We start from the raw sequence: 143,268 nt of genomic DNA, 5'->3' as shown, positions 1-143,268 counted from the left end.
ACTGCCCCTCTCATCATTAGAAATGAATGCACAGCAAACATACCAAGATCTGCCCAGAAACTACGTCCCCACCAGCAGTAGACCTTCAAAGAAGTATCATACCACTTCAACAGCCATGGCTCCCCACGAAGAACCAAAGTTTGCAAGGGCATTGAGGGTTGTTAAGGGGCCCCCCATTCTCCTCAGAGAACTACAGTTCCCAGAGTGGTTTAACAGCCAATATTTCATCCCAAGGAACTCTGGGAAATTGAGCCTTGTGAGGGGAATAAGAGTCTCCTAACAATTTCAAATCCCTTTACGTACTACAGTTTGAAGAGATATAATATTGCTTTGAATGCAGAGTGCAGACTGGGCCCAGTTGTAGTAGACAAGCCAATCTAAGTCAGTTCTAGGTAGATGAGACGCTGGGCCTTGAGATATTGCCTTCCAGAGACCTTTGAGACCTCTGATCTATAGAACATGTTGCTTGGTTGTGGTGTCTCGCTGTTGCATGGAGTTTATAAAATGGGCTTTGAGATTATAATTAATATCGCTTTTATTAATTATTGCTGCTGTGAATGTTGCGACTTGACTTGCAAACCAGTCTGTGCTTTCTTATGAAGAGCAGTATGCTAATGATACAACAAAACACAACACAACACAATCAGCATGGTGTTTTATTACATTGTCATCTCCGACAGACTGAAGGAATTAAACATAAACATGTACATTCCCCTCTTTTTCCAGCTTATTGGTGAAACAGATGATTACAACAAAATCCTTCTGAATATTGATAACACCAGGATGACTGCTGAAGATTTTAAAATGAAGTGAGTATAACTCTTCTCACCTACTTTTCTCAGACGTAGCTGAAATCTATATCCCTTTTTTTCTTCAAAGAAACTTAAAGTGGCTAATGATAGTGCAAATGGGAAATGGAACCTGTGACAAAATGATTACAGGTCACAGAACGCCTTTTCTTTTATTCCAAGACCCTAGATTTTCCATTCCCTTCTCCAATATTTGAACAGCATCCCATGGCCAATGAGCGTTCTCTGTCCCACCCCAGAGGGCTTTCTCTTTGAAAAAAGCTTGACAGTACCTCAGTGGATGTATTAACCTGGATTTCCATGTGCCCAGAGCAGATTTCAATCCATCCTACAAAAACATCAAAACATAAATCTAACCAAACAGGTGGAGTTCAGACCCAGGTAGCAACATCGGAAGCTGCTGTTTACCTTTGGCCATCTTTTACAATGCAACCTGTTTCGATTGGCAGCAGCTGTCCAGCATCTCAGGCATTGGACTTGAGATCTTCTTCTGCATGGAAATAAAAAATCATGGTTAATCCATAGACATGCAGTTAACCCAGGCATGTAATTATGAGACATGTGATAAGAAATGTAACGTTTGTGAAGCCCGCCAGTCACTGTTCTCCACCCTACCTCCTTTCCTGTGCATTAGGTACCAGACTGAGTTAGGTCTCCATCAGAACGTGGAGGCTGATATCAATGGGCTGCGCCCCCTCTTGGATCAGCTGACTCTTGCCAAGTCTGACCTGGAGATGCAGTTTGAGTCTCTGAGAGAGGAGCTGATCTGCCTCAAGAAGAACCATGAGGAGGTAATGCAGAGATCAAACAAACAGTGAACAAAAGGAGGGTCCTGTGAGGGTTTTTCAGGGGGTAAAAGGTAGCAACCAACAATTTAGTCTGGGGTGCAAAATGCGATGAATGCATTGTAGGGTACCACAAATGCTTGATATCTGTGTCCCTACAGATATTGTTGGACTCCAACTCTCGTCAGCTCCACCCACCACAGCCAATGCTCAGAGATGATGGGAATGGTAGTCCAGAAATATTTCTGGAAGGCCAGTGGTCCCCCACGCCCACTTTTCAGCTCTGAGGGAGATTCAACTGATCAACCCTGGCTTAGCTTGATTTAAGGATCCCCATGCAGGAAGGTTCCCTGCAGTTCCTTTCATTGGCCAGTGCTGAGTGTTAGCAACTGAATGTTGTGAACTGCCCTGAGATCTAGGGATGAAGGGTGGTATACAGATTTAATAAACTATAATAGTAACTGGGCTGAATCCCTTACTGACACCCCTCAAGTCCTAGTTTCAGGGACCTGCTGATGCCTTGGCTGAAGGTGGCCCAATTCTTTCCCCACCCCTCCTCTATCTGATGTTTCATTGAGCTATTCTCAAGACACATTAGCAGAATTTCATGATTATTTTTATTATTTTAAAAAAGAATTGGGGGGGGGAGAGGCAGATTTCATTTCATGATGTGTTTTCCTTCCCCCTCCCCTTGCAGACCCTGAGAGGCCTGAGAAACCAGCGTGGTGGTGATGTGAACGTTGAGGTGGACTCTGCCCCTGGTGCAGACCTGAAACAACGTCTTGATCAGCTCAGGGCTGAATATGAAAGAATCATTGCAGACAACCGCAGAGAGGTGGAACAGTGGTACGAATCCAAGGCAAGTGGTCTCTCCAGTGATTAGAAGATACATGACAGCAGATGACTATATCCACCATACTGAGAGGAACCTGAGAGGAACCTAGGCTTAATCTAAGGGTGGGGAGGGGGTTGATGCTAGTAGCTGGGGTGTGTTTAGTAGATTGCTCCCCAACTGTCCACAGCTCTTGTCATAGTTAAGAAGACCACTCTAGGGCCAATGGAAGCGATCTGAAGAGTGTATGAAAAATGTGAGTTGAAATAAGGGGAGCAGGTTTAAAAGGTAATGAGAGTCCTGCAGGTTTAGATGTTCCTCACATCCCATTTCCCACAGCCAGCAACTTCTGGGAAGCCTATAAGCAAGAGACGAAGGCCAATGGGAAAGTTTGTTGCTACCAGAAACTGGCTTTCCATGGCATACTGTCCCATATAGCTGTCATGAAGGATGCCCAATGCTTGGTGTTTTCTAAGAGGTGGGGTGGAGATGACCCAAAAGAGAGGGAAGATAAATTACTCAAGAGGGGTCATGGAAACAGCCATGTTCTAGACACAGGGGTGGAAAGTATAGTTGACAACATTGCCCAATATTATGTGTAGACCTGTGTAGTACAGCCCTTGGCTTGTCCTCTCATCTTATTGACATTCCCAAGTTTGCTGTGTGCCTCCCAGTAAGAAGCAAATGGTCCAGCCAGTCAGAATATCTTCCTTTTTGTCTACTAGATGGAGGAGGTTCGCCAGCAGGTCAATTCAAGTGGGCAGGAGATAAATACTGGCAACCAGCAAGTCTCAGAACTGAGACGAGAATATCAGACCTTGGAGATCGAGCTGCAATCCCAACTCAGCATGGTATGTGGTAACATGTGCCAAAGTGATACATCTGGGTGTTTTCTTTCTTAACATCCACTAAAAACATGGTATTGCATCAAGGTATAGTTGTTTCTTACCCTTACCCTCCCCAGACCCTGTCCCAGCAGAGGAATGAAAACGCAAGGTGTAAACAGGACAAATGGACAGCAGCTTTATTAACATAATGAGATATGCAAAAAGAGCAAATATATTAGCTATATAAGTTAACAGCCGTGCGGTTCCCTGCAAGCTAGGGAAATAATTCCCCCACAGTCGACCTGGCATAGCCAGATCAGACAATTCCACCCTGGCTCCAAGCGACAGGTGAATCAGCTGGCTGGTCCGTGCTTGCCTTTGCCTGTTCATCCACAGGGTGCCCTGAGAAGACACCTGGCTGCCATGGCGAGATATCCCCAAGTTATGATGAAGTTGCCCAACTCCAAGGAGAGCTCTCCTTGCCAATGAGCTGGGATGGCTTGGTTAGATAATTTCTTGGTTTGCACCTAGGGGTGGAAGGACCTGTCAGTGTTGGTTCTCCCTATTTCTCTGCTTTTCAGTAATTTCTACAGCAATCTACGCTTTTAAAAAAATCCTCATGGAAATTCACCAGCATTTCAATGGCAATTTTTCCCCAATGAGCACATTTTTGTATATACACATTTTTGTGTTTACCCAAATATGAATATCTTCATTTTTATGCACACTTGCCCCTAATACATGCATTGTTTTTTAAAAATAAACACTAATTGAGTACTGCATTGCAATATGTGGAAAAGTGTGGATTTTGAAGGATACATCTTGTTTCAGAAAGTGCAGATTTGATAGATTTGCTTCTAAAGGAGACCTGGATTGAATTTCTCTCCCATCTCTATTTGCACCATCACTTGTTCTCCATGACTGCTAAAGTGGGACGAGGGTGGGAATTGCCAGAACCTGAAAAATGGGTAGGAGGGAGCACCATTCCTGAAGGTCATCTCACTGTTTTCCTTCCCTCTTGCCAGATCCAGTCTCTGCAAAGCAACTTGGCCGACACAGAGCGTCGGTACAACATGCAGCTGCAACAGATTCAGGTCATGATTGAACCAATCGAATCAGAGCTCGGCAGCATCCGATGCGAGATCGAGAGCCAGAGCCAAGAGTACCAGCTGCTCCTTGGCATCAAGACTCGCCTGGAACAGGAGATCTGCCAGTACCGCCGGCTACTTGAGGAAGGACAGCAAGAAATGTATGTTGACTATAGGCCATATTGGGGGTATTAGTCCACTGCTGTGAAAACTCACCCACAAACAATAGAGAGTCAAAGAGGGAAGGCCCTACATGCCAGGAACAAATAAGGGAGGGATGGAGGGACCATCTACAAAGGATGCTTCCAGGCTCTAGAGCACTCCAGAATCACTTCTTCATTGCAAACATCCCAGTGCTGTAAATAAAAGACCCATGTATCTCTGTGAACCCACTTCCAGCAAACTATTGCCAAGAAGGGACTCGGAGGCCTTCTAGAGCAGTGTTCCCCAAACTTGGGTCCCCAGCTGTTTTGGAACTACGATTCCCATCATCCCTGACCACTGGTCCTGCTAGCTAGGGATGATGGGAGTTGTAGTCCATAAAGAGCTGGAGACCCAAATATGGGAAACTCTGTTCTAGAGCATCCAGGGGCCACTGACTTCTTAGAATATCCTAGAACATTCTGTACCAAGGAGGGAAATCAGGGATGGATAGGTGTGACGAGTTAAAACTATAAAACTGCCTTATGGAAAATCAGACCACTAGCCCACCTGTGGCCCCGCAGATGTTGTTGGATTGCCTGCTCCCATCCATCTTTGACCATTGGCCATGCAGGTTGGGTGTAATGGGAGCCAAAGAACGCTTGGAGGGCCCCAACCCTTATCAAGTCCAATCCTTTCTATCCCGACTGCATAGCCTCCAAGGCAGAGGCTTCTCCCAGACCAAATGAGGGTTTTTGGCATGAGCATCGACATTCCGTCTACAAGGCATACTCCACGTTATATTTTTTTTTTTCTTTGTGAAGTGGTTTGCAGTGTTCTTTATGGTTATGTTTCTGTTTCCCAGTAGCTCATCAGGAGGAGGAGGAGGAGGATACGGAGGTGGCTACGGAGGTGGTAGAAGGGGAAGCATCGGCAGAATTGGCGGAGGAGGCATTGGCGGCGGAAGCATTGGCGGCGGCGGCGGTTCCGGTATTGGAGGAGGAAGCATCGGTGGAGGGGGCATGGGCGGAGGAGGCATGGGTGGAGGAGGCATGAGCGGCGGAAGCGGCGGCGGTACCTGTATCGGTGGAGGAAGTATTGGCGGCGGAAGTATCGGTGGTGGCGGCGGTTCCTGTATCGGCGGAGGAAGCGGCGGTGGCGGTGGACAAATGGGAGGAGGTGGTCAGAGCTACCCCATGCCTGTACAGCCCTGCAAACCAGGTAAAAACTCTCACAAGGGGGATTTTGATACTCTATGCCTTCCCTTTCCTTCCTCGTTGCATCAGGCAGTTGGAATATTTAACCAGTAAGGGCTGCTCCAAATGCCATAAGGTCCATTTAGCTGTATAAGAAAAAAATGTGCCAACCTTGGGGAGTGTTGCACATGCAGGCGTTAAGCGGTCACAAAGCAGCCCTTGCCTGCCAGACGTGTAGCAAATGAGAGGCAGAGGCAATGTTCATGCATCAGAATCTGTGGGCAATTTGCCCACTATCTTTCTAGGCAATGTGCCTTATCCTTGTGTTAGGGTAGGCTGTGGGAGATGATGGAAACCACACTGGGATTTAATCTAGAGCTGTGTAGCCTATTCTCATGAGGGAACCTTCAATTACCCTACAATTAGACCTTGCATGCTCCATTTCTCAGTATGCTCCAAACTGGATTAGAGGGAATAATCTTGTCCAGAAGACATCGGGGGAGGGGGCGGCAAAATAATTCCCTATATTCGTCTCACAGGTCACTTCCACATCATCCATCTCAAGCATGATTATACCACTTTTTAATGATCAAGGCTTCTCCCAAACAATCCCAGGAACTTTGATCTATTATAAGTTGTTAGGACACACTTAAAAAACTACAGTTCCCATGATTCTTTGGGGGAAGCCATGGCTGTTAAGCTTGGCATAAGGGTGCTTTAAATGGATGGTGTGGATGTGACCGCAGGCATTTTCATTCTATTAGAACAAAAGGCCAAATCTGTGCAGACCGCGCTGCATTTAGGAAGTAAGAAAGCAAGTTTCACATGCCGGTGTTGGAACATAACTTACAACTCAGTCTTTGTCATTTATGCATTCCTGTGCCCCTAAAGACTCACCTTTTCCCTTTTCTCTCTCAACAGTACACGGCAGGAAATCCTATGACTAACCATTTGTCCTTTGTCGTCGCTCCAACTTCAAACCCACCAACTGGTTCTGCTGATACAGGAAGCGCACACCTGCCCCTGTGCTCCTTTCTGCTTGCTTGTTCCGTTCTTCAGAGTTCTTCCTTGCAGGATGTGTCTTGCTTTAGCTTGTTAGTGGCCAATACGTGACTTGTGTCATTGATGAGGGTTGTCTAATAAAGCTCCATTGCTGCTTGATGCAATCAGAAAAAACAACAACTTTGTGTCTCCTTGTTAATTGCGCCAAGCAAGCATTTGATGTGTGCCTCCAAATGTACCTCACAATCTTAGCTAATGGTCGATTATACCAGGCTTACATGGTGACATTTGAAATAGTCCATTTCTTATACAGTGGTACCTCGGGTTACATACGCTTCAGGTTACATATGCTTCAGGTTACAGACTCCGCTAACCCAGAAATATTACCTTGGGTTAAGAACTTTGCTTCAGGATGAGAACAGAAAACGTGCTCCGATGGTGCGGTGGCAGCAGGAGGCCCCATTAGCTAAAGTGGTGCTTCAGGTTAAGAACAGTTTCGGGTTAAGAATGGACCTCCAGAATGAATTAAGTTCTTAACCCGAGGTTCCACTGTACAGATAAAGGGTGGGATAAAAATCTCCGCTCGGAAGGCTTGCTGGGAGAGGTTGGTTGTCAACAGGTACCAAAAAGACAATAAAGATGGTACTTATCTGATATGTAAAGGAAGGGTAGGCAAGAGCGTTGGACTAGGGCCTAGGAGCCCAGGGTTCAAATCCCCACTCAGCCATGAAGCTCATTGAGTGACCCTGGGCCAGTCACCACCCCTCAACTTGACCTACTTAACAGGGTTGTTGTGGGGATTAAATGAGGAGCATGCAAACCCTGTACTTGAGGTGGGATATAAATACTGTAAGTAAAGAAATAATAGTGGGACAATTCATCCAGCTCAGCTGGAGCCGCAGCCTATGGTAGATAATACAAAAAACACATAAAGAGTGACACCTTCAGGACTTAGCAGGTAAAGCCTCTTTCATAAACCCTGTGGTATGTAGCGAAGGAAGTTTCTTTCTGCTGGTTGTCAGGCGGACGAGGCGGGCACGAAACTTCTCTTCCATATGTACAAGTGCCCAGTGACGATTTAGAGCTGCGCATGAAGCAGTTCTCCACCAGGTGGCATGGCATGCACTCTCGCATCGTGCCATTTGTATACACACACACACACACAGTGGCTACAGAATGATGATTGGTTCCTGGACGCGATGGAAAACAGGAGGGGCGGGTCAATGGGAGTGGCTAAAATCTGGACTGGTGTGCAACATTTTGTCACTGCTGGTCTTGCTTGAATGTTCTGTTTATTCCCGTCTGCATTCAAACACACTACTTCTGGTTGGCTCTTTTCACATAAGCATGTACACTGTGGGTCTCATCCCTACTAAGTCATCTTTACAGCAGACCCATGGAAGTCAGTGGACTTCAGTTAGCCATGTCTAACTTGAGCCCATGTACAGTAGTACCTCGGGTTACATACACTTCAGGTTAAATACACTTCAGGTTACAGACTCCGCTAACCCAGAAATATTACCTTAGATTAAGAACTTTGCTTCAGGATGAGAACAGAAATGGTGTTTCAGGATGGTGCTTCAGGATGGTGACGCAGCGGGAGGCCCCATTAGCTAAAGTGGTGCTTCAGGTTAAGAAAAGTTTCCGGTTAAGAACAGTTTCAGGTTAAGAACGGACCTCCGAAACAAATTAAGTACTTAACCCGAGGTACCACTGTATTTCAGTGTCTCTCCTCTGAGTATGATCAAGCTGGCTACAACCCCGAGTTTATCACTTCATATACTAATGAAAGCAGCAATAATCTCTCAATGCTTTGGAAACAAAGTGGCGGCAGCTTGTCAACAAGTTCAAAATATCATCGGCATGTGATAGGACTGGAACCGGGGGGGAAAGCCCAGCCCTGAGAGACCCACCAGAAGGAATAAGGACTCGTGCCTACATGTTATGGAATTAAAAATTGGCGACAACTTTATTAAACCTTTCAGATGCAGGAAGACCTTGGCTTAGGCTTTGGGTGTGTATCCCTCCCAGCCCCAAAGCTGGGGGGAACTGGGGCTCCTCAAGGTGAATGGGATATAGGAGGGTGCACAGCAAGAAGGTTGTGTGCACTGGCAGCCCACTCTATATCCCCACAACCTTTCAGTGTATGGCCAGTGACTCCCATATACAGACCCCTTTAAGAGGGGACCCTGGAATCACCACCACGGGGGGGGGGGGGTGAGTCACCACTTCACACCCCACGCCCCCATTTAGGGAAGATAGACTAAAGGCTTAAAACCTTTAGCCCGAGGCTTAAAACCACCAAAGTTGTGACGAATTGCTACGGGGAAGGCAAAACCTGCCAATGCAGGGAAATTCCTTCCCGACCCTTCAACAGCAACCATCAAAAGACCGTAGCAGCGCCTGCTGAACAGCGCCTCCTATTTAAACAGTCTGGCCCCACCTCCCTGCAGGGCTGATTGGCTAACTGAGGTTTGGCAGGAACCTCCAATGACTAGCACAAGGAGGCGGGCCAGCCCAACCAGCTGGTGGGTCCCAAGTGGGCCTAGGTGTTGAGCACAGCCCCGAAAGGGCGCCCACAAAGGAAGGCGCTCAATTACTACATTCACAAGGCAGTTTATTCTGTTTCCCCAACGTTTCCCTAACTGTTAATTCCTGCATTATATTTGAGCTTTCACACGATGTGAAAGCTGCTTTCAGAAATATAGGGGGAATACGGTGCAATTATAGCACTCATTTCTGTGTTGTTTGCTTCCAGACAAAGCCCGTTTGCAAATAATATGGAAATATGTGCAAAACATGCGCTGTATTCCGCTGTATTTCTAGAAGTGGCATTTACGTTTTGTGAAGGTTCAAATATAATGTGGAAATTAACAGCCAGGGAAACAGCATGAACATGGAACAAACGGTTGTGCAAGCACAGCCATTGCTGGGCTTCTACCAAGATCCATAGACCTACAGAGGGACCACTGGGCACAGAGGGAGAAGACTAGGGCAGCAATGCCTTGGAGAGGAATAGGGGGGTTGGAAGAAAAGGGGGTCCACTCCCCTAAAACCTGGAGCCAACACCGGTGTGTAATCTGACTCTGGATTCAGGACCATCTCTCCAACTTCCTCTTCTCTCTTGGCCTGTGTCTAGAAAGTAGTGTTGGAGGATGAGTGTTCAGACCCCTGGGCTCTCACTTGTGCGGTGCCTCAGGGTTCCGTCCTCTCCCCAATGCTTTTCAACATCTACATGCAGCCACTGGGAGAGATCATCAGGGGGTTTGGGCTGGTTGTTCATCAGTATGCATATGATACCCAGCTCTACCTCTCTTTATAATCAGAACCAGTGAATGTTGTGAAGGTTCTGTGTGAGTGCCTGGAGGCAGTTGGAGGATGGATGGCGGCTAACAGGTTGAGGCTGAATCCTGACAAGGCAGAAGTACTGTTTTGGGGGGACAGGGAGCAGGCGGGTATGGGGACTCCCTGGTCCTGAATGGGGCAACTGTGCCCCTGAAGTAGCAGGGTGCAGCCTAGGAGTTATTTTGGACTCACAGCTATCTATGGAGGCACGGGTCAATTCTGTGTCCAGGGCAACTGTCCATCAGCTCCATCTGGTACACAGGCTGAGACCCTACCTGTCTGCAGACTGTCTCACCAGAGTCGTGAATGATCTCGTTATCTCCTGTCTGGACTATTGCAACGTGCTCTATGTGGGGCTACCTTTGAAGGTGACCCGGAAACAGCAACTAATCCAGAATGTGGCAGCTAGACTGGTGACTGGGAGTGGCTGCCGAGACCATATATCACCAGTCTTGAAAGACCTACATTGGCTCCCAGTACATTTCTGAGCACAATTCAAAGTGTTGGCGCTGACCTTTAAAGCCCTAAACGGCCTCGGCCCAGTATACCTGAAAGAGCATCTCCACCCCCATCGTTCAGCCTGGACACTGAGGTCCAGCTCCGAGGGCCTTCTGGTGGTTCCCTCACTGCGAGAAGTGAGGTTACAGGGAGCCAAGCAGAAGGCCTTCTCAGTAGTGGCGCCCGCCCTGTGGAACACCCTCCCATCAGATGTCAAGGAAATAAACAACTATCCCACTTTTAGAAGACATCTGAAGGCAGCCCTGTTTAGGGAAGTTTTTAATGTTTGAAGCTTTACAGTGGTACCTCAGGTTACATAAGCTTCAGGTTACAAACTCCGCTAACCCAGAAATAGTGCTTCAGGTTAAGAACTTTGCTTCAGGATGAGAACAGAAACCGTGCTCCGGTGGCGCGGTGGCAGCAGGAGGCCCCATTAGCTAAAGTGGTGCTTCAGGTTAAGAACAGTTTCAGGTTAAGAATGGACCTCCGGAACGAATTAAGTATTTAACCCGAGGTACCACTGTATTCTGTTTTTAATGTTCTGTTGAAAGCTGCCCATAGTGGCTGAGGAAACCCAGCCAGATGGGCAAGGTAGAAATAACAAATTATTATAAATTATTATTATTATTATTCTCTCCTCCTCTGCTTCCAAAGATGAGCACCGTGATGATGACCTTTCACCTCTCTGTTGTCTCCAAGTTAGGCAAATGGTGGCAAATGAATGAGGGGCCTTATGGGAAGAAGAGTAAGGCCTAGCAGTGGCAGACTTTGGGCTATCAAATTTCAGCACTGCTCTGTGCAACGCTAACATTGGATGCCCCCTGCCGCTTGTAGTTCATTCTGCAGCATTATTTCAGCGACCGCTGCAGTGCGGTGCCCAGCATGGCCAAATCAGTCGTGCTCCCCTCAAACTGCCTGGGCTTGGCATCTGTAGCGTGGAGTGAGATGAGAGTCCTAGCCTCAAAAGGGTTTGGCCTCTTATGGCCCATTGTTTGGGGGAATGGTTTTCATCCAGGGCCACACCCACACCTTACATTTAAAAACACTATGATGCCATTTTAAATAGTCATGGCTTTCCCCCAAAGAATTCTGGGAGGAATTAAAGGGACAGAACTACCTAAATTGTATAGAAATTTGCTTCCACAGCAGCAAAGTGGAAAGAAGCAGAAGTGCCAGCAAAGGCAGAATGGGTACAAAAACTTATGGAATAGGCAGAAATGGCGAAACTTACCGGAAGAATAAGAAACCAAGATAACAAACTTTTTAACAAAAGAATGGAAATGGTTTACTGAATATTTACAGATAAATTGCAAATGGGTAAAAACATTAGCAAGATTGTTGAAATAACCTGCAGTTTCATACGAGTATATACTGAAAGTAGATAATGAAATGAGCAAATTAAATGAATCTGGATATGCAGAAGATATTAAAAAATAAATTTAAGGAACCGCAGAAAGAGGGGGAAAGAAGTCAGGCTTTGAAATGTTAAATTGATGGTAAAACTAATGAGATGTATAAACTTGAAAAGTATAAATAAAAACTTTTAGGAAAAGGGTTCTGGGAGCTGTAGCTTGCTATGGATGCTGAGAGTTGTTAGGAAAACCCTATTCCTTTCACTCTTGAGAGTCCCATGGACTGCAATAAGATCAAACCTATCCATTCTCAAGGAAAGTGCTCACTGGAAGGACAGATCGTGAAGCTGAGGCTCCAATACTTTGGCCACCTCATGAGAAGAGAAGACTTCCTGGAAAAGACCCTGATGTTGGGAAAGATGGAGGGCACAAGGAGAAGGGGACGACAGAGGATGAGATGGATGGATACTGTTCTCGAAGCTACCAGCATGAGTTTGACCAAACTGCGGGAGGCAGTGGAAGACAGAAGTGCCTGGCGTGCTCTGGTCCATGGGGTCACGAAGAGTCGGGCGCGACTAAACGACTAAACAACAACAACATTCCTTTCACAGAATGGTTTAATATTCAATCCCTCTTCGTGGGGAACTCTGTAGCTCTGTAAGGATGATAGAGGTCTCCTTACAACTCCCAGTACCCTTTTAAAACTACAGTTCCCAAGATTCTTCAGGGGAGGCCATGAATATTTAAAGTGGTACTGCTTTAAATATACAGAGCAGATTTAGTGGCCACCTTGCCCTTCTCCTTAAGTTGCAAAACGACTTGGGTTGGCACTGACCTAAAGGACTGTGAGTCATAAGGGCTGTGCACAGATGGGGTTGTGATTCTTCTCCGGGTGGGGAGGGAGAAACTTTTGCTCTGCCATCGTGTGATTGATTCCATCTCTAAGAGCAACAGCCTGCAGCTTAAGTCCATAGGCATGTTTGTTTTCTCTTAAATCAGGGAATTAATAACTTAAGCTTGTGCCAGGGAGGTATGCGGAGAAGTTGATGAAGCCACTCATGTGGAATGTGATCACCCATCACCTACTGGTGCGTACTGGGCAGGCTGGGAACACAATGAGCAAAGAGCCCATCCTGAGGTTCAAACAGAGTTCAGTCCAAGGCTAGGCTGCTCCTCCTTCGCAGCACGGAATTTAATGAAGTTCTGCTGGCAAACTGCTATCGAAGGAAATAGTTTCAGGAATGAGAGAACTTAACCCCAGGAATTGGTTTCCAGCAGGGATGGGCAGATCTGTCAACCCCCACCTCCCTCCATTTATCTCTCTCTCTTTTTAAATCCTTAACTTCATTTCTCCACATTTCCACACCAGTTTGCAAGTTTAAAAGCACTCATGAAACTTTGTTTGCATTTTGGCTCAATCCCTGCCCCCAGTTTACACATTTTTTTTGCAAAGCAATTTTCCTTGATAGAATGTATTTTTTCCTGTTATTTGTATTAATGTATACATCGTTACACACACTTTACCTAGTATATGCCTCTCTTTGCTCACATCCCAGGGCTGGAGAACTGTGTTGCAAAATTCGGAAAAGTGCAAATTTCAAAGAATGGCTGAGGTTTGGTTCATGCATTCTTTCACAAAGGGTGAATTAGCTGAGGTTGCCTAATCTGTTTTCTCTCCCATCTCTAGCTGTAAGGGCCATGAATTTAACCCACAAATGTCTGATCTGGAGAAATCTCCACCTAGCAATCTACTAGAAAACTCGTCAGCATGATTTCCCCTGCTGTTTAGGCAAAGAACCATCTCAGCATCTCATACAGAGCATTATGCAGTCACAAATTAGGTAAAGGTAAAGGGACCCCTGATCATTAGGTCCAGTCGTGACTGACTCTGGGGTTGCGGCGCTCATCTCGCTTTATTGGCCGAGGGAGCCGGCACACAGCTTCTGGGTCATGTGGCCAGCATGACTAAGCCTCTTCTGGCGAACCAGAGCAGCGTACGGAAATGCCGTTTACCTTCCCACTGAAGCAGTACTTATTTATCTACTTGCACTTTTTCATGTGCGTTTGAACTGCTAGGTGGGCAGGAGCAGGGACCGAGCAACAGGAGCTCACCCCGTCTGGGGATATTTGAACCGCCGACCTTCTGATCGCCAAGTCCTAGGCTCTGTGGTTTAACCCACAGCGCCACCCGTGTCCCGCAGTCACAAATTATTGCTTTCCTAAAATAAAAAAAGCAAGCTGCAGAATTTTGTTAGATTCTCTTTTGTACTCTGAATATCATAAATCACACCCAATGCTACAATGCAACCAAGCACCCAAGATCAAACATTAGAAGTTTAAAGAAGTCCCCCTTCTTCTGGGCATTGAGTTCCCTGACATTTACATTTCCCAAAGTTTCTTTGCTCTTCCTTGCACCCACCACCCTTCCTCTCTCCCTCCCAACCCCTGATTTCCCTGTCCCTCTGACAGGTGAGTCCAGAACGATTCAGACGTTTGAATAAGGATTTTCTTAATACATTGGAGAGGTGTGGCGGTGCCATTGGTCATTGAGAAGCAGGAAGAAGATAGAGTATAATTAATATGACTGTTTGGTCTCTAACAGTAAAATATAAGCTATTTTTTTCTTTTCTTTCTAGAGATGTAAAGGTCAAAGATGGGGAATGGGCAGGAGAAAATAGGGGAAAGAGTTCTGCTAACTAGTTCTGTAGGGTTTGAGCCACTCCCACTAATAAGAGCAGTACTGTTACAGGGAGGGGCAGTGGCTCAGTTGTAGAGCTTCCACCTTGCAGACGAAAAGTCACAGGTTCAATCCCCGGCATCTCCCAGTTAGGGCTGGGAGTGTTCCCTGCCTGAAACCCTGGACAGGCACTTCCGGTCAGTGTAGGCAATACTAGATGGGCCAATGGGTAGCTACCTGTATCAGGCAGCTTCCTGTGTTCCTAATACTATGTGGTTGGGTCCCATGGCATGGCCAGTGGAAGTACAATGCCATAACCAAAGAAAACCAAACAAACCCTGGGCTGGAGCATGTGATGGCCAGCCTCTTGCTGACCCAGCGACCAATTAGAGATGGTTAGACCATCCACCCATCAAGAGGGACTAGCACAGCGGTTCTCAACCTGGGTCCCCAGATGTTGTTGGACTACAACTCCCATCATCCCTGAGCTCTGGCCTTGCTAGCTAGGGATGATGGGAGTTGTAGTCCAACAACATCTGGGAACCCACAGGTTGAGAACCGCTGGACTAGTGGGTTGGGGGACAGACAGAAAGACCACTTTGCATTTGTCTGCCACCATGATTGTACCTTAGGTGGTTTACAGGGGGGAGTGGGTGAACCTGTCAATTTTTTGGTTTCACTCAGTGTCTCGTTTTTCCGATCTCCACATTTCCACATCAGTCTGAGATATTTAAAAATGTCCTCAAGAAAATTCATCAGCATCTGAAGGCAAAATTCTTCTAAGATACCCATGCTTGTTTGCCGTTTTCTCCAATACACACATATCGCAGAGCAGTTTTAATACACATTTGTTGTGTATGCTATTTTTTTAAGAAAAATACACGCCATTTTATGCACACCTGTGAATTTCACAGGGTGGCTGTTGTTAGGAGGTCCTTTATTCCTCTCCCTTAGCTGCAATTCCTGAGTATTTGAACACTCTATCCCTCTTCCCAGGGAACTCTGGGAATTGTTGCTCTGTGAGAGGAACAGGGGTCTCCTAACAGCTCTCAGCACACTTAGTGAACTACAGCTCCCAGAATTCTTTTGGGGGAAGTCATAACTGCCTGAAGTCACATGGTACTGCTTTAAATGTATGGGGCAGATGTTGCCTGAGTGTGTTCCATGGCCATGGAAGGGAGGGCAGGATGGTAAAGTGGGTGTGAAGGGAAATTGAATGGAGTGTCATGAAGGAGGGCTAGTCTAACTGAAAGGAACACTGGGAGCACCTGGCACTGCAACATTTTGTTGCAGCTCCTGCTTGTAACACCTGCTCTTTTGTCCGATAAAACCCCCTTCCCCACCCAGCTCAATAGATATTTAAAAGACTGGAGGATTAAACAAAACAAATGGCAAATATAATGTTGTTTGAAATCTATCTAGGCAGTAGACCAAGATTGTTAATATGTGTGCAGTGTATTTGGTGCCAGAGACTTCTAGGATTAGTGAAATAGTTTTGCAGATGGCGGCACCAGAAGGAGGGAAATTGGGTAAATTTAGCAATGGGGTGGTTTGGCACAGACATGATGCAACATTTTATCAGAAAGGCAAGGCAGAGGAGCCCAGAACTTCCAGCTGCAGGCGGCCCTTTGGCGAGTTAGTGCAAGGAAATTTGTAGTTAACACATAAGCTTTGGGAGACAAATGACTCCTCACTGGGTGCGGCTTTGGAGGTTGGTATGAATTCCCTTGTAATAAATGTTCCCCAAATAGACTAAGGATTCCCCTTTCCAGTTGTTTTACTATTCTGCTGGAATTAAACACAATGCTATGCTGACAACTAAAGTTCACTTCTAGAGGCTGCTTCTCACATAGTTTTCTTTAAAAAACAATACCAAAGTAAGAGTCACTCTACGATGGTTTCCTCAAAGCTGTGCCACACGGCAACATTTGAACAAGAGTGCCGTACAAACGCTTTCAAGGGTTAAAATGTATGAACAGGTATGTGACAAGGTAGAAAAATGCAACCCAAGAAACCTGGAAGAGAAGACAAGTCTAAGGCAAGAGTCCAAGGCAACTTTGGCTTTGCTTTGTCTTCTTTCCGTGACAGATTATTTCTGAAAATAACAATATGAAAAATAGTCTTTGGCAAGAAACGAAGTTAGGCTGAATTTCTTCATACTACAGTAGATAGGCTGTGTCACAGTTTCCTTGAATGGTAAGAAGTGAACAGGACAGAACAGGGTAAAGGGACCCCTGACCATTAGGTCCAGTGGCGGCCAACTCTGGGGTTGTGGCGCTCATCTCGCTTTATTGGCCGAGGGAGCCTGTGTACAGCTTCTGGGTCATGTGACCAGCATGACTAAGCTGCTTCTGCCGAACCAGAGCAGCGCACGGAAACACCATTTACCTTCCTGCCAGAGCGGCACCTATTTATCTACTTGCACTTTGGCATGTTTTTGAACTGCTAGGTTGGCAGGAGCAGGGACCGTGCAACGGGAGCTCACCCCGTCATGGGGATTCGAACCACCAACCTTCTGATCGGCAAGCCCTAGACTGTGGTTTAACCCACAGTGCCACCCGTGTCACCGGGGCACATTTTCTTCTTGATAACCTTCTGAAGTCGATGTGTCAGTGGTGTGAGGGGACAGAGCCAAAAGTGGATGGGATGACATATGTACATTTCCACCTTTGTGCAGTAGGCTAGTTTCTCCCCACACTTACATGCTCCTCTCTGCCCTCCTTCATGACAAACTGGAGGCATTCTCTGAGTTCAAGAGCACATTGCAGCCTGGCAAAAAAACCCACCCCACCACTTGAGGCGCAAAGCAGGACCACCAAGGGGGGTAGCCCGGGGAGAGTTCTGAGGGCCAGATAGAAAAGGATGGAGGGCTACATTCATCTCCCAGGCCTCAGTTTCCTCACCCCTGGGCTATAAACTGCAGGGATGTCTCTGTGTTTAATTATTCTGGCCTGACGCTGCTAAGGTGTTGATTGCTTTGCAATTATTTCTAAAAGCTCATAATTCAGGAACCGGTGCTCTGGGGCACGTAAGGGTGGCTGGCTGCGGGGAACACCTTTTGCCTGGAATGTACTGCAAGTGGTGTGTAGCATAGCACCAGCTGTCGTCAGAAAGCAGTGCTTTCCAGACCTCATCAAGTTGCATCAATCTGCATGCTCAAAAGATTCCCATAGAAACCTCCTTTTATTCCAGTGGCACAGGAGGAGGCTGGGGGAGAGAGAGGATTGCCAAAATGAAGCCATAAATACCATTGGAAAGAGAGCAGATTTGAGAGCAAGCTTCCAAGACAGAAGTCCTATTTATTTACTGGAAATGCTACCCTGTCTTTCCTCAAAAAGGCTTTAAGGAGAAGAACAATGATCAATTCGGGTTGCAAGCCCCAGGGACACTGGGGCTTAGTTCCAAGGAAAGATGCACTCAAGTGGGCTGTGAAACAGTTAAGCAAGAATAATATTGCCATGTTAAGAAGATACACAAGTGGCTATTTATGGCACTGTTTATCGTGGCATAGTTCCTGGGGTTCTCGGTGGAATTCTTCGCATGCCTTTGTTATTTGGCTAGCATTAAGGAATGCTAAAAGCCCAGCTTTTTCTTCTGCTAAAAACAAAAAACAAAAAACCCCTGACTTTTGCAAAAGATCTGGAATGGATTCTTGCTATTTTCATTCATTTGGAAGGTGCACAAGCATCCTTCAGCCCAGACACTGAGGTCCAGCTCTGAGGCAGTTCCCTCGTCGCAAGAAGTGAGGTTACAGGGAACCAGGCAGAGGGCCTTCTCGGTGGTGGCGCCTGCCCTCTGGAACGCCCTTCCATCAGATGTCAAGGAAATAAACAACTACCTGACTTTCAGAAAACGTCTGAAGGCAACCCTGTATCGGGAATTTTTTTAAGTCTAATGTTTTACATTTTTTAAAATAGTTTGGGCGTTTCTGAGCGTGGTTTTTGAAACAACTGTTGTGTGTTTCACTTCCCTCTAACTGCTCCTGGCTTCCTCCCAGGTAAGTGGGGTTAAGGCCTTGGGTTCCCCATTTCTCACTCCTTGGGCCTTCCCCTCACATCCTTGACTTTGTACAGGCGGTTCTGACAGTATTGCGGGATTGCCTTCTTCGAATTGTTTACTTTGCAAGAGTGTGAGACATGGGATGTGGGAGAAATTCAGTTCCATTCACTGTTCAAGGCAGACCTGATTTGCACTTCCAGAAACAATGCCCAGTCCAAAACACAGCCATCCTTCAAAATTTGCACTTTTTTGAATTTTGCAACGCAGTTCTCCAACCAAGGAATGTGTGCAAAAGATGGGCTACATTAACTAGGAACCCCAAAATCTGGGATCCCCTCAAAACTGGTGCCAAAGCTTTGCAGTCATTTTGCAGCAGTCCACAAATGGAGTAATTGATAAAGAAAACCTGGGTTCGTAGTTAATGCTCCCAAATGCAATATTTTTGGCAATGGTTTTGCAGTGTTTTGCAGCAAAAACACTGCGTTTTGCAGCACCCCACAAATGGAGCAATAGCCCCTCAAACCAGGAGGTCAAAGGGTAACCAAAAACCAACCTTGTCCGATTCACTCCAAACCGGTGCCAACTTTGGCAAATGTTTTACAGGGGTTTGCACCAGCCCCCGCCTGCTTTGGACTGTGGCTGAGCATGTTCTGGTGGGTGCAGTTCCTTCCTTTTGCCAGTAGTTGGTGGTGGCAGATGGGCTCAACTGCTTCCTGAGTTAGGCCATAGGTTCTTGGGGCCTTGCGGCTTGAACCCTACAGATGCAGACTCGGTGTAGCTGTGGTTACAAAAAGACAAATGTTGCAAGGATGCAATTATCATGGTGCCTCCTTGGGCTGATAACAGAGAGCCAGAGAGGAAAATGCCCCACAGGCTGTTTCCCAAGTTCCCTGACTTCTAGCTTTGGCTGCTAATTGATTCAGAGCTGATCTATATCTGTCCCCAGCAATATGTAAAGGTGTTACTGGATTCCCTGTAGCGTGAGACAGGCAGGGGAAAAACTTCTTTGGCAACCGGTGCCCCTCTGCAAGGAGCTTGTTCAAACATGACTGTGTGGGACAGAATAGTTCCCTTGTTTTCAAAATTTGGCACCTAATTATGATCGCTAGTCTCAACATATCCCTTTTGGGATTTTTACAGGGCACATATCTGATCTGGAGCTATGCAGGTGCTGCAGGAATCAGGCTGTCCTCCTGTCCCCCACCAGCTCTAATAATCAGAATAGTAAGTTTATTATTTATACCCCATCCATCCGGCTGGGTTACGAAGCATGCTAGCTTTTGTCCTTCTGCCTCATCACACTTTGCATGCTTAATCTATTTTCCATTTTTAGTCAAGTAATAAAGGTAAAGGTAAAGGACCTCCGGATGGTTAAGTCCAGTCAAAGGCGACTATGGGGTTGCGGCGCTCATCTCACTTTCAGGCCAAGGGAGCCGGTGTTTGTCCACTGAAAGCTTTCCGGGTCATGTGGCCAGCATGACTAAACCACTTCTGGTCCGTCACACCATGACAGAAACCAGAGCGCATGGAAACGCTGTTAACCTTCCTGTCACAGCGGTACCTATTTATCTACTTGCACTGGTGTGCTTTCAAACTTCTAGGTTGGCAGGAGCTGGGACAGAGCAATGGGAGCTCACCCCATTGCAGGGATTCAAACCACTGACCTTCTGATCGGCAAGCCCAAGAGGCTCAGTGGTTTAGACCACAGCGCCACCCGCATCCCATGTAACAGCCAGGTTCAGGAGGCACAAAGTATTGGTGTATAAAGCCCTATACAGCTTGGGATCAGAATACCTCCTCATGCCCTCCATGCCCAACTGACCACTGTGCTCTGCAGTTGTTGCCACACCTCTATGGGTGCTCCCCCTTCCTTGGGTTACATCTATATCTTTTGCCCAGAGGGCAAGGGCAGACTTGGTGGTTTATACTGCATTGACTACACACCTGGGTGTGGCCTGTGTGGTGCACAGATAGATACCAACATACCCATCCTATATTACAGCCACAGCTTAGCTGGTGATGAAGAGGAAAGCGAGCATGCCAGGAAACAAAGATGCACGTCACGTCAACGACTTATGTGCTGTGTCACCAGAAACGCTCCATGATTATGCTTGCTGGGTGACTTAGGACCAGTCACCTGGTTGTTGTGAGGGTAAAATTAAATTTAGCAAACTGATGTGTGCATGAGTTCAGGGGTAAAGTTTAAAAGGAGGCGGGGCTTAACATGAGAGGGGAGGGGCTTGGGACAAATTGTAAAGGGAGTTTTTTTTGGTCAGATGTGGGGGCAGGGCAAAGGGAGAGGTGGGGTTGGTGAGCACAGCTAGCAAGAGTGGCAGCCCCTAGGGAACACGATGCAATTTCGGGACTGAGGCTGGAAGCATGTCTCTGCTTCTGCTGCTACACAGGAACTCCCGACATGAAAGTAAATTTATTGTCTAAGCAGCATGGGGCATAAGAGCAAGACCTAGAATAGGTGTGGGGAACCCGTTACAGCCCGAGGTCCACATTCCTTTCTGGGCAGCTTCCCCAGGGCCACATGCCAGTGATGGACAGGGTCACAGGCAAATGTGGGCAGGGTTTTACTTTTGCACAGAAGACTGGTGTCTACAAGCACAGACACACCTTTCCCTATCCTCCATCCAGTCAAGCAAGAGACATGATCGTATTTCAAGGGCAATAAATGCTCAAAGTAGCAAGCAAGCTCAGTGAGGGGGAGGGCTTGAGAGGGATGGATTGTGGCCAGGGAGAGTTCAGAGGGCCTGGAGGCCTGAGGTTCCCCACCCCTGAACTAAAAGTAGAGTGGCCATATCCTCCAACATTTCTCCGATGAATATAGGGATGTCCTATTCCAGGATAATGACAACAACAACAACAACAACAACAACAACAACAACAACAACAACAACAACAACAACATTATTTATACTGGCTTCCAACATATATAAAAACATAATAAAACATTTAAAAACTTCCCTGTACAGGGCTGCCTTCAGATGTCCTAAAGGTTGTATAGTTACTTATCTCCTTGGCTTGTGGGGGTCGCATAACTCCACACCCTCCAACATTTCTCCAAAGAAAACAGGAACATCCTAAGGAAAAGTGGGACATTCTGGGATCAAATCAGAAACTGGGATGACTTCTGTAAATCCATGACTGTCCCTGGAAAATAGGGACACTTGGAGGGTCTGAGATTAGCCCACCATTTACATCTGGTCCCTAAGTTGTGACTGGATAGCTCAGTTGGTTAGAGTGTGGTGCTGACAATGCCAAGGTTGCAAGTTTGGTCCCCGTATGGGACAGCTGCATATTCCTATATTGCAGGGAGTTGGACTGGATGATCTTCTGGGTCCCTTCCAACTCTACAATTCTATGATTCTAAATTACTGCCTTTCAACTGCTGGGTTGTCACGGCCCACAACTGAATAATGCTCTGAGCTAGGGTAGCTGCCATACGTCTGGATTTTCACTGTTGGGAATATGGCAACCCTATCTGAGCTAAGGTGATTCACATCACTTCAAGCAAAGGGTTATATTTCTCTCTCTCTCTTAAAGAACAATAAGGAAATGTTTTAAAATGCAGGTTCCATGTTGCAGGCTGTGGTTACAGGTGGGCCCTGCCTCTGAAAAGACTGGGGATTAGTGGCCTAATCCAATTGAGGGTTGCCCCACCTCCACCTCCACCCCACCTCCACCCCACCACCCCTTCTTGATGAACAGCTCATGCAACTTTGCACAAGGCCTGTCTTTCCCAGGCTGCGAGTAGTTGGTGTGTTGGGACCTGTCCTTTAAGACGCCCGCGCCTTCTTGCCTTTGCTGATCTGTTGGCACCTCCAGCATGTATCCGGCGCAAGCTAACACCGCAGAGATTTGCAGGTGTATGATTAATGATGGGATATGCTGCGATAGGCATCAGAAGAACCCCCAAGGATAGTTATCACCCAAAAGGTGTTTGCCAAACACTGAGTTGCCTTGACTAGCACATTGTTGGAGCACCTCTTCCCACTTCCGCATGCCAGTCAGCCTAGCAGGAGACAAAGTGCTGGTTTTGCAGAAAGGAACCTACTATTTTCCACCTGGTAGTCTGCAGCCATCATTAGAGTGCTCCACCGAAGCTATTATCACAGGCAGTGATGCAAGAGGAAGAGGCACGGGGAGCAAAGACTCTGTGGGCATTTTTGGCTAAGTAATAATATTCTCCTCACTCCTTCTAGCTGATTTATGCTGTAAGAGCCAGATTCTCTAATCCAGACAAGGCCCACCACAAAGCAAACAGAATCAGTTCCTTGCAGATCCGCAAGAGAACGTTTCATAGTGGATAAAGATGATAAATGTCTGCTGATCATTTAACACCATTCAAACTATCTAAAATGTATAAAAATACCTCAAGTAAACATTGGAGATGTGGGGAAGTGGAAGGTACAATGCTACATATGTGGTTGAACTGTAAGAAAGTAAACGATTTCTGGGAGGTAATTTATAACAGGCTCAAAAAGATGTTTAAGATCTATTTTATAAAAAAAGCTGGAAGCTTTCCTTTTGGGTATACTAGGTTCAAACATCCCTAAAAAGGCAAGGAAAATATTCTTGTACGCCATAGTAGCTGCAAGAACATTAATCGCTACATATTGGAAAGGGGACACAATCTCAAGTGGAGTGGAGTGGCAAAGTAAACTGTTAGAATACGCTGAGCTGGCAAAAATGACAGGGAAATTGAGAGGACACACTGAACAAACATTTATTAAAGAATATCTTAAGGAATATCGTAATAATATCTTAAGGAATATCATAATAATATGATGTCAATGGCAGGCCTTGAATGACCTCTGTGGTACAGTAGAAATGCATAGGAGAATAAGTCATTAATGAAAATTAGTAAATGAAAACAGAAAGTGCGCTCAAAGAAATAGGTGGTAGAAGCATGATGGGGTGACAGGATGTCATTACAAATGTAAGAAGAAGTTAATGTGATTTTATGCAAGATTTTTTATTGTTCTTTCTGGATGAATTTTTGTTTGTCTCTTAATTTCAGTAAAGCATTTGTGAAAAGCAGAAAAAGAAAAAGAAAAGAAAAAGTCCGCTGATCATGGTAGCTACATGCCATGCCCAGGATCAGAGGGTCAGCATGCCTCTGAACCCCAGCTGCTGTGGAGGAATAGCTATAGCCCTCATGCCTAGGTGTGGACTTCTTTGAGGTATCTAGTTGGTCGCTGTGGGAAACGGGAGCCTGGATGGAAAAAAAAAACCCTTGGTCTGGAAGCACTTCTTCCAGAAAACTATGGAACTCGACTTCCGGGTTGGCGCCATCGCCGAATGGCGGACTCCCTCCGAGCTCCGGAGGGAGCCTACTCGGCAGGGGCTGGGTCCTACCGCGCCGGCGACGCGGGGACCCTCAAAAACCATGGGCGCTGAAACCCATGGACATGGTGACTCGGCTGGCACCTTTTGCGCCCCCCGACCCGCGAAGGAGCCTTTTTAAAGGCTGCGGAATGGGTGACAGGGGGTGGTGGTGCTTTGAGTCCTCCGCTTCCCCTGCCGAGCGAAGCCGCATGCCATTCGACGGAGAGCGCTGACTTCTTCTATTGAAAATTTGGACTTAAAAGAATAACCCGTGAGTAATTGGAACCTGGACTAAAAAGGGGGATAATTTTTTTTAAAAAAAATTCGGAGCGAACGGGGGAGGCGCAAAAAGGAAGTCAGCCCCCCCCCCCGTCGTAGAGGAGTTAAAGTAAAGGATTTGACAACTAAGATCGAGCGCAACCCTATTTTGACAAAGTTACTAACTTCGCGATGGAAAATTATAAGACTGAGCTGGAGGAGAAAAGTAGAATTGAATTAAAAAGCAACCCCCCCCCCCCCGGAATCCTGGGAGCGATTTGTGAGAGCACCGGGAGAAGAGAAAGAGAGGTTTTGACAGCTGTCAAAGAGCTGTCAAAGCGGAAGAACAAAAAAGAGAACTTTGTTACGAGGACTTTGCCGGTTACATTTGTTATAAATTGGATATAACTTGTTTAAAACAAGGAATAACAAGTTATTTTGACTGGTGGGCGTGATCTGGAAGGGAATTGAGTTATTGCAATCCACCTAGAGGAGCTGAGGGATATTACAAGTATTGTTGGCTTGGAACTTGAATAGAATTTTTTATCTCCTGGGAAACTGCAGAAATGGAACACTATTTTGTCTACAGAGGTCTACACACTAAAGGAGACAATAGATTTATCTATTGAAGAATGGAAGGGACTTGGCATAATGTTTTGTTCCTGAATAACAGAGCCTCTGCAGAGGAATTAGAAGCTTTTGGAATTAGAACATTTGTGCAGGAGAGCAGGAAAAAAAAAAAAGGAGGAGAGAGACCAACAAGAACAACAAGAATTGGACAAAGTTGGAAGTGGGAACATTTGGGACATCCAGATTTGAAAGGTCTAAAGAAATAAAATTGGAGCTTTTACTCCTAAATATAAAAATCTGGATGGAAGAAATGGGCCTTTTTGAGATAGACTCCTTCCAAGATTGGACATTCGAAATTAAAGATGACTGGTAAAGGACTATGGCCTAGATAGATGTGGGAGCTCCAGGAAGACATCAGACGTTGAAGAACATTGGGAACGCAACCGGGAAAGGGGGGAGGGAAATTTGGAATCCAAAGGGCGTAAAATTATATTTGATTATCTTAATTATATTTTATAATTTTATTTTAAATAATTATATCTGATTATTTTAATTTGTATTGTATATTAAAGGAGGGAACGCGCGGAAGGGAACAGGTCGATTTTAGGGGATGGGAAAATATTTTTAAAATTGGGCTAATGATAATAAGTTCAAAAACTGGGATAAGAACTTGCTGAATTTATTTGTAAGAATTGGAATACAAGAGGGGGGAGGGAGGGGAAGTCCTGGAAAGATGTTATTGAAAATAAGATTTTAAATTGGGATGTTTTGTTCTTTTTATTTTGTTGTAATTGGAAATTTCTAATAAATATTATTTAAAAAAAAAACAACTATGGAACTCGCTCGTACTAGAGGTGGTGACGGCCACCCACTTGGATGACTTGAAAACAGGATTAGACAAAATAATAGAAGCTGAGGCTATTATTATGCCTCTGAGTACCAGCTGCTGTGGAGTGTAAGCTGGAAGAGTTCTGTGGTGCTCGTGTCCTGTTCATTGTCTTCCTAGTAGTCCCATGGACTGCAAGAAGATCAAACCTCTCCATTCTTAAGGAAATCTGTCCTGAGTGCTCACTGGAAGGACAGATCCTGAAGCTGAGGCTCCAATACTTTGGCCACCTCATGAGAAGAGAAGACTCCCTGGAAAAGACCCTGATGTTGGGAAAGGTGGAGGGCACAAGGAGAAGGGGGCGACAGAGGACGAGATGGTTGGATAGTGTTCTCGAAGCTACCAGCATGAGTTTGACCAAACTGTGGAGGCAGTGGAAGACAGGAGTGCCTGGCGTGCTCTGGTCCATGGGGTCACGAAGAGTCGGACACGACTAAACGACTAAACAACAACATAGAACATAAGAAGAGCCTTTATGCCACCTAGTCCAGCATCCTGTTCTCACAGTGGTGAACCATAGAAATCCCACCAGCAGAACTTGAGCACAAAAGCCCTCTCCTCTCCAGTGGTTTCTAGAAGCTGGCATTCAGAAGCAGTGATTCTGCAAGGACTCAGGCAGGGAAGGATCTTTCTCCACACCCTGCTATCTGCTCCTTTTCTTAAACTAACAATGCAAGGGATTGAACCTTTTGCAAACAAAGCAGGTGTGCGCCTTCTGAACTGCAATCCCTTGCTTTTCGTTTTGGAAGCCGGTATGCTGGTTGCTACTTGAGGAAATCTGGGAGAAAGCCTGGCCCACTTGTACCTTTGATCACATCGATTCTTTTCTTATCCGTTCATTTCCTCCTAATGAGTGGGTGTGGAGGCTGAGGAGTGAAAAGAAATGCAAACAAACAATCATTGCAGATGCTTTTACTCTCGCAAGATTGAATGTATTGCCCTCGGCTGTACTGGAGGGACGATTCCAACAGATTCCACATGAAAAACGCTTATGTCCCATGGAGATGGCAGTACCGAATCAGTGGCGCATGCCCTTCTGGCTTGCACTCTTTATAAAGGCTTGGGGAATTAGGTTATCACCCCTCTTTTATTGCCCAACCACTGCCACAGTGTCCTTTCTCTTGGCAGATCAAGATGAGCAGATGACAGCAAAGATTGCAAGGTTTTTAGCTCGGGCAATCAGAATAAGATCCACCATTTGACTATTGATTCAAAACCCTAAAATGTATTTTATATAACTGACTTCTTATTTCTATTCTCTGTATATCGTGTTGTTGTTTTATTGCTATGGCTGATGGCTGACGCAAATAAAGATTCATTCAATCAATCAGTGAGTCATTGCAGATTTGAGAAGATCATCTACAAGGGTGCAAGGAGAACCCGGTGCTCTGCCTCAAGACGCCTGCAAAACAAGGGTCGCCGTTGCCTCTGGAAAGATGCAGTGTAAGAAAAGGGAGCCAAGATACAAGGAGGATTCACTGCTGGCCCTCAGCACCTCAGAGCAATGTGCTTGTTGCTTAGCTCACCTCAGGGGTGGCGCATCCTATTCTGCCACAATTCCCATCATGCCACTGCCAATTTCTGGTGAGATCTCATGAATCTCACTGAAATCTCATGAGATCTTTCATGCGCCAGAGATGAGCTGCTGTGCTCGTCAGGCCTGACACTCTGACAAGGCTGTGCAGATTGTGTTATTCATACTACAGAGTTAACTCCAGCTTGCACAGTGTGATTTACTGCCGGCTCACTCCTGACAACCAGACAGCCCTTCAAAAAGGGGACGCCTTCAAATAGAGAACTGTACTCTTTAAAGTAGGGCACATGACCTCCCTAGTGTCTGTCCAAATGCACCCTGCCTGTTCTTTTGCTTTCTGCTTGCTGATCCTGCTGTCTCCTGGGGATGGGCCCTCAAACATTTGACTTGATAAAGAGTGCAACTAAGCATGTGCCAAATTCAGGAAGTGGGCTTGTGTATCAGAGCACTTGGGTTTCAGGCTAGCGTGATTTTCAGTTCTTCTCCTTTTAGAAATGAAGGCCTGGCAAGAGTTAAACCTTGCAGTCTGGGAAAGAACCTCTCTGTTTGGAATACACATGAAATGATGGCTTCCTACTGTTGACACTGACCATGTAATTAATGTTTTCATTTCAGGAGAACTCTGCAGATGATAAATCGAAGACACCAAAAGCGCTTTGAAATGATTGTTTTTGTATATGACGTTGAGAGTGATAAACAACATTAACGGAACCACAGATGAGATGAGAATCAGGCAGAAACATGATGTATCACCAGAGATATCTTGTTTTCACTAAGGGCTGGAGTCTGATGGCCGCAAGAGACATAAAGAACACAGGAAGGCAGAAGTTAGATCAGGATCTACTCTGAGTGACTGCAGTAGATCAACAGAACATTGCAGATCAACCTACATTGAAGAAATGAAGAAACCTAACCAGGAACAGACTTGTGTGCTTGAAAGGAGCACCAGTCTTATTCCACCTTGGTACTGAAACAAATTCCTGGGCTCTGAATGTTCAGAGGCACCCTGTCTTTTCATCCTAACTATGCTTTTTGCACCTGGCTCTGGTGGGACCTCCTGGAGCTCTAGTAAAACAACTTCAAAGTAGATGAGACAAGTCCTGAAGTTCTCCCACTCCTGATATACAGGAGCAGCAGGGAGATTTTATTTTTACTGTGAATGTGGTCCTCAGTGGTAGCAAACCTCACTCTAGATTTCCGTACTGCTTGATACTTGGTGGTGGACAGCCAGCATCCTGATTCATGGCCTTTGATGACTGGTTCAGGTTGACAACCAAGTTCAAGGAATACATGTGTCACACTGCACGAACCTGGGCGGAAAGCTTAAAGGAATATTTTCAGAGCAAAGTACTTGCAAGGTCTTCAGGCTCCTCAAGAAGGAGTATTTTGCTCCAAAACAAGTAGAGCTAAAATAAAAGTATTGTATCAATAAACACCAGAGCCTGTTTGAGGGTACAGTTGTGGCAGCAGGGCCCATGACAGCATGGGTGCAATGGTGGGGGGCAGGGAAGGGGCCAGGAGCTGCAGGGTGGCAGCCAGGCAGAGGTGAGGGGGGCAGTGGTGGAGTGTTTCGCTTATAGTGGGAAAAATATAATGAGCTGCCCCTGGCACTATCTCACTGCTAGCATAGAAGTAAGATTCAGTTTCCTGTCCGATAAGCTTCTGTACCGTTACGAGTTTGTGGGTGCCAGACCTCTCTAATCTGTGGACCCGGTAAGTGTTAGAATGTAATCAAGGCTTCGGGTGCTAAGCTGAGTACCAGACTTCTAATCCCTGGACCCAGCAAGTGTTAAATGCTAATTAAGCCAGGCTTGTTTCCATAGGCCATTAAGAAAAGAAAGGAACAAGGGCATTCGGTGTGAGATGGTGTCAGGCTTAAGGGAATATGATCCCTGCCACGGTGGTAGCCCAGAAGCAGAGAAACAAGAAGATTTCTTACCAAGTAATTTATTCACTATGCACAGAGAGAGGCGAAGGCATGCAGTCTCTCTAAGATAATGTAAGGTCCCACCCCCTCCGTCTCTTCTATTCTACATCACCACTGCATTATCTGATCTGAGCTTTCTGCCTCTGAGCTTTCTGTTCTACTACTCTCAAAGCTTGCCTGGGAGGGGGGGGGGTCAGGAATGCTTTCCAAGAACACTGAGTCTGTCAGCTGTCTCTCCCCTGGTGCTTCTTCTTCCTGTTGTTCCTCTCCCAATATTTCCCAGCTTTTCCCCTCTGCAGCCTCTTGAACTATGCCCTTCTGCAAACCACTGTTCTAAATCTATACTGTCCTCCTGTTCTCGGGAAGGTTCAGGAGAAGCGGGTGGCCCCCACCATTCCTCCTCAGTCCACCCCCTGACAGATGGCAAATGGATGGGCTCCTCCTCCCTCAGCAGATAAAGCCAAAGTTTAGAGAGGTTAGGAAGGGATTTAGGTGAGCTAGAAGCTGGTTGAAAAACCAGAGAATAAAATGTTTCAGGAATGCCAGCTTGGCCCCACAACTGTGGGTGCCTGGGGCAATGGGTGCCAAAATTTCTGGGTGCAAGGCCCCTTCATGAGGCGCTTGGGCTCCAAGGGCCTCAGGGAGTTGGCACCTATGCAATGTTTGATGTCTGCCTGAATCCAAGGCTGCGGCTAGGGGAGAAACAAGACCCTTTTGGGGTGTTAATGCTGTGAACCCCTCCATCGTATGCTCAGGTTGTATATATGTGTAAATAAAATATATATCCTAAAGATACTGCAGTCTCTGTTGTGCCTCCTTACCAAAAGGAAACACGAACTCTGGGTGAGTGCCCGGAACCCCTGGAATCTTGCACCGCTCAGAGATTGGGGTGTCGTGCTGATCACAATGGCTAGCTTTCTGTCCTGAGGCCTGTCACCACTGTTCAAACATCCCAACGTTAACTTTTCACCTTCTTGAGAAACATCAGAAGAGTAACTTATGAAAAGAAAAGAAACAAAGAAGGGTGACTTGCTAGACAGGTTTTTCTTGACTCGGTTACAGACAGGATGTGGTGTTATGGGGGAGAAACCTCCCTATCTGACAAGCAACACCATCGTGTGTGCGGTTTTAGCCCACAGACTGGTGAGAGGTGGATATACACACACTGTGCTATATGTCAACGAGCAAGAAAAGCAAGCTTACCTCAACCTTCTCTAGGGCTGGCCAAACCCCTGAGAACCCACATATGGGACATCAGCCGTTGCCAAATAGCGACTGCTACGTGCGAAAACACTGCCTGTGCTTTCAAGGATAATTCATGAATCTTCCATGAGTTGTACTAGAACAGGAGTGGGGATCCATTTTCAGCCTGTCGGGGGCACATTGCCTTCTAAGCAAACTTCCAGGGGCCACATGCCAGGGTGGGCAGGGCCAGAGCATAGCTGTCAACTTTTCCCTTTTCTTGTGAGGAATCCTATTCGGAATAAAGGAATTTCCCTTAAAAAAAGGGAAACAGCTATGGGCCAGAGGCAAAAAATTGGGCAGATTCTGTGTGTGCCAGCACAACTCTATCTTCCATTCAGGCAAGCAAGAAGCATTATGGAAGTTGAAGGGCATATTCCAGCCAGGCAAAAATATTCAAGGAGGGTTCAAAACAGGGCATAGGGGGGATGGGGTGTCCTAGGGAGAGCCCCAAAGGCCAAAAGAGAAGTCTGGCCACTTTTGGAATTGTGGAAAAGTGGAAAACATGCTACTCCCAAGTGAGATCTGATTCATGTTGATCTAGTTGAAGATCATAGGATCTCCTTCCTTCCTTGTGTAACTCTTAGTTCAGTTCTCCTACACTGTGGTCTAGGGGAGAAGGAATGGAGGGAAGCTCTGCTCTGATACTTCATTCACATGAATGTTGATATGCTGTGATTGGCATAGCATAGGTACGCTTACGTGGAGCTCAATATCTACATGTGAGAATAAAATAACAAAGCAACAGATTGAGATAACACATTACAGTTGGCTTTATTGGATATTTTACAGTAGACACCTCAGATCTACACAGGAAAGAGCTTACAATCTGAAAGAGCTTTTAGGCATTGGGAAGATCTCTCCGGAGCAACGCTGTCAAATTGGTATGGGATACATGGCATTAGGGACGCGGGTGGCGCTGTGGGTAAAACCTCAGCGCCTAGGACTTGCCAATCGTATGGTCGGTGGTTCGAATCCCCGCGGCAGGGTGAGCTCCCATCGTTCGGTCCCAGCTCCTGCCCACCTAGGAGTTCGAAAGCACCCTTAAGTGCAAGTAGATAAATAGGTACCACTTTATAGCGGGAAGGTAAACGGCGTTTCTGTGTGCTGCTCTGGTGCCGGTTCGCCAGAGCAGCTTCATCACGCTGGCCACGTGACCCGGAAGTGTCTGCGGACAGCGCTGGCCCCCGGCCTCTTAAGTGAGATGAGCGCACAACCCTAGAGTCAGACACGACTGGCCCGTACGGGCAGAGGTACCTTTACCTTTACCTTTACATGGCATTACTAGAAAAAATAACAAATAAGCTGAGGATTGTACAAGGCCAGACTAAGGGAGATAACATTACTGTAGTGTGGTCTGGTTTTATAATATTTACTAAGGTTGAATAGCATGGACATTCCCCGTTACTTGTATACAACAAGGTTTGGTTGACGTAGGGTCTCATATGCTACCTCTAAAACCAGCAAAAACTGTTTGATTAAACTTTGTAATTTATTTTGAACTCATCCATTCTGAGAGACATGAATAACAAACTCACCTGCCCAGTGGATGTCATTTGGATATGGTATACACTGTAGAGCTCTTGATTTATTGGTTTTTGCTTAGTTTTAAATAATTACCTACTTTTTGTTTTATTTAGGTACTTGTTTCTCTTTTTATCTTCCTTTTGTAGTATTTTATTGGCTGCCAATCTTAGTTTGTTTCTTTGAAGTGCATAATATTGTTTTGATAGCTGTAATATTTACTTTTCTTTTTATGTGCTTTAAAATTTAATAGGTTTTTTAAATAAAAAAATCTACATATATTGGGCCGTTAGCTCATTTATTCAAGAGGTGCCTATTCTGACTTAGTACACTACTTGAGAAACTTCAAGCACGGATTAAGAAACTGGGATCTTCAACATGCAGAACATGGACTCCACCACTGAGCTATTATACAGAGTTGGGTCAACAGTTTATCCTTTGGCTCACAACCATCTCCAGAAAGAGACTTTAGGCTGATAGGCTATAACTTGAGCTGTACTACTGGATCAATCCTGAACCATCTCTCTCCTCAAATGTTAGTGTCTATTGTTTTATTGCTGCTTATAACACGAAAGTCAATAAAAAAAATTTTAAAATCATTTATCTAGTCCAGCCTTCCATGACCTGGTTTCCTCCAGGTAGCTCCACCTTCCACATCCCTGACCATTGGCCACACTGGCTGGGGCTGCTGGGAAATGGATTCTGATAACACTTCAAAGGCTCCTCACCCCTGATGTCTATCAGTAAATCAGACTCCCTTAGGAGGTGGTGGACTCTCCTTCCTTGGAGGTTTTTAAGCAGAGACCAAATGGCCATCTGTCATGGATGCTTTAACTGAGATTCCAGCATTGCAGGGGGTTGGACTAGATGACCCTCGGGGTCCCTTCCAACTATGATTCCACACACAAAAAAGGCCCGTAGCTTTGTACTTATGCAAAAACGTTCCAGAAATATCCACTTCATTCGAATAAGAAAAGAGGGCCTTTCTTGTCAGAAGGCTTTTTACCGCCTGGCTAAAACGACAGAAGAAACTGAGAGGGACAGTCGTTTGAGGCAGGCTTCTGTTTTCCTTTCACAGGGGACCCCTTGTTGCAGCAGGCATTGAATCTGGGACACTTTGAAGATACTCAGATCACCTTTCACAGGGACCTGATTCTTATCTGAGCTGCATCTATGCAAGAGCCTTTCAGCAACCACATCACTCTCGATTTCACCTCCAGCAACTTTGCCGGGTGACTGGCAGCTACAAGTTCTCCCCACCCACCCCCCACCCAAACTGCTCCTACAAAGGAGTGTGTGTGTGCGTGCGCGCGGACAGGTGTGTGTGCTCAAGGGTTTAGCTGCGGCTTAAGTAAACTATCATCTAGGTTTTACCAGTGCCTTTCCCCTGAGCCAAAAGCCACCTACCGTGAATCACACCTTTTGTTGGCATGGGGGGGGGGAGGGCGACACAGCAAGGTAAGACAAAGGGGAAAAGGGGAGGGGAGAGGAGGAAAATTCAGTTTCTTTGCAAACACTTGGGAAAGAAACACAGCCCACTTTGTGCTGACTGACCAATGAGTGTTTAGGGCTGGTCCGTTCCAGAGGACTCACATATCAGCTTTGTTGGGTGGACAACCCTCTCCCCCCCCCAACCCAGAGGCTGACATAAAAGGAGGCAGGTAGAGAAGTGTTGCTCACATTTCTGCCTCCAGAACACACACTGTGTTAACTCGCTTGCCAAGAGCAGCTTTCAGAAATCCCTTCTCAATGGCCAGTTACAGCTTCAGGCAATCCGTCTCTGGCGGGGGCTATGGCGGGTCTTCCTTCAGAGCTCCAAGCATCCATGGTGGATCTGGCGGCCAGGGCATTTCCATGTCTTCTGCTAGATTTGTCTCCTCTGGGGCTGGAGGAGGCCTAGGGCTTGGCTATGGCGGAGGAGCTGGGGCTTGCTATGGTGGTGGCCTTGGCGGTGGCCTTGGTGGGGGCTATGGTGGGGGCTTTGGTGGGGGCTTTGGGGGAGGTGTTGGGGGTGGCTTTGGTGGCAGCAACGATGGCCTCTTGTCCGGAAATGAGAAGGTCACTATGCAGAACCTGAATGACCGCCTGGCCAACTACCTGGACAAGGTGCGTGCTCTGGAGGAAGCCAACACAGAGCTGGAGGTGAAGATCCGAGAGTGGCACCAGAAGCAGTCTCCCACCAGCCCATCCAGAGACTACAGCCACTATTATAAGACCATTGAAGACCTCAGAGACAAGGTAGGACTTCACATTTGTAAGCCGCATGGCATGAGGGGCGTGGAGTGCTCAACACGCACCAAGGACCTAGCTGTGAAAATGGCAAAGGTGGAGAACTACACCCACCCACGCAAATAGCTGAGCTGGGTAGGTCTTGTTAGGAAGTCCCGACCTCTCGGCACTTCCATCTGTAAAGTGGGTGCAATAGCAACCGAGCTTGGATGACTGTGCATGTTTGGTAAGAGCTTGCACAATGAAAAGGCTGCATTCAGATGCTTGCACTTCACTTTTGCCCTACTGAGGATGGGCATCACAGTAGCCTCCCTTACTAGGTGAACAGCACAGGGCTGGTGCAGTATCTTCACAATTGGGTGAATGAGACAAGAATCAAAGCCAGGCTTTAAATAGTGCAGGTGCACCTGTCTCAACCAGGAAGTGATACAGTGGATTAATTCCACATGCTGTTCATTAGCAATAATTTCCATTTAGCCCCCTTTCCTCTGGGGAGAATACATGTGCCAGTCGCCCCTGCAGTGGTTAGCCCCACAAAGGTCTCTCCCCCCCCTTTTTTTGGCACAAATCCCTTATTTGGATAGATGTGGCTGCAAGATGTTGCATTTGCAAACAGCTTTGTTCTGTGCATTGCTGCAAATTCAGTCATTTTACCCATTCTGGTGTATTCATAGCACCAGAATGCAATGCAATCCATCTCTTTATCTGTCTGATTGCAATGGAAACTGTTTGAATACAGCCAGTTTCCTTATCTGTTTTGTTTCCTGGCTCCAAGATTGCAGCAAACAATGTCTGGCTTCAGTTATTAATGCCCTCTGGCATTATCAGAGTTTGGTCACGCTGGGCTACCTTTTCTAGGACTGCAGCTATGTGAAACTGTTGCTGGCACTGCCCTCAGTTCAGCAGTATTCTGATCCTTGATAGCTCTTTATGGAACTTGGCTGAGCAACCACCAAATATCAAATTCTAGAAGCCAATGTTCACAATCAATCTTAGAACTGAATGGGAATTTATTTTCAGGGTTTGCAAGAGTGGACCAGGGACACTATATGTGATGCATGTCATAAAGCAAGATTTGGACTGCAACCCTGTACACACTTACTAGGGAGCAAGCCTTACTGAACAGGATTTACATCTGAAGAAACATGCATAGACTTGCCCTGTTAGTTGCTTAGTCCGAATGTACATTTGGAAGTGTGGCAATTACCTGGATTTATGCTCCTAAGACTCTGTCTCTCCTTCATTCCCATATGAGGTTGGGCATTATCCCTTCCCATGTCATAAGGTCAGGAATGGAGACTGAGAGGTATTTTCACCACATCCTGAGTCTCTCTCACATGGAATGATAATGTGTTGGATGAGCCAGGACCAGTTATGGATACATACCATCAGCTGCAATTCTTGTGGTACAGCATTGCTTTTCTAGCAGTCGTGGTGGGTGGAAAACTCATGGTCCTCCAAGTGTTTTGGTCACCTGTGACCATCAGCCATGCTGGCTTGGAATGATGGGAGTTGTAGTCCAACAATATCAGGAGGGTGTCAGGTTCTTCATCCTAGCAGCAAATGCAGGCTTCCTCAAACTCAGCCCTCCAGATGTTTTTGGCCTACAATTCCCATGATCCCTAGCTAGCAGGGCCAGTGGTCAGGGATGATGGGAATTGTAGTCTCAAAAACATCTGGAGGGCCAAGTTTGAGGAAGCTTGAGTAAATGCTTTTTTACCACATCCATCTCGCACATGACCTATGAGAGATAAATACTTTTCTAGTTCTGAACCTCTCTTGCAACTGGAAAGTTCTTCCTAATATTTAAGCCTTTGTCTCTGTGAAGTTTAAATCCTGTGCTCTCCCTGGTGGATGGGGTGAAAGAGTGTCCTCCCCACTCCTGCTTCTGATTCTTTCACTCATCCCTTCATGCACCACCATCCTGACTTACCAAGAGGTTTCACACAGACCTGAACTGGTTCCTCAGCAGAGGCCTCTTGGTTCTGAAGTCAACCTTGTTACCGCAGGACTGCTGTGGCTTTGTTCGAGAACCTGTGGTTGAACCTACTGTTATTTCGAAAAGGGGGAAAAACAGACAAGAAAACTGTGGATGTTGGCTAAGCTATGTGCACCATAATCTTCTCTCTTTATGTACAAGACAAGGTTTATTTTGCTCTAGCAGAGTCATCGGCACACAATGGGAGTTTGTTTATGAATGAAGCACACACACCCTCAAGGCACACACGGAGAAGCACAAAAGCAAACAGTTATTGTAAGGAAATCTGCACCAGCCTTGAGAGTTCATGACCATCGCCTCCCAAGGAGGCTTGTCACGTTTCATTTTTACCCTTCAGGTCCCTGAGCAGGGCCTGAAATAAACTAGAGCCAGCAAGGAACTTAGCACGTCAGCTATACAACTGGGTCAAAGCCAGCAGGCTATGGGCAAAGCTTAGGGTAGATTCTGGTGGAATGTGGGTGAGGGATGAGTAAGGATGTCAATCCATTGACAGTTTACAGATGTCACTGTGAATTATTCAGCCTATGCTCTTGGGATTTGTCACAACATAATCTAAGGATGGAAAACAATGCTGGGCCAGTCACAGATCTGGTGAAGCTGGTATTATTCTAAAAGAGGGATGAGGAACCTATGGTCCTTCAGATGTTGTTGACTACAGCTCCCAGCATCCCTGACCACAGGCCATTCTGGCTGGGATGGATGGGTCTGATCACATCTGGAAGGCCACAGGAGTCACATGCCTGTTCCAAGTGGTCATGTAGGCTGAGTCACGTCATTATGTTATGGAAAAATCAGTAAAACGTGATGCTATGGACCTGGGTGAACAAGTGAATCCTGGCCTGACCTAAGACATTTTTTTGCCTGTTGCAAAAGGGAAGATGGTACCTGCCACATTCCACTTGCAATAGTCAACCAGATTGGTGTTTTTGTATCGTGCTTGGATGCTGGCAACAGGACAGCATCTTGCACTGCCCCAGGAGTCAACAGGCTGTCTTCAGGGAGCAGGCCAATGAGCCCCACAGTGGAAGCTGGTTCATATAGGCAAATGGGGAACTGCCCCTCCAACCTCAGTCTGCCCTCAACTAGCTCCCACTTGCCTGCCTTCTTATAACAATCAGGGAGTGGCTCTGTCTGTCATTGGCTCTGGCTGCACCTACTGTTGATCTCCCAGCCTTCTGCGATACAAGCCCCAATGGGCGCCAGCCACCACTGGAGGCACATAAAGCTCAGTTCATTCCCTGTTCCTCAGTATTAGGTCTCCGACATAGCTGCATCACTTTGTCTCATGGTAGGGCTGGCCCTGAGTGTTCCAGCTTTTTTCAGGATGTAGTAACAGACTCACCAGCCCTACTGAAGAGGCTCCTCATGAGGCCAGAGGAACATTGCCCAGCTGCGGGGCATGAAGGCCGCTCCCTGCAAGGCCCTTTCCACCTGGCCTATGGGGCTGGGCCCAGACTCACCAGCCCTACTGAAGAGGCTCCTCATGAGGCCGGAGGAACATCGCCCGGCTAATGTTTTATTGATTATTGCTTTTAATATGCTGTAAACTGCTTTGAGATATTTATTAAAAATAGAAAGCGGTATAGAAATTTAATAAAAATAAAACGAGCAATGATGATGCACATTCAGAAGACCATTTCCCCTCCACAATGTGCTGAAGAAGAAGAAGAAGGAGTTTGGATTTGATATCCCGCTTTATCACTACCCTAAGGAGTCTCAAAGCGGCTAACATTCTCCTTTCCCTTCCTCCCCCACAACAAACAGTCTGTGAGGTGAGTGGGGCTGAGAGACTTCAAAGAAGTGTGACCAGCCCAAGATTACCCAGCACCTGCATGTGGAAGAGCGGAGACGCTTTTAACCACCACACCACACTGGCTGAGCCACACCTTTCATACATCATTGCAAGCAAATCAATCAATGTGTGTCAATGGCCACCAAACATATTTTTTTTTTAAAAAAAGAGAAAACTTACAATACATATGAAAGCAAATAACCCAACATGGGTCGCCTCTTCTCTTGCAGATCCTTGAAGCGACAATTGACAACAACAAGGTTATCCTGCAGATTGATAATGCCAGGCTGGCGGCTGATGACTTCAAAACCAAGTGAGAAAACTTTTCATAGGCAGAGAAACAGAAATGGGTTAACTGTGGATCAATGACCTTAGTATTAGGGCATAGACATGATGCTCAGAGCTATGGTGAAATATTGAGCAATTATGCCAGAGTATGCGGGGGACGCTGTGGTCTAAACCACTGAGTCTCTGGGCTTGCTGATCAAAAGGTCAGCGGTTCGAATCCCCACGACGGGGTGAGCTCCCGTTGCTCTGTCCCAGCTCCTGCCAACTAGCAGTTTGAAAGCACGTCAAAGTGTAAGTAGATAAATAGGTACCACTCTGGCGGGAAGGTAAATGATCTTTCCGTGCACTGCTCTGGTGTCAGTGCTCCATTGCGCCAGAAGGAGCTTAGTCATGCTGGCCACATGACCCAGAAAAACTGTCTGTGGACAAACGCCGGCTCCCTCGGCCTGTAAAGCAAGATGAGCACTGCAACCCCAGAGTCGTTCGCGACTGAACTGTCAGGGGTCCTTTACCTTTACCTTTACCTTTATGCGGGGGAAGACTATTTTTCTTGGCACTTTACATTTCACAGTGATTAGATTAAGGCAGCTCAGACAATTTTAGCAACTGATCTTCATTTGCTGGCATTGATTTGTTTTAAAAGGTTTGAGTCTGAGCAAGCCCTGCGCATGAGTGTTGAGGCTGACATCAATGGGCTGCGCAGAGTCCTGGATGAACTGACCTTGGCTAGAACTGATCTGGAGATGCAGATTGAGAACCTGAAGGAGGAACTGGCTTATCTTAAGAAGAACCACGAGGAGGTAAAGAAAGGCAGCATTCAGCATTTTGAAGCATCGTAGCACAATAATAATGTAACAAAATGACAATTTATTGTTTATTATTAGTTTATTGTTGCTGTTTCTTTTTCTGATGCTAATAATAAGTATATACTACAGTTCTAAAAGTTCCCAGGGCAGTAAGAGTTTCCAATAAAGTATTAGAAGACCACCAATGAAACCATAAAGCCACCATTGCCATAGTCACCATATATAACCCACGGCAGCACAGAACATCAACATCCAGCCATGGGCAAACCCATCTCATTAATCATCAAAGGCCAAGTGAAACAGATCCATCTTCATTAGGTGATGAAAAGGCGCTAGCGGGCAGACATATCTGCAATGGAGGGAGTTCCAAAATCAGGGAGCCATAACTGAGAAGGCCCTGCTGCAGAAGCAGTTTCAGATTGCCAGATGTTAGGAGGATAAGAAGGATGACTCTGAAATAGAGATGGATGGGGAGCTTGTAGCCTTCCAGATGCAGCAGGATCACAGTGCCATCGTCTATTCCTCATTACTGAGGCCTCAGATTTAACGTATGGTGAGATATCATGCATAGAGGACCACATATAAGGCAGAGAAGAATTCTTGGCTTTCTACCAACCTCTGCCACCCTCTGCCACCCCCAAAAACCAGCCTCCACCAGATGCCAAAGCACACATACACACACACACCCTTCTGTGGTGGTGGAGGGGACAGCAGCAGAACTGCATGGCGAGATGAGAGGATGTAGGCATGGTCTCTCCTCTCTCTGTTGACCTGGCCCTTGACACACTGCAGAACAGCCTGCTGGGGAATGAGGGGTGGATGGGCATAGGAAACCTCTCATCTTCAAGCATGCCTGTGGTGCTGCTCCCACTTCGACGTCTTCAAGGGAAAGAGGAGTGTGATTGAGGAGCAGGAAGATGCAACTTTTGGTTCCAGGGAAGGTCAGTAGATAAAGGATAGTCTTCAACACTAGTCCTACTCAGAGTAGACCCAGTGAAGGCACTAACTTGGGGTCATTAACTTAAATGGGTTTACTCTGAGCTGGACTTATTTGAACACCACCCATAGTTTTTCCTGATACCCCCTTGACAGTCCCACCAATAATCTGAGACTAACTCAGAAGGTTGTGGACTCTCCTTCATGGGAGATGTTTAAACAGAGGTTGGGTGGCTATTTGTCAGGGATTATTTAGCTGTGATCCCTGCATTGCATGGGGCTGGAACAGTTGACCCTCGGGGCCACTTTCAGCTGTACAGTTCTATTATTTTATGACACACTCTCTCTGTTTTTCCAGACAACCTCAGATAATCCCTGTGTTAGCCCAAAGGGAATGTGGGATAGCGTGCCTAACCCTAGATAGAAGGATAGCTGTTAGGCATTGTTGCTCTGCTGACACACCTGCAATTAATGCCTATGTCTTGGTCTCTTTTTACAGGAAATGAGTTCTATGTCTGGGCAAGTGGGAGGCCAAGTGAGCGTTGAAGTTGACTCTGCTCCTGGCATTGACCTCACCAAGGCTCTGACTGATATGAGAGACCAGTACGAGAAGCTGGCTGAGAAGAACAGGAGGGACGCTGAGGCTTGGTTCACCACCAAGGTGAGATGGAAAAGCCTGGGAGAGAAGGAAAGAAAGGGAAGGTCTTTAAAAAACAAACCAAGAGAAACAATTGAAGAAAACTGGGCTGCTGTGAACTCACCATGCCCACAAAATTGTACTGCTGAATACAGTGCAATAAAATGTAAATGTAGAGCTCCTCTAGATTTGTGAATTTTTTTTTGCAGGTGTATTCTGCAACACGTCATAGTGCATTGGTGGTGGGTGTATACTGGACACTTCATTCCGCCTTATATGGTTGTTCTGCAATGCTTCCCCAATGCTACCGCGTTAGTGTCATCTGGAGGGATGCTCTTCAGTTATAGTGTTACAAAACCAGGAGAGACTCCCTCCACTGCAGGACATTTGTGCTATGAAAAGTTGCAGGATTTCAGCAGGAAGCAATGGGGACATTCACCCCAAAACGTTTGCAGGTGCAAAGAGTATTCAAAGTGGGGTGATATAGAATTGTCCCCATACCACTGTAAGCACAAATCACCATGAATGGACATTAGAAAGGATATCAGAAGGGCCCGTAATAAAATGAATGCGGTGTAAATAAATTCAATGTGAATGTTGACATATTCTTCTTTATTTCTCCCCTTAAACAAACAAACAGACTGAAGAACTGAATCGAGAAGTTGCGGTCAACACCGAGCAACTTCAGAGCAGCAAGACTGAGATCACAGACTTGAGGAGGACCCTCCAAGGCCTGGAGATTGAGCTTCAGTCTCAGCTCAGCATGGTACGTGGAGTGGTGATGGGTTATTTCTACTGCTTGGGTACTGAAATAAGTAGTCACGGATTGTGTTTGCCTTTTGTAGGGTGTGTGTGAAAGAGTCAACCTCCACCACAGTAGGCCGTAGGCCTCTGAATACCAGTTGATGGGAATCACAGGTGGGCAGTTGTGCTCATGTCCTCCTTGTGGGTTTCCCACAGACATCAGGTTGTCTACTGCGATGACAGGATGCTGGACTAGGTGGGCCATTGGCCTGGTCCAGAAGGTTCTTCTTATACTTTAGGGACATGGAAACTCTAGAACAGTGTCTCCAAGCTGTTCTCAGACTACAATTCCCATCATCCCTGACCAGTGGTCATGCTAGCTAGGGATGATGGGAGTTGTAGTCCAAAAACAGCTGGAAACCCAAGTTTGGGAAACCCTGCTCTTGAACACAATGAATGTGCATGCTCACTTGCACACAAGCACACATTCCCCCTATTATCTGAGAAGGGAAAAGTTGAAAACACGGGGATAAAATTACTTACCCACTTTCTAATTGTTTCTCTACAAATACGGGCTTCTTCTTTTTCCTGAAACTGCGAGCTACTGCTAATCTCAGAGCAAGACAACTGTTGCACAGTGCAAATGATAGTGTTAATTAATATTTGTAGCCCACCATATTTCAAGTCCTCATGGCAGTCAGAAGTTGGTTGAAATGCAGCAATAAATACTTAGCATGTATTAAAACACCACACCAGGTGAGTTCTGGCCAACTAATGCCAGCATAGCTGTGTAAACACTGTGCAGTGCTTCTGAAAGGTGTTCTGACAAGGGCATTGGCAAATCCCAGGGTTTCAGTATTGACTTCCAAACAAATATTTCCATTTAGCTGCAGACGCCTGTTCTCTGAACTGCAGCCCAGTTTCCCATTATGCTTACAACACTTCTTTAAAATTCACACCCATATCTTGGTGACAGTCTCTGCCACACCCCCACACACTTTCTCACCGACACCACTTCTCTTCTCAGAAAGCTGCCCTGGAAGGCACCTTGGCCGATACGGAGGCTCGCTATGGGGCTCAGCTGTGCCAGATCCAGGGGGTGATCGGCAACATCGAAGCACAACTGGTTGAAGTCCGATCGGACATGGAGCGTCAGAACAGCGACTATAAGACCCTGATGGACATCAAGTCCCGGCTGGAGCAAGAGATTGCTACCTACCGCCAGCTCTTGGATGGCCAAGATCTCCAGTAGGTCACTTGACAGGTCTCTTATGACCTAGTGCTCAAAGAGAGCAGATGTCTCTGGTTGCCAGATTCTGGGTATTAACCCAGCCTTTAATAACCCACAACAGTTACTAGCCTGCCACTCAATCAGCCAATAAATACTAGGCTACTGGGGGTTGGTATTGACTGGGAAAGAGCTCCACTCCCTTGTGCTGGGGATCCCACATGGTTTCCATGCTGAGCACAGGGGAAGGATAGAATCTGGTTTAATCACTCACCTGCATGGAATTCTTGGTCACCTATGGTGACCAGGCTCATGCATTAAATACAAGATTGCATTAAACGGGAGATAAATATTTCTTCACATTTTCCCTGTGACACCTGGGTGGCCATTATTGGGAGGAAGAATGATGGAGTTATGTAGGCTGCAGAGCTAATCTCACGCTTCTGTTCCTATAAACCTTTCAAGCTCGAGGCTGGCTTCCCATTTTGTAAAACCGAAAAACTGGTTTTGTGTCAAACAAAGCTCTAGACATGGAGATTAATCCATACGGGGTTGTATCTGGTGGCACTGGTTCCATCTGCACTATGCATTTAGTATCATAACAATTTTAACTGTCATGGTTTCCCTGACCCATAGTGTACTTGATGCTTAAGTAAGGAATTAATCTTGTATACCCCACATCCAACCTAACGCTCCATTCCACCCATTGCTTCACATTGCCCCTACCATTTGTTCTTTGGTATGCAGTTTTCCAGCAGCTGCATACCTGTTCTTCGGGTCAAAGTAGGAAGAATGCTCAATCACACAAATGTTTCCCACAAGGCTTTGTTACTCTGGTTCTTCTACTCAGAGCAACTGCAGGAAGTTATGGTCTGGACCAAAAGTTCATAAAGCCCTGGGGATGGCAGGAGGAGCCACTTTGCTGGCTGTATTTTTTACATTGCAAAATTCTGCCCTCTAAGATACTGTTCAACTGCAATACCAAAAGTAAAACAAAAAACAAGAGATGACAGTATTGTCCCCCTCCACCTGTCAAAGAGGAGGTGAGCAGCTCAGAGGAGGTGATCAGAGGGAAAGAGATAGGCAACCACGCAGCCACTAGCTAAAGCTGCAAATTCTTCTTAACTTAGAAAAACAACCCCAGGTTGGAAGGTGGGCTGTTTCACAAAGTACATTTGGTCTAACATTGATAATTAATGCTTCCCCTTCTTCTTTTCCTCCACAGTTTCTCCGGAAGTGTTTCGGGGACTAATGGTGAGGCTTCCTTCTTCATGGCGGGTTGAGGGAGTGTTTAGTTCAAGCCATAGAATAATGCAGCCACTTTGCTGAAGCTAAGCAGGTCCAAGCAAGCCCACATGAACCATGTTGAATTTCATGGTGACAGAAAGGCAGGCTATGAATTGGCCCCCTGACATCTCTGGCATGGTGCCCCTTGTCTTCTCTACATGTGCTATGCAGAAATCTAGAATATGTGGGCTTTTAAAAATAGATTTCTATTTTTTTGAGTTTCTCAAATTTTACAAGCGTCAAATAAGAGAAAGTAAAGCAAAGCACATATCCCTTTGACTTCCCTCTCACCTTTTGTAGATCCTTGTGTTTTAATGATTCCCCTTGCATCTCCTTTATAATTCAAATTTTTGTTAATCCTTTATTGTTCCTTATTTCAATTTTTTTTTAGCTACAAGTTTCACATCAGTCCTTAGATTATGTGGGCTTTTGATTGGTTTGGCTGCTAAATCCAAAAGAGAATGGCCTTTACCACAGTTTCACCCAAATTATTCTCGTTTCCATTCTGCCTATAGCTCCACTGTCTCCTCCCTCCTCCCTCAGCCTCACCCCTCACCAAGCAACCCGTGACTTCTTCTTCATTGCCTGGCTTCTCTGCAATGCAGGCATGGAGGCCCAGTATGGCCCTTGCTTTTCTCCTTTGGTCTGAAACAGTTTACCTGCCTCAGCTGTAATTCAGATAATAAATTCACTTAATAAGTCCTTCAAAAGACGATTCTCAGCCTTGTGTGCCCAGATGGTTTTGGACTACAACTCCCATCATCCCCAGATATCTTAGCCAGTAGTCAGGAATTATGGATATTGTAGTTCAGTAGGTTAGAGAACGCTGCTTTGAACAGAGGCTGTGTTGCTGACATGCACTGAAATATTAAATACTCCGTTGGGATAAGACTAAGAAGACCAAGGAGATAAGGAAGTGATATTCCAGGTGGACTGGTGTTTGGGATCATGCCCTAGCTGCTTCCTTATCCATCCACCCACCTTCTTGGGCAGCAAGAGCGGGGGGGGGGGATTGTTCACAGGAAGTAGCAGGAAAACATGGAGTAGCCCTATTAAGGCACAGTACCATCCCTCAGAGCCACAAGTGGTGTGATGGAGTCAGTTCCAGTTCCATTGCCATGGCAACCCCTTCTACAGGAGGTCCAGGAAGTCTCACAAGGTAGCGAACTCTTGTGAGATCATGTTGGCTGCAAGTGGGAGGCCAAGGCTGAGGCAGTTCAGGGTCCTCTTTAAGGAGGCAAATGAAATTCCATTTCTGGGGATAATCTTGCAGGGCCAAGGCTGGAGTCAGAGCAGAGGCTGTGACTGAGCCTCCCTTCCATGGTTGGTGTAGACTTGGAGTGCTACAGCTGGTTTCAAAATGTGTAACTTGGGTCCATTAACTCTTTCCCCCACCTTGTCTTGCTACAGGCAAAACAGATGATAAGAAGTGAAGAGCACTCTCCTTTCCAGAAACAGGATGGGCAGCTGCCGTTTGTGGCAGATGAAAATCATCGTTTCAAAATGACTTAGCAGCAAACTTCATGAGCGCCTATTCTGGATGGCTGAGGGCCACACAATGGCTAGATTCTCTGCATTAGCTCTTCCTGTTTTTAACCTTTCTGTATGGTGTTTCTTCCGCCTAATAAAGTTCCTTTGGGGCTTCTGCAAACTGAAACCGATTCTCATTGCTAAGAGAGAAATTGACTGCCTGTTAATAAGTGCAAGTTCCAATGAGTATATGACAAAGGGTTGTATTGAATATAGCATTAAGGTGAATGTTCCGTCAGTATAACAATTTCTCCATTTACAACTAAACATTCTTCTTTCTCATCCCTCTGTGCCCTGCCAAGTTTATTCTGGGTTTCTCCCGACCCTTCAGAGCAGATCTGGGCATGGTACAGGGCATGAGAGTGGGGGGAAATCCTATAGTGCTAGTGCAAGAATTCAGACGAATAGTTGAATATATTTTATCAAAGCTGGTGAGCAGGTAATTTCCCTCACCAAAATCTAACCCCTTTTCCTGCCACATGGACATAATTTGATGCTGCAAACCAAAGGTATCACAATTTATTGATCTGGAATAATCCTCCACCACTCCAATTCAATTATCACAATCATCAAATACATTAGAATCCCCATGTAGCACATAAACACATTCTGGGAAGCTTAAATCCCCTTTTTAATGCTTTCATGGCCAGCCCAACCATTAGAAGGAGCGAGACAGCTGCCTCAGGTGGCAGGTGCCAGTGGATGACAGCAGGTGCCCTCTTCAACTATTACCCCCAATCCCCTAAATTAGCCTGGCTTTGCACAATCTAAGCTAGCTTTCTAGACTTCAGGCACAGAAGGATGTTGTCAAAATTGAGTACACTTCCATTTGGATTCTGTACATGGAATGGGGATACTCTCTGGTTCTTTGCCTCAGGCAACAAAATTACTTGCATTGGCCCTGAACTCTCTTCAACCACCTTGACTGTAGAATCATAGGAGGAATGCAGATTATGAATAACCAGCTGGTAACCATGGTGTATATGTAACTGCTTGGAAGATGACTGTCTCATTTGTTGAGGCAGCTTTTACTAGATGTCCATAATCCATCTATTCTGAAATCTGGGGAGTCAGGGCTGCGGTAGAATCATCTTCATCAACTGACATGACAATAAACATGCCTGGCTTCCCAAGTGGTTACATGCATGTTGTGTTTCCACCCAAACTACATGTTATATGTATCTGTGTGATTCTTCTTCCACAACTGGGATTCTCCCCATCCCTTCCTGCTTCAAGAAAAGGAAGCTACAGGGATGTAGAATGTCCTGTGAAGGACTAGCTTGACTTTTCCTTCCTGCCATTTGTCCCTCAAACTGGCCCACTTCCTTTCTAGCTCGTGTCTGTACAGGTGGTGACCATTTTGTGCGGGGCTTCTGTTCCTAGCTCCTGAACATGTCAGCAGAATGTGTAGCTGTCAACTTTCAGATTTGAAAATAAGGGACCAGCAGCCTCGAAAATAAGGGATCAGCAGTCTCACCTGTCCCAGGGACAGTCTACGGGATATCTAACAATGCGGGAAGCAGTGGGAAATGGTGCTGGAATAAGGGAATTTCCTGCAAAAAAAGGGAATGTTGACAGCTATGGCAGAATGTCCATAAGCCTGCCCCATTACCCCTCCCCATTGCACTCCACCACCATTACATCCCATAATGCCTTGTTCTGCCACCATTCTGCCCTCTTCCAGGTCCAAAAGAACCCACATGTTGGTGGTCACACATCAGTTGACCACATGCAAAATGGTCACCACTTGTATATGTGACTGTGAGATACAGATTTACGCTGCAGGAAGAAAAACAGTGTGGGGACCAGAGGTGGAGCAAGATGGGAGTGGTGGGTGTGGGCCACCCTGGGTGTTATCCCTGAGGGGGGTGACATTGCCACCCCCCCTGGGATGCTCAGGGCGGGCGGCACACCCCCTGGGACGCTCACCACGTCCCCCCTGGGATGCTAGCCCTCCCCCCTGGGACACTAGCCTGGCCCCTGTGGGCAGCTAGCCCCGCCTCTGGTGGGGACTTTTAAAAAAATGCAAAGAACTGGTTGCAAAAGAGTAAAGCAGCTTCTCCCTCTTTACCCACTGGTCCTGCATTCAAGAGTCTACATTCCAACAACTTGGATGGTTTCAAAAGAGTTGGGACGTCTTGTGCATGCAGCGTTTCATGCAACGTCACACACCTTCAATCGGCCTCACAAGCTGGCGCCTCTGTTGTTTCCTTATCCATAGCTAAGTAATGTGAACACAAAAATGAGGGTTATGCGACTATGGGCCTGTGCCCAAGCCTGGCATTTCTTGTTCTCCTCTCGAATGGTCATATCTGCTTTCCTGAGCAATTAATTACCGCTGGGTTGGGACTGTTGGAAATGACTTGCTGTTCCAGCAGTTGGACTGGAGCGTTCTTCTGATACACCCTACAGGCAAAGGAATGTTAACACTTATTAACTGCTGGAACCCAACGGTCCATGTGATTTGGGCTGGGCTTTGTTTAGGGAGCATCCCTGACATGTGCAGCGTACAGACTGCAGCCCCTTTGCAGCCGCAGCGCTGGGAAGCTGCCTTCTTCAAACATGGGTCCCCAGATGTTGTTGGACTACAACGCCCTTGATCCTTGACCACTGGCTGAACTGACTGGGGATCATGGGGACTGTAGTCCAGCAACATCGGGGAACTCAGGGTTGGAGCACAGGGTGTGTGGGAGATCGGGACGTGATCTTACATGAAGGCTTTAGGATGAAACAACGAATATGCCAGGTGCGTGCTATATTTTCCAAGACTTTCCCTCTCACACTTGAACAAGATTCAGCCAAAATATTAAATCCTGTCTCCACAGACAGGAATAGGATCTTCCATTGGGATTTGAGCATTACCAGCCTCCCCCGACTTCAGCACACTTAGAGACTAAGGACATTCAGGATAGCCATGATTCACATGCAGCCGTCAGGTTTCCTACTGGCCATCCTTGAACTCCACAGCTGAGTTTAGGGATGAGCAAATCAGTCCATTTTGGTTTCTCTACGTTTCTATTTTTTCTAACCAAGTTCAGTTCTCCAGATTTCCATGTCACTTTGCGATTTTGTTTATAGTTTTCTTGAAAAAGTGTCTGCATTTCAGTGCAAATTTCTCCTAATAGGCATGGCTTTGAATGCAATTTTACCTAATTCATACATTTTTGCAAGCCATTTCCCCTAATATAATGCGTCTTGTATGTTACTTTCAAAAATGTATGGAGTTCATTCAATGCAGTTTTATTCAGAATAGACCCACTGAAATGAATGAACTTGACTAAGTTAGGTCCAATAATTTGAACAGGTCTGTTCTGAGTAAAAGGTAATTTAATGCTATCCATGCATTTTGTGCACACGGTATATACATTTTTGGACACACTACTTGGCTGGAGAATTGCTTTTCAGAATTCAGAGAAGTGCAAATGTTGAGAGAATGACTGCCTTTTGGTTTACTTGCTGAATTAGGCAGATTCACCTTCAAATGTGAACTGAATCATATCACTGCCCCGAAAATCCCTAGCTAAGTTCTTTTCTCTTAATTGAAAACAAGCCTCTTCAAATCCCAATGTGAAATTCGTTGTAATACACAAGCGCTAGCTGTATATGTAGTAATGCAGCTATGATAATAGAGTGTGTCAGAAAGTTTAGCAAGCACAGACAATTCCCATTGGGGCCTGGCCATAGAACCGCTGGTTGAATTCACAAAGCCTATTCTGTGAGTTTTAATCCTCCCTCGTACCAAGTGGGGAATCCTCAAGGGAAGCAGCTAGATGCTTTGGAAGGCAAAGAAATAATGGTTCACTGTTCCATATCTTGATATTTGTGGGGGAACCTTGCTGTGAGGAACTGAAATCTCTGTGTGTATGAAGCAATCAGGTGTCTGGTTCTCACGGTCTGAGAACTCAATATAAATTATCACAAATCCCAATATTTGCTAGGATCAAAAGATTAGGCACCGACTTCCTGGCGACTTTGCTCCACAGGCAGACACACAAACAGTAACTAAGGCTGTGAACTTACCTGTGCATCTATTAATGGTGAACCGTTGCTCCTTGTTTTTCACTAATTGTGGCATCCGTGCTATAAAATGAGCCAACGTCTAAGTATTTCCAGCCCCATAATAGCTTAATTCACGGGAAGTAGCCATGGAGATCTCCCAGAGTGATTCAACAGTCAATCCCTCTTCCCATGGAACTCTGGGAATTGTATCTGAGAGAGGAATAGGGGTCTCTCAGCACCCTTAACAAACTACAGCTCCCAGAATTCTTTTTTTGGGGGGGAAGCAATGACTGCATAAAGTGGTATGATCCTGCTTTGAATGTATAGTGCAAATGGAGCCTTAGCCTAAGAATTCAACATGGGGCTAGATCTTGGTTCCTCATTTCCTTGGAAGAAGTTTCTTTTCCACAGGGCAAATTAATCCACAGTCTGAAGAAATTTTGAACCATTTGTAAGACCAGTTCAGCCTGCCTACATCTGCTTTAAAAATCTACGCATGTTAAGCATTGTCCCGTGAATGATGGTTCCATGTCCAGATAGAAAAAAAGAGAATGTTTAGATCGCAAAAGAACAGTTTGAATGTTTTTCTTTCTTTCTCCCAGGACCCGGTGAATCACAAGCTAGTCATAGGCAGAACTATTATTCACAGGAACAGTTTCTTCGGTGCACAAATTCATTTAATGGGGCGAAGGGCGGGGGTACACACACCTGAATCAATCACATGACTTTTCCAACATGTAAAAAACGGTCCTGAGGTTCAGCCCATTGTTTAAGGGATTATTGAAAAATGCAATGACTGAACATGATTCAACAAAAGCTTGGATCAGTTCGTGAAAGCAGTTGGGGTTTCCGCGGTGGAATTCCAAACGGGAGGTGGTGTCTGAGCCGGGGATTGCAACCTAAGCCTAGAAGGATATTTGAACGCGTTGCCCAGACACAGCCGAGGAGCACTCAGGATCAAGAGGGATGGGTGCATTGCCGATGAGGAATGCAGAAGGAAAGAGCAAGCTTTTCTCTTGAACAATGCTCCTTTGTTTGGGGTTGGCTGTGTTGCCAGGGACACGTATATATACACACACACACACACACACACACACACACACACACACTCAGAGAGTATCAAGCTCAAAGAGGTTTTTCATTTATTAAAAGTTTCTGATTTTGTTTCCAACAGACAGTTATCAACTTGATCCAGCTCCTCATTGAGCCGAGTATTTATCTGAACATTCCTTTCAGGGAGATTAAAATAAATGGAAGCAGCACACCTAGCAGAGGTCTTGCCACTTGTGTCTGTTCCAGAAGGATGCCAGAGGAATGTGTTTTTTTTTCCCCTGTCAGTACAGAATCCAAAGGGGATTCTCACAAGTCTTGTGGATGGCATGGTGGTAGTGGGAGAGAGAACTGACTACGAGGTCTGAAGTTCTGCATTTCTTTCTTTCTTTTTTGAAAAAAAGTACTGCCCGCACAACTTTGTATCTGTCGCGGGGGTGGGCATCAGCAAGATAGGAAGGCTTGAGACGAAATGGAGACAGAGGAACATGCATTCCTTGAGAACATAAAAATATATTTGTTGAATGGCCCATGTCCCCATGAGTACTGAAATGCCAACAGATAAATTTCTCTGGAAAACTTACTGATTGAGATGGCACCACCACACCCCAAATGAAGAAATCAATCCCAGGATTTTTTTTTGGGGGGGGGGTTAAAAATAAAAAGCAATGTTGTTGAACTTTTGGGGGCTTCTGCAATGGTCTGTCTTTTAATGCAACACAAACATACCCTCTCCTGTATATTGTTATTATTACATTTATACCCTTCTCCCCCTCTCCATTTTACCCCCGACAACAACCTTGTAAGTTAGATTAGGCTGAGAGGCAGTGGCTAGCCTAAGGTCATCCATGGAGTGCTTTGTGGCCGAGTGGGGATTTGAACCCTGGTCTCCCAGTGCCAGAGCAGCACTCTGACCACTGCACTACACTGGCTATCTAACGTTGGTGCTACAAAGGGCTGAGGGTGGAAGGGGACAGAAACCCTGGAGGGAGGGAGAATGGAATGGATGGTTGCAATCCTGAACAGGGAGCGCTGCACCCTGCAACATTTTGTTGCAATTCCCTACTTTGCAATACACATCTGGCCAAGTTGTGATGCTCTTTATTCCATCTGAGTCCCATTTCCACCCATAGCTCTTCTCAGGCTTAGCATGATGAGATCCTGGATCTGGGTTGTCTGGGCATAGGGTGGTTAGAGTGTTGGACTAATGCCTCTGGGAGAGCTGGGTTCAAATTTCTGCTGAAAAGCACGCTAGGAGACCTTGGGCCCAGCCACCTACTGCCAGGCTGATCCAGGCTTTTTCTTTTTCAGCTGGAACTCACCGGAACTCAGTTCCAGCACCTCTCAGGTGGGCACCATTGCCATGGCATTGTAAGAGAACAAGGTTAATTCCGGCACCTCTTTTTCTAGAAAAACAGCATTGAGCTGATCTACTTCACAGGGTTGTCATGAAGATAAAATGGAGGAGGGGTGGGAACTTTGAGCACCACCTTGAGATCTTTGCAGGAAAAGCAGGATATAAATGTAATAGATTAATTAAATGAACCAGAAAAGAACTGGAGGCATGGAAGGAGAAGAGTTTTCTCTGAGAGAGATCAAAATGTCCAAATCCATTATGGAGGCGATTGGGTGGAAGCTTTCCTTTCCTTTCTCTTTCACCTGAACCCTGGCAGTGAAAAAAGATCCCAGGCAAGATTTCTGAGTTAATGTTGGACTCTGGGCTTAATGACCTTGCTGACAGCAGGAGGGGAGAAACATCTTTTTAGATGGAGATATGTATTTATATATAAACTTCACTTCCTTCAAAATGAGGTAAGCCTGTCTTGCTGCGTTTGAAGTCCCTCCTGCTCATTGTGTTGAGTGAGGACTCTCGGCATCTGCCATGAAGTCCAGCCCTGAAGGCACTTCTGGTTGTGAGGGTGAAACTAGACACGGATGCCTGCCCCCAAAGTCCTGTCCTGAGCGCATCACCAATTCCAGGGCTCGACCATGGCACTAGCCAATCCCTCCTGAGCCTCACCCACTTCGGCTCTTGCGAAACTCTGCCCGTCACAGCTGCGGTTTCAATACAACTCTGCTGAAGAGAAGGCTGGGTGGGCAACAGCTCAAAGTACCCTGAACAAAATCAGAAACGATGCGTTATGATTTCGCGAGAGACGTCGAGACTGGCTTAGTCGGTGCCGTCCTTTTGAAACTCTTTAAGGAAACCATGACAATGGCACTGTTTCCAGAGCAAATCTATGGGAACATGCCACGGCACACCCTGTCTGCCAAATGAATGACAAGCCGGAAAGCATCGACCTGAGACACATCCCGGTCCTCTGTGATTTGAACAAAGATGTGATTGTACAGCGTTCAGGGCTAAATGGAGCATGACCCGAAGACACTCAGAAAACCATCACAGGAGAGGGATGGTTAAACTGCTTAGGGATCATGAAGGTTGCCAACTTTGCTGATGCTTTCTGGGAATGCCTCTTGAAGACATCTCAGGGATATGCCCACTAGGCAGGCTTGTCTGTAGGTTTTCCAGGCCCCCTCCCCTCCACTGGTGTTTTTTTGCAAGGATATTCTGCATCATGTTATTGCCTAAGATGCCATCGCAAGGGCTTAGCTAAGCAAGATGTCGAGTGCATCTTTGCAATGAATGCTCAGACCTTTTCAAAGTGCAAATGCACCATCTAGGGAAGGGGAACCAATCATTAATGTGGTAAGAGCAGGCACAGATGGGGGTTCTGACGGTTTCCTCTTGTGCTGGAGCTCTGAGGAAAAGCTTTCCCCTGAAACTAGTTTTGGCGTTGGGAGGAAATCCCCCACTGATGTCAGTGGGGGAATTTCCCACAAAGCAAGCAGCAGTTTCAGAGGAAAGATTTTATTTGAGATCACAGCAAGCAAGGAAAGGCCTAAACCCACCCACTAACCTACTGCAATCCCAATCACGATCAGCTCCCTACCAGCCATGCTATTTGCATTTTTTAAAAATTCCCATATATTAAATACAAAAATTGCACTTAGCTTTGTTTTTAGTTTGGCTCTAAATAACTGCACTGATAAAGCTTTCTTGGTGCTCTATCAAAGACATACCTATCTCCACCCCCATCGTTCAGCCCGGACATTGAGATCCAGCGCTGAGGGCCTTCTGGCAGTTCCCTCACTGCGAGATGTGAGGTTACAAGGAACTGGGCAGAGGGCCTTCTCGGTAGTGGCAACTGCCCTCTGGAATGCCCTCCCATCACATGTCAAGGAAATAAGCATCTATCCTACTTTTAAAAGACATCTGTTTTTTTAAAAAAATATTTATTAAAGTTTTCAAGAATAATAACAGAAAGAAGAAGAAAAAACAGAAATACAAAAATACAGAAAATTAAAAACAATTTAAAAAACAAGAAAAAAACAAAAAGAACATGTATAAATTCCATTTACATATTTTCTTTTACCTTACTTTCCAGACCTCCTCATACCACCCTTTCTTATATTCCAGTTCGAAATTGTTTGTTCAGCAAGTCCTCACCATTAGATCTTTTACCTATTTCAAATCCTTATTTTCTATCTCTTAAGCATTACAGCTGAAAACCACTTAATTACTATCCAACATCCCTCTAACATTCCTTAATTTTACAGTGTTTCTGCAAATAGTATTTAAACTTCTTCCAGTCTTCTTCCACCGACTCTTTTCCCTGGTCTCAGATTCTGCCAGTCATTTCTGCTAGTCCCATGTAATCGATCATCTTCATCTGCCATTCTTCCAGAGTGGGTAGATCTTGTGCCTTCCAATATTTTGCGATGAGTATTCTTGCTGCTGTTGTCGCATACAAAAAGAAAGTTCTATCCTTCTTTGGCACCAATTGGCCGACCATGCCCAGGAGAAAGGCCTCTGGTTTCTTCAAGAAGGTATACTTAAATACCTTTTTCATTTCATTATAGATCATTTCCCAAAAAGCCTTAATCCTTGGGCACGTCCACCAAAGGTGAAAGAATGTACCTTCATTCTCTTTACATTTCCAACATTTATTGTCCGGCAAATGATAGATTTTTGCAAGCTTGACTGTGGTCATGTACCACCTGTAAATCATTTTCATAATATTCTTTCTTAAGGCATTACATGCCATAAATTTCAAACCGGTGGTCCATAACTGTTCCCAGTCAGCAAACATAATATTATGTCCAACATCCTGTGCCCATTTAATCATAGCAGACTTCACCGTTTCGTCCTGGGTGTTCCATTTCAGCAGCAAGTTATACATCTTTGACAAAATCTTAGTTTTAGGTTCTATACTTTTAAAAGACATCTGAAAGCAGCCCTCTTTAGGGAAGTTTTTTTTTATGCTTAATGCTGTATTGCGTTTTTAATATTCGATTGGGAGCCTCCCAAAGTGGGGTATAAATAAATGATGATGATGATGATGATGCTTATCATCTACAGGAGCACAGGAAGCAGCCTTATACCAAATTAGACAACTGCTCCATCTAGCTCAGTGTTGCTGACTTTGACTGACAGCAGCTTTACAGGACTTCAAGTTGGAGTCCTTCCCAGCCTTACTTGGAGACATTAGGGATTGAACTTGGGGAGGAGGGGATTGCAAGCAAACCAGGTGATCTACCACTGATCTATGTTGTTGTTGTTTAGCCATTTAGTCGTGTCCGACTCTTTGTGACCCCATGGACCAGAGCACGCCAGGCACTCCTGTCTTCCACTGCCTCCCACAGTTTGGTCAAACTCATGTTCGTAGCTTCGAGAACACTATCCAACCATCTCATCCTCTGTCGTCCACTTCTCTTTGTGCCCTCCATCTTTCCCAACATCAGGGTCTTTTCCAGGGAGTCTTCTCTTCTCATGAGGTGGCCAAAGTATTGGAGCCTCAACTTCACGATCTGTCCTTCCAGTGAGCACTCAGGGCTGATTTCCTGAAGAATGGATAGGTTTGATCTTCTTGCAGTCCATGGGACTCTCAAGAGTCTCCTCCAGCACCATAATTCAAAAGCAGCAATTCTTCGGCGATCAGCCTTCTTTATGGTCCAGCTCTCACTCTCACTGATCTACGACACTTCCCTAAATCTAGAGCATGGGGCACTTAATCTCATGCTTGCCAAAAAGATTCCTGCATTGCAGGGGGTTGGACTAGATTACTCGTGGTCCCTTCCAACTCTACAGTTCTATGATTCTGTGAAATCTGAGCCTCTGGAGGCAGAGTGTTTTCAGACATTTGCCCACCACCCAATCAATTTGCCCACCACCTACAACCCCTCCCTCCCGTTGCTCTGTGTGAGTCTCATTTCAAGGTAAGCTGGCAAAAAAACCCACCCAACCACCATTTTCCATGCACTGGATAACAATCAGCTTGAGTTTAGTTTTTAATCCCAGTAACATTACGTGAGCTTGCTGCAAAAAAATTTTTTCCACGATTAGCAAGGGTTTGTCGAAACTTGCTTGTTAAAATACCAAATCCTTCATGATATATAGATCTGGCAAGATGCTAGCGACTATCAATCATTTCCCTGGCATGTCTGCTGATAAATCATGGCAGGAAGCCAAGTGCCTTCTGAGACATGTTTTCCAAACCTGGAGGTTCAGCATCTTGTTCCAGAGACATTTGGAGCTGCTTTTTCTTCTGCACCGAGAAAGCAGTGCCAGCCTGTGCAGATTCTTAAGGTGTGGGTCAACAGGAGCGTCTCGGCAGAAGTTTCGACTCCCAGGATACAAACAGACATTCCATCTTTTCTTATTGGGCTGGGACTGCAGCTGCCCATGAAAGGGTTCAGCCTAAGCGACCATTTGTGGCAAGAGATTTCGCCCCGTCAGCAAGAACAACCTTTGACTAATATGAAAAATCCCTCATTTTTGTCACCCACTCTCTCAAATACAATAGTATTTTTTTTAATTGCTATTACTCAGGATACAATCCTTTTGCAACAAGAGAACACTTGATTTTTAAAAAACAACAACAAATGAACACCAAGGCTCAAGGCACATCTGCACACCCAAATTTCAATAATCCTTAAAGTGGGCAACTGGTTGTGAGAACCAGGGTGATGTAGTGGATAGACTGAAAAGACCTGGGTTCCAATCCTCCCCTGGCCATGGAGTCCACTGGGTGAGCTTGGGTCAGTCACTAACTCTCAGCCTTACAGGGTTCCCGTGAGGTGAAATTGTGGGATTGGGAGAGATGATATATGCTTGCCTTGAGAGCCTTGGAGGAATGGTGGGATACAAATGTTGTAAAATAAATGGGCAAATAAATCATTCGGATATGAAGCAACAATACTCTGCATATGCTTAAAGTTGCTTTTTAATTGCACTTTGAAAGGTAGTGTTTCAGCTCTATCACATGCATGGTTACTCAAGGATAGGGATGGGCTAAACAGTTAATTTCAACTTCTTGCAGTTTCTCATTTTTTTCAGTCTTTATTTCACCACATTCCCACATCAGTTTGCAGGGGGCAGAAATTCAAAGCCCCGTGAAAATCCACCAGCATTTTAGTGTTTATTTCTTCTACTGTGCACATTTTTTGTACGCAATTTTGTCTGGTTCAAAGCAGTTTACCCTAATAAAATGCACATCCATATGTTATTTTCACAAATATATGCATTTTTAAGCACAATTTATCTTGTAAGTGCATTTTTGTAAAAGTGTAAGGAACACTGGGGGCACATACAGGATGATTCCAGCCGGTTGCTGTTTTTGGGTGCGATCTAATCACATTCCAGAAAATTCAAGTTCCATAATTAAAGTTGGTTTGGTGCTCTTGAGCAACCCAAAAGAGCAGACTTTGCAATAAGGAAAGTGATGGGAAAACACAGTGGAAAGTGTGACAATCGCATGATGCAATGCGGAATAACCTCCCTGTGAGGAAAGCAGAATGATTTTTCAATAAACAGCCAAATAACCACACCACAAGCTTTTCATAAACAAATCAGGATGAACAGGTCGTCTGGAAGTGACCTTCTTTGTGGCTCTTCTCTCCCCCCCCCCTCTCTCTCTCTCTTGAAAAAACTCTGTCCCTTCAAGTATTCAGTGCCTTTTAAAATGTGCCCTCTATCATTCCCCATTTGCAATTTTCATCTGTCTTAGGCAAAACATTTGAATTTGTTTGTCAAACCCTGAAGGAGGAAGAGGCAAGCAAACTAATTCATTGCAAACTATCTTCTTGGAGCTTCTCAGACACAAGATTACATAGAAGAGAAATGATGGGCTCTTGCACCACCTCCAGACGTTACCATGGGGCATTCCTGGAAGACTATGTTTTGCATTTCCAGAGCAGAGGGTGTTATCTCCAAAGTCCTGTGTCCAGATCTCAGCACCACAGTTTAAGAAGGAGGTTGACAAGCTGGAATGTGTGCAGAGGAGGGCAACCAAGATAACGAAGGGTCTGGAAACCAAGGCTTATGGGGAAAAGTTGAAGTTTAGCCTTGAAAAGAGGAGACTGAGAGGAGATGTGAAGGCCATCTTCAAATATCTCAAGGGCTGTCACATGGAAGAGGGAACAAGCTTGTTTTCTCCTGCTCTGGAGGGTAGGATATGAACCAATGGCTTAAAGTTGCAAGAAAGGAGATTCCGACTGAACACCAGGAAGAACTTTCTGATGGTAGGAGCTGTTTGACGGTGGAAAGGTCTCCTTTGTTAGGTCTCTCCTTCCTTGGAGGTTTTTAAGCAGAGCATGGATGATCATCTGTCATGGATGCTTCAGCTGAGATTCCTGCATTGCAGGGGGTTGGGGTCCCTTGGGGTCCCTTCCAACTCTATGATTCCACAATCCTGACAGCAATTAAGACGGGAAGAAAGCAAAGTAAATGAATCGTGAATTGCTTGTTAAACGTTCTGGGGAGGGAAAAGGGGGTTAAGTGAAAGGCATACCTGGAAGAAGAAGCTGAGTGCATCTGTGGCTATTATGCTTAATTATAATAAATTAATCCCGATATGAGATGAGGCCAGGCTTGGCTGCAGACAGTGCTGCCCCCCCCCCTTGGTTAAATGTATAAAAAAAGAAGAAGGGAAATGTGATCTGCACACTTGGCACTGGCTAAAAATAACAGTGATGCACCCTGAATGAAATCTCCTTTGTTTAACTGGGTTTTTAAGAAGCCGCCGCACACACACACACACACACACAGAGAGAGGGGGGGGACAGCCCACCAAGGGACAAGTGGCTGCATTTCAAAGACAGCACATCATCTTCACGGAGCCTCACCTTTGAGGGTGTGGTTTCAGCAGGCTGTATTCTGCTGTGGGACAGAACACGCCCCGTGAGGAGTATAAAAGGGAGCTGGCTGACACTGCCAAGGCCAGCTTTTTCCATGCTCAGTCAAGCCGAGTAACAGTCTCACAGCTGAACTTCCATTCATTGCTGCCACAATGTCTTTTTATCAGAGCTCCTCTTCCTCCTATGGTGGTGGCCTGAGTGCTGGCGGGGGCTCCAGCCGCATCTCCTCCGGACGCTTTGGCTCGTCCAGCATCCATGGTGGAGGCGGCGGCCGTGTGTCTTCCTCCTCTGTTAGGCTTGTCTCTTCTGGAGTAGGAGGTGGTTATGGATGTGGGGTAGGAGGAGGTTTAGGAGGCGGCTATGGCAGTGCCTTGGTTTCTGGTGGTGGTCTTGGCTACGGCGGTGGCTTTGGTGCTGGAGGAGGCTATGGAAGTTGCTTTGGTGCTGGAGGTGGAGGCGGCTATGGCTTTGGGGACTTTTTGGCCGGGGGTGGCAGCGGCGGCGATGGAGGCCTCCTGAGTGGGAACGAGAAGATCACCATGCAGAACCTGAACGACCGCCTGGCCAACTACCTGGACAAGGTGCGTGCTCTGGAGGAAGCCAACACAGAGCTGGAGGTGAAGATCCGAGAATGGCACATGAAGCAGGCTCCCACCAGCCCATCCAGGGACTACAGCCACTATTTCAAGATCATTGAGGACCTCCGTGACAAGGTAAGATCATTCATAGAATTATAGAATTGTAGAGTTGGAAGGGACCCTGAGGGTCCTCTAGTTTAACCCCGTGCAGTCTAGGAATCTCAGCTAAAGCATCCATGGCAGGGCCCCGCCCAACCTCTGCTTAAAAACCTCCAAGGAAGGAGAGTCCACAGCCTCACGAGGAGGATATGCCAGTGATGAGAGATGGCTTTCTGAAGCTTCCATCTTCTAATACTTTGTTGCTGTAGAAAATGGCAAATTTAATCACAATGTATCAGATATCATCATCATTCCTATGATGCTTACAACCCATCTTTTGGCAGGAATCTATGGTACAATTGCTGATTTGGATTGTGGAAGTAATTGTTTTTATTATGCTACAATAACAACAACAACAACAACAACAACAACAACAACAACAACAACTGATAAACACAACTGATTTAAAAAAAATGAAGTTAAGGGACATCACAAAAATAGCAAGACATGATTAAAAGTGTTTAGGACCAAGCCCAGACTAATTCAATTAGGTTGTTTGTGAGACAGAAAAGCAAACAGCGACTAGTCATTCACTCTGATGTGCATAGCTTTGCTGCAATAAACTCCTGAAGTTTCTAACTTTGGTACTGAACCAGAAGATAAGTCATGGAGAAAACTTCACTTTTGTGTTAGGAAAAGCTTCACCACCTTAATTTCTGACTATGAGACTAATGTTAAAAGCACAGGAGTAGAGACTGTTATGGTACTGGCCAATCTAATCAATGAATTTACCATTGTAACCTGGGATTTACCCATCACCCTATCTGCATCGTAGGCTCTGGGTGTGTTTCATGCCATGCCTTGGGTTGGCTTAAGCCCTCAGACCTGCAAGTCTTTTATCTTTGATTCTGAATAGTGCAGAGGGTAGTTGTGGTTACATGGCAATGAAGGAAAGGAACTGTGTACAAGTCCCAAGGCATTCAGTTACTGCCCCACAAAATCCGAGGGACTGAGTTATAGAAATGTATGGCTGTTTGGCACTTGTTTGAGTGCAGCCTTATTGCTAAGTGACAAACCAATCACTTAATGAATGGCTCCCACTGAGAAACATTGCGTTTAAGGGGAAATGAAGACTGACACATTTGCTCTGTGATGCCCCACTCACACATGCAAGTAAACATGGGATGTTGCAGTCATCAGTGGATGAGCATGCACAAGCGAGCAACTGACCCTAAATTTCTAGTCTGTGCCCACCATTGCTCCTTGGAGCTAATAAACTAATAACTTGCTTGCATTATTCACTTCACTGGGTCTTTATTAGTAATAAACTAAAGGAATGGCCCATGATGGGGAAACCAGGGACGCTCTATTTAGTCCTGGGGTGGGGAACTTGTGGCGGCTGAGATGTTGCTGGGCTCCAGCTTCCATCAACCCCAGTCAGCATGGTCAGGGATGGTGGAAGCTGTAATTCAAGAGCAGGAGGTGAGCTATCCCTGCTTCAGGTGAGCTATTCCTGCTTTAGGGTGTCATTGGAAGGAAGGTCTCCCTTCTGTCATTCACTTTTGTCCAAATGTTGTGGGACTCCATTCTCCATCACTCCCAGCCAGCATGGCCCAATGGAAACAGCAACCGAAGGACCACAGAATCCTCACCCCCAATTCAGATCACTGATATTTGCTTTTGTGATATCTATTCAAACACACCCCAAACTGGAAACCTTCCCACGCATATATCAAATACTGATGCTCTTGACTGTGTCACCCACCACTTCTTATCACTGAGAAATGGTGTCTCTGCTGTCCTCCATCATTTTCCTATGAAACTCCATTAAGACCAATACAACCCTCTCCAATATTAGAAGAGGGCAGGGCACCTTGCCTATAGGGCTTCACTGTGCACTCATTTCTTATTCCTACCTCATTCATCCTCACCAACAATCCCGTGGAGCAGATCGTTTTGTTTCTCTTTAGATGAGCTAAGATTAATATACCGAGGACATCAAATCCAACAAAACAGACATTGTCCCACTGAAGTCAGTGGAACTTAATTGCACATTAAATGCCCAGCCTGGGAGCAGCTAATGTGGTGCCCTCCAGATGTTGTGGTCTGCTTCCATCAGCTACAGCCACCATGGCCAATGGTCATGGGTGGTGAAAGTTATAATCTACAACATCTGGAGTCCCTATTGATTTCAAGGGGCACGGAATACTTTTGTTAGATCTTGAAGTCCAGACTGGCTTGAGCAGAGTCTGAACTCAGTTCTTCCAGGTCCAGATCCAATGGACCAGATCCACTGGATCACAGCCATAATTAACTTTGCATTTATGAAAGATGTGGCAGTGTACCTTTTATAGCAATATTTAAGTCCATTTTTTGAAAAAAGTTTGCATTTCATACGACTACATTTCAGGAGGAACAGCTTCTAAACGCTGCTCTTGCATCATTTAAGGTAGAATTCCATGTCATCCTAGACTATTTCAAAGAGTCCTTGGGGAGTCATTGCCCCCCATGCCAGAAGCTAGAATCCTATTCTAAGGGCTGCACATTCTCCATACCCTTAGATATATGACAGGAAGTCATAATAATTTTATTTTTAATGAAATATTAAGAAGTCTGCCAGTCAATTATACTGCATTATAGATTAACTGACCTAAACTTATTCAGCCAAGGGCTCACCTGTACAGGAATGGGTCTGCTACTTTAATTTGGATGGCTCATCTTCTACCTAAATACATAAAACTGCTCTTGGATGTTTGCCAAGAGAAAGATGGCAGACAACTGTTTGGGTAGAACATCCTTTATTGCAAAGGTTGGAATAGAGCCTCAGTTGGGTCCCAGACTATAATTCTATGAGGAAAAATACATAATGTAGAACAAAAGAAGGAACAGATCACACCATGCCAGGTGGGAGGATGCTAAGACTTGCCAGGAAAGAAATTAGGTTAACTAGTTTCTCCTCAGAAAAATCCTAGGCTGCTGAAGAAGTTTGTACAAATTAATTTCAAATTTATTCATCTAGAACAGCCTTCCCCAAGCTGGTGATCTCCAGATGTGGTTGGACTACAAGTCCCTTCATGCTTGACCATTGGCTAAGCTGACTGGGGCTAATGGAAGTTGGAGTCCAACAACATCTGAAGGGCACCATGTTGACTAATGTCAGTCTAAAATATCTACTGCCCTCTAGATGCAAATTCACAATCACGAATGTTGATGTCATGACCTGTACAGATTACCCACAAATTAAGTCCCTGACAATTCTCCATTTGAGCAACCATTGCATCCTCAGATAATGAAAAATGTTAGCTAACATTCATGGGCCCTCCTCTCTTCTCTGTTCCTTTGGTATAGATCCATCATGCCACAGTTGACAATTCAAGGATTGTCTTGGAGATTGACAATGCCAGGCTGGCTGCTGATGACTTCAGACTGAAGTAAGTTTCTTCTCTATTCTGTTTTTCCGCTGTTCGAGATCTCTCACTGGGGGAATGGAAGTGAGAGAGGAATGAAGGGAAAAGGAAAGGAAGTGAGGGACAGAAAGTTTGGTGGAGGGTGTATTTAAAATATCAGCTGAAAGAAAACCAGAAGGGAAGGGAAGAGAGGGAGGAAGACCTCAAGAAATACATCTCAAGAAATACAGGTGGCAGGCTTTATTGGAGAATGTTTATCACCCATTGCTGACTTTTTCCTTTTTCTTTTTTGAAACCGGCAGATATGAGAATGAGCTGCACCTCCGCCAGAGCGTTGAGGCTGACATCAATGGTCTGCGCAGAGTCCTGGATGAGCTGACTCTGTCCAAATCTGATCTGGAGATGCAGATCGAAGGGCTGAAGGAAGATCTGGCTTACCTCAACAAGAACCACGAGGAGGTGAGTGAAGGAAAAAGAAAAGGGCAGGGAAACTTCAGCCAACTTTACAATTCAGTTTGGGGGCATCCATTTAGAGGTGTTCGGTCTGCCTTTCGATGTGAGCATCATACACAAAAGTTGCACGAATTACATAAGACAATAATCCCTACAGAAGTTCATAAAGAGGAGCCCACATGTGGCAAAGCAGGGGCTCACCAACGGCAACCCACGCCCCCAAAATTATGAAACTTACCATATGAGCTGACATTCCTGACAAAGCTACTGGCAAGAGAGCACAGAGTGCCTCTTTCAAAATGGCACCAGAATGCATCTTGGGGTGCAGTATCAATGTTGTGGATCAGAGGGAGGGGTTGCAACAAGCTTACAATCCCTCACCCACCTTCTCTCTTGCACACATGGCAGGTTACTCCTTCCCTAGGAAACTCCTTCCCTGAACAGCAAATACAAAGGGCCACAATTACTTTCCCCCTTCAGGAAGCAAGAAAGCCAGGCCTTCTTGATCAATAGAAACAATGGTTGGGTACCAAGCTTAGCAGAAATGTGCGCAGCCCTGTTGCATGTTGCCATTTGCCTTTGATCGCATGAAGGCCATTCCACACATCATGACATATTGCAGAATGCTGAAAGGTGCAACACGTTGCCTACTAGGGGAATCCTCACCTATGTCCTCTCCATTCTTGCCCTACCAAGCTCATGAAAGAGTACAACACTCAACTGACAGGAACCGTCAACGTCGAGATGGATGCCGCGCCCGGAATCGACCTCACCAAAGCTCTGGCTGAGATGAGAGAGCAGTACGAACAACTGGCGGACAAGAATCGCAGAGATGCGGAAGCCTGGTTCTTCTCCAAGGTAGGGTCTTCTCTCCTAGGGACTGGGGTCGCTTTACCAAAAGCATATTGCCTAGTTCAACAGATCACTTTAAGGGTCTTGAGCCCCTCCAAAGAATCTTAGGAACTGTATTTTAATGAGGACTCTGCTAAAAACCCTTCCAGGGCCCCCCTCTAAAAAAAGGAGAATGTGTATTAACACAGTTCCACTCTGCAGGCCCAGATGTTGCTCCCATCATCTCTGACCATTGGCCATGTTGGCTGGGGGTGATGGGAGTTGGATTCCATCAACATTTAGCGGGCCACTGGTTCCTCATCCCTACTATACTCCTTAACTGGGATGAAGTCCCATTCAACACAGTGTGACATTCATAGGATTGCACTGTCGGTCTGCAGTGTGGGTATGCTCTGAGCGGCGTACGTATTACTTATAGCATGATTTCTTTTCTTTTCATTGTAAAGATTTCCAGCATGAAACTTTTTCACCCTCCTTCTTTCAGACTGACGAACTGAACCGCGAAGTGGCCACCCACACGGAGCAGATACAGAGCGGCAAGAGCGAGGTTTCGGAACTGAGGCGCACGATACAGAGCCTGGAGATTGAGTTGCAGTCACAGCTTAGCATGGTATGTGGCAACTTCCTTGAATGAAGTTGATTGACAGATAAAGGGCCTACGAACTGCCACGCTGGGGTCACTCCAATGGCATAGCTAGTTGGCATATTTTGCCTATCCAACATGGCCAACCAGACATCTTAATGGCACAGACATTCCCAATGGAAGTAGGTAGTGAGAGCTACCTTCACCATTATTTCCTGCAAGTATCAGTAATCGGCGATACTCAAACTTTCATGAGATCTAGAAACACCGACAGATAGAGAGTTGGTCATCAGCATTCTGACAGAGGTTTGCGGTTTGCAGTGTTTGTAGATTTCTGGATCTTCTGCTTTTTCTCCCTCATATTAGAAAGCTGGCTTGGAAACCAGCTTGGCAGAGACAGAAGGACGGTATTGTGCTCAGCTGGCCCAAATCCAGAACCAGATCTCTGGTGTGGAAGAGCACTTGGCCGAGTTGAGGAATGACATGGAGCGCCAGAACCAGGAATACAAGATGCTCATGGACATCAAGACACGGTTGGAACAGGAGATCGCCACCTACCGCAACCTGTTGGAGGGCCAGGACTCCAAGTACGTAACTGGGCAATCAGAATAAGCCACCAAAGGGGAGAGATCTCCCAAAGGCTTCATCATATGTGATGTTTTTAGGTGTGCATCTAAAACAGTGTTTAAGGTCCTCCCCCATACAAGTGTAAAGTATGATTATGAGAAAGAAATGCTTGAAATCAAGTGTATCTTATAGATGTTCTCTTAGAGAGCCAGTGGCAACTTTTGGAGTATCCAGTTAGTGACAAATCAGATTTCTTTTTAATAATAATAATAATAATTTTTATTTAGACCCCGCCCTCCCCAGCCAAGGCTGGGCTCAGGACGGCTAACAAGCAATAATAAAAACAAGTGGAATGAATACAACTTAAAAACAAAATTAAAATACAACATTAAAATATTGAAACATTAAAATATTAAAATGTAGCCTCATTGCAGGAGGAGAAAGGAAAAGAAAAAAGAAAGAGGGGGAGGGAATCAAATTGGCTCCAAGCCAAAGGTCAGGCGATGCATAAAAATGGCCCTGATTTTATTGGCCCGCCTCTTAGAAACACCAGTGCTGAGATTGATGTCAATTTCATTTTTAGAATGGGAAGAGGTGTGCAAATTCTAGGTCATCCCTAAGACATTGAAAAATGGTGCGCCTGCTTTTCTGACCTGTTTTCTGTTTCTGCTGCTTACTCCGTGGACAGTGGGGCCTGCCCCCATGTCTGTTATTCTAAAGGTGTAGGTTGCCTATTTCTATCAATAGCGATACTAGAAGTGACACCCATTGCATCATAAGAACTCAAGCCCTGGTGAAGCAAGCAAATGGCCCATCTAATCCAGCAACTCGTTTGCACTGTGGCCAATCAGATGCCTGTGGGAAGCCTGCGAGCAAGAGCCAAGCATAAGAACCCTCTTCTCTCCTGTGGCTTCCAGCAAGTGGTGCTCAGAAGCATGACAGTCTCCAACCATGGAGGCAGACCATGAATAGCAGCTGCCAATAGCCCTCTCCTCTGCGAATTTGTCTATTGCTCCATCACTTCTCTGTCCAGTGGGAGGGTTAAGGATAAACCTTATTTTACCTCACTGAAAACAATGACCATAAAAAGTTTTCAGCTTTGTCTGACTTTAGATTTACTTTGGGGATGTGATGTCCCGTGATATCTCAACACTGAGAGTGGGTATTTTCAGCTCTTCCTGTCCTGATGTCTCTGCTGTGACCTTGCTGATGTCTTCTTTCCCAGGGAATAGTTTCATAATTTGGGAAAGGACAATATTGTGCATTACGATTCATTTTGTATTCTCTGTTAACTACCCACATTATAATAATTTCATTATTCCATGGGGTCAGCAATCCCAATGGCCAGCCATATCAGAAGGTGCCCTACTATATCTCAAAGCATCTTTTGTGCTGCTGTTTCTGACACATCTGGGGACAGAGATTCCCCAGGGCAACTACTGTTGCTCGTAATCATCTACTAATTGCCCTTTCTTTTCCTCCTCCTTGACAGGATGACGGGATGGTCAAAGGAAGGTAAGGATTCCCACTGCCATATAAAATATATTTGTGAAGTGAGCCCGGGTGGGTTCTTTTGCTGCAAAAGATGACTTGCAATGCTGGCCTTTGTTTCTGGAAGGCTAATGATACTACACGCCCCAAGGGTGAGCTGCAGAACCATAGTCAGATATATGCATTGTATATAGAAGATCACAGGTTCAAATGTTCAGCCTCCAGTTAAAGCAGGAGCAGCCAAAATAGTGCCCTCAAGATGTTGTTGGACTACAATTCCCATCAGTCCCAGCCTATGGTCAGGAATGGTGGGAGTTGTAGTCCAGCAACATCTGAAGGGTGCCATGTTGTCTACCCTTGAGTGAAAGGATCTCAAGGTTTGGGGTGGGAAATATCTCTGGCTGAGATAGTGGAGGATTTCTTATCAGTCCATGTGAGCAGCATTGGTTTGGTCTAAGGCAGAGATGAGGAACCAGTGACCCGCCAGATGTTGCTGGACTACAACTCCCATAATCCTTTGCCATTGACCCTCCTGGTTGAGGCTGATGTGTGCTGAAGTCCAACAACCTTTGGAGAGCCACAATTTCCCCACCCTAGTCCTGGAGCAAAACTGCACAACATGTTAAGCATGGGCGCTGCTATCAAATATGTATGTCAGGACACTGACAGGGGAATGGGGACTGAATTTTCCACCCCAGTTCTGCAGTCACAGCAAAAATTGCCTTCCACCCAAGCTGCATTTTGCCTTAGAAGGAAATCTTGCATTGGCATGCTATGCAGTTTGTCTCAAAGTTGTAAGGCTTGTTTCTCCAAAAAGCTTCTCTATACAGTAACTAGAGACCTTTCAAACACACAGATGCACATCATTTCCCCTTAAAACTTTGTTAGGCACTTGCAACTGGGTAAAACTCTCATTTCTTGAGACTGAGAGTTCTAGGTTACACAAGCAAAAAACCAGCAGTCCGTACTCCTTCACCCACCCATTCTCTCGGCCCCTAACTACACTGTCAGAGTCATTCGAGTTATTCTAACAGGGATGGGGAATCTGTGGCCCTCTGGGCATCACTGGACTCCAACTCCCATCATTCCCAATCATTGGTCATGCTGGCTTGGACTGGTGGGAGTTGGAGTCCAACAGCATCTGGAAGGCACAAGGTTGAGGAATGCTGGTATACACAATCTTGGAAGCAAAAAACTGAAGAAGATCTGGGAGGTCATCTAAACCACATTCACACTATACATTTAAAGCACTATGACACCACTTTAACGCATCATGGCTCCCGATCCCAAGAATTCTGGGAGCTGTAGTTTGTTCAGGGTCCTGAGAGTCGTTAGGAGACGCCCTATTCCCCATTTGCAGAGTAGTTTCACAGCCAGTCCCTCCTCACAGGGATCCAGACATTTCCCCTTGGTTTGAAGATTTTGGGGTTGTGGGGGATATAAGAAAAACCTGCAATCCTGTACATACTTACCTGGGAGTTAGTTCTATTGAACGTAGTGGGCTTTACTTCCAAGTAGACATGCATAGGGTAGACAACCAGAGAAGGAAGATTACTGTCTGACTTAAAATGGTCACCATGGCACGCTGTTTATGGAATTAGAAACCAGTGAGGATTTGAGGTTGTATGAAACACAGGGGTCTCACGATGTCCTTCATTAATACGTTCTTCCACTCTTTCTCTCAGGATCCCATGGTGGAGGTAGCACCAGCATCAGCTACCACAGTAGCAGCAGCGGTGGCGGCAGCGGCAGCGGTGGTGGCAGCGGTGGCTATGGCAGCAGCACCACCATCACAACCAGCAAAAAGCACTCCACCAGCAACTTCTGAATCTCCTGAGGAACGACGCTCCGGTTCCGAAAGCTGTGTTCACCTATGGGGAGAAACCTGCCCATAGGATGCCCACAGCTCACTGCGAGAAACGCATGCACCCCTCCTCGCTTTACTCAAGTGTGCCTCGGCTTGGCCACTTTCTTAACGGCATCCCCTCACCAGCTTTGCCTTCCTCATCATCATCACGACAGATGCACGTTTTTGTAACGCTCTCAATAAAGAGGTCGCCTCAAGCTCTTTTTGCAAATAATCACGTGTCGGGTTGTTTATTGGGTAGCTCCAAGAGGCAACTGGGTTTTGCAGTTTGGGCCAGCCGCCTCTGTTGACATCATCCACACACACACACACACACACCGCAAAAAAAAGGATGGAGGGGAAGTTACTTATTATTTTATTGCATTTATATCCCACCCTTTCCTCCAAGGAGATCATGGTGGTGTACATGGTTCTCCCCTTCCTCAATTAATCCCCACAACAACCCTGTGAGGCAGGTTAGGCTAAGAGGCAGTGACAGTGATGAGCTTCAAGGGCCAGTGGGGATTTGAACTCTCAGCCTTCTAGGTCCAAGTCCAGCACTCTAGCTACTACAGCACACTGGGTCCCACCCAACTCCCCCTTTCATACTGAAATTTGAACCCCAAGAAATTCAACGCCTTGCATTCATGGAACACAAACAGCATATTTCCTACACCTGAACTGACTTTGATGCCCCCTTCAATCTTCTTCATTGACCTAGGATCTCTTGTAATAACCATTTGAGGTTTTTTAATATAGTGATCATAACCCCCTGATTAAATCAGATTTAATAGACGGTTTATTGAAGCAGGGGGATGTTTTGTACTGTAATGGCCACCTTCCCTCCAGGGAAATCTTTCTAGAGATGGGTGGAGCCAAAAGTGAGTGGCCTGCCATCTCTTCTCCCCATCTTTCTGCCAATCCTTTCTCTCTTCCCCCTGCCATTTCCTCCTTGCCCCATGAGATGCTGGGGGAAGGGACAGATTAATCTTGCCCCAGAAGCATGAACTGATCGTTTCCAGAAGGTCCTTCCCATCCATTGCTCCATCCACTCCATGTTTTCACCATTGCCAATGGTCTGAAATTAAAATTTTAAGTGCCTCACCCCCTTTCAATTGCTCTATCCATGTTGGGTCCCCTGCCCAACTCTCCTCTTGTCTCTATGGGGCTCCCACCACTGCATGAAATGCGGCTTAGGGCTGCACATTCCCCACCCCTGTCTCAAAGAGGGGGCAGTGGAAGTAAGCCAACTCTACTTCTTGGCCGTGATCCTAGAATCCAGTTTATAAAAGACAACTCCCGCTGTAAAGCAGGTGAGGGGTGCTCTTATTTGCTTTATGAAAAGCAAAGAAAACAGCACATAAAAATCTTGGAGGAAAACAAGGTCTATAAAATGGGAAAGTCAGTTTGAACAATGGGGTGCGTCAGAGAACCTTGCACAGGTCAGCAGCTTTTTCATTGTCATGCCTCTCTGTAATTCTGAATCACAGCAATGGCTGTGCCACATGGATGATGATGATGATGATGATGATGATTATTATTATTATTATTATTCTCCAGACTAGTTGAAAAGCCAGAGCAACATAAAGGCTGTCTACCAAATACAGTCGTACCTTGGAAGCCGAATGCCTTGGCACTTGAACGTTTCAGCTCCCAAATGCCACAAACCTGGAATTGAGTGTTCTGGTTTGTGAACGTTCTTTTGGAACCCGAACATCCACCGCAGCTTCTGCAGCTTCCGATTGGCTGCAGGAGCTTCCTGCAGCCAATCGGAAGCCGCGCCTTGGTTTCCGAACATTCCGTTCGGCTTCCAAGGTACCACTGTACCTGCTCCTAATTATAATAAATGATTGGTGCAATTCTACCACAGCACTTAGGTGGCAGTGTTGGACGCTGAAGCTGAAGGACAACATCATTCCAAACCCTGGTCCTAGTCTGACACTAACCACTACACCGCACTGTCTCTCAAATGTCGGCACGCACAATATTTGTTTTTTTGGTTGATTTATGCTGCCTTGGAATCATTGCCGATGGAAGAGTCACCAAGAAACCAAAAGTATAACAAATAATCGAAAGATAACAAATATGCAAAACTAGGTTTTGAGTGTGGAGCGATGATGGCAATGCTTCACTTTTAGACACAACCCAGGTAAGGCCCAATTCAAGGAGTTAATAGCAGCTGACTGCTCAGATAAAACAAATGAAAATGAGAAGCTCCAGATATGAACTGAAATAAGGGATTGCATCCTTCAAGCTTTTATAAGGACATTATTACAAAATCTTAATGATTCAGGTATGTTCATGGAAGCTCGGCGCATTCTCAGGTATTAAATATGAGTGTTAGCAAGCTAATAAAAAAATAATAGTATGTTATCCAGTCTGCATTCCAGCAGGCAGGTAAGACTAAACAAGGGGCTTTCAGAGGCTCATCAGTATCACTTGTAAAAATTACCCGCATCAGCTCAGCTGCTATTCCTGAGTCAGCACACACGACCCAATGCATATCGCCCTTTATGGGGAATGTCATAAAAAATCACTTTACTGATCTAAATTATACAGCCACCAATTCAAATGAGACTTAATAGCAGGAGGGACAACAAATGAAAGTCGAGGACAAGAGAGTCGAGGGGGAAAGGAGCATATTCTCTCAAGGTGTCTTAGGAGGAAGACAACTAACAATGAAAACACGGAGCTGATGTCGGTAGAGGAAAATTGAGACCTCTTTTGGGGAACGACAACAATGGAGTTGAAGAGCAAAGCGTGCGGGCAGAACCTAAACACAATGGATGGCAAATTATGGGTGAATTCCTGTTGCTTCCCTGAACCAAGATATAGTTGCCTTTCTTTGTATGAAAATGTGGTACCCTATTTCTCAAGTTGTCACTCGAAGATGTTGTGAATGGTTGCAATAATCAAGGCGGCAACAAAATTATTGCTGGATGATGCTGTTTTTACAGATGTGGATGACGTGGATATTTGGAATACAGCCAAACTGGTGATAAACCATTCTATGGATGCAATTAGAGGACAACATGGGTTTCTATTACTTAAGACTGCTGTTTGACCTTTCTGTAATCAACCCATAGAAATGCTCAGTGGGTCCCTAGTTTGGGGACTAAGTGATGTGTTCAAAATCTTCACTAAGAACAGATCTTTTTTTTCCTTTTTTGTAAAAAAAACTTCACACATTTGGGCTTTTATTTGGATCGAATATTGATTAAAATGCTCCCAGCTGCTCAATATGATGCAGTCACAAAAAGCGGCCGAACTGCTAAGCGACAAAGGTGCATTAAAAAGATCTCATGTTGAATAACGTGTTGAGCTCTCCTGGTTTGTAAAGGAAAGTGAATCAATAAGTTATACAGTCCAGAAGATAAATTACACCTTGAGGCACAGAAGGGAATAAAGCCAGTGGACAAGGTGAGAACTATGAACATGAAGGAGACAATGAACAAGAGCTGCTTGAGGAATTCTCTCTTTGTGGATTCAGATTCGAAGTGACATGATCTGTAGGCCATGGACCAATGTGCAGGTTGGAAGGTAGCTATCCTTTGTTTTTTTGCAATTCTCCATATTTTCCGTTGCTGTTTTCAGCTCAAAAAGGCATAAAATTCCACTTAAGATTGTGTATCATTGGATGAAATACACGTAAATGTCTTTCGGGGGCAAATAAGTATATAAGAAAAAATTTAATACAATTTTATTTTATTAGGTTTTTATTTATACTTTTCAAATTTATACATTTTCATTAGTTTTACAGTCAATTTAACATTTCAAAATTTGACTTCCTTCCCCTTCTTTCTGCGGTTCCTTAAATTTGTCTTTTAATATCTTCTGCATATCCAAACTCATTTAACTTGTTCATCTAATCATCTAATGTAAATATCTGCTCTTATAAAAATGCTGGTTATTACAATAATCCAGCTAATGATTTTATCTGTTTACAGTGTATCTGTAAATATTCAATAAACCATTTCCATTATTTTATAAAAAGTTTGTTGTCTTGATTTCTTATTCTTCCGGTAAGTTTCGCCATTTCTGCATATTCCATATGCAATTTTAAAGCATTTTCTTTTTAAAAAAATAATAATGTGGAAATGGGATTGAACAGATTTACAGTAGCTGTGACTCTGGACCAGAAACAGACTCATCCATTCATAAATAGGCTGATCTGTTTGCAAAGAACATAATCTGACAGCTGGCTGGGAGATAGGAATCTAAACATGCTCCTTTGCTAGAGCATTAATTTTTATTCTTCCATTAATTGCTGTACACCCCTTTTTTTAAATGTGAGATTTGTGGGTTGTATCCAATCCTAGCCCTACTCAGAAAAGACCCACTGCAGTTAATTATCATTACTAACTCAGAGTCACTAATTTCAACTAGTTTACTTTAAATAGAAGTTAGGTGAATACAGACCTGCACCCCTTCATTCTCTTAGATAAAGATTGCCTGCTTGGCTAATGTAAATTTTTGATGAGTAATGTAAAATAAAGTGATTTATTATGCTTTAGGACACCACTCTAAGCTCACTTATCTGGGAGTAAGCCCCACACTGAAACCAATAGGACTTACTCCCAAGTAGACAGTGCTAGGCTTATACTGTTAGCTATTAAAAGGTGTATAAACACCCCACCTGTCAGGCAGGTGCACCTCTGCAGTTCAAGAGAGAAGCTTATAAAGATTTAAGACACTTCTGAAATCTTTAACAGGAGAAGCATATAAAACGTTTCTACAAAGGCCAGTTTTGCCAGCATCAATTGTCTGCCTTTTCCCACACCCTTTCTGTATTTATTAGACTTGCAAGTAGGGATGGGCAAAGATGTCCAGTTTGGTTTCTCTTCATTGCTGATTTTTCCAATCTTAAGCTCATTTCCTCATCAGTTTGAAATTTTATGAAAAGAATCCTAATGAAAATTCATCCACGTTATAGTGTGAATTTTTCATAATATACACATTTTTGTACGCAACGTTCCTCAACATACACCTTGTTGCAAGGCAGTTTCCCCTAAAATAATGTATCTTTGCATCTTTGTATGTGCACACTTGCACAGTAGTGTGTGCATTTTTGTACACATTATGCGGCATTGCAAAATTCGGTGAAGTGCAGGTATCAAAGGATACTTGCATTTTGGTTTGCATCTTGTTCTGGAAGGCATGGATTAGGCCAGGGGTAGGCAAGCTAAGGCCCGGGGGCCGGATGCGGCCTAATCGCCTTCTCAATCCAGCCCACGGACAGTTTGGGAATCAGCGTGCTTTTACATGAGTAGAATGTGTCCTTTTATTTAAAATGCACCTCTGGGTTATTTGTGGGGCCTGCCTGGTGTTTTTACATGAGTAGAAGGTGTGCTTTTATTTAAAATGCTTCTCTGGGTTATTTGTGGGGCATAGGGATTTGTTCATCCCCCCCCCCCTTCAAAATATAGTCTGGCCCACCACATGGTCTGAAGGACGGTGGACTGGCCCATGGCTGGAAAAGGTTGCTGACCCCTGGATTAGGCAGATTTGCCCTTAAATGTAAGACAAATTGAATGAAAGGTTACAAGATTCAGGGCTTTTTTCGTGTAGATAAAGTCAAGTGAGTGAATGCAGGAGAGTAGTGTATAAGATTGTGTGTTGTGTGGAGAAATTGGATAGACAGACTTTTTTTCTCCCAGAACTTGGAGACATACAGTGAAGCTGAATGTTGGAAGATTCAGGGCAGACCCAAAGAAAATGCTTCTCCACCCAGCGCAGTTAAACTGTGGGATTTGCTCCTGCAAAATGGAGTGATGGCCACCAACTTGGATTAGACCATCTCATGGAGGACAAAGTTAGCAATGGCTACTAGTCATGACGGCTATGTTCTCCCTTCACTGTTGGAGGGTGTATGCCTCTGAATGCTGGTTGCTGTGATTCACAGGTGGGGAGAGCATTGTTGCACCTAGGTCTTGCATAAGCATCTGGTGGACTATTATGAGAACAGGATGTGGACAAGATGGTCCTTTGGCTCATCCAACAGGGTTCTTCTTATTTTCTTATGGTCTTAAACAGGCATAGGCAAACTCTGGCCCTCCAGATGTTTGGAAGTCAGGGATGATGGGAATTGTAGTACCCAAACATCTGGAGGGCCAGAGTTTGCCTATGCCCGGTCTTCAAGAAGGCAGCTGTTCAAGTTCACAAGTTTTCAGATTATCAGTTTATTTCATTTATTTTTAAACGTTGTACGCCATTTAATTGTCAAATCTTTGAATGTCTTACAACAGAAGTAGATGTTCCTGTTGTGATCCATTGTGGATCACTTCTCAATGATGAGTGTTTCCATGTTGCCATACCTCCACAATACCAGTCCACAACATTTTATGAACAGAGCAGGGCGGGATTGATAGAAAGGTACCTGTTGTGGTCTTATTATGGGGAGCAGCTGTTGGGAGAATCTCTAATTTTTCAAGCTGCATTCATTAGGAAGTAAGTCACTGAGTTGAATGGGACATTTATTATTATAGACATGCTTACAACTGAGCTGTTGTTGTAAGAATCCAGAAAAACACTCAAAAGTGTAACTTCTCTCACACCAGTTGCTAGCTGGGATCCCCACGCTCCATTAATGATGACTGCTGCTTAATGGTGATGAAAGATCTCTTTGATGATGCTATAAAATGAACATTGTAAATGGTGAGGAATTGCTAATGATGAGTCCTGACTTATCTAAACCGTTTGGATTTTTTTATGGGGAAGATGCCTCCTAATGGGCAGTTAAACCACAGGCTGTGAGATGCAGAGAGGAAAGCTGGCACAAACTTTCCCAAGAGAAACCGGCTTGGTAACACCCAAGATGTGTAGTATAAAAACCCACTAGTGGGGAATGACAGGTTCACTTCCTTGCAAATTTGAGGCTATCTAAGCTGCGCAGATCTGCTCAAGTGACCCTGGTTTTGGCTTCCCAGCTGGTGCTATGGCTTCCAAGTACTATGCTCAGACCATCTCTTCTGGGTCCGTCAAGGGCGGGGGTCTCACTCGGATGTCTTCCTTCCATTCCACCGGATCATGCAGAGCACCAAGCCTGGCCTTTGGCAGCAGGAGCATCTCCACCTCTTCCATGAAGCTGGGAGCTGGGAGCATTTGCTCACCTGGGCCGGGGTTTCTTGGAAGCTACGGCTGGCACGATGAAGGGATCCTGAGTTGCAATGAAAAGGAGCTGATGCAGTGCTTGAACGACCGCCTGGCCAGTTACCTGGAGAGAGTGCGCTGCCTGGAGCAGGAAAACGCCAACCTGGAATGCAAGATCCGGGAGTGGTATGAATGCCAAGTTCCCTACGTCTGCATCGACTTTCAGTCTTATTACAAGATCATCGAGGAACTCCAGCACCAGGTAACGGTCGTCGTGAATATTTTGCATGCAGTGCAGGAATCCTGCCCACAGCCATCCCTGGGTGGGCTCAAACCACTAACCTTTTGGTTAGCAGCCAGATGCACTGACCCATTGCACCACCTGTATTAACTATGGACAGCCTTATTCTCCACAATGTTATCTAATCCCCTTTTAAAGCCATCCAAATTGGCACCTCCGTTCTTACATCTTGTGGTAGCAAGTTGCTTGGTTTAGCTACGTCCTGTCTGTGCAGGAAAAGGTCCTTTGTTTTGTCTGTTCTATTTCTTACACCATCCATTGAATGGCCTGCAGCTCTAGGATTATAAGATGTGGCACTGTGGGTTAAACCACAGAGCCTAGGACTTGCCAATCAGAAGGTCAGCGGTTTGAATCCCCGTGACGGGGTGAGCTCCTGTTGCTCGGTCCCTGCTCCTGCCAACCTAGCAGTTTGAAAGCACGTCAAAGTGCAAGTAGATAAATAGGTACCACTCCGGTGGGAAGGTAAACGGCATTTCCGTGTGCTGCTCTGGTTTGCCAGAAGCGGCTTAGTCCTGCTGGCCACATGACCCGGAAGCTGTACGCCGGCTCCCTCGGCCAATAAAGCGAGATGAGTGCCACAAAATCAGAGTCGGTCACGACTGGACCTAATGGTCAGGGGTCCCTTTACCTTTTATCCACGTACTTTATGCCATGTTACGCACCTCTCTCATGCTCCCACCTTACTATTTATCTAAGCTAAAAAGCCTCATTATAACCTGCCCCAGCCACCTGTTCGTTTTGGTTGGCCAAGTCTGGGGTGTGGGCAGATGTTGGTAGTTAAAAAAAAAAAAGCATTAGTAAGAACTTTACGTGTCTATTGCTACTTTTAATAATGTTCCAGCCCCAGCCCTTTTGGAGAAGTCACTCTGATTTTCTCTCCCTAACTTTGTAGCCCCCTGCTTTCTTCGCAACTTTAAAAACAATTCACAGCTCCACAATTTGTTCTCCAGATCTTGTGCGCCAAGACGGACAATGCCAGGCTGGTCTTGGAAATTGACAATGCTCGCCTAGCTGCTGACGACTTCAGGACCAAGTAAGTCCATCTTATTCAGAGCAAGAACTTGCTGCAGAGAGGTGACTTCAAATTTTCTTGGGCCTCTGGTGCTTTAATACCAGACTTACTGCATTGTAGATGTTACGGTTTAATGAAATATCTCCCTGTTATACTGCTTCCTAATAGGAATATGACTTTTGCATTTACAATGTTAATATAAATGCTTAAAAGCTGGAGATATGAATCCCAATTAAGTAAAAGCATACTAAGTAATCATAACTCATTTGCAGCAATTCCACCAAAATATAAATAGGTAAATGTATAAATATTAAATATTGGAACTATAGAAGACTCTTATGATTGAAGATAATAGAAAGCCCACATCTTCTCCTGCAACTTCATTTTTTAAAATGTGGTCTATGCTTGAGTCAAATAAAACAAATAAATTATAAACCTGGGAAAGGCCCCTCATACCTTCCCCACAAATGACGACTCCTTGCTTCTTCTTTTCCATGCTGAAATAGAAAAGAACCTTGTGCTTGTTGTTTTTAACATTTACTGTTCCAAAGGTATGAGACAGAGCTGGCTCTTCGCCAGAGTGTTGAGGCTGACATCAATGGGCTGCGCCGAATCCTGGATGAATTGACTTTATGCCGGTCTGACCTGGAAGCTCAGCTTGAATCCCTTAAGGAGGAACTCATTTGTCTCAGGAAGAACCATGAGGAGGTAGTAGCAAACTTTCGCTGGGGTGACAAAATGCCACCTTGGGTTGTTGTAGACACAGTCGCATTCCACATGCACATTTCACCAGACCACCCTACTTGTGGCAAACATGGGTCTGGGTACTCTGATCACAATTCCTCCTTTCATAGGTGTGCCATCATGGTATTGAGAAGGGTGGTGAACATGGCACTATCTGGGTGTTCTTGTACTACAAAACCCATCCCGTTTAGCCAATAGCCAGGGATAATGGGAGCAACCACCCAAAATATCTGGAGGGCAACAAATTGGCTACCCCTGTTGCTGAGGATCAACTGATAATATCTCTATAATAGCAGCAGATGACCAAAAATGAAGCACTGAGGGCTTCATTGGGAGATTAAGCTGCCCTCACCTGCTCCATGTTTATGGAACTCTCCCTGAGTTTTTCCTCTTCTTATTTTCCAAAGTCCAAGAAACTATACCTGCTGAAATTCCCTCTTCTACACCATCATTAATGGGGCTGGAGATCCTTTTTTTCACCAGGCCACCCTACTTGTGGCAAACATGGATCTGGGTTCTCTGAGGGATGCGGGTGGTGCTGTGGGTTAAACCACAGAGCTTAGGACTTGCCGATCAGAAGGTCGACGGTTTGAATCCCTGCGACGGGGTGAGCTCCCATTGCTCGGTCCCTGCTCCTGCCCACCTAGCAGTTCGAAAGCACGTCAAAGTGGAAGTAGATAAATAGGTACCGCTCCGGTGGGAAGGTAAACGGTGTTTCCGTGTGCTGCTCTGGTTTGCCAGAAGCAGCTTAGTCATGCTGGCCTCATGACCCGAAAGCTGTACGCCAGCTCCCTCAGCCAATAAAGCGAGATGAGCGCCGCAACCCCAGAGTCGGCCATGACTGGACCTAATGGTCAGGGGTCCCTTTACCTCTACCTATACCTATACTCTGATCACAATTCCTCTAGTAGGCAATGGGAGGAGGAAGAGAGGCAGTTGGCAGGGGGTAATGAACACTTCCAGGTGTCTACAGCTTCTCCTTCCACCTGACACAAATCATGTTAGCTAGAACGGATAGAGAAAAGTAGTGTGGCAGGTGCTGTAGCAGGAGAAAAACAGCATGTGTAAAGAGGAGTCAGCCTCTCTCATGTTCTGCTTTAAATCAAACCCTCTGTGGAGGTACAGTGTCCCTTACTCACTCCTTGCTATAGAGGTCCACATCAAACAATGACCATCCAGAAATGTGCATTATGCAACATGGGCCTTCTCATCCTCCAGGAAGCAAACGGACTGCGCTCAAAGCTCGGGGCCAGAGTTAATGTGGAGATGGATGCTGCCCCGTCGCGTGACCTGAACAAAATCCTGGATGAGATACGGAGTCAGTATGAGAGCCTGGCTGAAAAAAACCGCAGAGACGTTGAGACTTGGTTCACTTCTAAGGTGGGTATCCTGAAAAGTCGTCTCTAAGTGGTAATGTAGGACCAGTGGTTGACCTTAAAATGGAGGTTTATGCCCTCTCTGTTGTCTTCTTTTTACCTTCCTGCTTGTTTTAGATGGAGGAGCTGAACCAGCAGGTGATCTCCAGTGGTGAAGAGCTGCAGACCTGCCAGTCAGAGATCATTGAGCTGAGGCACACTGTCCAAGCTCTTGAAATTGACCTGGATGCCCAACAAAACATGGTGTGTCAAGAGGATAATATTTGGGGGTGGGTGGCTGTGAGAGGATCTTGCCTTGTGCGGTCCAGATGACCATTTTTAGGATAAAAGTTTGACAAAAGAATCAAATTTTGTCTTAACAGCTAACAAAGGAGCAACTTTCCATGCCTTGTCTACATAAATAGTTTTCTTGAAAAATAACCTGACATGAATTTTGTGGGAATTTTGAGGAAGGTAGGAGAGGATATATTGATTAAATATTATCCCTCCTCTCTCATGCTAGTGAGCAAGCAGCAGAGCACATTCCCTTGCAGATAGCTGGAAGCAAGTTGATAGATTCATTAGAATCATTTAAATTAAGCAATCCAGTCTGGCTTATCCAGTCTGGATTGTTCCTAGTAAATTTCTGCTTTATCTCCCTCTTAAAATAATTATAACATGACAGTCTTCTTTAAAAGTAATAGTAAAGCTTGCTTGCATTCAGTTCACAGCAGTAATCTGAAGGCAGGCTTTATTTTGTGGTTACAGTTACATTTGTAGAGAAAAGAAGTCTGAGCTAGGCCTCAGACTTTCTACCTTGTGGCTTCCATCCTCTGTAAGGATGAGCCATGTTCTGGCTAAGAGCCAGAAGAGAGTCCGAAAGGAGAAAATGGGAAAAGGGAGGGTCACACCCATCTACCTGTTCACAAACAAGGGGAGGAGGCTCCAGAACAGGCATGACAGGAAGTCCTCCCTGTCTGGGGCCACATTCCCATGTGTTTCCACTCTAGGCAGCAGGAAATTGTTGTTCTTGACTGCTTCAGTGATGATGCATCCCACAACTTTTACTATAGATCCAAACACATTTCATTAACTTTCTTCTTAACTCTGTCCAGCTCCAGATCTCTTTCTCACTACCTACACTGGAGTGCTTCTCAGTTTTTATTGTTATAGTGAAATACATGAGGACTTCCAACCTGTTTTGAGAACATCTAAACCAATTCAGCACTTTTGTCTACTGACAAAACAACATAAGAATATAATAGGTGCATAGGGATGGAGAAGGACTCTGCCCTTCTCAGATTCCTTTGTGGACTCACTCAATGGCAGACCATGACCTACGTGGGATCAATGGTCCACTTCAGAATCCAGAATCCAGTGGATTCTATTTGGAAGTGGCCTCGGGGAAAACCCTGTACTATTTCCCCTGGGAGCAAATGGAACATCATCAAGTCCTATCACTCCCAGGGGGACTTGCTTGGTGTGTATGAAAAGTTTGCAATATGAGCTTCTTGGGTTGTGGACCACTTGATCCACCATATAAAAGGTCAAATCTGAGGAGAGGGGGAAACAGTGGCAGCTGCAACCTCTGACCACCTTGTGAGTTGCTTTAATATTTATTTTAAGTGTGTGTTTCTGGACACAATTTTGCTTTAAAAATCCACCTGGAAATGGGATGGAACCATCTTAGTTCTCACTGAGAACTGGGATGGAGTGGACTTTAATGAGTCTGTCCATTCCTTATCTAGTCCCTTAAAGAAAGATTCCTAAGTTAGTGAGCATCACTATGTCCACATTGAATAGTCTGAAATGGTAATAAAGACGCTCAAAATTTTGTTATGTCCACATTTTAAAGCAAACCAACCGGAACAGAAATGTGGATTATGACACAGTTATCCTACATTTTGTGTATTTCTTCCATCACTGGATTGTAGCCTCTTCAAAGCCTATGATTCTTTGAAACTTATTACCTGGGGAGGCGTAGAAACATGAGATCAGTTGACTGTGCATAAAGAAGAGAAATCCTCCTGCTCGCCATTCAAAATTATCTCTCTTACTCCCCTCTCAGAAAAATGCTCTGGAGTGCACTCTGCAAGAAACGGAGGCCCGCTATAGCACCCAGCTGGCCCAGCTCCAGTGCCTGATCAGCAACATAGAAGGTCAGCTAGGAGACCTCCGGTGCGACATGGAGCGCCAAAGCCACGAGTACAAGATTCTCCTGGATGTCAAGACACGCCTAGAAGCAGAGATCACAACATACCGACGTCTGCTGGAAGGAGAAGATTGCAAGTATGTATAACTCAAACGGGCATTGCGTTTGTACAGCTCCATCTCAGGGCTGTTGTTCTTTTTACTGTTTACTATTAGATTCTAATGAATTATTGAGTATTGCTTTATTTTGATATAAGTAGCTTATTTTAAAGTTATTGTGGCTTTTTGCATTGGATCAGATTGTTATTATTAATGTTTGATGTTTTATTATGTTTTTATGTGTGTTGGAAGCCGCCCAGAGCGGCTGGGGCAATTCAGCCAGATGGGTGATGTATGTATATATAAATAAATAAATTAGTTAGCTAGTTAATTAGTTAGTTAGTTATTATCAAGCATTAGACAAAGTGAGGTCTAAAAGTTATGAAGTTCTCTCTGAGGTGGTAAATCTGTGTGTGGACTGTACAATTTCAGGTGGCAGGATGGACTGTGTGATTTGTATTGAGAAGAATTCCATTCAGTTCTATAGGGCCGAGCCTGCAGTCTCATATGGTACAGCCCAGCCACAGGGTTACAATACTGGGCCTTTGTGTTTAATAATCAAAATTGCCACCTGAAGATGTCAACTAAAGAGAAATTTCAAAGTGAATGTGGGGTTCCCACTTGGGAAAAAGATCTGAGGCATTCTAATTTCTCAGGACTTCTTGAGCTGTTGGTTTTTTTCTTAGAACCTCAGAAAAAGACCACTTTCCAGAATTTTCTCCATATATTGTCCACCATTTTCACGGTGGCCACCTTCCACACACCTACCCACCCAATGCCCCAGAATGCCACAAGGCTAATGCATTGTGGAAGATACAAAATGCTGACCAGGTGGAGAATCTGCTGCAGAACTTCTCCTCCTGGAGAAATTTGGCAACTTTTTGTGGTTGTTATTGCTATTGTTGCAAATAGCGGTGACAGCAATGGTGCTGGCATCCTGGCTGCCATTTAGCCTTCATCAATACCTGGGACTTAAAGCATTATGTGAGCATTATGTGAGCCCTAGAAATGTAGCTGGATTCCAAGACCCAGGCAAGATGGTCAGGGACCAGGGTTCATGGGAGTTGTAGTCCAAGAAGACCCGGAATACAAATTGTAGTCTGGCAGAATTGCATGTAGATCTCCTCTACTCAATAAAGTTGTGACCTTAGTTAACTCAGCAGCAACAGGAACCAGTGTTTTCCTGTTTATTCTGTGTGTGGACTCAGAAATTAAAGGGCACCACCACTGCCTCTATTTGGGAAAAGATGGGGGAAATTTTCAGGGGTGGGAGGACAAAGGGCAGCTTTACGGGATTAAGCGTGTTGTGCCAAATTTCGCCTTCCCATTTTCACCCCTAATCTCTTGGCAACCTCAGGTTCCCTAGGGCTCCGTGTGTGCCAGAATGTCCCCCTCCAGTCTGTGCTCCGGTCCCCCAGATCACCAAAAAGATTCGCACCATCACAGAGGAGATTAAAGATGGGAAGATCATATCGTCTCGGGAACAAGTCCAGCACCTCACTCTCTAAGGCAACAATACATCAAAAACGAAGCCAATCCGTCCAGGCAGAAGGGAGAAATCTTCATTCTGTCATACCACTGCACATATTTTCAGGGCTAATATTCTGCTTTCTTGATCGTGCCTCAGTACTTTGGTGCCTATGTTAACTTTTCAAATCAAACAGTCGCTTCACTTCAACAGTGATTCAGCCACTGGGATGAAATATCAGCATTTTCAATAAACCTTTGTTTGTCTTCCTCCTATCGCATGGAGAAATGTTGGCTTACGTTGTCTTTCATTTGTGCTAGCCTCTATCATTTCTTGCTTAGAAGCTACTGGTGTTGGTTATTTGACTTTATATGACAAAAGGATGCGTGCCAGTTATAGCATCAAGGACAAAGACGTAACAGTGTGATCTTGACCATGCCTATCTATCACCTGAACCAGAGTCTTCCCCAGGCCAATACTAGGGCCCTGAGGCAAGGCGCACGACATTCTCTTTCTGGCCTTGTAGGTACAGTGGTACCTTGGGTTAAGAACTTAATTCGTTCTGGAAGTCCGTTCTTAACCTGAAACTGTACTTAACCTGAGGTACCACTTTAGCTAATGGGGCCTACCGCTGCCGCTGCGTGATTTCTGTTCTCATCCTGAAGCAAAGTTCTTAACCTGAGGTACTATTTCTGGGTTAGCGGAGTCTGTAACCTGAAGCGTCTGTAACCCGAGGTACCACTGTATAGGCTAGAAGAGAAATGAAATGCCTATCTGAGACTATCATAGTACCATGGCTTGAAATTCTCAGGTGGATGCCTGATGCCTTGTTACTTTTAATTTGCCAAGAAGCCCCAGTACTTCACCTCTTGCCACCTCTATCTGAAGCAGTTCTTCAGGCTCTTCCCCTAAAATAAATCTTGCTCAGGCATAGTCCTACATCTTCCACAACACTAAAATAAATGAATTTAACAATCCTGAGTTGCTCTCATCCATTGGAATGTGATGCTCACTGATATACTTCCACTAACTAGGGACATTCAAGCTCCAAACAAAATAACAATAATAAAATTTGTACCCCGCCCATCTGGCTGGGTTTCCCCAGCCACTCTGGGAGGCTTCCAACAAAAAATTAAAAATACATTAAAATGTCAGACATTAAAAACTTCCCTAAAGATGGCTGCCTTCAGATGTCTTCTAAATGTCAGATAGTTGTTTATTTCTTTGACATCTGATGGGAGGGCGTTCCACAGGGCAGGCGCCACTACCGAGATGGCCCTCTGCTTGGTTCCCTGTAGCCCCCAAACGATGAACTACTTCTGTTAACATTGGTATCCATGAAATTCCAAGTACTAATGCAAGAACACATTGTCTATACGCAAAATGCTGTCCAGCAATTTCCCAGTCTATAAATGTACAGATGAAACCAAAGGGAAGGCTGTAAAAGACATTCCTTTCCCAAATTATTTTTTATTAATTTTCCAAATTATTACAAACCAAACCAAATTAATTTAATTTAATGCAAAATCAAGTTTCCCACTCCTGTTCCGAACATATGATCATCTTCATTTCCTCACATTGCCGCACCATTTTTTTATTTAGAGTTCAGCTGACAACCTTCACTAGCCGTTAAACATTCTTCCAACTGGCCACTTTTTTCAGCTTACAAACAGCACCTCCGTTACATCTTAAAAATAAGTAATCTGTTTCATGTGTGTAGTCCTTCATATACATTGTTGTTCCAGACCTGGTGTGCTGTTAGAGTTAATTACTATCGTCCATTGTTCAGTTATTTGCAGTGTTTATCTGGATGGTACAAGGTTGCATTCCATTCCTTCCGCTGTTTACTGACTAGTGTACGAGCTGCGGCCATAAACTCCTCACAGAGTGCATATCCAGTCTCTGCTATTAAAATTCTGCTCTGGAGTTCTTCCTTGGCACACATTAAAAAAAAAAGATCTTTTCTCAATTTCAGCCTCTTTACCAGATCTATTCAGCAGCCATTCATTCTTTTTTCACTGCACCAACAGCACTCCTGGTCCAGTCCAGAAATAATTTTAAATAAAGTCCATTCAGCCTTGGTCAAGGGGGGAGGGCATAGTAAAACCTTTTTTAAATTCCTTGTTGAGCATAAATCAAAAGCCTCCCCCCTCTTTTCCGAGGTAACAAACAGAATAGCATAACAGCAGCTACACACATCTCTTTCATTTTCAGGGGACGACAAGAAGAAAGGAGACCATTTGAAAACCATATGAAACCACAAAGCACCTTGTCCTCCCTCTTCCTTTCCCAACTGTTGTAAGGATTCTCAAGTTTCCAAAAACCCCACATTCAGATACCTCCAAAGATCCAATCCGAGTCCTTTCAGCAGCTGATTGATTGCAGCCCATGGATATGCCCAGGGGAATCTCTTGATTAATACCAATTGTCCAAATTATGGAGAATCAAGCACAAATCAAGCCAGGGACAGATCTCATCCATGACAGAGACACACTCCCAGGTCACACCTGCTCTGCCTTATGAAAGCCATTCCTAGTTAGTCCACAACTGATTGCAGACAGTCTTGTCTAGATCTGGCAGTGGGATGTATTGAGATGTAGCAAGACCAAGGACAGGCATTTGGGTGGCTTGAGTGCACCAAGCCTTGCTGAGAAAGCCACCTAGTACAGAAGACTGCTGAATGGTTCATCTGAGACCAAATGAGCAGAGATACTTTCCTAAGAATCTGCCCACAAAAGATAATTCAAGGTTCGGGAATGAGAAGGGCTGAGCAAAACAGTGACAATGAGACATAATAATAATTTATTATTTATACCTCTCCCATCTAGCTCGGTTTCCCCAGCCACTCTGGGCAGCTTCCAACAAAAGATTAAAAATACATTAAAACATCAGTCATTAAAAACTTTCCTAAACAGGGCTGCCTTCAGATGTCTTCTAAATGTCATATAGTTGTTTATTTCTTTGACATCTGATGGGAGGGTGTTCCACAGGGCGGGTGCCACTACCGAGAAGGCCCTCTGCCTGGTTCCCTGTAACTTTGCTTCTCGCAGTGAGGGAACTGCCAGAAGACCCTCAGAGTTGGACCTCAGTGTCCAGGTTGAACGATGGGGGTGGAGATGCTCCTTCAGGTATACTGGGCTAAGGCCATTTAGGGCTTTAAAGGTCAGCACCAACACTTTGAATTGTGCTCAGAAACATACTGGGAGCCAATGTAGGTCTTTCAAGACCGGTGTTATGTGGTCTCGGCAGCCGCTCCCAGTCACCAGAAAGAAAGAGAGGCTCTGGGGGGAGCTGTAACACAGAGAAATTAGTGTGAGCTTCAAGCGGCCTCTTGCTCTTTTGTAGACCAAGGCATGACAAAGAACTTCTTATAATTGACCCAGGGTCCAATAAGAAATTGGGGGTGGAGCCAAGCTTAACATGTGGAGAAGACAGCCTACTCATAATGGGCTGTGTCCAAACTAATGCGGCAGTCCTAACTTATCAGGGAGGAAGCCTCATCAACAGTACAGGTAGGGGAGAAATTAAATTTGATTCTCATTTAGAGACAACTGACCTAATTTGCGCTTTCTGAAACAGTACAAGGACCAAAAACACAGCCACCCTTCAAAGTTGCACTTCTTTGAATTTTGCAATGCAGTTTTTCAGTCAGGTAGCATATACAGAAAATGTCCTTAAAACGGCATATATTGTTGAAAATGGCATGCAAAATGTGTTATTTTAAGGGAAATCACTTTGCAGAAATGTGTACAAATGTATCCATTCTGAGAAAATGTGTCGTGGAGTTTTTGTTTTGCTTTTAAATTGCAAACTGAGGTAGAAATTTAAGACTGGGGAAACCTTGGAAACTGAGAGAAACCAAAATTGACAGATTGGTACTATCTCGATTTAAACGTAATGGGATTTACTTTTGAGTAGACCTGAACAGACTTGCGCTGTAAGTCAACGGGACCAGATAGTCACAACTTCATTCCTGTTGATTCATAAATGCAACTAAGGCCACATTAACACTGTACTTTTAAAACATCATTATACCACTTTGAACAGTCATGGCTTCCCCCAAAGAATTCTGGGATCTGTAGTCTGTTAAGGGTGCTAAGAGTGGTTAGGAGGAGCTACAGTTCCAAGAATGGTTTAACAATCAGTCCCTCATCCCAGGAAACTCTGCAAATTGTAAGGATTCTGTGAGGGGAACAGGGGCCTCCTAACAACTCTGAATGCCCTTAACAAACTACATCTCCCAGAGTTCTTTGAGGAAAGCCATGGCTCTTTAAAGTGGTATCGTCAAAGAATGTATGGTGTGAATGTGGTCTAACTTAGCCTGGATCAAGTCTTAACACACCAAGGCAGTTTTCTGCAGCAGCTGGTGGTAGAGATGCCAGGACGGATCCCTGTTTGAGAAGAGCCTGTCTTCCTGACTCACAGATGACAACCGATACAGGAAGCCAGTGCACACACCAACCTCAGTCCCCTGCTGTTTTCACCCGTGCTGTACTGAACAATTGCTATTTATAACGTTTCCATGTATCATCCCCGCTCTGGCTTTTGTCTTCTGCACCCCCTACTTCCAGATCTGTGGTATGTGAAGCATTAATGAATGGGGGAATGCATCGCAACATGTGCTCGCGTTTCTTTTCCTTACCATTAAATAAATTTAACTAGCCTGTACAGATGTGTGGGGTAGGCATGGGGAATATCAGTTCAGTGCATGTGGTTTTTGATGAGAACAAAGTTCTGACAGCCTCCTGCATTTTAAAATTATGTGCTGCAATTTCTGGGCACAAAATGATTTAATTTATTACTTATTTATAGTGTGTGTTTTCCCTGTGTGTAGATCCAGCCAAATTTCTTCTCCAGCAGAACATCTGTCGTTCTAAGTCATACATTGGCTATTCTAGCAGGAAATGGGAGTGAAAACACATACCTTATGCATAGAATTTCTCTTTCGTTATAGTTGGATAGAATTATATCTGCAAACTGGAGCACTAAGGGCTGCTGACATACAGAGCTCTTGGTCTCCATTCTGCTAATACTCTGTCTTGCTTGATCTGCTGTCCTCTCTTGGAATCTTGACTCAATAGTAAAAAAAAAAAAATGTTCAGCAAGATTTTACTTTGATGTTTCTCACCCCACATTTTACTTTACTGTCATACTGTAATTGCCCCTTTCCACACTTCTGCTTGCAAACTACCTAGAGATCTTTAATTAGAGACTTGGGTCACTTCCAGATGCTGAGCATTCACCCTGATTCGTTGGCACAAAGTTTGCAGGGAGATTATACAATATCAATTGTTTACTAAGTGTTTGTTCTGAAGTTGTATGATGCTGCAACATGCAATTGTTATCCCACATAAATCCATCACTTTCCTTACGGTAAAAAGTTTGATTTTTTTATAAGAATGCCCAAACCACTTCAATCGCACAATATGGATTTGCCCCTAGGCTGCTGAATCCCACCCACCAAATAGTGACAGTCTGGAAGCACTCTCACTGAGTTTGCACTAAAACGTTTTGAGGGGGACGTTGGCAGGGTCAATAAATATATCATGAGCAAGACTAGTGTCCCCTGAAAGTAGGAAAGAGCAGGTGAAAAAAGGCCAAAGCTCAACTTTTACAAGCAGAGAATAATTCCCCTGAAGCAAAACTGGAGGAAACAGTCTACCTGGTCCACAGCCTGTTGCTGTTTTTCTTCTTCCTGAATAACAGTAGAGAGAAATTAATAAGCAAAAGAATATTTATTTAAGTGTTCATTTGATTCCATTGATGAATTGCTGCTCATAAAATATCTACAAGCGATTTTACAGCAAAAACATCAAGAATAACAAACAATGCCATATGTAAAAGCCCACAAAAGATGCTATTATGCATATATATATATGAGAAAAACCTAAAAACCTAACTTTCAAATCCAGTACCCAGTATATATACAGACTGGGATAGCAATCTGCACTTAAAAGACTTTTTTTATTTCATTAGTTCATTCATTTGCATTATGTACTTAATGGAATGCAAAGTACTTCCAATATTCAGGGGAAAGTGGTCAGAGTTGCATGTAAAATGTTGGCTTCAATTGCAGTCTTCTCACCGCAACAGCTAGTCCTGCTGTTGTCTACAAACCATGCGTTCTGACCCAGAGAAAAGTCAAATCACAGATGCTGTTGTTGTTGTTTAGTCGTTTAGTCGTGTCCGACTCTTTGTGACCCCATGGACCAGAGCACGCCAGGCACTTCTGTCTTCCACTGCCTCCCGCAGTTTAGTAAAACTCATGCTGGTAGCTTCGAGAACACTGTCCAACCATCTCGTCCTCTTCTCCTTGTGCCCTCCATCTTTCCCAACATCAGGGTCTTTTCCAGGGAGTCTTCTCTTCTCATGAGGTGGCCAAAGTATTGGAGCCTCAGCTTCACAATCTGTCCTTCCAGTGAGCAGTCAGGGCTGATTTCCTGAAGAATGGATGCGTTTGATCTTCTTGCAGTCCATGGGACTCTCAAGAGTCTCCTCCAGCACCATAATTAAAAAGCATCACTTCTTCGGCGATCAGCCTTCTTGATGGTCCAGCTCTCACTTCCATACATCACTACTGGGAAAACCATAGCTTTAAGGATACGGACCTTTGTTGGCAAGGTGATGTCTCTGCTTTTTAAGATGCTGTCTAGGTTTGTTATTGCTTTTCTCCCAAGAAGCAGGCCTCTCAAATCACAGATACAGAGAGCCAAAAGAGACCTTGGAGGTCCTCCATGTCAACCCCTTGCTGAATGCATGATCCGCAGTGTGGGATGCAATTACTGCATTCCCGGCAGATCTGTTCCATGGCTGAACATCCTGTTCAATAAGGCAGGAAGCAGAGTAGGAAAGTAGATAAGGCTAGTGGATTCAGTATAGGATCCAGAAATCTCTTCTGCTGTAAAGACTGTGCACATCTGGCAGAAGAAGCTACCTGGGTGTCCTTTCACCAGTTATGAGGGCAGAGCAGGAGATATCTGGAGTAGAATTTCCAGAAGGTCTCAGGTTCATGATTGCTGTCTACCAGAGATCCTGACTTGGCTTTTCGGTTGGTCAAAGTAGGGCAGAAGGAGGGAAAGGGGCAATCCTACTGCGAAACACCAAGCCCATAATTCTGCTCAAATGACCAACGCCCAGGGACTGAAGGTTGGTGTTTGATGCTGACAGACCGCTTTGATGACATCTCATAAAAACTGTCATTCCAGGGACTCAGCCATCAAGCAGAGTCCTGACTCTGCAAGTGAAGTGTGAGGCGGAAGGGCAAATTTATAAGCCAAGAAATGCTTTTCAAGCAAGTAACGAGCAGGCTAATGAGAAGCCGGGCAGGAATCGCCACAAATATTAACGAGGAGAAAGCCTCATAAAGGAGCTAACACCCCAGTGCTCATGGTATAAAAAAGCTCTAGGAAGGAGATCATCTGTCAGACTTGGGTTTTGTGGGTCTCTTCGTTCATTTCCTCCATCTAGCTTCTCCTTTCAACCATGGCTGCCACCACTGCCATTCGCACTTGCGGGTCTCTCAGGGGCCCTTGCCGGGTCACGACAAACTGCCACCCAAACAGCGCTTCCTCAGTCAACTGCCGGCCCGGGCCTTGCCTTCCTCCTCGCCGATCCAGCGTCTGCCTGCCCCCTCCAGGCCATACGGCCTCGTCTCTCCACAACAGCTGCCGAAGTGGGGGCCACATGACATCTACTTGCCTTCCACCTCCTAGCATGGGCTCCTCTTGTGTCCCTCCACCCTGCATCCCTCCTCCTGCTCGCCCTCTGAACTGCTACCCTGTTGGCCACAACGAAGGGATCCTCAACTGCAATGAGAAGGAAACCATGGAGTTCCTGAACAGCCGCCTGGGGAACTATCTGGAAAGGGTGCGCTGCCTGGAACAAGAGAACGCTGACCTGGAGTGCAAGATCCGAGACTGGTACGAGTGCGAAAATGCTTACGTGTGCACCGACTTCAAACCTTTTTACTGCACCATTGACGAGCTCCAGCAACAGGTAAGGAATGGCTCATGTGTGTGTGTGGAGGGAGCGTCTTCCATGGTCATCCAGTTCCATGGAAACTTTGGTTATTTATGGAGTCTTCTGGATTTATTTGGTTTTAGAGTGGTTTTAGAGTGCGGCAGTAAGACTGGTGACTGGGAGTGGCCGCCGAGATCACATAACATCAGTCCTGAAAGACCTCCATTGGCTCCCAGCGCAATTCAAAGTGTTGGTGCTGACCTTTAAAGCCCTAAATGGCCTCAGCCCAGTATAAATGAAAGAGCATCTCCACCCCCATAATTCAGCCAGCTCTGAGGGCCTTCTGGCAGTGCCCTCACTGCAAAAAGTGAAGCTACAGGGAACCAGGCAGAGGGCCTTCTTGGTAGTGGCGCCCGCCCTGTGGAACGCCCTCCCATCAGATGTCAAAGAAATAAACAGCTATCTGACTTTTAGAAGACATCTGAAGGCTTTAGGGAAGTTTTTAATGACTGATGTTTTATCGTGTTTTTAATATTCTGTTGGGAGCCGCCCAGAGTGGCTTGGCTATAAATTATTATTATTATTATTATTGTTATTATTATTATTATTATTATTATTATTATTATTTATTATCATTACAAGGAAAGGGTGAGAGTCATTCTGTCCTTGCTTCAGATCTGCCCTTTGATGCAAGCTTTAAAGGGGTAGCTGAAGACTCATTTTTTAACATTTTATTTATATTTTCAGTTTTATACATTTCACTAATTTTACAATCATTTTAACATTTCAAAACTTGACTTCCTTCCCGCCTCTTTCCGCAGTTCCTTAATTTTCCCCCAATATCTTCTGCATATCCAAATTAACTTAATTTGCTCATTTACTCATCTACTTTAAATATATACTCTTGTAAAACTGCAGGTTATTACCATAATCCTGCCAATGTTCTTATCTGTTTACAATTTGGCTGTAATTCAATAAACCATTTCCATTCTTTTATAAATACTTTGTTATCTTGATTTCTTATTCTTCTGGTAAGTTTTGCCATTTCTGCATATTCCGTAAGTTTTTCTATGCATTTTTCCTTTGCTGGGTCTTCTTCTTCTTTCAATTTTGGGGCAAGTAACATTCTTGCCACTGTAGTTGCATACATAAGTAAGTTTCTGTACAGTTTGGGTAGTTCTGTCCCTATAATTCCCCAAAGAAAAGCTTCTGGGTTGTTTTTTTACAAACGTTATTTTGAACATCCTTTTCAATTCATTATATATCATTTCCCAGGAAAGGAAAGGAAGGAAATGAAGAGAAATGAAGACTCATTTCTTGCCCCCTTCAGGTGTCTGCTCCTAAGCCCTTAAGGCAGGCATAGGCAAACTCGGCCCTCCAAATGTTTTGGGACTACAACTCCCATCATCCCTAGCTAGCAGGACCAGTGGTCAGGGATGATGGGAATTGTAGTCTCAAAACATCTGGAGGTCCGAATTTGCCTATGCCTGCCTTAAGGCAAAAGAAAGTCACGCAATGCAATATGGAATTTGTTCTCATGGTGTAGTGATGCCCATCAACCTGGGTGTCTTTAAAACAGGATTGCACAAATTCATGGAAAAGAAGGCTCTCAGTGCCTAACTAGCCATGGTGATGGCTATGTTCTCCCTCTGTTGTTGGAGGCAGGAGACCTCTGAATGCCTGTGGCTGGGAGCCACAAGTGGAGAGGGCATTGTTGCATTCAGGTTCTGCTTGTGGGCTTTCTATAGATATCTGGTTGGTCACTTCAGCTACAGGATGCTGGGCTCAATGAGCCTTTGGCCTGATCCAGCAGGAGCTATCATTCTGTGATGTTCTCCATCTGCTCCCACCTAATCCATCTGGCGGGATTAAAATGAAATATCTTTGGGCGGTTTCTTTCCAGATTTGCTGTACTAAGGCTGACAATGCAAGACTCTGCCTGGATATTGACAATCTCAAAATGGCTTCTGATGACTATTGCACCAAGTAAGATATTTTTTTGGTGTGTGTGGGGGGGGTCAAAGCTAGCCAACCACTCTCACCCTGTATGTTGTCATACTCCCCACCCCCCCACCACCCCATGGTATCATTCAAACCAGCTTGTGTTACTATGATTCCCAGAAAGAAAACAGAGGCTCACCGGTAGCAGTTTTGTAGGGAAACCAGGCTGAAAACAGTGGCTGCTGATAGTACTAAGGGCTGCCAGATCACCACTTTCAAGCTAAATTATTATTGGGAAGTGTTGATGTCTCTTCTACAAAGACCCAGGCAGTTCTAAAATGAGGACTGTTTTGCTAAGGAATAGCCAGCAGCGCTAAGAAGGCAAGCTTCCACATTAAAGGAATTCAGTGGAATTCAGATTAAAATTCCGTTTGCAAGTCCTCTGACAACTGGCTGTACATTTTTGTACCAGGAACATATCAACGTAAGCCTGAAATCAACAATGTAAGCCCCAACTCATCTATTGGTTTACAACAGGTTTAAGGCCCTAAGAGTAATTGTCCAACTGTCCTGTCCCCCACAGAATGCACACAGAATGCTCACACTCCTTGATTTCAGAAAAGACGCATATAAAATCGCTCACATTTTAGCAGCCCCATAAACATGCACCAGAAAAGGCATGGACCCACAGACACACATTTGTAGATCACCCTGCCACTGAGAATACAAAAGCGTAGGACAGTTATCCACGTCTGCTTAGAGGTAAGTCTCCTTGAGGTGTGTGGCACCTACTCAAAGCAGAGATGGGGAACTGGATCCAGATCTGGCCCACCCTCCAAGGGCCACCTTTGTCAGCTGGATAGGGCAGCCAACCCATCAATCACCAGGTGTCAAACTTCAGAGGAGGAATCGAGAGCACATTTGTGTGCTCATCATTCTTCTTTTTCTCCTTTACAGATTGACTTTAATTTAAGTTGGGACTGGAAAGGAAGAATCATTGAAGCTAGGGCTTGGTCCCAAGCTGGGGCTGCAAGGATTCCTGCTGAAAGTAGGACTTGCTTTCGGTGTTTACTGCAAGTCCCACCCCCAGTGGGGATTGTCGCCACACAGGCGCTGCTGAGCAGAAACAATCCCAGTGGCTTGCTGTGCTCTGGATGACCTTAGAGTAGCAGAAGAGAGCGAGAACTGCTGCCCACTGGAGCTTGGATTGGTACTCAGCAGTCCTTGGTCCAGGTTTAACATTCTGCCCTCTCAGCTATGCTGCGATAATCTGTCTTTCCTCCCCCTGAAGGTATGATTATGAGCTGAGTCAGCGTCAGCGGGATGAGGCTGACATCAATGGCCTTCGGAGAGTGCTGGATGATCTCACCCTATGCAGGGCTGACCAGGAAGCTCAGCTCGAGTCCTTGACTGAGGAGATGATGTGCCTGAAGAAAAACCACGAGGAGGTATGCCCCAAACATCTCTTCTACCAAGACCAGAACAGGTGCTGAACCACGGGTGAAGGAGCATAGATCTTTGGAGCTGGAAGTGCACTGGGATCATCTTCTAGTCCATGGGTAGTCAACAAGAGGTCCTCTGGATGTTGTTGGACTACAACTCCCATCAGACCCAGTAAGCATGGCCAGTGGGCAGGGATGATGAGAGTTGTAGTCCAGCAACATCCAGAAGGTACCACATTGGCTACCCCTGGTCTAGACCAGTTCACATCAAAAACCAGGGACATCTATCCACCTAGTCCTCCTTGAGATCGGTCTTCACAATCTAGACCACCAACAGAGATAAGGGCATTCCAGGATAAATAAATGCAGAGTTTTGGACAACTTATGCAACCAACCAATACACAATGGATAAAGGGCAAAATCCCTAAGGGTCACCAACCACTAGAGTAAATTTCTATCTAGTCCAAACTATGGCCATCTGTGCACCCCTTCCACTGAATCTCCCCAAATCAAAATTCCATCAGGGTCCAAGTCCAAAACAGGGAACCAGTTTGCAATACCAGTCTACCATCAAAGAGCCAACCAAATTATATTCAGCAGTGCCTTTGAATAAGTGATATGCAAATGATGATAAATGGCTCCAGATATTCTCCCCTCTTTGTTCTCTCCTGCAGGAGTCCTGTGCCCTTCGCTCCCAGCTCGGTGACCGCATCATTGTGGAAGTGAAAGCTGCCCCATCTTGCAACCTCAACAAGGTCCTGGATGAGATGCGGTGCCAGTATGAGGCTGATCTTGAAAAGAATCGCCGGGAAGTTGAGGACTGGTACTGTACACAGGTAAGTGCTCCTCCTCAGAGGCCAATTCCATCCCAATCAGGTGTCTCACTGACCATCTTTCATGACAGAACCCCCGTGACCTTCTAATTTTTGGACTTTTTAAAACTTTCACCAGATGGAAGAGCTCAACAGGGAGGTGCTCTCCAGTGGAGAACAGCTGCAGTGCTGCCAGACAGAAATCATTGAGACAAGACGTTGTGTTCAAGCACTGGAGATTGACCTACAGGCTCAGCAGAGCATGGTGAGTAGGAATCCAGAATGCTCAGTGTCGGGTACGTTCTTCAAAAGTACTATTTGCATGTTCACACTATCTTGTGAATCGTACTCCTGTCTGTCATGCCTTTCCCATCTCTTCTTCCAGCCCACCCTCTCCTCTACCCTCCAGCTCTGAAGCTTCCCCTTCCTCTGACTTTTGCATCCTGGCTGCTAGAGGTCCCCACAAATCACTGCCCCCCTCTCTCGAGTCAGACTCCAGACTCCCTTCTCCCCGTGCACACTCATCAGCATTTTGCCAGTCCCTGCCAGTGCCCTCCAGATGTTACTGGACTCCAACTCCCATCTACCCCAGCCAGCAAGGCCAAGGGCCACGGATGATGGGAGTTGTAGTCCAACAATATTTGGAGGATATCGGGTTGGCTGCCCTTGCATTAAGGCACCATTGTGTTCGTTTTGCTGTGTGAGCAGAACATGCCCTGATGAATTTCTCTCTCTCTCTCTCTCTCTCTCTCTCCGCCTTCTCCATTTCTCAGAAAGGGGCTCTGGAGGGCACTTTGCAAGAAACAGAATCCCGCTACTGCACCCAGCTTTCCCAGCTCCAGTGCCTGATCAGCAACGTGGAGGCCCAGCTGGCCGAAATCCGCTGTGACATTGAGCACCAGAACTGCGAGTACAAGACCCTCCTGGACGAAAAAGCCCGCCTGGACTGTGAGATCGCCACTTACCGCAACATGTTGGAAGGAGAAGACTGCAAGTACGTAAGATGAGGGCAGTAGTCGATGCCAGAATGGCCTCTTCTGGATTGATTTGGCTTTAGGCATGTTAACCTCAACTCAGCTATGATCCAATAAAGTGAGGGGGTGGAGAGAGAAAGCCTTCTGACCCCAAGGGCCACCTTCCCTTCTGGTCCACCTTCCAAGGGCCACATGCCAGAGACAAAAGTGATGGAACAATGAATGCAGTCCCAGCTGCAACAGCTGGCATTTCCAGGTAGGCCTCAGAGAGACCCCAGTCAGAAATCCTAGAGGACTTCTGTTAGTCAGGGTAGACACCACTGAGCTATTCCCCCCAGCAGAGGATAGACAAGTTGAGTGGATCCACTTGTACCTGAAACTACTTCTTCTTTGGCGATCACTCATAGCCGAGTAAGATTGTCTTCCATAAACAAGGTTTTAACAACTTACCTATGCTGTGGTCCTAAGAGCAGCTATTTGGAAACGCCCAGTTAAAATCAACGGATGGGCATGTTTGCATCTTGAGGTTACAGCTCACTTACTGGCCCCTTTGGGGAATAACACTAACTCACACCAGGATGTTGCTGTGAAAGCATCCACAGCTCCAAGAACACAAGACCCTTTGCTTTAGCTCCTTAACGCTTGCTCTCGCCATCTCACATTGGGAAGCTAGCCTTCTCCAGAGACACACTCTTCTTGTCTAACCATGGATGTGTTCTTCTTTTCCAGGCTGCCCAATCGCCCCTGTGATCCAGAGTGCACGACCGCCATTCGGTCATCTGTCTGCCGGCCAGTTTGTGTGCCAGAGCCAGTCTGTGCCCCCGCCTGCCCACCAACCTGCAAGCCATGTGTGCCGGTGGTGGAGCCCAACCTGGCTCCCTCATGTGTCAACCCCTGTGGGCCAAAGTTTGTCTCATGTGGCCCTCCACCCTGTGGCCCTCCTCCCTGTGGCCCGTGTGGTCCAATGTGCCCACCCCCTTGTGGCCCATGCCCACCGGGGCCACCAGGCCCAAGGATCAACACTAAGATCTGCCGCATGTGAAATCTCAGTGCCTGGGCACCAAATCCAAAGGCAACATGCAACAGACGAGGACCTGAACCTACAGGGGAGGGGGAATTTATGTACTCCTATCCTGTGCTTAGAAAACTCCTCTAGGAACCTTGCTTAAAAAGTTAGGCACATTCTGCCTACAAGGTGGCTCTGGTAGCATGGTTCCTCCCTTCCCTGCTGCTTTCATGCTTTCCGGGATGCACGGAAGATCCTCGGGTGACTTCTTAATAAACGTTTGTTTTCTGGCATACAAAAAATGTGGCATCTGCTATATGTTTTTCTAAGCAGATGTTTGCTTATGACACAGGACCAAGAGTTTCCAGAAGGAGATTAGGTTCTCCAAGGGGAGAAGTGGTGACACTTTTCAGGGATGGAAGGGACCAGAGGCAAAAGCCGGTGGAACAACAAAGGTACATTTTTCCTTCGTTCAGTAGGATAGTTAGTACACACATTCAAACACCCCTCTGTCCTCTATCCAGACAAACACGAGGCATTGTCAGAGTTCAATGACACATTTCAGCAAAGTGAAAACTCTTGGATATGAAGGAGGACCAATGAAGGGTGTACCCTGTGGTGGGTGGGTGGCTTGGGGAGAGTTCTGAAGGCCAGATAAAAGGCCTAACAGGACCACTCTGAGGTAGGATGAGGCGGCTGTCTTGGGCCATTAATATTAGGAGTCATGAAAGGCAGCACACTGATCGTGAAATAATTATTGCAATTATTTTGTTTGCCGGGAGAAAGGGAGGTGCTTATGGGATTTTCTGCCTCTGGGGAAGCACCATTTCCTGTTCCAGACAGCAAAATGTCTTGGATCAGTCCTGGGTTGGCTGAACAAGGGATGCTTCCAGAGTTCATTGTTGCCTCGGTGCCATTCATGAATGCATGTTTCATGCAGAATCCACACAAAGTTGTCCTTATCAAAATGCCGCCCCATCTTATCTTCCCATTTAATTTGGATTTACCATTTCTACATAATATCCCATTATATTCACACACAAAATGTGGACTTCTTAATTAAGATTAAATGAGGGGGTATATAATAGCATTTTGATGAGGATTGTGAACAAAGGTGTTTCCAGGACCCAGAACATATGAATTGTCTCTCACAAGAAATAGATAGCTATTTGAGGGTATTTCCAACCTTAATGAAAATCCTAGTGGGTCTCTGGGTAGGTAGGAGATTGATCATGGCTTCTTTGGATCATTCAAGGCAAAGTAGTTATTACACTCATCCGTTTTAACCTCTTGCAATGAAGAGTATGTAACCTTAGGTGTTGCTGCCACCTGGGGGTGTCAGAAGAGATTTTCCTGAAGCACACTCTGCTCTTCAACCGAAGCAATCAGGTGCGCTGCTTCAGTTACAAACTAGGAGAAAGAAAACCAGCAAGTGCTACAACATGGATGGCTTTTTAGCCTTCCAAATTCCCAGCATAGTAATTCATTTAAAAAAATAATCTAGAGTTAGGTTGTCTTTTAGTTGGGCCCTTTCATTCCAGGATTTCTGCAGAATTCACATACTGAAGAAGATAATTTACCTCTTTCCCATCCACTCACAGAAACATCCCCTCTTTGAGAAGGCACTGGGAAGAGGAATAGCAGCCCAGGGGTGTGGAGAAAGGGCTGGGTGACTACCACCATCTCAATTATTGTTTGCAATGTTGGTGGGGTAGCAGGCACTACAGCTTTATCGCAGCATCATAATTCCTCCCCAGTGTTAAAAGTGAAAAGTCAACAACACCTACGGTTTCTACAACAGAGAGCCTTGTTAAAGGCCAGGCAGCACAATCCTAAACTAATTAGAAGCAAGTCCTCCTGAATCCAGTGGGGCTCACTCCTAGCAGACTAGAGTGCACATAATCAGACCCATGAAACTACCGTTTCTGTCACAATGCAGACACAGCAGCACTCATCTGTGTTGTGGTCTTACTAAACTTTAAAGAAAAATCCGGGGTCCCTGCAGTTCTACTGGAATCAGTGGACTCAGCTACATTAGTTAAAAAAAACCAGTGCTTTGAATGTGTTATAAACATGCAACACCAGATGGCGATGGAGAGCAAAAAAAAATTCTTTGCTATTTTACATAGCATTGCCCCCCCTTTCGTTATAACAATTTAATTTCTGACTTATTTATAGCAATTATTTCCCTGTGTGTAGATCCACCCAGTGTCCTGAAGTCTCATTAAAAGTTATACTACTTTTGGCTACAGGATAATAGGTACACTTACAACTTCAGGAGAGTCTGATTCAATGCTTGAACTTGAACCAAGACCACTGCCTGGAACATGCAAAATAATAATATATAACCGAGTGCCTTGGAATAGATGGATCATTGATACAACCAGGCAAGATCATTCTTAGAAATCTTAAATGTGCCTCACGAGACTTCATATGCCCTATAACCTAAAAACCTCAGGGGTGTTTACTTTAATTCATATCTCATCAGCGCTCTGTGGTTTTCACAATGTTATGGCTAATCTATGACTTTAAATATACCGAGTAGGTTGGCATAAAACCAAAATGTTGAAACATACAACTAACCGTGCAATCCAATTCCCATTTGCTCTGCAGTAAGCCTATGCATGCCTTCAATGCATTTGCTCCAAGGGAAGTATGGAGAGAGCCTGGCTGAATACAGGCAGCTGATATCAGAGTAGGCATGCATGGGATTATGTTGCAAAACCTCTCCATCTATACCTGAAAAGCAGGGATGTGGAACTTGTGGCCCTGTAGAAATTGCAGGATTCTCAATGCCCAGCAGCCCTGGCTCGCGTGACCAATGGTCGGGGATGAGGAGTGCTGAAGATCAGCAACACCTGAAGGACCACAGATTCCCCTTCCCTGCTATATATCACTTCTCCTTTCTGTCTGTTTTGCTGGGATATAAATTTTATTATAAATAAATATGATATATAATCTTTCTTCCTAACCTGACTTTCCTCTCTCTCTCTCTCTCTCTCTCTCTCTCTCTCTCTCTCTCTCTCTCTCTCATTATTTCTCATGCTGTTTCACACACACACACACACACAGAGAGAGAGAGAGAGAGAGAGAGATCAGTCAGTTGAACACGAGACTCAGGACCATGGGTTCAAGCCCCATGTTGGGCAAAAAGATTCCTGCATTGCAGGGGGTTGGACTAGATGACCCTCGTGGTCCCTTCCAACTCTACAGTTCTATGACTCTATGAATGCAGTTCCCATTTCCTTTGCCTCCGAAAGGTCCCCAAACCAATGCTTTCCATGGGTGCATCAGTTATATGATGGGCATGATTGCAGCCAAATCGCCTCCCACCCAAGTTTGATTTGTAGGTTGCTTTGTAATCCGATGCACATGGCCACAGAAAGAAACTATATCTTGGAATGAGGGGGTAGCAAAGGAAAATAAGGATTTCACAAATAAATTCCCCTAGTCAGCATCCAGTACTGACATGTAACCACAAGGGGGAGCAAAAGGGCTATTCAGCTTGTGCAAAGTGGCAGGAGAACCATGTAATTTGTTCCATCACCTGGAAGACACGGCTGTCAGGTCCATGAATGGGTAGCTGGGGGGGGGGCAGGATACCCCACTGCTAATTGTGACAACTGAATGAGAAATCCAACCTAGGGATTCTCTTGCCCAAGGCTGGAATTCAAGGTTTTTAAAGCAGCTTTAATTTAACAAGTGGTCATGGGTTATTTGACGAAACCGCCACAGGCTCCCCCCCCCCTTTTCCATCTGGTCACTAGGGATGGGGGGGGGGATTTGATTTGGCTCTTATTTATAGGTGAATCTATCAACTCTGCACTTTCCAGAACAAGATGAGAACCAGAAGACAGATGTCCTTTAAAATTTGCACTTCTCTGAATTTTGCAATGCAGTTTGCTAAGCAAACAGTATTTTTAAAAATGCATTTATTAGGGGGAAATCTGCAGGAAAAAATGAAATAATAGTGAACACAGCATACAAACCGTATTGTGTTTGGGGAAATTGCATGCAAAAGGGTGTACATGAGTAAAAACAACCACCTTCTAGAAAAACACTACTTGAAAAAATAGGCTAAACAGTACAACCAAAAGAAAAGTCATCCTCTAAGAATTCACAAAGGATTTCTCTAGGTTTTTTCATGTCCAAGGTAAACTGAGTGCCTATAAAGATGCAGCAGTCGCACTTGCAATGTGTCATGTGATGAAAGCCAGTCTTTGGACTATTATCCTTTTTGTGGGGGATTCTATCTGCTGCAGGCAAATTCAGCTTGCCATTGCTATTGTTGATTTGGTGTTCTTGAGTGACAAGAACCACCCCAGAATTTGCCTTTTTGCTGTTAGGAAAGTGGCAGGGAAATTCCTGGGAATAGGCAGAGTAACTCTGGATGGGCAGAACATTACGCAATGTCTCCCCAACGAATCAGAACGGATGTTCTCAGTACCCAGCCAATGTCACCTAACTTCAGTCCCAAGCTTTGTGCAAACGAAACAGAATGAATTATAAATAAACAGGAAGTCTGGACATGATCCAAGGGAGAGCAGCATCAGTTGCTCATGATGGCAGCATGGAGGAAAGTCGGCACAGAAAAACTCAGAGATGGGGAACCTCAGCCTCTTCCATCTGCAGAACTGGTACTGCACAGGTGCCACACAAACCATGTCATCATAACAAATCAATATTTTAGTGTGGTGGCACCTAAACCTGGAAACTGTTGACATCAGTCGGGCACCTTTGCTGAAATCTTTTCCAGTACCTGCTTAAAACATTTTTGTTTAGGCAAACCTATCCAGGCATGTAGATGCTGATGTGCTAAAATCACTTTTATACTGTTAATTTTAATTATTTATGAATGTTTCAGTTGTTCTTAACTGTGTTTGTACTGACCATCTTAAAATTTCTTGTAAATTGCTTAGGGGTTTTAAATGCAATCCAGTGGGATATAAATGTTGTGAAATGTTGTCCATTTGCTCTGAACTTCCCAACACTGCCTAAAGGGCAGAGGGACAAAGTTATTCTCGTGGGAGGAAAGTTCATGTTTAAGTGTCTGAGTCAAGCTGGACAGAACAGCAACAATTCTAGCAGATACCAGTGGTAACTAGGGACTAACAGAACAAGCAAAGGAAGCCTGAACAACTTAAATATCTCTCAAAAGCCAGTTCAGAGAACCCCCGGGTGTTTCATGCACACAGGGAAAAGCTTTGCTGGACCAGCAACTACAAAGCGTCAGAACAGCTTCCAGCTGGTGTAGATAAACAGGATAGAGTAGGTGTCTGATTTGGATTCTGAGACATTCCAGGAAATTGAGAAACTGGACCACACCAGCAAGGATGACTGGTTCCACAAAGTTGAGAAGAATCTGGAAAGGAACAGGTCTCTAGCAGGAAGTAGAGCAAACCTGAATGAGGCCACATCCTGAAACAGAAGTCAAAGCCGTGCCTAGTGATGAAAGAAACCAAATTGCTGCATTGCAGACAATGTTCCCTTAAGCCTTTTCCCCTTAATTTCATTGCAGTTGGGGGAAAATGTGCCTCTTTTTTTGGCAATGTGTAATTGGCAACCCAGGAAATTCTCCAGACATTCTAATAAGTGTGTGTGTGTGTGTGTGTGTGTGTGCGCACACACACACACACACACACACATGTTTATGTGTATTTTAATTAACTGAGTGGGAGACTATGAGTGCTTACTTTGCTTTTGGTTGTTAGTTTGTTAATATATTTGGGGGATAAGGAGTGCTGTAATGCTTTGTGAATTTTTAGAATATGACTTTTCTTGTGGTTGTACTGTATAGCCTGTTTTTAAAGTTGTTTTGTTAACAGTGTTTTATAGAGGTGGTTGTTTTTATGGGTGATTTGTTAATTATTTTATATGGTTTGTGCTGTAATTGCAATGTTCTACTATGTTGTTATTCATTGTATGTGACTCATGCAAGTGAAAAGCAGCATAGAAATATAATAAATGAAAATGAAATGAAAATATATATCTCTAGCTAGAATTCCTGGATTTGCACCAGTGCAGACATGGTGAAAATTAACCATGGGCTGCAATCAATCAATCAATCAATCAATCAATCAATCAATCACTTTATTACAGTCAATGACCAGCATAGCTTGCAATCTAATCCAGAGCTTGGCATCAATAGGATGCCCTTTTGTCTTCAATGCCAGGGAGTGGGCCACACTTTGTGCTAAGAGGTCTCTCTTGTGTGGAATTGCTGCTGGATGAGAACATAACAAAGAGCTCTGCTGGATCAGCCTGGTGGCCCATCTAGTCCAAAATCCTTTTCTCATGTTGGCCAACCAGATGCCTGTGGGAAACCAACAAGCAAGACCTAAGTACAACAGCCTACTTGTGATTCCAAACAACCAGAATTCAAATCATTCATGCTCCTCTTCAGCTGAGAAGTGAGAACATAGCCTTTGTGGCTAATTCTTTGGCGATCACTCATAGCGGACTAAGATTGTCTTCCATAAACATGGTTTTAAAAGTGAGTCCGTAAGTGACTGTGGAGGTCAATTCTGGATCCACGCGTCCTTCCACAATGGGGGACATGGGTTTCTGAGCGGGAGTTGATCACGGTGTGGATTTGCCAAGCGTGCCCTCCTCTTAGCACATTTCTCCCTTTCGTCCTGAGTTTGAGAGTCTTTGAAACCCATGGCACCTTTGATAAAGGTTGTTCTCCAATTGGAGCACTTGCAGGCCAGTGTTTCCCAGTTGTCAGCGTTTATACTACATTTTTTTAGATTTACATTGAGAGAGTCTTTGAACCTCTTTTGTTGACCACCAGCATTACGCTTTCCATTTTTAAGTTCTGAATAGAGTAGTTGCTTTGGAAGATGATAATCAGGCATCCACATGACATGACCAGTCTTACGAAGTTAATGTTGAAGAATCATTGCTTCGACACAGGTGATCTTTGCTTCTTCCAGTACACTAGCATTAGTTCGCTGGTCTTGACCAGGTGATGTGTAAAATTTTTCAGAGGCAAGGAGTTGGAGGTGGAGTTTATAAGTGGTCCATGTTTCACAAGCGTACAGTAAGGTTGGTAGAAGTGAGAACATAGCCTTTGTGGCTAATAACCGTTCATAGACACCGCCTCCATGAGGTGCCACTGCCTTTATCAGCAACATGCATTTGTCTGATGGCCAAGGCGGACCTGAGATGTTGGCAGCCACCTTTCAAACTGTTTGTGTTTAGCTGGCTTCTCTTTTTGCCGAAGGGCGGAGGTGGAGGAGAAGCCATTAAGACCATTAAGACAAAACAGTTCCACAGTTCGCTGGGTGCTTTTCAAACCCGTGGCAGGTAGGACAATGGCATCACTCACTGGCTCTCTGGTGCTCCTGAACAACTCTGTATACAGTTAAGCCCTTTACATATTTGGACGAGAGCTGGAAACGTTAGGAGCGGTGCTTACCTTTAGCCGCATGAATAGAAATTGCACAACGGCACGGCCCATTTGTGTAACACCAGCAGCCAGGAGAAGCAACCAACCTTCTTACACAATGGTGGTTGTTGGTGGTGTTGGTTGTTTTGTGCAGGCAACTTTCAGGGTGGTTTGTTTTCATTTGACACACAATGTGTGGTTTCACCTCTTTTCACCGGAGGCCTTCAGCTACTGGAATGGAGGGGTGGGTCACATTCCCTTAACATAAGAACATAAGTGGAGCCTGCAGGATCTGGTTAATGGCCCTTCTAGTCCAGCATCCTGTTCTCACAATCACATGCCTACGAGAAGCCCCAAAGCAGGTCTCCAGCACTCTCTCCTTGCTGTAGTTTCCAGCAAGTGGTATTCAGAATCGTTGCTGCCTTCGACCATAGAGGCAGAGCAGGCCAACACGGCTAGCAGCTGTAGAGGAATGGCGGCCAGAGAGTGGAGGAGAGTAGTCATGGGAGAGGGGTCAGAGGCTGCAAATACGTACACGAATGTTACACAAAAGGTCTTGAGCAATAAAATAAAAGTCTCTGAAAGTTCCAAAGAATACATTTTTGAAAAAAAAGAAGACAGAGGGTTGTATCTCATGAAGTCATTGCACAATGTCAGGGAACTGACATCAGAGCGAAAAGCGGAGGCAGGGCTCCAGAGCGATGCCGGAGAGGGAACCAGTCGGGGGGAAGGAATTCAGCGTGACACCAATAGAGAGGAGAGGGAGATGGAGGAATCAGTGTCAGGGCTCCAAGACCCTTCAACCGAAACCAGCGGAGAGAGCGCTGGCACGCCCTTGCCATCCCCTTACTTGCGCAGACGCGTTCCGCGCAGGGAACATAGGAGGAGACTTGGGGTCAAACAGCTTTTATGCTGGAAGAGATTCAAGAAACTCCCACTGACGGATTCTGCAAGTGACTAACAGGTCACGGAGGGCGAGCTCTAACCCTAAACATGGTTGAGCAAACGATCTAACTGAACTGGACGCGATTTACGCACGAGTAACCCACCCATAACCACAACACACAAGTAGGATGACTTTCACTCACACAATAAAATTGCTCCTCCCCTTCTCCTCCCCTGCATAATCCCAGCCACCCCCCAAAAAAACTTCCCTGGAGTTTCTCTCAACCCTCTGGAGCAAATTTGGGAGGGCAGAGGTGTAGGAAGGGGGTATGGTGGGGGCAGGCCGCCCTGGGTGTTATCGCTGAGGAGAGTGACATTCGGCACGCTGCCCGTCCGCAATTCCCAAGCCTACCCCGAGCCGTTGGGGGAAGGGGGAGTTGCGCCACTTTGCCAGAGGCCTTCCCCCCTTCCCCCTTCGTTTTGACAGCTCGGGTAAGGCTTGGGAGTTGTTGGCGTGTGGCATGCCATTGCCCCATGCTCCTGGGCTGCTGGAGGAGGCAGGCCGACAGGCAGAGAGAGGACGGGAAAGAGGCAGGCGAGCAAACAAGCGGAGGGGGGAGGGAAGGAGAGAAGCAAAAGCTCCCTCAACTCAGGACCATTTATTTATTTATTTATTTATACATACATACATACCCCGCCCATCTGGCTGGGTTTCCCCAGCTACTCTGGGCAGCTTCCAACAGAATATTGAAATACAATAGTCTATTAAACTTCCCTGAACAGGGCTGCCTTCAGATGTCTTCTAAAAGTCTGGTAGTTGTTTTTTCTCTTTTACATCTGGTGGGAGGGCGTTCCACAGGGCGGGTGCCACTACCTAGAAGGCCCGAGAAGACCCAAACCTTGGAACGCACAGGAGGAGAGGTAGGGTGTGAGAACAAAGTTGGGGAGGGAGTTTTAAGTGCTTATGCTTACAATGTTAAGTAAATAAACCAGAAAATAACACTTGCAACTGTAAGTATCTAATTTTAACCTCTTTTAATAATTTCAATGGGGGGGGGTGACAAAAAAAATTCCGCACCGGGTAACACCTGACCTTGCTATGCCTCTGCCTCAGGGAACTAGCCTAGCCCCCCAAGTCCACTGACCGCATGCCACTGGTGTGGGGTGCAGATGGAATCAAAGTTTTGTTGCATGAGCCGAAGCCACTCTACTTGTGCATTGACTTTCTTGGATGCAAGTCATAATGAGTAGCAGGGTGTCAGGATGACAATTTTTTTAGACTGGCATTATTTACTGCTCTGACCACAGTGTCATATTTGGTAGGGCGGCGCAGTGCAGAGTCCAGTCTATTTTGGCTGAGAAGTGTATCAGGCTGTCAGATCTACAGTCCCAGAGGCAACTGATGGACCCCTTGATGCCAAGAAACAGAGCTTTGGCTCAGCGTTTGTGTGTCAAAATGGAAAGCTGGGCGAATGCCCTCGTGACAAATAAAGTGCTGTGGTGACGTGTGCTGAGCTGGCAGTTGGAGTTTATTTACTGGTTTGTTGGTTGGTTTAGTTATACAGTTTTTATATACCACTGAATAAAATCTCCTAAAGACAAGATAAAAGCAAAACACAGGTGTGTATCACAGTTCAAAATTAGCAGTATACAGTGGTACCTCGGGTTAAGAACTTAATTCATTCTGGAGGTCCATTCTTAACCTGAAACTGTTCTTAACCTGAGGTACCACTTTAGCTAATGGGGCCTCCCGTTGCTGCCGCATGATTTCTGTTCTCATCCTGAAGCAAAGTTCTTAACCTGAGGTACTATTTCTGGGTTAGCGGAGTCTGTAACCTGAAGCGTATGTAACCTGAAGCATCTGTAATCCAAGGTACCACTGTACAAACATAAAAATTGAGGTTCACTTTCCAGGAACTCTTAGGTAAACACAGAAGTCTTAAACAGGTGTTTTAAGGACATTGGTGCTGCCACCTCATGAATTACCTGAGGGAGAGCATCCCAAAAGGTGGGTACTACTCTACTGCTGAGAGGACCTTTTTCCACACGGTCACCAAGCGGCAATCTTCAGGTCATGAAATGACTACAAGGATCCCCTCAGAAGACTTCAAAGATTGGCTTAGTCTGTACCAGGGGAAGAAGTTTTTAAGGCTACCCTAGCAGTGCTATTTATCTAGAAAAAGAGGTGCCAGTACTCACCATGAACGCCTCCCTTGTTCTCTTATAATGGCAATGGCGTCCACCTGAGAGGTCCCAGAACTTGGTTCCGGTGAGTTCCGTCTGAAAAAAACAACAACCCTGTAACCTAGCATTTGCTGCATTGTTTCTACTAATTAATCATTAAACCTGAATGGAAAAGAAGTCTAAGGCTCCCTGTCATTTAATTGTGTCTGACAGGATTGTGCAAGCTAAATATTGTAAACTCTCTCAAATTCCAAGGCAGAGGTACACGCAAAGCAGTTACAGGAGCTTTGCAGGGTGCGGTGTGTGGATAACATTGAGAGAGGCTGGAAATGCATCAAACTGTATTGGAGTCAAAGGCAGAGAATAATTCCTGGTAAGCCTTTTCCTTGATTGCAATAAGTGTGGAAACACCTGGTGTGCTGAAGTGAAAGAGAATTTGTGTTGATGATTTTCTAATTTTGATACAGAACATCCTCTTCTGGCTATCCTATTTATTATATGGTTGTTATTGTTATGTACTGAAGTTCTCACCCTGGGCCAGCAGGGGGATACTGTAGATAGTTATGCAAATAAGGGATCGAAAGTGACTTTCAGTGATTGGATAGTTTTAGAAAATTGTTACAGTTACATTGTACTGGAGCTCTATATAAGCAGACTGACTGAACCCTTCAGTTCAGTTCTGTCCTGGCCTGTGAATAAACAAGAGCTGCTTGAATAATTGCTGTGTTGTCTGATATTTTCACCCACAACTTAACAGTTATTTTATTTATTGTGAGGATTTCTACAAGGGACAGGGAATCTGTACTGCCCCCCACCCCAACCCAAAATGTTGCTGGACTCTACTTTTCACCATCCCAGATTATGGGCCCTGCTGGCTGGGGCTTATGGGAGTTGGATTCCCACAACATCTGGGGGGGGGAGGCACAGCAGGCTTCTCAATCCCTGATTTTTATACCTTTCCCTTTGATCAAAAACTTCCCAGGGCAGGTTATGAAACATCAAACGCACAATAAACCGAGATGAATGTACACTAAAATATACTAAAAGCAGCAAAATCTAAATGAACAGCATAATAAAAAAAACACATTAAAAGGGCAAAACAGATCAAATTGAAAGACTGAACAATAAAAGGTCTTCATCCTATACAGTTCTCAGGACATTTCGCAATCAAAGGTGCCACCACACAGAAGGCCATTTCCCACCTACTATCAAGGTAAACAGAAGCTCGGGTGGGTGCTGTGCTCAGCTGCTGTTTGTGAGCTTCCCATGGGTATCTGTTTGAACACTTATGAGGACAGGATTCTTGATTGAACGGACCTTTGGCTTGATCCGGTTAGGCTCTTCTCACTCCCTAAATAAGTCCCTGATCTAAGCCACGGATCTGTGTTAGTGCAAACCAGGCCCTAATAAGTCGATCTGTAGGGTTCCCCCCCCCTTCTTTTTTTTGTTTTACTAATTGCTTCATATCCGTGCCTACTGGCAAGCACATAACAGCCTCTCCCCCACCCCACCCCCTGCCTTGGCTGTCACCTGCCCATAAGATGTTCTCATGACTTCATTCTTTTTCTAAGGTAATTATGGAATTATCTCCATTCATATACTGTGCAGGTTGTTTGGACTTGCTGGGAAGGATTCAAAGCCTCCCTTAAGGTTATCTGTGTTTATCTTGTACAGAGACAATACCTTATCATGAAACACATGCCTCTTCCCTCTTCAAGAGTTATCAAGTTGTTCTCTTGGGGTACAAAGGGCAACTGATTCAGATTAATACCATCAGCTTCTGTCTCCCTACCTTTATAGAATGAGTAAAAATGCTTTATTCTTAACCATATTGGATTATTATTTTTTTAAAAAAGGAAGGGGGAAATCAAGTTCCCATTTTGGAAATCTTAACGCACTTCTTGTCAAACAAACTCATCATGACATTTCTGAAAGCTCTAATGGAAACGGGATGTCCCTATTTTTGGAGCAGGGCAGAACTGAAGCAATGAACAGCTTCATTTTAGGAAGAAAGTGAAGAAAACTGGATTTTTAAAAAAACAAACAAACAGTTATTTCTTGAATGTTGAATATTTATGTGCAGAATGATAAAAAGTACGAAAATGCAGATACTATAGACGTTAGTGATTAACAGAATAAATTCACAATAAACAAAAAAAAAACAAAACAAAAAGAACAAAAAGAATCTGTTCTGAACCTTACAAATTTTTGCCAAATGTTACAAATTAGATATGAATTGTGGCCCCTGCCACCAACCCTAAATTGAAAAGTTCATTGGCTAATGATGTAAAAATCTATGAACTTTTACAAGTAGTATGCATTCCACAAACACTGTACCTGCCTCTAGCTTTATAAAACTCATATAAGTTGCCAAGGTCAGTAAATGATTATGTATGACTGGAGATGAAAACTGCATTTCACATGTGGTCCAGAAATGTGTTGTTGTAAATCATCTTTCCCAAGCGAGCTCAGAGTGACAAATGCTTTATCTTCACAACAATCCTGTGAGGTTGGTTAGGATAGGAGTTAGTGGCATGACCAAAGTCACCAAGAATTGCCTTGTGGCTAAACATGGTTTGGAACCTGGGTCTGTCTGTCCTAAGCCCAGTCCTCTAACCACTTCACCACACTGACTCACTTTGCTCCCAAGTTCATTAAAAGAAACTGGAAAAGCAACCCATTAAAATTCTTTTGTTTGTTTCTTCCTTTTTGATAACCACCCATGAAAGCAATTGCTACAACTGCCCAAGGGATAGCGTGAGACTATAAACAGGAAGGGAGGCTTCCGAAAGGCAAGTACCTTATTAAGTGTCAATTGTCACAGTCGTTGTGATTGGAAAGGTCAAGAAGGCCTCTTAAGAAACATTTCCTACTCGGCTGTTCCAACGCTAAGGGTGAGGGCGATGTGTAGGGATGCTGCAGAATTCTTTGGAAACGGTAATGGGAGCAGAAGTTGCCACAATCTGCGTGTTTGCTCGAGGCCAAGAACAAGAACCACACAAGCAAGTACGATTGGCAGACTATGAGCAATATTTGCTATTGTTGTTTTAGCCTGCAAATGATATACTGTATAAACAATTACGTCATTTTATGCATTGTTTTTGGCATTTCCCTCCCACTGAAATGCACTGAAATTAATTACGTACAGGCAACGACCACTTTGTGCTGGGGGTGAGTTCCCAACATGTCAGGAGAGTGCACATAAGCCTTCTCCACCCTCATCCCACCCCCATTATGCCCCTTTCTCTGGCCACTTCTGGGGCTAACGCAGTGCGCATGTGCACAGACACATGATAATTGGACGCCTAAAACGGTCATTGCTTGTAATTAATGACATTAGTTTCAGCAAAATGGAAACAGAGCGAATGTCACCATATAAACTCCTTCTGATGCAGTATAATAATTGTGCTTCGAGGCCCCAAGACCTCCCCCCGAAAGAACTTCACACAGACACATATTTTAGTTTAAGTTATTGGGCAAATTTTGACCACAACTTTATTAATTACAAAAGGATGGGCAGTATTGGCTTAGGCATTAGCAGCAGACTATAACTGACTCCGCCTCTCTGGCTGGTAGTCTGAAAGGGTAAACACCAAACGAGGGAGCAACATCAAAGAAGACCGACCGGTGCTCACCCCGGGGTTCCTGTGGTCCTTACATGGCCCTAGCCCCTCAAGCGGACTTCAGACAAGAACCAGGTCACCCAGGTTCCTTTACCGGAATACCCTATTCCTGGAGGGGCATGTGATGGCTGCACCTCCCCTCCCCCGCATTCCAAAAGCCATTGCCTAACGCCAAATCGTTACAAGTTGTGATGATTGCTGAGGAGGTAGGCAAAAACCAAGTGGCCAAAGCCAAACTGCCAAATGGAAAAATTCCTACCCAGCCCCTGTTCCAAAACAGACGACCCAATCCAAAGCAAGGCCAACGCGACACAGCCTAACATAAGAGGGAGGGAGCGCGAAGCAAGTGCCCCCAATTGCATCGCACTGCTGTAAGGAGGATCCTATTTCCTTGGAAAAGGCTCTTAGTACGCAAGCAAATTTTGCCCCAAATGATCCTCCATCACTTAGGCCAATTTATCTGTTTGATGGGAACATGGCTCCTAGTTACAGTGGCTTGGTTTTCCCTTCACCATTGGAAGCAGAATGCATCTGCAGGTCAGCTGCTAGAAGCCACACAGTCCCAAAGTAAGTGTGGAACCACATGTTATCACAAACAGTCAATGACATGAGAGGTCATGATGTCAGGAAGACTAGGTACATTTTATTACAAGTAATGAAGATACAGAACTTGACTCAAGGCTGCTAGATTTTGGCATCTGTCCCAAAATTATCATAATGTGCTGTTCCACCCTCAACCTGTTATCTCTCTCTGCATGTCTCAATCACTCTGGATCAGTAATATGTCAAGTGGCCCCAAGGCACCAAGAAAAACCTGTTTGTTTCCTGCAGTTGTTCTCTGGAGCCACGTTCACAAACATTGTACTAGCAGCCAACCCATTCTCTGAGGAGGGATTCTTATGTAGGCAAAATAGCCACTCAAAAGCGGGAGTTAGCAGCAGGCTTGGGGGGACTCCAGGGTTTGCAGAAGACAAAACAATATTTAGGGAGAATGAAAGCCCAAAGGGAGAGGGACCCAAAGCATTCCAATAAGGACAGAGTATGCTCAGTGAGCACAGAATGATTAATGACTGTTGGTGGGAGGAGGGGGAATAGAAAAACAGGAGGAATGAAATTGAGTATCATGGAGCTCAGCATGGCTGGCTAGAACCTTGAAGAACAGCACTCCACACAGCAACGTGTGTGTGTGTGTGTGTGTGTGTGTGTGAGAGAGAGAGAGAGAGAGAGAGAGAGAGAGAGAGAGAGACTATTTCTGAATTTTGCTAGTGTGGCTGTAGGTGGCCGTTGTTGTTTTGCCCATAAAACTATGTATAAAAAAACAAGCATTTTTTATTCTCTCCCCATAGAAATTAAGTATTTGTAATCTGCCCAGAAAACAATGCATTGAAGACAAGGGTGTTGTTGGGGTTTTTGTCTTTGTTTTTACCTTCCCATAGGATTTTTTTTTTTGTAATCTGTTTGCTTTGTTTCCAAGCCCTAATGCTACTCCACCTTGAAAGAGCTGCTGGAGACAAGATTGGGTAGAAATAGCCTCCCTATTTGCAAATGGAAAAATGGTGGAAGAGGTTGCCAAATATTCTTCGGGAAAGAATTTTCCAGTAGTTTTTTGGGGGGCGGGTGGAGGGTGCAAATTAAGTCTCACCAATTGTTTCCGAAAATTCCCTTTTGAGAAATTTCAGGTTTGTTCATACTGAATGAATCTTCAGTGTTAGTTCATACTGGTGGCAGATGACGGATGCAATGAGCTAAGAAAAGACTGAAAAGATCAGAGGCCAAGCCTGTTGCTCCCTTCTGCAAGAAGAAAATCATACTAAAATAATATTAAAATGAGCCATTTCTGCAAAAAATTATTCCATGCATGGGCTGAAATTCTCAAGTGGTTCAGAGGATGCACGAAAAGATAATTATGTGAGCAGTACTGTAAAATTCCTTTCCACAGTTCAGCCAAACTCATGATGGAGACATCTTTTCCTCTTCCTTCCCCCACACCCCACTGTCACCCTTTTTGCAGTTAAAAGGAGATCTGCTGTTCCCCTGTCAAAGCACTTATTTTATGCTTGGATGGAGATAAGCCTAGGGCCCCAATCATCAACTCTTCTTTTCACTTCCACAGCTTAGAAGCAATACTCACTGTTCTGACAAGCCTGGCTTTGCATCTGAATGAGAAGGATTGCATCCCAGGCTGCTGATTGCCGCTCTATACTCAAAACATTTCACATTATCTGGCAGGGTCAGGTGAATCTGCTCTCTGAAGTCGTTGCAGTCTTGTGACTGGCTCTGCTCAACACTGTTGCATTTTATAGTAACTTAAACCTGCACTGCTCTGCATGCACAACTTATTTGTGGCACACAAGTCTTTTCAGTGATGTCCCTGGGGTCTGCTCTGCTTACCCCACAGTTCTAGAACTAGAGTGGATGCTATGTGGATCACAACATCACTGCTTTGCAGCTCGATGTGCAATGCCTCTGCAGCAACCACAGTCTATGGATTCCAACGCCATTTTCCTGGACCAACACAAGAGACCAAAGAGGAAGGGGGAGATAAGGAAAAGCTCTCACTCCAATCAATCGAAAGCTTTTTCCACCCAAGGTTTGCATTCCCTTGTGGACAACATTCCAAGGACAGCATGCTGGTGGCAGACAGAGCCAGATGCAAAAGCAGGTGGAGTTTCTACACGTACTCTCACTTATCTATCCTCCATCCAGGCAAGGAAGAGACATTACCCAAGCTCAAGAACACTTTCCAACCCGACAAAAACACTCATGGAGGTACAAAACAGGATCAGTTGAGGGGTATGACTGGGGAATACTCCTGAGGGCCAGATAGGGAGAGTTGGTGGGAGGCATTTGGCCTTGTGGCCAAAGGACCCTCACCCCAGATCCGTACACACCTATTACTCTTCGTGTTTCAGCTCCAGAAAAGCCACTTTCCCAAGGCTGTAGCAGCCACAGCTGGCTGTGCACAGTGCTGATTGGCTGGCTCTGTAATGTCACCAATAAACCCTTCCTTCCCACAATGCTGGAGCAGTTTTAAACTTTTCTTTATTAAAAAAAGCCATAAAAACACACAAATTTATGCAACTGATACATTTATAAACACAAGTAACTTCACGTGGCACTTTTAAAAATTAAAAAGGGCAAACAGGTTGCGTAGAGGAAGAACAAAGAAGCAGGGCTGGTGGCTGAGCCTGTGTTCAGATAGCTTGCTTGCATGTCTATCATTTCAGCTGTGAAACTGGACTCACCCTGTGGTAGGAGAAAGCACAGTGAGCAACCCTTTTCTTCCTTGACCACTAAAACTCAAACCATGGTGCCCTTGGTCTGAATCAACTTCAGGCAAATGGCTGCATAAGCTGGGTTGCCCTGTGTCTGTGTCTGGATTCACTACCCCACCCCCTTTTCCTATTTTGAGTTGGCATCGAATGCATCGTGCTTGGAAAACAGAAGATGGTTGGGTTCCTTCTGAGCTGCCAGCATTTTCAAACAAAGGGTCTGTTCATGGAACCAAGGACACGTAACCATCCCACAATCCTGCTCACCCGGTTTAAATCCTCTGCCTTATCACTAGCTGCCAACAAGCAGCTATTATTTCGGTGCTGCGGGAATTGCAGTACTGCTGGTCTCTGCCATTCTAGCATGCGAGAGGTTTTACTGCAGGCAAACCAGCCCTTGGAGACCTTGGAAGAAACACCCAGAAAACGGTGCCAAAGAATGAAGCTGAGTTTGGCTGAGCCCTTGCTCTGTAGTAGCCTAAGTGCCACAGGCAATCTCACTCCAACCTTCCTATCTCAGTGGGGTAAAGCAGTCTTCCTTTTATTTTCTTCCACTCCTAATTGCTACACAAATGGAGTTTCTATGCACTTAATACAGTTTCTATGCAATTAATACAGTAGCGGGGGGAAACAGAAAAGCCATCCATAGAGGTGCCTGCAAATGATAGAGAAGGGCAACAGTAGAGATCAGTCAACTAGCTACCATGTCTCTGTTATCAAATCCTTTAAGAAATCCCTGATAGTGGATGGGCAGGCACTCTCTGAGTTTCAAAAGCAGGGTATATTATTGACTTGTGGAATGTATAGCCCGCCCTTCTTCACAAAAGGTTCCTGGGTGGTTTACTTAACCATTTCAATAAAAAGCGAGAAACACAATAGCAGAACAACAAGCTGAACAAAACGTGAATTAAGACAGCAGACAGAGAACTCCCTAAAAAGGCTTGGAAAAATAAGAAGAAGGTTGCCTGACACCTGAAGGTTAATCAGGCAGGTCTGGGGTGGGGAACCTCATAACCCAGGGGTCAAATGCCACTCTAGCTGGCCCACGGGGCACTCCCCAGGACACAGCTCCTTCTCAAGTCCTGCTCTGCAATAGCCTTGCTCTGCACCCCCTTTGAGTGCCTTGGCCTCTGAAGAATGTGTCCTTGAGCAGGTATAATATCTCCTGCTTTCCTGTCATGAGTCCCATGGAGATGTCATGGACTGGTGGCCTGTTCCCAAGGAAGAATGGGAGGAGCTCAGAGAACTGGAGCAGGACGACCTTGGGAGAGGGTCCTAGAGGGGTAGGAGAAGCCTCGGAACGGGCTGATGGCACGGAGAATGGTGAGCTGGAACCCAGGGAGGATCTGAGCAGGCTAGCAGAGGAGTGCTCTGCTCTGGGGACACCAGACACCCCTAACCAGACCCTGCCTGTCATAGAACCTTCCCTGTCTCCTTCCCTGTCAGTGATGAGCCTGCTTCAGAGAACAGGGCTACTGAGAGTAAACTGGATGCTGAGCTGCCATCAACTCTGCCTCCATCTCCTAGGACACAGAGAAGCCAGTGCAGGCACAAACAAACCTCACAAGCTCAACCCACCCAGAGCAGTGCCTGTTTGCTTGCCCAGTCTTGGGACTCTGGCCATTTGCTGCCCTAAATGCTGTGCCTGCCCCATCCTTCGAAAGGAAGGTACAGGAAGCCTGATGTACCTTGCAACTGTGCCTCGCTGGTGTGCTGCTCTCATTTAAGCATCAACGTCTTGGGCATAAACTGAGCTGGGTGTTTGAGTTCTTTTTCTGGCATTCTTTAGTGCCAGGGCTGGCTCAGATGCAGTTCAGCACTCAAATGCAGAGACGAGCCGGACATTTAATTCTTTATTCAAGAAAACAGCAAACAACACAGAGAAGTCTCGAGGCAGGACCAGCTTCCATAGCACAGTTGCCAGGACTTCCCCATAAGACCTCTCCTCCTCCAGAGACTGCCTACATAGATGTAAACTATGGTGGGAGGGAACTGTTGCTCATTGTTCAGCCACATGCATAGCTCTTCGTGTCCTTGGAGCTAAGGCAGGGTGTGGGGGAGCCTAACAATAGGACAGGTGAGCTCCTGGGAAGCCTCATGTGCTGAGTCTGGACTGCTTTCTGCCCTTGGCTCTTCCCTCTCACAAAGGCCTGTTGCTTTTTCGGTGGCCAACCATTCGTCCTCTGCTTCATCCTCTGACCTGTCCTCAGTGTCCCATCCCCATCCCCTGTGCTCTGAACATTCCTCCTATGAGGCTTCCTTAATAGATGCCTCTCACCACTCCTCTTCGTCTAGCCAGTTCCTGACATCTAGGCAACAAAAGGGGTCAACCAGCGATGTGATGCCTTGCATCAGCAGTGGATGAATGGTTTATGTCAGTCTCCGTACTCTCTCCTGTAGGTCCTGCCCACATCTGCACTGCCAGAACACAGGTGTTAAAGGCAAGTTGCACAGCTCTGCTGAAGCCAACAACGGATTTGTGCTGCAATTCGTCCATTGAAAATCACTCACCGCCTAGGAAATCCTACCACAGTATGAAGACACTGCGCAGGAGACAGATTTCTTAAAAGCAACAGGGCTGCCTGCTTAGAGGGAGCATGAGAAAAACATGGGATCCGCTGACACTGAAAGGAAGGTGTCACTTGGCAGCTTTTGCAATCTTTTAACCATAACAGAATACGGTTGTAGGCAGAGGACAAGTCAGAATTTGTTTGGACAAGGCTTTGCAGAGCTTTGCCATTCTCTCTGCCGCTTTATAATTAGAAACCACACTGGGATTTTCTTCCTAACTGTTCTTAGCAACTCCATCATGTCATTAGCACCTTGACTGTGTAGGAACTGGGGGTGAGGGAAGGTGAAATTACAGGGGTCTTGTGTCTGAAAGCACAGGAGAAAGAACCATCTTAGATAATTTGGCATCAAAGAAAAATATCTGCAGGTGCTACAGCTGCCCTTTGCATTCCCACTGATTGACCTCATATCAGAGCATTTGCGGTCGTGATTCCTAATACTATCCATGTGAAAACACAGTCCTTGTTTTTTAAAAGTAATAATGGGCTAATACGTAGATTTTAGTTTCTCTTGGTTTCCCATTTTTCTAGTTCTCCACATTTCAACATCAGTTTGCAATTCCCCTTCCATTCAACCCCCATGGAAATTCTTCAGCATTTTAGTGTGAATTTCTTCTAATATACACATTTGTATGTGCAAGTGTGTCTGCTTTTGCCAAGTGATTTCCTCTAATACAATGCATTGTTGCACATTGTTTTCATGAATATATGCATTTTTGTGCACATCATTTGACTGGATAACTCAAAATTCAAGAAAGTGTAAATTTTGAAAGCTTTTCATTTAGGGTCTTGTTTCAGAAAATGTGCAGAGGCGTTTTTAGGGTAGCATGACCAGTTCAGCTGCACTGGCCAAAGTTTGCCATTGAAGTGTGAATTAGATAGGTTCACAACCGAAGCCCCTGCCCCAATCCCTGTGATAGACAAACTCCCCCAAACTCGTCTTAGAATAAATTCAGTATTTATGAGCTTTCTCGCCAAACGTGCAGGGGCCAGGGAGTTCATCTGGTTTTATAATTCTATCCCAGCTCATAAGGTAGGTTCCAGCTTAGGACACTGCCATATAAAAATCAAATACTCAAAATGTAATCGATATTTCATCCTGGACATGGTAACTCATCACAACTCAATTAAAGCTCTGCAAAATCAGGGGCTATTGCAACTCCTGTATGAGAAAAAAAAAAAGATACCTTCGGGTTTTTCAGTTTAGAAAAGAATTGTAAGTAAGGTATGGCATGATATAAAATTGTGTATGGTGTGAGCAAAGTAGGAGGAGATAATTTTTCTCATAATGCTAGAGCTAAATAAGGTGAATGTTGGAAAATTTAGGACAGACAGACACTGCGCATATACTCTGGAATCCAGTATCACATGTAGGGTTGCCATACATCCAGAATTTCTTTGACATATCTGGAATACTATATCTGAAGGCAGTGTCTGGGCAGAAATTGGCTAAATCCAGACATATGGCAACTGATGTCAGCAGTGTTGTTTTAGTCAATTTATTTGTGATTTTGCAAAAAAAAAAACTTTTTAAAAACTCAATAACTTTTCTGTCCAGATTTCCCCTTTTTGAAATATGGCAACCCTAACCACATGAGATTTATTTATACAATTTACGAACTGCTTAACTACAATAGTCTGTATGTGGCTTAAAAAGATACAATACTCTAGAATCAAACATCAATTAAATTAATGTTGATAGCCACCAAGTTGGGGGCTTTACGAAGAGGATTCAACATATTCATAAAACTATTAGTGATTACTTATCATGATGGCTATATGTAATGGGCAGTATTCAGCTAAATATTTACATTAACACAATGACTTGTAACTGCACAGTGTAGATTCCCTGACCTCTCTTTTTTCCTGCTACCTGCCTAAATCTGCTCCAGAGGGTTGGGGAAAACATTTAGAGGGTACGCAGGGAGAGAAGAGGATGCACAGCTAAAAATCATTGCACTAGTGCAACTGTTTAGTGGTCTCCCCAGTGCTGGGGAACATGAGTGGAAGAGTGTTGCCCCCCCCTATTGTCCTGCTCGTGGGAACTTCCCAATAGGCTTCTGATTAGGTCCTGCAGAACTCATCTTATGTTGTTTTGTGTTTCAAAGGATGCTTTTTAAAGGTTCCAGGAAAGCCTCTTCTCCTCACAGAGGGGAGGTATTGTGAGCAGGAACCGTTCCCATGGCAGCAGGGGGGGCGTGTTCAGCCCCCTGTGTCATCTCCCGGTTGCCACGCCACCCTCTTGGCTGGCCAGCCAACAGGGCTGGCCTGAGGGAGGGGCTTAGCCGTATTCAAGCGGCCACGGCAGCCTCAGCACCTCATTCTTAACTTAAATTCTTGCGTCCTTGTCTCTTATTTACCACCACACTGGTTCAGTTCCTCGACTCACAAAAGGATAAGCCTGAGCTTCAGGAATAAATGAGCTGTCCAATGAATTGATCTGACAAAGCAGGGATGTCAAGTGTTAAGTTGTGGGTGAACATATCAGATGACACAGCGATTCTTCAAACAGCTCTTGTTTATTCACAGAACAGAACTGAACTGAACTGAAGGGTTCAGCCAGCCTGCTTAAATAGAGCTCCACTACAACGCAACAGTAACCACTTTCTGTAACTATCCAATCACTGAACGTCACTTTCAATCCCTTATTTGCATATGTGGACCTGAGTGAAAACTATCTACAGTATCCCCCTGCTGGCCCAGGGTGCGAACTTCAGTACATAACAAAGAGAGAGAATTTCTTTGAAAGTAATTTCACATTTGATTATTTTTAAAAACAAACTAACAAACAACCAAAAAAACCAACACACATCAAAGTAGTCCTCATGGGGGACCAGAACACTCCATTTTTCTGTTCTTTTCATTACACATACATTTTGAATTACATATGGGGGACACCATAATCTTTTCAACATTTGGGTCCTCTAAAGGTCTTAATTCGGCCCTGGGTGCGATGTTGTGAGTATGCAAAACTACACTGACTTTCAACAACAGCTTGGCTCGCTAGCCGTCCATCATTTGTGGTCATCACTTCCCCTGCAACAAGGGGTGGCAGAGAAACTTGATTCAGCTTACATTTAAAAGTGAATCTATCAAATTTGCACTTTTCAGAATAATGAGAACCAAAACACAACCATCCTTCAAAAGTTGAACTTTTCTGAATGCAATTTCGAGTAATTTACACATTTTTGCAAGCCATTCTTGCTAAGATAGGCATTTGCAATGTCATATTCACTAATATGGCACGCTTCCTCTTCCACCCGTTTTTGTAAACATTATTTAATCGGAGAACAAAAACGGGTGGAAGAGGAAGCGTGCCATATTAGTGAATATGACATTGCAAATGCCTATCTTAGCAAGAATGGCTTGCAAAAAATGTGTAAATTACTCGAAATTCCATACAAAGATGCATTTATTCGGAGAAATTCACACTGAAATGATGATGAATTTTCATGATAATGGTTTTTTTTTTAAAAAAAAAAATCAAACGGCTGCAGAAATGTAGGGAACTGAATAGAAGACAAGAAAAATGAGAAAGAGAAAGCTCCTGCCACAGCTACCAGTAAGCTCAGGCATGCACAGAGGGCATGTGAGAGAGGGGGAAAGGGGGAGATGGGGGCTTCTCTCATTTGTGCAGGATATATATATATATATATATATATATATATATATATATATATAGGCAAAGGGAACCATCCATGTCCAAGATGGTGCAGACTTCTTCTCTGCTCCTCACATGAGCCAGTTGGTGGAGACTGCAAGGAAACAGATATTGGCCGGCAGCAGCTGGTGTGGTATGGTGGATCTGTGGAACTGCTCTTCTGACATCCATCTCTCTGCTGCTCACCTGAATGCTGCAGGGATGAGGCAGGGCAGCAGTGAGGTCAGGACCACATGGGGTCACCAGCTGAAACAATCTAGCACTCCTGATGATGTGTCCCCACAGCCACAACATTGAGGCAAGCAGCAGCAATGCTGGTGCTGAGGCCAGCTCCACTGTGCAGTGAATGCTCCTGATTTTGGCAAAACGTTAGGAGAACAGACTCAGCAGCGGAACCGAGGCAATCTACAAAAAAATGCATATTGGGGAAAATGCATATAAAAAGCGGGGGAAAGCATAAGATTGGGTATATTAGGGAAATGTGCACCTACATAGCAACAATTTATTTAAAAAGAATAAATTGTAATAGGAAAATGCAGAAGACTGACCTTAAGATTGGAAAATGAGAAACATCAAGAGAGGCCAAAATGGGTGGAACTGTCCATCCCTAGAGAGGCTGTGGTTGACCTAGAGTCCCTGAACGGGTCTCAATAACTTTTTCTTAAGTTCCTAAGAGATTTGTTGAACCTTCCATTTTTTAGGAGGTTTTATAAAACAGTCCATGTGCTCAGGGGAGTCGCAAGTTGATTTTTAAATTTGATTTTTAAAGTTGATTTAAAAAAGGCCCCCAAAACCATGATAAAAGTTGGTTCAGAAATGGCACGCAGAGAGCCCCGGAGCCTAACCCCTTTTCTGGCTTTTGGTATTTTTGCATGTGTAATCCAGGCAGTTTTTCTTGCTGCTGCAAACAGCTGAACAAAACAAACCAAGCCATGTGATTGAAAGAAACCTGAAGCAGAGGCCGGGGCTCTCTCAGTTCGGCTCCACCCCTCCCTTGGGTGGCCACACCTCACTGATATCATGCAAAAAGCAAAATAAAAGGGAAGAGAGGAGGAGGGAAGGGACGGGGGAAGAAAAGAGAAGCACCTTTGGTATGTCACCGGCATTCCAGAGAATGACAATCACATTTGCCGGTTAATCAGGGTTTTGGAATTGACCAAGAGGAAACGCATGTTTTGTGATGATGACACAATCCTTGTTGGCATAGTTGTTTAACATGAGGGAACTCCCACAAGGAAAGGCTTAAAAGCACTTAGCGAGGGCTGAGGCACTTCTCAGACGCTGCCAGGAAAGAGAGGGAGTGTTTGCGTGTTGATTTCGGTTCCTAGTAGATGTCAGAATGAACTCCGGCCAAGGCTTCTACCACTTCTCTTCTGGATCTCTCAGGGGTGCTTCAGGATGCAGCTTCTCACACATCGGAGATCCCTACAGAGCTGGCACTCTGCATGGAGGAAATGGCTGTCTACCTGTCCCCATGTCCTTTGGAGCACCCACCTGGCTGGCCTCTGATGCCGGGGCGGGCTGGGGGGGCTTCGGCGGGAGCCACGGGGACATCTTCATGGGAAGGAACGAGAAGCAGATGATGCAGGACCTGAACGACCGCTTGGCCTCCTACCTGGAGAAGGTGCGGTCTTTGGAAGAGGCCAACACTCAGCTGGAGGGCTGCATCCGGGAATGGCACAAGAAGAAGTCTCAGGGCACCAAGCACGACTTCAAGGATTACGAAGAAAACATCTCAGACATGCATGAGAAGGTAAGTCCGAGGAGGCGCAGACTGGCTTACATTCCTCCATGGGGGAATTCAAGTACTTGTTCTGCTCAGCAATATAAATATCTGAAATGGTTGCTTCTGTTGGGTGTTTGCTTAAGAGCTGTCCTCAAGGAAAGGTGTGGATTCCAAGGGTAGGAAAGGGTGAAGAGGGAGGGGAGGCAACCCTGAAATAGATATATTTTCAAGCATACACATTCTCAAGCAAATTCTCCTAACTACCGTTTTGCTCAGGGGGGAAATGTTCATATTTCTATATTTTTTATCACATTGCAGTTGTGGATGATGTGGAATTTATGGGCTTGGCAGCACAATTTGTTGAATTTGGTGTGTTAATGCTTAATACTAATCTTTGGATTTTAAATTAAGAATTGTGTTACCCTATAAGTTTTTATTATATTAAAGAAGGTAAATTTGATTTGGGGTAAAGTGGGGAGGTTAAGGTTAGGGTTAACATTTCAGACTCAAACTACTCACTGCGTTTCCAATGTGCACAGAACACGATTTGAATTCTAGACAGAATGTTGCACTTCGCTCTTGCTTCTCAGATACACCGCGACTGAAATGATGCCAGCTATTTCTATATACATGCATCTCATGTATATATTATCAAGCATAATTTTTAGTTAACCTACATCTCCTGCAAGAGCGCAGTGTCCCTGTCAGAATATGCCGGGATGCTAGCTTCAGCAGTGAAGCCTAGACACCTTTCTAAATAGTGGGTTAGCCCTTGAACAAGCTGAAAAGGATGACATGCTCCAATAAGATATGGATGGGAATCCAGGGACGAGTCACCCAGTGAGTTCAAGGCATTGGATGACATCCCACTGACATCATAAGTAGACCCATTCGGATGAATGTGCCTGTTCTGAGTATGACTTAGAGGGATCTCTTGAGCAGCGAGCAGCTGAGACTGGGCAGCATTTCTTTACATAGCAATCTGTGTTATACCGACTTGGACCATTGGTCCCTATAGCTTAGTGTTGTCTACACTGACTGGTAGCAACCCTCCAGTCTTTCAGACAAGGAATCTTTTCCAGCTGTACCAGGGATCGAACCGGGATCTTTTGCATGCAAAGCAGATGCTCTGCTGCAGAGTTACAGCCTATTCCCCACTGTTAGCAAGCAATGTTGTTGTTGTTGTTGTTGTTGTTGTCATTGATTAGTTAACCATTCTTCACCCTAAGATTCCAGGGTAGGTTACAACATTAAAACACAATACAGTGGTACCTCAGGTGAAGTACTTAATTCGTTCCGGAGGTCCGTACTTAACCTGAAACTGTTCTTAACCTGGAGACCACTTTAGCTAATGGGGACTCCTGCTGCCGCTGCACCGCTGGAGAACGATTTCTGTTTTCATCCTGAAGCACTATTTCTGGGTTAGCGGAGTCTGTAACCTGAAGCATGTGTAATCTGAAGTGTATGTAACCCGAGTTACCACTGTATTAAAAAAGTTTAAAACAACTTAGAATCACATAAATGAGGTGGGCCCTAGAAATATACCCCTCAAGTGTCAAAAGCCAAAGTAAAGAGCACTGCTGAAGAAAATTAATTTGCTCGTTATTCCCGTTTGTAAAGATGTTTGCTGCTTTACAGTTCTCTACTCATTCATCCTCTTGCAGTAACCTTGGCCTAACTCTCAGAAACAGTAGCTGGAGATAGCCCTGAGTCTGGACTATACCACTTCAAACCAGAGGCAGGGAGTCTCATAACTGAATTTCATTTATATAAAGAAAAATAACAAATGAGGTGGTGTGCGAGTGAGAACTTCCACCCAACTCCCCTTGACATGCAGGCTTTCTATGCATAGGCATCTTGGGCGACCCCATACATTTAAAGCACCACTTTAAACAGTCTTGGCTTCCCCCAAAGAATTCTGGGAGCTGTTGTTTGTTAAGGGTGCTCAGAGCTGTGCGGAGACCCTCTATTCACCTCACAGAGTAACAATTCCCAGAGTTCCCTGGGAAAAGGGGTAGCTTGTCAAAACCATTCTGGCTGTTGTAGCTCAGTGACGGGAATAGGGGCTTCGTAGAAACCCTCAGCACCATTAGCGAACTACAGCTCCCAGAATTCTTTGGGGGGGGGGGAAGACATGACTATTTAAAGTGGTATCAGAGTGTTTTAAATATATGGTGTGGATGTGGCCTGAGGGTGACATTCTCTCAGTGGAGCTCCCATCTGCAGCCTGAAGGTCATTACACAAAGGGAATGCACCTAGGATATAGCAACTCTGCAGAACTTTTTTGTCTGTGTCTCCTCTTGCCACCTATATTTGTTTCAGAGCCGCTTCTCGTTCACTGCTTGGGCTTTTGAAGATATGTATGGAGGAAAAAGTCAGTAGTAAACAGCTGGAGGCGTGAACTGAGTGAATTGCTGCCGAGAGCTCAGAAAGGTTGCAAGGCATATGTTGTCTCTGATAGTATGCCTGAGCTTTCCAGGGTTAAAGATATAGCCCTATCCCGACTGTGCCATTTCATACTGCCAGTTGGGCAACGTACCATCAGCTGCAAAAAGCTCAAGTCCCAATTACTGCAGTGTGCTCACCGTGGGGTTACCTTTGAGCCTGGTAAGGATCCTCCAGCTCATGCAAAATGCTGCAGCCAGACTGCTGATGGGGACAGTCTCTCGTGCAACTCTGGTGCTGAGAAGTTTGATCTGGTTTCCCATATGCTACCAGGCTGCATTCAAGGTTCTTGCATTAAGCTACAAGTTCCTTAACTATTTTGGTCCAGGATACTTCAAGGACTGCCTAATCCCTTACATCCCTGCCCAATCCTGGAGGCTTTCGGGGGAGTCACTGTTGGTGGCCCCCCATGTCTTGGATGCACAGCTCATATCCATAAGGGGCTATGCATTCTGTATTGGGGGCCCAATTTTGTGGAGCTCCCGTCCGGAGTAAGTCAGGCAGGCCCCTTCCTTACTGAACTTCTGGTGCCTGTTGAAGTTGTTGTTGTTGTTCCAGTAGGCATTATAACAGAAGTTTGATTTTATAGTTTTAACTGGTCATTTTACATTGTACCTATGTACACTGCTCAGCAACTATTGTAGTTGAAATGTTATTAAAAATAAGTAAAACCATTACTGGCCCTTTTGGTTTGACCTATATACTGTAAACTTGGCAGGCAGGGATTCTGGGTGCTCTATATTGCCCGCCACATTGTTTTCAGCGCATTTACAGAGACACAGTGGTGCAAGTACTTTGCAGCTCATAGCAAGCTGGGTAGCAAGAGATATACCCATCCCCATAAACAACCTCATTTTGGAAGGTTCCTTCAGCAGGTCTGACTGCCCTGACTTCCTGTAATGTAGGAGGATGCTGGGCCAGCCCTACCAGTAAGCAAAGTAAGGCAGCTGCCTCAGGTGGCAGATATGGAGACTGGGTAGTGGGGATGGGGTATTGGAGGTCACAGTTCTGTGTGCCATAGGGACTGCCCTGCACCCCCTTTCCCAGCCTTAATTTTAGTGAAAGATGCTGGCCCATCACCTGCGCAGAAGATGCAACAGCCAGTCTGGTCCAGTTCCATACATGGAATAGGCGAGCCCAACATTTTGCCTCTTACCTAAGGCAGCAAATTGTTTTGGGTCAATCTTAAGAGGACGGAGCTGCTATAGTGTCTCTGAGTACACATGAGGCCAGCTGTGCAGGAAAATACACACTTGCACTCTAATCTTACAAACAGCCCACCCTCTCAGCAAATATGTAATTTCCCAATAATTAAAGAGAATTTCTGGTTCTCACCAAGATTTCCACATTAAGCGTCAACTGAAGCTGCTTTCGTGCTCACATGTCTTCATGCCTAAGTGGGGTGTTAATTGGGGCTCATAATAATGCCCATTTAACTAGGCAATAATCCCTGTGACTAATCCTATTAATGACTTTTAACTCCATGTTGCTATATAAGGCAAGAAGGCAGGCTTTTCACAACGGTGTGCTCTAGCTCTTGAAGAGCGTTCCGGTTCTGAATGAGGGTAATTTGTACCTCCCATAATCTTTGGGAGAGGCTGCCACAGAGAGCTCTGCAAAATGGCATCCAGCAGGGCCCCTCTCAGCAGAATGAGCAGCAAGGCCTATCTTACCACATTTTGAAGTAAAACACACGAGCACCTAAAAGACAGACCCTCATAGGATCACAGCCCAGGTGGTTCATGGGAAGTGATTCATAAAACAAAAATAACAATTAAAAATAAAACTGCCTAACTGTACTACTGTATGCTAAGTAACGCTTTCTGCATGGTGACAGCCTCTGTGCTGGCTCATGTGGGATTAGAGCTGGCATGATTTATAGCTAGAGGTAGCCAATGTGTTGGCCTTCAGAGGTTGTTGAACTACAACTCCCATCATCCTTGACTGTTATTGGCCATGCTGGCTGAGGCTGATGGGAGTTGTGGCCCAGTATTATCTGGAGGGCTGCAAAGTTGACTTCCCCATCTAAAGCAAGAAGCCAAACTGAACTTGGCCAACCTGAACTTGACCAACCACTCTTCAGCCACCAATCTTCTCAGCCCCCGAATGGCTTTCCTCAGACTTGGTTTAGAGGGTTACCAAAGCATGCTGAGGGCAGAACAAAGACTACAGCCAACAAATGAGGGCCTAATGCAATCTCCCTTCCTTGTTTTTCCTCTCTTCAGATTCAAACTACCTTGCTCTGCCAGTAAATTCTCCCCTAGCTTCTATTGGCTTGAACTGGGATTGCTACCCAGTGGAGAAATAATTTTCTTGGCCCAAGATAAAGGTTCATATTAGATCTTGGCGCCCACACATATAGAGTAAATGTGGATTTTGCTAGTGTGTTGGGGTCTGCTTCCATAGTCAAGAGAACTGTGAGCCAACTAGAAGGTTGGCATTAGTCTGCCTCCCTCCTACACTTTGCTCCATATCCTTCCTGTGTTAGGATTAATGGGCAAGCAGAGGGGAAACAGTTCATTCTGAAAACATAGGCACATGGGGGAGCAAGGAACAGACACAGTTCTAGGATGATGGTTTCCATGTTGTCAATACATTGTGCCCTGCTGTTAAGGACTTTTCCTCCCAATATGCTCTTAGGGATGCCCTCTGCTCTCTCTCAAGCACCATGAATAAGTTCAGCTAAAGCCGGGATGTTTTGAAAGATGTAGTCTCAACAGCACCTTATCACACCACCATCTAAGTTTTCTTTTCGTGTGGCTCTGCACGAGTTTTGTTTACACTCAAGGTACAAACTGATTGGCTCAAATCCCTGTATGTATGTGTGTGTTCTCCTGTAATATATGGCTTTGCCCTCTTGCTGAAATCATCTGGAGGTGTTTGCTGTGTAGGCTCTGTGCTTACGGCATTCTTTCTTGCATGCACTTTGGGAAGGAGAGGAAAAACAAGGAATGCTGAAAATATAGGTCATTGATTCCAAGATTTCCGCAACCGCCTTTTTCCTGTTCTACAGTTCAACAACAACAAGCATCAGAACTTGGAGTGAAAAAGTGTTAATTGCATTTGTGAACTAACTTTATGGCCTTCTGCATTCCTTCTTCTGGCAACCCCAGAGGAGTAGACTATTTGCCCAGGAATGTCCCCTGTCATCGCTTGAACAAATACATTCATGGCATGGATCCCCCTGGCTCTGTGATACAACTCAGGTCTTTCAAGAAAAGGCTAGAGAGGTTGTCTTAGTGATGCTTTAGAGCAGTGTTTCCCAACCTTGGGCCTCCAGCTGTTTTTGGACTACAACTCCCATCATCCCTAGCTAGCAAGACAAGTGGTCAGGGATGATGGGAATTGTAGTTCAAAAACAGCTGGAGGCCCAAGGTTGGGAAACACTGCTTTAGAGACAGATTAAGGGTATCTCAGGTTCCAACGGTAAAACTACATCCCCCAAAAAGATGTGTTTTGCAGAGAATGACACGGCAGCTAGGGACACAGAAGAAATTTGGTCTGGTTCACAATTCAATGTGAACTGATGTAATTTGCACTTCCCAAAACAATACATGAACCGGGAGTAAGGATATTCCTTATGTACAGGAATATTCAGTGGTTTCCAAACTTCCTGACACACTTTGAGCACTGATGGGTGTTGTGTCATATCTGTTACAGCAGTCAACAATTCCTGGCTTGCCTTGCTGGCTGAAGGCATGGAGGTCTTTTCTCCGACTTTATGCTACAACTCTGAAACACAGAGCATGATGTGATGGGGAAATATCTTGCTCCTCACTCCAGCTCTGAGCTTGAAGCTATGAAGTGCAGGGGCCGAAAACAATTGCTGGTGCTCACAGTTCAAAAATGAAGAGGAGACAGAGGCTGCTGGCTTATGAGTGCAGCTGAAACTTAGAGTACCAGTTTGGTTCCAATACAAAGTGATGGGGCCTCCCTCTTCTGGGTCTGAGCTGGGAGATCCAGAAGCCAATGGCTTGCTCTGTCTCTGTGCCTGAAGGACACTCCTAGTTCAAAGAGTTGGACAGGAGAAGAAAAGCACTGAATATTCTCAGTAACAACGCAGTGGTGGAGGGGTTTTATGTGTCCTGAAAGCACAGAGCCTAAATGGACCCAAGGCTTCCACTGGAATGGGGGTTCATTTCCTCTGCTCTTCAACTCTAGGCTTCAAGGGAGCCTCAGGCTCATGTGGTCACTTGCTAGAGCTCCTCGCTCTCAATGGAGGGGGGGGGGCAAGTCAGGTCATTAAACCTTGATCCATAAGAGTGTTACTTTACAAAGGGGGGCAGTCCTAGAAATATGCCAGTCCTTTTTAGCCAAATAGCAGCCGCATTTGTGGAAAGAGTTCAGATTTTATTGCAGACTGCAGTGAGAATAAAACGATCCAGAGGAATTCTTCAAATTCTGGGCTCGGGACACAAAATTCAAGACACTTTTATAACATTCTCTTTACCATGATTAGGTCATGAACGGTCCCTTTCAGCAATATGATTGGATATCAGAACACGTGGACCCCTCATGTTCACTTCTAATTCGTTTACAAAAAGCACACTCCTGTCCACTAGTGATACCATGACAACAGTGAACAAAGTTTAGAAATTTGCTATTCTTTTCTCTCATACAAAATGTTGCTTTTCTGCTATCTGCTTACATGAAGTTGTTCAAATTAGTGTGAGTTACTGTTCTGGGGCTTTGAAGTTCCTAGTCTGCAAAGGTCAGTGAGCTCTTGGCATGTTTTGCTGAGCTGATAAGAAAATGAGAGGCCCTGCTTGCTAGCAAAAAGACAGAAATGAATCTTCTATTCATGGGTGAGGGAGGGGAGGCTGCAGAGAGAAAAGAAAAATAGTTTTTAAACTGCTTCACATCATTTTCCCTTTGGAGGTGAGAAAATGGAAAGTTATTTCTGAAATCTTCAATCTGGAATTAAATGAACAAATGCAATTGCATTAAGTGTGCAAAACAATTGCATTAAAAGGAGAGAGATGCCTATATTTCCAGTACAGCACAATGGCACAGATACGTTGTGGCTGGGACTGTCTGAGAACTGTCTAAGTCTGTGTTTATGCAGACTCAGTACTTATCAGGCTGAAGTGCATCAGAAACATGTTCTGTGGCAGATGGGACGAGCATAGGTTTGTGTGCTCTGGGTTCTGATGTGCTTCCTGGTCCACGGCAGGCACCTGGGTTACAGGTCATGACACCCGGGTATCAAGAGTCTATCTGTCAGGGACTGGGCAGAGGAGGAATGGTGGAGACCGCCTCCCCAGCCTGACCCTTCCAGGGAAGAAGCAGACAATTCAGAATTACAACAGGGGTTTGAGGGAGATCACAGCTCAGAGGAAGACGAGGGGGAGAGTTGGGAAATTATGGGAGAGGAGGAGGCGGCAGAGCTGGAGCAGCTGGCTGACACATTATCACTAGAAAAAAATCCAGACTCACCATCTCCCAGAACCTGGTGAGCCTTAAAAGTAGGAGAGCAAAGGGCTCAGAAGCAAAGGACTCAGCGCCACACGTAGAAGGGATGGTGAATGAGGAAGTGGGAGAGAAGGGGAGGGGAGATTTACTTGGGGCAACGCCATTATTCCAAGAGGCTTCCTTTCTAAGCCTCTCTCTCTCTGTGAATATTGAATGAAAAGCCATAGGTAAGAACTTTCCTTGTCTTATCTGTTCCTGGCAACCTACCATGGGGGTTGGATCCTCTAATGCCTGACACTATCATAGAATCCCTCAGCTGTACAGAAGACTCTAAACCCTGTTGCAGGGCACACACTCAGTTCACAGAAGGCACTGTTGGCCCTCCTTCTCTTCTCCTGTGAACAGGTGGTGTGCGTCCTTTAACATACCTAAAGCATTCCTCAGTGCTTGAGCATCACAGAGGAAGATCAGTTGTGGTTTGCAAACTGCCTTTCAGCTGCTGCTGCTGCTGCTGCTGCTGTTGTTGTTGAACATCTGATAAGCTACCAAAGACTTCTGGGATCCTCCGGAAACTCTTTGAAAATAGCTTGTACCTGATAATTTGATGGCATTTAATGGTCGGCAGACAATCGTTGTTAACATCAGGTTGCGTTGGGTAAATCACATGCATTAGAAATAGTGTCCAATAGCATCTGGTAGGTAAGTAACAACCATTAGTATTCGGTAGCTGGGAATTCAGAACTGAAAATGGCCAAAACCAAAATGATCAAGAGATACTGGCAGGTGTAAACGTTTCCCTTTTTGACATTTGATTTACATATCTCAGAATAACAATGTGAATGTGAATTTGCTTCAGAAAAGTTGCATTAAAAATATGAAGCTTAACAAAGTTAGAATATTTCAGATGTTTGCAAGTGATAGGTGCAGCTCATTAAAAGGCATTATGTCAGAGAACATTGCTTGCAAAAAAAATACTTGCACATTATATACTAAATAAATATACTGAAATACTGACCAGTTTTTGTGAGGACATTTTTTTAAAAAGGAAACTGATGCATAAATGTCATGAACTGCACTTTAGGTTGGAAAAATGAGACAGAGAGAGAAACCCAAATTGAGAGATCCATCCATCTGTTCATCCCTACCAACAAATCACAACAACTGCCAACCCCCCCCCCCCGCCCCAGATATTGAGCTTTTCATTCCACATTTGCCATGAGATGAATTCTTTCTTTCTCATTTACAGATTGAGACTAAACGGGTTGCCAATGCGAGCATCGTGCTGCAGATTGACAATGCTAAAATGGCCACTGAGGACTTCAGGCTCAAGTAAGTTATTCCTTTAACTCCTCACCTATTCATGGAAACAGAGATGGGCAAAGGACTTTGGGCAAAGGACAGAGATGGGCAAACAGAGATGGGCAAAGAATTTGGCCTTGATTCTTCACAACCTGGTCGTTTGGGTGCAATAAAGCTGACCTGTTCCCCAAGTAATTCAATAAATGTAATAAATAAAATAAATAATAACAGTAATGTTAGATGCATCGCAGATTAAGACTGGTTGAAATCATCACCATTGGAGTCATGCCATTTATGGTGCCCTACTTACTAGGTCAGGGACGCGGGTGGCGCTGTGGGTAAATCCTCAGCGCCTAGGAATTGCCGATCGCATTGTCAGCAGTTCGAATCCCCGTGGCGGGGTGCGCTCCCGTCATTCGGTCCCAGCGCCTGCCAACCTAGCAGTTCGAAAGCACCCCCGGGTGCAAGAAGATAAATAGGGACCGCTTACTAGCGGGAAGGTAAACGGCGTTCTGTGTGCTGCGCTGGCTCGCCAGATGCAGCTTCGTCACGCTGGCCATGTGACCCGGAATTGTCTGCGGACAGCGCTGGCTCCCGGCCTATAGAGTGAGATGAGTGCACAACCCTAGAGTCTGTCAAGACTGGCCCATACAGGCAGGGGTACCTTTACCTTTACCTTTACTTACTAGGTCCATGGCCAGCAACTAGGCTGGCTAGCAGGCCAATCTCGAATGGAGTGTAGGGTTGAAAGGGGTCTTATCTTCCCCCACTGCTTCTTAATCATTTGTGGCTGCCACCACATAACATACCTGGCTGAGGCTGAAAGCTCAAGGCAGGTGTGTTGTCTTTTCTGGATAGTAGAGGAAACCTCAGGAATTATGTAGGCACCGCAGCTTGTTTCCTTTCCATTTCCTCTGCCTCCTGAAACGAGATTGGTGCTATCAATGGCTACTAGCTCCAATGGCTATCTTCAGCCTCCACTATCAGAGGCAGTTGCTAGGATTCACAGGTGGGGAGATGCTGCTCCTCTTCCTCTCAGGTCCTTCATGTGGGCTTCCTATGGGCAACTGGTTGGCACTATGAAAACAGGCCTGATCTTCTCCGTAGTGGCGCCCGCCCTGTGGAACGCGCTCCTACCAGTTGTCAAAAAGAACAACAACTACCAGACTTTTAGAAGGCATCTGAAGGCAGCCCTGTTTAGGGAAGTTTTTAATGTTTAACAGACGAATGTATTTTAATATTTTGTTGGAAGCCTCCCAGAGTGGCTGGGGAAGCCCAGCCAGATGGGTGAGGTATAAATAATTTGTTATTGTTATTGTTATTGTTGTTATTATTATTATTATTATTATTATTATTATTGAATCATAGAATGGTAGAGTTGGAAAGGACCATGAGAATCATCTAGTCCAACTCCCTGCAGTGCAGCCGTATTTTGCCCAACGTGGGGCTGGAACCAGCAACCCCGAGATTAAGAGTCTCGTGCTCTACCAACTGAGCTATCCCTCAGGGGATCCTATGGCTGTATGGACCCTTGGCCTGATCACCAGGCTCATCTTATGTTCTTAAGAGGGTATATTCAGCATCAAACCTGACATGTATTTACTCAATATGTTTTTGATGATTTACCTAAAAGATAAGGTTAGTGAGTGTGCATGGAAGGGAAGTGGAAGCTGCCTATTTCAACTTCCCCTTCCTCTGCTCATTAAGCTGTTTCCCCCACCTTTCCAGAATCACTCATTTCTAATATCTAAGTGGGACTGTGGGGAAAAACAAATTTGAGAAACTGAAGGGCAATGGCAATTTTTTTCACTTGCAGAAATAGCCAGTGCCAGAAAGCGTGTGCACTCAATTTGGAATGGAACATGGGAAGCTGTAGGCTTCACCTTTTGTTCTGGTCTAGATGCCCTCCGCCACAGTCTGCAATTTGTACGGTGAGGGGAGATCCCAATTGCTCCAGTGGAAGCTTCCTCCCCACCTCCTGTGCGAATTGCGGACCTGGTGAGGTGTGTGCATCTAGATTATGACTGTAATGGGAAGCAAAGGGCTGAATCCCAGAACTGCAGAGTTGGAAAGGGCCCAAATAGTCATTTAGTCCAACTTTCATGTGTTCCAGTGTTCCAGGCCAAATTGGAGCTCCTGCGCAGGCTGTTTCTGCACAACAAACCCTGCCCTCAGGGTACATGGCTTGATTAACACCATGTGTAACTTGGCCCGTAGCGAAAATTGGTTTTAGGAACCAAGTCTTTGAGCCCATCTTTGTCGAATACCAATCGAAAACTCAAGAGCGGCTCAGTTATCTATGTAATGGGTGCATCCAGCTTCACTGAACTTTGTGAATATGGAAGACTAGATTGAAATGTCCATTGTGCCTTTCCAAATCAATATTTTTATTGTATGAGCATGGAAGTCGGAAAGGGGCATCCAATAGGTAGGCTAACTGAAGTCCTCAAAGCTGTATGCTCAGTCCTCATGTGTCTCCAGTCCCCTCAACTGCTTTCCTTTGCTCTCCTTGGCTAAGATATGAGGCAGAAAAGGCCCTAAGGCAAAGTGTGCAGGATGATGTTGAGAATATTCGCAAGGAACTTGACAACATGACAATCATCATAACAGACCTGGAAATGGAGATTGAAGCTCTCCGTGAAGATCACATCCTCAAGAAGAAGGAACACGAGGAGGTAGGGGAAATTTCCAGATCTGCTAAAATAAGGCCATAAGATGACTTTCATGGATTTCATTGCACTCTTATTGCTTTTGAAGAAAACTAATCCCCAAATCGAATCCTCTTTGACACATTCTCCACTTGAAAGCTGAGTTTTTGATAAGCCATATCATAATCATATTGAATTCAAATAGGAGATTGTGGACTACATTAGCACTATCTGTTGGGTAGTGTGAGTGGAGCTTGTTTTGCACAAAATTCACATACTTTATTTCCATTTTAACTTTCGAGCATGCATTTCTCTCTTTAAAATATTGATATCCCACACCAAATACAGTAAAAATACAGTAAAGGGCCATTCCACCATAAAAAGGCTAGAACAACAGGAAGAATACCCAAATTCACTAACATCGCTAACAACCAAATTCCTTCCAAAAATATAATTAGGGAAGAAGTGAGGTGGTCTTCCCTGGGCAGGGAATCCAATCTTTGACTGCAGCCATTAGAAATATGTTCTCTCAGTCAACTGTCCCAAAACGGTATATAGGTTTAAAGGCGATAACCAATACTTTCAATTGGGCCTGGAAGCCAACTGAGAACCAGGGAGGCTGTTTCAGCAATAGTGCAACATACTCCAATGTCCAGTTCCAGATTATAGCCTAGCTGCTGTACTTTGAAGAAGCTGAAGTTTCCGAACACTCTTTCAAAGGCAGCCCCACATAAAGCGCATTTCAGTAGTGCAGACATTATGTGACCAAGCTACATTTTACCACAGCCAGATCTGTCCTTTCATGGGCACAACAGCCTACACTGGGTGAAAGCATCTCTGGCTGGGTCCAGAAGCCCTCTCAAACTACTTTAACCTTCCTTAACCCTCTTCAGTAGAACACACACATATATAGATTGGCACAGCTATCCCATGGTCCATTGCTGAGATTACAACAGCACAAAGGATGTTGCATATTTCAGAAAGATTCCCTTAACCAGTACAGATCAGAGAGAAATTCATTTCAGTTTACATTTAAAGCTGAATTTGTTGCAGTCACACTTTCTGGAACAGCTTAAGAACTGAAAAGCAGCCTTCGTGAATTTTGCAATGAAGTTCTCCAACCAAAAGAGCATTTGCAAAAATGAATGATGAAAGTGAACATAGAAAAATGCATTAAGAGAAATTGCTCCCCCCCCCAAAAAAAAAGTACCTTAGTCAAAGCTGCAGACCAAAAAAGTTTTTATTTGGAGAAATTTGAAATAAAATGCTGATGAATCTTCATTAGTATTTTTTAAATAAATAAATAAATTTCAAATTACTGCAGAAACATGGAGAACTGAATTTAAGGTTGAAAAAAAATGAGGAAAACAAGAGATAAAAAATCGACAGATAGTTCCATCCCTGCCAGCCAGCTTCAATGTCCCTTGAATGCTGGGATATTGCTTGTGAAAAGGTCTAAGAGAACAGAATACAGAAATGCATACATGTTTTCATGTGAATTTTTGAAATAAAAATGTTTGCAAAAGCGGGACAAACTGAACTAAAGATTGGCAGTGGGGGGATGAGAAACTAAAATAGATTTGTATTTCCTTGTAGGCAGTAATATCTAATTTTTGCTACAATAGGTAAAATACAGCTATTACAACCTTAAAGCGTTTCTGGTGGTAGAGTTCTGTAGTGTTAACTATCAAAGGGGATACAGTTCTATAAATGCAGAACATGATTAACCAACATGCATTAGTGTTCCATTGGCTGGTGTCATTAGTTCAGAAACCCCTTTTCAAAAATGTATTGCAGTTCTCCCCTGCAACCAAGCAATCAGCACAAAGCATCACAGTTTTCATGTGCTCTGAACACTGGCTGGTTTTAGCATCCTCCCCTTAGCTTCCCAAGGGCACTGTCACTATGTAAACCACAGAACGATATTGCAACGAAGGGAACTTTACCATACCAGTTTGGCTTGTTTAATAATTAGGTTGTTTACAGAGTAATTATGTGTTTTCATTCAGCTGCTCCTGCGGTAATTACACAGAACCTTTATAGCTTTTGCAGCAAGACTTGGCAAAGTACAGATACATTTTTGTGTGTGTAAAACTATTGATATTGGATAAAAAGAACAGTTTTAGGTTTTGAAGAAGAATTCTATCCCCCTCCCCCCCCCCCAAATCAAGTTACCGTATTTTCCCGTATATAACACATCCCCGTTTATAAGACGCCCCTTATTTTGGGGGACTAAAATTTAAGAAAATGGGTGGGGGGAGATTGCCCTGCTCGCGGCAGCAACCAGTCCCATGTTACACCTCAGCACAACCCTGTATAAGACACCCCCTTTTGATATTATTTTATCAGGGGAAGACCTCGTCTTATACATGGAAAAGTACAGTAAGTTTAAGTAAAGATCCAAGATTTTTAAAGGACAATTTAACTGTTCTTCAGGACTCAGTTTTTCTACAGTACGCCCCAGCCCTGGATTTCTTTTAAAAACAGAAGTCCGCCTATCAGAAGATCATACACTTGCTGTCTATATTCTGTCTCCTATTTTAAAGAAGCCCTCCAGATTTTCTTGCACATATACTTTCCCAGTGGCAGAGCACATGATTGATACAAGACCCTTGGACCATCTCAGGCATCTCCAGTTACTAGGCAAATTTGATTGTCATATATCAGATTAATAAGGCAAGATAGGAACAACCAGTAGCTTTGGATATTAAGCCAGAGTTGAAAGATGTATTATTATCTTGGCTGGTTCTGAAGTTGTGAATCACAGTTTCCAGTTTGGGGTGAAACAGGAAACTATACTTAATGAAAGACTTCGCTATATTTGATTCCCTTATGTACACAAAGGGGCTTAGTGCTTGACCATAAACTTAGATAGGATCTCCTGGACTTGCCCAGTCCAGACATCAGCTGAGCCCAAAACATGCATGCCATCCCCTCCCTTCAATACTTAGCCAAAAATATTTAAATTCTCTCTCTTGGGAACCAAGACCTGCAGTCTGTCCTCCACATTGCTTACTTTGTTCTTATGCAAAAAAGTGGGCTGCCGAGTCACAGGAATTTTGATCTGCAGGGCAACCTCTGTGCCTTACTTCTGCACTTCTTTGCTGGTTAAATATTAAGACCAACAGGGAAACAATTGTCTGTGATGAGCTAGCTTTAAGAGGAAGAAACAGTCAACAAGCTGGCATGTGTTTCCATTGTTTTGATATTTTGATCTGAAGTTGCCGGGAGACCTCTGTTAAAGGGCGGGATGTCAGTTCTGAAAAGAAACAATGACCAGCAAGCAGACACCTAAAATCGCCAATTGTGCAGATTCTCCAGGAACAAGCACAAGCACCTATAACAAATTAAATTACATCAGTGTAAATTTTCTGCGGAAGAAATAAAGCAAGCCTAGAGAAGCCGTGGCTCTCCAGATGTTTTGGAACTACAATTCCCAGCTCTCCTGAGCACTGGCCATGCTGTCTAGGACTGATGGGAATTGGAGTTCAGGAACCTCTGATGAACCACCGGTTCCCCGTCCCTGAAATAAGTGGGAATGAGATACAGGTGGAGGTTTTTTTATAATAGCTAGGAGGGGAGAATCAAGATAACAAGGGAGCTTTCTCACACTCAGGCCCTGACCCAATTTTCTCTTCCCTTGGAGCACAGCTAAGTCAGCTCCTGTTGAAAAGACAAATATGGGGAAATCTCATCTGCTTCTGATGAGGTTTAGGGATCCTGTTCTACCAGCACTGGTCTCCCTGGGCTAGAGACAATTGCTGAGATCTCTCCCCGGGCTAAGATTCTGGGTTTTCTTAATTACTTTTTAATGGATGGGCATTGGAGCCAGAGATACAGGTGTAAGCTGTGCTGAAACACCTGAGCTCCACCTTACCTGCTTCTCCTTTGTCATCTCAGCTTTTTATCTGCCAACCAACAATGGCAACTCCTCTAAACTTTGTCTCAATTAACTGTACATGATCATCTGTCCTGGAAGCTGCTGAGCCTCTCTTAGGCCACGTACAGGGGACAGTGCATTGTTGGCAATGGGACCACCGGGAAGGATACAGGCCCATCACTCCAATTTTGAGAGCTCGCCTTTGTTACTATTTCCTCCTTCCCTTGAACTACACCCCAATATGTTCAGTGTGGATACAAGTAGAAGATTGTACAAAATCATGGAAAGCAGAGGGGCTGGAGCAGCAACTCTGCTCAGTGGACCACTGGAATATCTTTTAGAGTTTACAAAGCCCTACCTCATAATGTTGGGTTGGATGCACATGGAAAAATCCATAAATGCCTGATAGATCCATAAAGACCCATCCCTATCCCTTCCTCGAAAACCCTCTAAGAGACCCAGGGAGGCCCCAGTGAGCATGAGGCTCATCTCAGGGTTGTGGGTTCCAGCCCTATCATTGGGCAGGGAGTTGGACAAGATGATGGTAGTGGTCCCATCCAGATCTACAATTTTATGATTCTCTGTGTTTGGGTGCAGACTCTTTGAAAGGCATGCTTGGGCCAATTCCATTTCTGTAGGCCTTAGATTCTGTCCATGTCCCCTTGTTTTGCTCATTCCAGCTCCAGCAGACCACATACAGTGTTTCCTCCTTGCCAGTTGTTTTGACAACTTCTGCTAATCCAAGGGGCTTCCCTTGTATGTTTTGCATTTTTGCCCCAAGAACCTGATTTGCAACTGGCAGCATCTCATTTCATCACCTTGTAATTTTCCAAGTTTGCTGCAGGTAGGCCTGCTCAGGGCTGACGTGTATTCATTTCAGTGAGCTGGAGGCACACCTGAAGCAGTTGCTGTCTCCAAAGGGAGAGCAACAAGAAATGGCTGTTGCCTTCATGCACGGCTGGTGGGCTTCCTCGAGGCATCCGGTTGGCCACTGTAAGAAATAGGATCTGATTAGGCTTAGGTCTTATCTAGCAGGAGTGTGCCCTATATTTTATTCGGCAATCACATTCTTTAGAGACTTTCAGGGAAGGTGAAACTGCTTGGAAGAGAGACAAAGTTCAGATATGAGATTTGCAAAGAGCAAGAGGGAAGGACATCATCCTTAAAATAATTCTCACCTCTCACCCAAAGAGAAGAGGGAGGACAGATTGGAATGTGGCCATCCCATGGGCTCCTCTCGCTTCTGATGATGTCCTTTACATTAACCTCCATCTTTAACCCTTCATGTGCAGGACATGCAAGCACACGGCGCTTCCAAGGACTTCAAGGTGAATGTGAAGGTGAATTCTGCTCCACAAGAAGATCTGGCCAGGATCCTAGCAGGGATAAGAGCGGATTATGAAGCCATTATTGAAAAGAACCGCCAAAGCCTTGATGCCTGGTTCCAGCAGCAGGTAATCTTTAACATGAGGGAGATGGAGAAAGCCCTGTTGGGCTACCCTGGACCCATATGTGTATTTTTAAGTGTTGTGAGCTAGGCATGACCACAAAATGGTTGCCATTTGGTGGGGGGCATGCAATGTCCCTTTCTGTACACATATGTATCTTTTGTGTGTGTGTGTTTTCTTCACACCAAGGGAAAATGTACAGAGAGAACATGAAAACAACACACACACAGAGAGAGAGAGAGAGAGAGAGAGAGAGAGAGAGAGAGAGAGAGAAGCACAAAGAGAGACAACACACAACTCCCCAACTCAGTGGTGGAACAATTTCTGCATTGACTTGAATGGGAGAAGTACCTGCACCTGTAAAAATGGCTGGGGAAGCTCTGTTTGAACAACAGAGCCCTTGGAAAGGGTGAACTTCTCACCACCAGCCATTCTTGGAGTGGGACAGCTCCCTCTCTATATGCAAGTCAATAGAGGCATCGCACCACAGAGTTACATAAGTGGCAAGAGCCCGGTGGGTGTCATGGCACGGCCCGATGGGGTGGCACACCTTTGGTGATACTAGGGCTACAATTTGATACCTTGGCCACCCACAAATTAGGAACTGGCTTCAGGGTGCTACGAGGGCATGCTGGCCTAATCCTATTCCAGGAATCGACAGTGCCCCAGGGAGTTCTTCCATACCCATTGTCCCTGCGATTATGAATAAGCTGACTTCCAGGCAGGCAAAGTGCCTGCTTAGGTGTGAATAGTTAAGAAACGCCACCTCCCGATATGAGGTAATGCCGTTCACTGCTGCATGGACGGCTTTGCTAGCACCCAAACCTCAAAGGACCAGCCACAAAGCTGATTTCCTCCCTACCTGGGCACATGCTGGCAAGTGAGGACATGCCAGCCTCTGCGCCTAATTGATGTCATCTCCCGAAGAGTTATTCTGGGGGGGGGGGGGAGGGAACAGAGCATTTCCTGGATTGGGGGAGGTCATACAGCAATCTTCCAGGGGAAGGATGGTGAAACCTTAGAGCAGGACCTGTTCCCTTCTGGGGGGCACATGCAAATGGTGGGCAGGGCCAGAGGCGGAAGTGGGTGGGGCAACAAATCTCCATTTTACCTTTGTGCAGCAGGTGAGTTTCTACACCCACTCACAAACCCTTCCATCCCGGCAAACAAGAAGCATTATTAGAGCTGAAGGACACATGCCAGCCAGGGCAAAACACTTTGCCTTGCAAAGTAGGCTGCAAATCAGGGACAGTGAGAGCTGACCCCTCGAGGGAGGGTCCCGAGGGCCAGAAACAGGGCTGCATTCGGCCCCCAGGGTTGAGGTTCCCCACCCCTGATGTAGGCAGGTCAGAGGAAGGATTCTCAGTGAGAGCTGACAGGAACCCGTAAGAAGAGTGTGTTGCTCCAAGCAGGCTCAGGCGAGTCTGTTCATGGCAACAGCACAAACAAAAGACTTTTAAAAATATTTATATTTTATTGAACATTTTCAGTAGAGAAATGAAATGGGGAAAAGTGGAGAAAACTGAACACAAAACAAAACAAAAATAGAGAAAACTACTTGAAACTGTGGTACAATGCAATATATAGGTATATAAACAATGTGGTTATCCTAACAGGTATAAACTTATTAACAAGTCATTCTGCTTTTTTCTAAATGCATTCCAAATATCATTATATTTTTCCATGCACTATCTACCTATAAAAGCAATCAGTTTGTATGTTGCAAGAGTAGTCATATCTTCTTTCTATCTATCATTCAAAGGGGACCATGGTATTATCTTTCCAACATATCAATATCAGACTTTTAGCAGAAGTAAGGACGCAAAGAATCCATTTGCACTGACCCGCTGTCAAACCACATAACGTTGGTATGTGGTTTAGGATAATATTATCGTCTGACAATTTTAATTCAATCCCCCCCCCCGCCCAAAAAAAGTAGGCTTTACAGATCTTAATACTTTCCTCCCACAATTTGTCAGCATCGGACAATCCATAAACATACATGTTGTTGTAGACAGGCCCTTTCTGTGCAAGAGTAGCGGAGTCTCCAACAGCACAAACAAAATGTGTTGCTACTTTTTTTGTTCCACAGGTCGCCAGTGAGTCTATGGAAGATGCGCCCAGCCAGGAAGAACTACAGAACAACCGGAAGGAGATCTCCGACCTGAACCGCACTCTGCAGAACCTGGAAATCGACCTGCAGACGCAGCTGAACAAGGTAACGTAGCCAAAGATAGAGGAGGATGTAACAGACATGGCTCACGAAAACAATGGTCATTACAGTGAGCGGTCCATAGCTCAGTGGCAGAGCGACTGCTTTGCCAACAGAAGGTCCCAGGTTCTGTTCCTGACATCTCCATGTCGGGCTAGAAGAGACCCTTGCCTGGAATGCTGGAGAGCTGCTGCCTGTCAGTGTAGGAAATACTGAGGTAGGAAGGTCAGTATAAGGCAGCTTCCTAGGTTCTACATTCCAGCAGCCCTCAAGAACAAAGTTCTAGTTAGAGGGGCAATGTTGTTGTGAAGATGAAATGAGAAGGAGGAAAACCATGTATGCCACAGTTGAGTTCCTGGGATGGGGAAAGGTGAGCTAAAAATGCAATAAACAAACAAACAAATATTCCCCACACAAGGATCAATATTTGGTACAAAGGGAGAGTAATTAAGCCATGGCACTACTGACGTACATGAAAGTCCTGTCTTAAACAAATTACATTCTTAATTTAGTTAGGCAGTAGGGAAGTGGGGGCAGAAAGAAGACAACAGGTGATGGATAATGTAGTTATTGCTTAACCTGACAGCCATCTAATATGACTATAGGCATGTTAAAGATGTGAATCCTGCAGTTGCTGCTAGGCTGAGCCCGTCATTTACAAATCCTCAAACAAATAACTGTAGTTTCTGGGGTTTCTCTTTAAATCACCACAAATATTTTACAGAAGATGATATCATTGGATTCCCCCCCCCTTCTCTCTTTTTCAGAAATTCGCCATCGAAAACACCTTGGATGAAACGAAGTCTCGCTACGCCTTCCAGCTTCAGAGCATCCAACACGTCATCTCCAGATGTGAAGAAGAGCTCAGCCAGATCCGCAACGACCTCAGGTCTCAAAATAACCAATACAAGGTCCTCCTCGGAATCAAAACCCGCCTGGAGAAGGAGATTGCGACTTACCGCGAGCTTCTGGATGGAAAGATTGATGGGTGAGGGAAAGTTAATATTGAGTCAGGCAAAGGAAAGAAGAAATCTATGGCTGGTATCTACATAGAATTGGTATGTTTTTATGCAGACAAAGTGCATGGCAGGAAAACTGAGGCTCCATCTTGTATACAGGTACATGCCTGGAAAAAAATACATTTATGTGGCATTTAGAGCTGCTTTTAGATGGCAGGTAATCCCAATGCAAGGGACGCGGGTGGCACTGTGGGTTAAACCACAGAGCCTAGGACTTGCTGATCAGAAGGTTGGCGGTTTGAATCCCCGTGACGGGGTGAGCTCCCATTGCTCGGTCCCAGTTCCTGCCCACCTAGCAGTTCGAAAGCACATCAAGTGGAAGGAGAAAAATAGGTACCGCTCCAGCAGGAAGGTAAACGCCGTTTCCGTGCGCTGCTCTGGTTCACCAGAAGCGGCTTAGTCATGCTGGCCACATGACCCGGAAGCTGTACGCTGGCTCACTCGGCCAATAAAGCAAGATGAGCGCTGCAACCCCAGAGTCAGCCACGACTGGACCTAATGGTCAGGTGTCCCTTTACCTTTACTTAATCCCAATCCACTGGACATTACCCCTTCAGATGTGCAACTCTCTCTATGCATGATAAGGTAACTCTCTCTATGCATGATAGAAGGTAGCATATATGCAATTCCTTACTCAAAAGTTACAGAGATTTTCAACCTTTTTGAGTCCATGGCTCCCTTGACTTTCTGTGGTACCCCTGTGGAGTTCAGGAGCCCAGTTATGTCACTCCTTGTCTGCAGAGCTGGCAGCCTCTCACTCTTTTTTGAACAGTCTCCCTCCTCTCCCCTCTCCTTGGGAGTCCTCTGGGCAGCC

At 45.1% G+C, this 143,268-nt stretch overlaps 5 protein-coding genes and 2 long non-coding RNA genes across 8 annotated transcripts in view; 6 read left to right on the top strand and 1 right to left on the bottom strand.

Moving 5' to 3' along the window:
- Positions 1-6,860, top strand: part of LOC309328041 (keratin, type I cytoskeletal 19-like) — an 8,362-nt gene extending 1,502 nt beyond the window's left edge. The window contains exons 2-8 of one of the 2 annotated variants that reach the window (XM_081837896.1): positions 727-809; positions 1,444-1,600; positions 2,292-2,453; positions 3,152-3,277; positions 4,279-4,502; positions 5,351-5,703; positions 6,600-6,860. In XM_081837896.1, the coding sequence (XP_081694022.1) occupies positions 727-809; positions 1,444-1,600; positions 2,292-2,453; positions 3,152-3,277; positions 4,279-4,502; positions 5,351-5,703; positions 6,600-6,625 (1,131 nt within the window). In that variant the 3' untranslated portion in view covers positions 6,626-6,860. Of the gene's footprint in view, positions 1-726; positions 810-1,443; positions 1,601-2,291; positions 2,454-3,151; positions 3,278-4,278; positions 4,503-5,347; positions 5,704-6,599 lie in introns of both variants that reach the window. The other variant, XM_081837895.1, reaches the window with a different exon arrangement.
- Positions 6,861-33,432: 26,572 nt separating this feature from the next.
- Positions 33,433-45,432, top strand: LOC309328112 (keratin, type I cytoskeletal 19-like). Its single transcript, XM_081838066.1, has 8 exons — positions 33,433-34,067; positions 38,080-38,162; positions 38,781-38,937; positions 40,379-40,540; positions 41,157-41,282; positions 42,288-42,508; positions 43,714-43,742; positions 45,186-45,432. Exons 1-8 carry the CDS (start codon positions 33,579-33,581, stop codon positions 45,206-45,208), a joined length of 1,290 nt encoding a protein of 429 aa, XP_081694192.1. The 5' UTR covers positions 33,433-33,578; the 3' UTR covers positions 45,209-45,432.
- A 2,416-nt stretch (positions 45,433-47,848) lies between these two features.
- Positions 47,849-51,038, top strand: LOC309328358. The gene is made up of 2 exons (XR_014150813.1): positions 47,849-48,051; positions 50,479-51,038. It is a non-coding gene; the product is annotated as an uncharacterized lncRNA (long non-coding RNA).
- A 7,589-nt stretch (positions 51,039-58,627) lies between these two features.
- Positions 58,628-68,661, top strand: LOC309328075 (keratin, type I cytoskeletal 19-like). The gene is made up of 8 exons (XM_081837981.1): positions 58,628-59,263; positions 62,576-62,658; positions 62,937-63,093; positions 63,784-63,945; positions 64,424-64,549; positions 64,889-65,109; positions 66,582-66,604; positions 68,266-68,661. The coding sequence occupies exons 1-8, from the start codon at positions 58,703-58,705 to the stop codon at positions 68,406-68,408; spliced, it is 1,476 nt and encodes a 491-aa protein (XP_081694107.1). The 5' UTR covers positions 58,628-58,702; the 3' UTR covers positions 68,409-68,661.
- On the bottom strand, positions 68,380-69,868 carry LOC309328364. Its single transcript, XR_014150820.1, has 2 exons — positions 69,724-69,868; positions 68,380-69,603 (listed from the first exon to the last, which is right to left on the bottom strand). It is a non-coding gene; the product is annotated as an uncharacterized lncRNA (long non-coding RNA).
- A 5,566-nt stretch (positions 69,869-75,434) lies between these two features.
- On the top strand, positions 75,435-97,064 carry LOC309327049 (uncharacterized protein). The gene is made up of 14 exons (XM_081836085.1): positions 75,435-75,777; positions 76,767-76,849; positions 77,380-77,536; positions 78,791-78,952; positions 79,066-79,191; positions 80,996-81,216; positions 82,535-82,679; positions 90,113-90,640; positions 92,508-92,590; positions 93,837-93,993; positions 94,662-94,823; positions 94,939-95,064; positions 95,573-95,793; positions 96,503-97,064. The coding sequence occupies exons 1-14, from the start codon at positions 75,505-75,507 to the stop codon at positions 96,813-96,815; spliced, it is 2,757 nt and encodes a 918-aa protein (XP_081692211.1). The 5' UTR covers positions 75,435-75,504; the 3' UTR covers positions 96,816-97,064.
- Positions 97,065-121,420: 24,356 nt separating this feature from the next.
- The window catches only part of KRT23 (keratin 23), a 25,143-nt gene continuing 3,295 nt past the window's right edge, over positions 121,421-143,268 (top strand). The window contains exons 1-6 of the mRNA XM_081838059.1: positions 121,421-122,117; positions 131,195-131,277; positions 133,766-133,922; positions 139,068-139,229; positions 141,316-141,441; positions 142,203-142,423. Coding sequence (XP_081694185.1) covers positions 121,704-122,117; positions 131,195-131,277; positions 133,766-133,922; positions 139,068-139,229; positions 141,316-141,441; positions 142,203-142,423 — 1,163 coding nt within the window. The 5' untranslated portion in view covers positions 121,421-121,703. The remainder of the gene's footprint in view (positions 122,118-131,194; positions 131,278-133,765; positions 133,923-139,067; positions 139,230-141,315; positions 141,442-142,202; positions 142,424-143,268) is intronic.

This window comes from Podarcis erhardii (assembly GCF_964252035.2).
Source record: "Podarcis erhardii genome assembly, chromosome: 13".
Classification (NCBI taxonomy): domain Eukaryota; kingdom Metazoa; phylum Chordata; class Lepidosauria; order Squamata; family Lacertidae; genus Podarcis; species Podarcis erhardii.
Note: the sequence above shows the minus strand (reverse complement) of the source record. Positions and strands in the feature narration are given on the sequence as shown.

Coding starts and splice junctions, on each gene's coding strand:
- LOC309327049 (XM_081836085.1), top strand. CDS start 75,505: ATGAAGCTGGGAGCTGGGAGCATTTGCTCACCTGGGCCGGGGTTTCTT. Junction 78,953..79,065: donor AGACTTGGTTCACTTCTAAG/GTGGGTATCCTG, acceptor TGCTTGTTTTAG/ATGGAGGAGCTGAACCAGCA. Junction 95,794..96,502: donor TTGGAAGGAGAAGACTGCAA/GTACGTAAGATG, acceptor CTTCTTTTCCAG/GCTGCCCAATCGCCCCTGTG.
- LOC309328075 (XM_081837981.1), top strand. CDS start 58,703: ATGTCTTTTTATCAGAGCTCCTCTTCCTCCTATGGTGGTGGCCTGAGT. Junction 63,094..63,783: donor TCAACAAGAACCACGAGGAG/GTGAGTGAAGGA, acceptor TGCCCTACCAAG/CTCATGAAAGAGTACAACAC. Junction 64,550..64,888: donor TGCAGTCACAGCTTAGCATG/GTATGTGGCAAC, acceptor CCCTCATATTAG/AAAGCTGGCTTGGAAACCAG.
- LOC309328112 (XM_081838066.1), top strand. CDS start 33,579: ATGGCCAGTTACAGCTTCAGGCAATCCGTCTCTGGCGGGGGCTATGGC. Junction 38,163..38,780: donor GCTGATGACTTCAAAACCAA/GTGAGAAAACTT, acceptor TTGTTTTAAAAG/GTTTGAGTCTGAGCAAGCCC. Junction 43,743..45,185: donor AAGTGTTTCGGGGACTAATG/GTGAGGCTTCCT, acceptor GTCTTGCTACAG/GCAAAACAGATGATAAGAAG.